The 141,940-nt window shown below is 50.6% G+C and overlaps 2 protein-coding genes and 1 long non-coding RNA gene across 6 annotated transcripts; all 3 read right to left on the minus strand.

The window, feature by feature from the left end:
* Nucleotides 1-3,648: 3,648 nt before the first annotated feature.
* Nucleotides 3,649-40,319, minus strand: PADI3 (peptidyl arginine deiminase 3). The gene is made up of 16 exons (XM_003814446.5): nt 38,446-40,319; nt 27,925-28,105; nt 25,478-25,550; nt 21,978-22,039; nt 21,101-21,218; nt 19,976-20,101; nt 17,530-17,708; nt 16,960-17,063; nt 16,764-16,875; nt 14,486-14,593; nt 13,146-13,297; nt 11,266-11,410; nt 11,053-11,155; nt 7,445-7,524; nt 7,078-7,203; nt 3,649-5,036 (listed from the first exon to the last, which is right to left on the minus strand). The coding sequence occupies exons 1-16, from the start codon at nt 38,535-38,537 to the stop codon at nt 4,803-4,805; spliced, it is 1,995 nt and encodes a 664-aa protein (XP_003814494.1). The 5' UTR covers nt 38,538-40,319; the 3' UTR covers nt 3,649-4,802.
* Nucleotides 40,320-41,688: 1,369 nt separating this feature from the next.
* Nucleotides 41,689-82,184, minus strand: PADI1 (peptidyl arginine deiminase 1). Of its 4 annotated transcripts, none has more exons than XM_003814447.6 (16): nt 82,093-82,184; nt 64,877-65,057; nt 63,634-63,706; nt 62,898-62,959; nt 61,398-61,515; nt 61,168-61,293; nt 58,530-58,702; nt 58,276-58,379; nt 57,119-57,242; nt 56,625-56,732; nt 54,336-54,487; nt 49,790-49,934; nt 48,553-48,646; nt 47,480-47,559; nt 46,503-46,628; nt 41,689-43,682 (listed from the first exon to the last, which is right to left on the minus strand). In XM_003814447.6, exons 1-16 carry the CDS (start codon nt 82,182-82,184, stop codon nt 43,449-43,451), a joined length of 1,992 nt encoding a protein of 663 aa, XP_003814495.1. In that variant the 3' UTR covers nt 41,689-43,448. The 4 variants fall into 4 exon arrangements, with proteins under 4 accessions (XP_003814495.1, XP_054953529.1, XP_054953523.1 ...); XM_055097554.2 differs by lacking the exon at nt 82,093-82,184 and adding an exon at nt 73,124-73,308; XM_055097548.2 differs by lacking the exon at nt 82,093-82,184 and having other exon boundaries at nt 64,877-66,810.
* An 8,816-nt stretch (nt 82,185-91,000) lies between these two features.
* On the minus strand, nt 91,001-97,815 carry LOC130540782 (uncharacterized). The gene is made up of 4 exons (XR_008954779.2): nt 97,644-97,815; nt 94,231-94,431; nt 91,784-91,942; nt 91,001-91,086 (listed from the first exon to the last, which is right to left on the minus strand). It is a non-coding gene; the product is annotated as an uncharacterized LOC130540782 (long non-coding RNA).
* Between the last annotated feature and the right edge of the window lie 44,125 nt (nt 97,816-141,940).

Raw genomic sequence — 141,940 nt, forward strand, 5'->3', positions numbered from 1 at the left:
ACAATAGTAATAGCTGCCTGCTGGCATGCTGTGAGGGCTGTATCAGATGGTGCTCAGGAAGCATTCAGTACCTGCTGGCACAATGCTTGCACTCGCTGTCATTATGCTGGAGGGGACTTGGGATGACAGTGACTTTGTAGGAAGTGATAGGTCCCATGGACTCTGTCCAGCCATCCAGAATTCCTTTCCAGCCATCCTCACCCAGGGCCCTCCTTCCTGGGCTGCTGGAAGCCGCAGGAGGCCACAGAGTTGGGCAATGCCTGCGGAAGCCCTGCAGCTACTTATTCCAAATTCTGAATAAAGCATGAGTCAGGGCCACCCAGAGCTGCAAACCCCCACAAAAAAGACAGGCTTTCTTGTCGGCTTCTTGTCCGGGCAGGAGCCTCCACCTGGGCCAGTCCTACACAGCTGAGACAAGCAGGGTATGATCTGAGAGTAGCCAGGACAGCTGTCCTGTCCCTACCTCCCTCATCTCACCTCTGGGTCTCAAAGGGTCTTTGTCATCTATTAAAGCGCAGAGATTAGGAGTGTTCTACACAGCAGATGCTTGAGGAAGGGCTGGGGGATGTTATGTAACAGCAGTCATCATTTACTGAGCACTTACTATGCACCATGCACTGTGCTATTGACACTAAGTATGTCTTGTGAGTTACCCTACTTCATCCCCATGCAAGCTCTATGAGGCAGGCAGTTATTTTGCCCATTTTATGGAGGGGGAAACTGAGGCTCACACAGGTTAAGCGCTCAGCTAGAGAGTACAAGTTCAGCATCTGATGGTCCAACTCTGAGGGGTTTCAGGCAGCCAGCTGGGAGTAGGTGAGTCGGTTGGGTATCTTCCCTTATCCTCAGGCCTGGTCAAGGTTGCCCACTGTGTTAGGGGAACCACAATAGGGTGAAGGGAAATTTCCCTACGAGAACCCAAGCCTCATCCTAGTCTCCCTGGGCTTTCCAGGCCTGAGAGCCAGGCCCCGGAAGGGACCAGGCAGTGTGGCATGGGCAGCTGTCTGGGAAGGCAGTGGCCAGCGGAGGAGACCCCTGACCCCAGGCCTGATGGAGGCAGCTTCCAGTGCTTTTTGGAGCCACCCAGCCTGCATCCATGGGGTCCCAGATCTCAGCCCAGCTGAGGGTCCAGAACTGAACACCAGTCCCAGAGTGAGGGTTCATTGACTGCATCTTTCTGCTGCTGCCTCTGTGGATTTCAGAGGGGACCGGGTATGGTCTCACTGTCGGAGGCCAGAAATGGCAGTCAGGGCCTGGTTGCTTGTAGTCAGCAGAAAAATGGTCCTCCAAAGATTTCCATGTTCGAGTCTGCAGAACTCGTGAGTATATGACCTTCTTAGTAAAAGGGAATGAAGGTTGCAGATTGAATGAAGTTCACTCATCAGCTGACCTAGAGAGGGTGGGTGAGCCTTGCTTATCCAGATGAGCCCAGTGTCATCGCAAGGGTCCTTACAAGTGGAAGAAGGAAGCAGAAGAATCCATCAGAGGAAGATACAAAAATGTTACTATGCTGCTGGCCTTGAAGATGGAGGAAAAGCCCAGAAGCCAAGGGGTGTAGGCAGCCTCTAGGAGCTGGCAAAGGCAAGAAAAAGGATTCTTCCCTAGAGCCCAGAAGGAACCATCCCTTCCAAGATGTTGACTTTAGCTCAGTGAGACCCATGTGTGTGGCAGATGCACCGCCAGCAATAGCTAAACTGGAGCATACCCTGAGAATGACCTTACAGTCTCTGACGAATGTGCATTTGGGATTCCCAGCTATGGAAAGTGCCCAACCCGGAGATTCATTTCTTATCTATGAGGAACATTGGGACCCACCACTTATCTCGTAGAATGCAGGCTGTACAGGGGATTGAGGCCCTTTGTTATGGGTGAAATGAAGATTGCCAGGAGGAGGTTATTAGGGTGAGAGTGCTAAGTGAAAATGCTATATAAACTGTATGCTTTTTTTTTTTTTTTTTTTGAGACGGAGTCTTGCTCTGTTGCCCAGGCTGGAGTGCAGTGGCATCATCTTGGCTCACTGCAACATCTGCCTCCCGGGTTCAAGCAATTCTCCTGCCTCAGCCTCCCGGGTAGCTGGGATTACAGGTGCCCGTCACTGCGCCTGGATAATTTTTGTATTTTTAGTAGAGACGGGGTTTCACCATCTTGGCCAGGCTGGTGTCGAATTCCTGACCTTGTGATCCACCCGCCTTGGCCTCCCAAAGTGCTGGGATTACAGGCGTGAGCCACTGCACCTGGCCAACTGCATGCTTTTTACAAGCAGAGGTGGTTCCCCTGTCCAGCCCACCACCACTGCACTGCCCCGTATATGAGTCCCCTCAATAAACCTTATGTCTCGGTCACTGGCTCCGGGTCTCTTCTTTGGTCTCTCAAACATGGTGCCATCCCTATCCTTTTTTTTGAGACAGGGTCTCACTCTGTCACCCAGGTTGGAGTGCAGTGGTGTGATCTTTGCTCACTGTAACCTCAAACTCCTAGTCTCAAGCAATTTTCCTGCCTCAGCCTCCCGAATAGCTAGGACTACAGGCCTGTACCACCATGCCCAGCTACTACTGAAGTCAGTAGAGGTCCAGCATGACACCATGTCAGACTTCTGACCTCCAGAACCATAAGATAATACATTTGTGTTGTTTTAAGCCACTTCGTTTATGGTAATTTGTTATAGTAGCCTTCGAAAAGTAATGCACTGACCCTGTCCTTTGCTGTGTGGACAGGTGGATGCCGTGTTCAACTGTGTTTTGCTTCTCGTCCGCCTTGGGGTTAGGTTTTTCACTGCTCAGTTGCCCCACCCACACCAACCTAGAGCACAGGGAGCAACTTTGAGAGGCAATCTGTTTCCAGGGCTTTATGCTGGGTCCACCCAGAGCCCTGTGGCCAGTCTTGGGGGTGAGAAAAGCCTGTTGGAAACTCATCCCTGTTCTCCGAATTTTAGGCACTTGCCTTCTAGAGAGTCACATTTCCCTCCCCAAACCCTTTCAGAAAATAGGATGTTCTCAGTGTCTTCATCTGTCTCAGCTTCCCCTGCTGGGAGAAATGAGGGAGGGAGCTTATTTTGTCAAAATATGGGTATGTGAGGGGACACTGGGAATCTGTTCAGAGAACCTAAGTAAGCCACGGCAAGGAGGCAGCACTGGAGAAACCTACACAGCTCTAGCCACCCAGTCCGGGGTGAGCTTGAGTGTGTTTCTGTGTTTTGCACCTTGAGGGAAAATAAAGGGGTTGGGAGGGTGGAGGGCAGAGGGACAGTGCCCGAGTGCTCTGAAGTAAGGCTTCCTGCAGCCTCTTGCAGGCGGAAGGAGGATGCTGCTAAGGACACGCAAAAGGCCTCCACATGCTCCCCATTGCCCATCCTTCCACAGTGCAACCTCCAGCCACAGCCCGGCCCCTAGCCTTGCCATGCTCACTTGTCCTGGTAGCCTGGCATTTTACCCCCAGGCTTGCTTTTATGTGTCCATATCATTACAGGTGTCCATGGCAGCCCTAACCCATCCTCTGGCCAAGACAAGGCAATCTCAGTCTTATCAAAATTTGGGATGTCAGCCCCAAATTCTTGGGGGTCAAGAAAGCAAATGCTTCAGCTGCAAGAAAGTCCTCTCTCTTTGCTGTCTCATTCTAGCTCAAAGAAGGGTCAACATGAGAGCCAAGCCATTTGTGTTTCTGTTGATTTATTAGCCAGTGATGGAAACACAGCTGGACCCATATAGAACACACGTGTAGCTAGCACACATCTCGAGAACCGCCCCCCCACCCCCATCCCCTGAATTCAGTGGTTCATTCCCAGAGTTTTCCCGCTGTGAGCTGCCTTGGTGGATCCAGCCCCTTAGCCCCCTCTCCTGCAGCAGAGCAGGATGTGGAAACGCTGACCAAAGGCCAACAGAGAGCCTGAGACCAATCCAGAGGAGAGGCAGGGGTCTCTCCTCCTGCAGAGAGAAGTCCCAGGGCCAATGAAGCATCCTTCTCCAGACACCTAATATTAACCATCACAAGGTGGATCACCATAGTCAACCATGTGTATTATGGGAGCTACTTTTCACCCTTGTACCCAGTCTCCCTCATACCCAACAATCCCCCAGATACTTTCATCTCCAAGAAATTCCAGGAGGATTCTGGACAAAGCTGGATTTCTGCATGTCAGATCATGGGGAGTTTATAAGGCTAAGGGACAACTCTCATTGCTTCCACATGCATCTAGAAGCTCCTACTATGTGACAGCTCACGCTGGGTGAGGGTCAACATCTGGGCAGGAGCTTGGCCGGGTGAAAGATGGTTCCGCCCTGATCTAAGTGGATCCACAGCTCCCTTTTTATGGGGGAGGCTTTAGGAAGAATCTCTCCTGCCTGTCCTGTGTGGAGTGGTCTGGTTTTAGGGTTGTTCCTCTGCAGAGAGGAAGCAATTGGACCAAAGCAGAATCATGGATCCTTCCTCTGTTAGGATGCACAGGACAAGATGGCTGATGAGATACGTGGATGTTTCTAGACCCCAATGTGGATTTGTCCCCAAATGGATGATTTCAGAGTGAGAAGGGGACATCTCCATGGGTTGTGTTGAATCACAGGAGAGGCTATAAGAAATGAGGTCCTTCTTTTTGGGGGGCCAAGAAGATTCAAGTCTGAGAACCACATGGGTTGCAGGTGAGGCATGGACACTTCCAGGGAAAAGGCTTCTGAGAGGGATGGTCACCCTCAGTGTTCCATCTGGAGCCTTGGGGTCTCTTGGTGCTTATCGTTCAGGGGCCTGTCTCTGTCTCCACCACCTGGGCCAATGCCCGCCCCAGGGGGACAGGATGGTGGGTGGGAGCTGTCTCAGGGCACCATGTTCCACCACTTGAAAGAGAAGGGCTTTCTGCGCACATTGGTGCCACAGTGCACCTCCCCATGCAGCATGTGGTATGGAGTGAAGTCATCAATGAAGGTGCAGTGGAGGCCCAGCGGCTCCAGCAGGGACCGCACCTTCTCCTCCAGGCAGCAGCAGCCATTGATGATGGGCCCAAAGGGCTTGGGGATGCCCAGGTGCTTCCCCAGCACCAGCATGTTCACCTGCAGTCCAAAGGGGAAGCAGCACTTCATCACTGGGCTCCCACCCCACACCTCTACTCTACCTGCAGGACCTAGGTTTGTGTTTTAGACAGCCTTGTCAATAGCTACTCACCCTTTCCTGTGCAATGAGAGGGTAACTGGCTAAAGGGGCTGGGAAGAACCGGTTAGCCGGTGCCTTTGGGAGCATCTGCAGAACTCACTCTGGCAACGTGCTCTGGAAACTGCCCTAATGTGAATTTGGAATTGTGGATTGTGGCAGCTGCCATGTTTGTGCTGCAGAATCCCAACCTTCTAGGCCATAACTGATTGGGCCAGGGAGAACAGCTGGTCCAAGATGGACCAATCAGAATCCCTCTCCCAGGAATTTGAAACTGACAATGGGAGCGTCTAGTTGGTCTCTGCCCGTGTCAGTGTCTCTGTGCATGGCCATACTCATCTTTGTCCCCAGGAACAGAGAAGCAAAGGAAGCCAAGCTGGAAGAAGAGGGAGAAGAAGTAGGAGGTGGAGAGGGTGAGAGAAAGAGAGAGAATGAATGATGTAGACACAGAAACAGAGAGGGTTCCAGGCTCTGCTGCAGCTATCCTGCCCGCAGGTTTCTGGTGTCCTTATATTAAGACTCCCTCTGGCTGAAGCTGGCTTCAGTAGGACTCTGTCTCTTGTGAACACAAGAACCTGAATCATTGCACAAACTTCTTGGGGCACATATATAATTACAAGATAGCCTCGAACAGGAAGGAAGGGGAGTGAAAAGAGGCTTTGCAAGCGGAGGGCAAAATGTTGCCTGAAAAGAGGAAGGAAAAAGGGGGGCATGAAGCAATGGTTGTGTGGACAGGTTCCCCACAAGGCTCTGACAATGGGCAAATTGAGTTCTCTTAGGGGATGAGGTGGGGAGGAGTGGAGAGGGGAGCTGGGTGACCTATAGCAGTGCTACTCAAACTGTGTTCCTCTAAAAGGCAGCATCAGCACCACCTGGGTGTTTGTTAGCGCGGCAGCAGTGCCTCGGGCCCTGCTTTAGACCTGCTGAATCAGGACCGCTGGGGTGGGGCCCCACCTGTCCAGGTGTTTCAAAGGCAAGCTCAAGATTTAGAAGCAGGCCGAGCACGGTGGCTTCCGCCTGTAATCCCAGCACTTTGGGAGGCCGAGGCTGGTGGATCACCGGAGGTCAGGAGCTCAAGACCAGCCTGGCCAACATGGCGAAACTCCGTCTCTACTAAAAATACAGAAATTAGCCGGGCGTGGTGGTGCACGCCTGCAATCCCAGCTACTCAGGAGGCTGAGGCAGGAGAATCGCTTGAACCCTGGAGGCGGAGGTTGCAGTGAGTGAGATTGCGCCACTGCCCTCCAGTCTGGGCAACAGAGTGAGACTCCGTCTCAAAAAAAAAAAAAAAGAAAAGAAAAAAAAAGGTTTACAAGCATCAGAGGCAAAGCCCTCAAGGCTCAGTCAAAAGCCACTTCTTCCATGAAGACTTCCTGGATCTCCAGTTCTACCTCTTAGGCTGGAAGTGCTTTGTCTCACCTCCAAACTGCCACATGGCCTTATCCTACAAAATAGATCACTGGGACATGTCCTCAGAGAAGGGAAGAGTTTCCCTCTCAACAGATTAGACTGAAAGTCCCTTGAGAGCAGGGGGCATTCTTAATCATCTCTGCATCTGCCACAGGACACCCTAAATACATGTGGGATGGATGAAGAGCCACAAGCTGGGAGGAAGAGAGCAGAATGAGCATCTGGGTTCCCAGCTGATGCCATGTGCTTTGCACACATGACCTCATGCAATCATTCATTCACTCCACAAATGTCAAGTGGACCCCTTCCCTGATGCCCCTTGGGCCAGGGCTTGGCCAGCAAGCATTCCACAGGGACCATGGTGGTCAGCCAGCTAGAAACCCTTCTGAGGAGCACCATAGGACCCCTGATTCTCCCTGCCACCCCCACTGGCCACCACAATCCTAAATATGACTGTGACCAAACATTTTTCCTCTCTTGAGCTTAGAGGTTTGCAGCCTGATTTGGCGAAGGAGCCATGGGTAGTGCCCTCACCAAGTCAGGGAAGAAAGCCGTTGCTTTTTTCCTCTCGGTCTTGAAGAGCTGTGGGATGTCAATGATGTCACACTCTGCCAGGCCCAGCTCCCGCTTCAGCACCTCACGGTTCCAGTCGATGCAGCTCTGGGGGCAGGGGAGGGCCAGAGTTGGGGACACCTTGCCAGTGTGTTTTGGGGGCACCAAGGCATCATGTCGCTCCCCTCACTTCTTCTGGGTCAAAGGAGGGTGTTGGGGCCCCTCTGTCTGGGCCTGTTCTAACCTGAGCTTTCATGAACAGTTAGCCTCAGATGTCTGTATCCCATCCTTGCCTCCAGCCCCGCCTACTCCCAAATCACAGCCCACAGGTACACCACAGCCCTTGTACCTGCACAAACTTATTGTAGTTGATGAGGTCTTTATTGGAGAGCACCTGGTTGATGGAGATGGTCTTGACCTGCTCATCATCTGTGAAGGAGAGAGATGAAAGAGAAGGACAGGGACAGCACCAACATGAGGACCACCTGCTTAGGGAAGCAGACAGGCAGGAGCCAAGTTCACAGCTAATGGTCTTGCTGAGTCAGCAGCCTCTGATTTTCCCAGGCCTTGGGTGGGTACCACCTGTCTGAGCTTGCCTTGGCCGCTGTGCACATCTTGGGGTATAAGGAGTGGGAGGGTCTGGTTGCCACAGTGGAATGAACTTAGACCTTTATTTGAGTTCACTGGAAGTGGTAACACCTTTCACTGGAAATTTACAACTGCCCGAGGGCACTGGATGAGGAATCCTCTTGCTTTGGCTTAGCGGGGAGCTGGGTCAGTTGCTGCCCACCCACCCACCATCAGTCAGGTTTTATAGGTTCACTGAGCAGCGAACTAGCCAGTCCTGGGATTCAGACACCATCCAGCCCCAATCCTGCCCTTCAGGGGGTGACTGCATGAAATGGGGACCTCCCAGGGGTCCAGATTTTCTCAGCCTGATGGTGTGCCCATGCAGATGAGACTGTACAGGGAAGGGGAGGCTAGAGTCAATGGCACACAATCCTCATGGCTGCTACTTAGTAAGCGCTTACCATGAGCAGGCCCCGAGGGGAGTGCCCAGGTTCAGCATCTCATTTAACCCTCACGGTGACCCCCACAAGGTATGCATTATGATCCCCACTTTACAGATGAGAAAACTGAGGCTCAGAGAGGTCAGAAGACTTGCCAAAGGTCACACAGGTAGGATATATGGGGGCTTGTGATTCAAACTCAAGCCCAGGGCTCGCACAGGGCCTCAAGCCTTGACCAAGGGAAAGGAGAGGGCTACCTTGACCCATCTGCAGGTCTAACACCCGCTTCACCCCAGTTTAAGGCAGGAAGCTGGGGTCCAGTCCCAGCTCCACTGCAATCTTGCTGAGGCCTCTGGGCCAGTGACATCCCCTCTCTGAGCCTCACATTCTTGGGAATAAAGGTGGGTGAGAGTCATCCCATTTGATCTCACGATCAAATGAGATAACACGTGTGATGCACACAGTGTGAGGCCTGGCGCACTGAGGTGTCTAATCAGTGCTCTGGCCTCTGTGTCTGGCCTCTGTGTCTATGTAATTAATCACCACAGTCACTGCCTGAGTGTCAGCCCTCGAGGGTGGGGTGGCTGCTTGTGGCCTGCCATCTGTGAATTCTCCCACGCTCCCTCCCAGCTGGGCAGGTTGGAATAACTCTGCTCAACCCATTCCTGGGTCTTGCTCACCATAAGTTCTCCCAGGAAAGATGAAGGTGGCATTTCTCCCTGCCTGGTACATAATTTGGATTTAAGGATTTCTAAGACTTACTCTAGGTTCACCGGAGTCTAGTTAGGGTGCGTTTGGGAGCAACAGGGTCAAGAAAGACTATTTCTCTTCCATTTTATTGCTAAGGCTCCAGTGTTGTGTTGGAAGAAGTTAATGCTAGCAAACAGAGAGCAAGGGAACTTTGGAAATTATTATACTTGGGGGCGTCTAAGTTCTACAGGAGCTTTTTTTCTCTCTGAGCTGTGTTTGGTCTAGGATGCTATCTGCCTTCCCTGAGGCCATGGGACCAAGAAAATCTATGATCCTGCGTGCCAAAGGGTCTTTGCCCTGGGACCTCTGGGGTCACCGAGAAAGGGAGGATCCTCTGGGATTCATGCAGTGTCAGTGGGGCTGGAAAGGGAGTGAATTTGAGAACCCTTCCAGCAAGCTTGCCAGATGACTCCAGTCCAGCCAGCTCTCTCTCTCAAAATTCTTCCAGTGCAAAACAAAAAACAAAACAAAAAAAAGTGGGCCCTGGCCAGACACAGTAGTTCACACCTGTAATCCCATACTTTGGGAGGCCAAGACAGACAGATCACTTGAGCTCAGGAGTTCAAGACCAGCCTGGGCAACATGGTGAGACTCCATCTCTACAAAAAATACAAAAAATTAGCCAGGCGTGGTGGTGCATGCCTGTGGTCCTAGCTACTCGCAAGGCTGCGGTGGGAGACTCGCTTAAGTCTGGGAGGTCGAGGCTGCAGTGAGCTGAGATCATGTCACTGCACTCCAGCCTGGCTGATAGACCCTGTCTCAAAAAAGAAAAAAAGAAAATGCCAGCTCCTTGTTTAAAGAGCAGAGAAAAGAGTACCATTAAAAGTGCTACAGTATAAAGTTGTTTCTTTCTCCCCCAGTCTCTCTCCTGACTTGTCAGGGTGGTTTTTATTTGCTATTTCACATTGCACTTTGCCGGGGACTTGCATGGGGCTGGACAGACCCTTGCTGGTGTCAGGGCCCAGCCCGTGGGCCTCACAGCGGAGGCCTAGCTCCCAGGGGGCTGTGCCTGGGCATGCCTCTGCTATGAGACCCACATGCTGTGCCCTGGAACGGGGCTGGCAGGTCCAGTCTGGCATCTCTCATTCCCACAGGACTGCCACCCCAAGCCAAGGCAAATGGGCGACCTCCAGAGTATTGTGGCCTCTGGGTATGTGCTGGGTACCTGAGCAAGCCTGGGTGAGACACTTACCCCTCCCAAGTTGCCCACCAAATGCCCTTGCAGGGCAGGGATGACTGATGCCATGAAGATGCTGAGTGGCACATGTGCCCAACCCCAGCCCTCCCCATGCCCAGGCTCCTGCTGGGGGCTGAATGCTGCAGCATCTCAGGACAGTGACAGAGATGGGGGAGGCCTTGCACTGAGGCTCCAGGGAGCACAGGAGTAGGCAGCAGAGAATCTGTGCCAGGGAGGCAGGGAGGCAGGGAGGCTGGGAGGCAGGGAGGCAGGGAGGCTGGGAGGCAGGGAGGCTGGGAGGCAGGGAGGCTGGGAGACAGAACTGTGTCTGAGCAGAGGCTCCAAGCCCCATAGATGCTCCATTGATCCATCAGACCTCACAAAACAGAATTAAGATTTCAGGGCAGCCAGGTGTGGTGGCTCACGCCTGTAATCCCAGCACTTTGAGAGGCGAGGTGGGCTGATCACCTGAGGTCAGGAGTTCGAGACCAGCCTGACCACCATGGAGAAACCCCCGTCTCTACTAAAAACACAAAATTAGCCAGGCGTGGTGGCGCATGCCTGTAATCCCAGCTACTCAGGAGGCTGAGGCAGGAGAATCGCTTGAACTCGGGAGGCGGAGGTTGCGGTGAGTGGAGATCACACCATTGCACTCCAGCCTGGGCAACAAGAGTGAAACTCCGTCTCAAAAAGAAAAAAAAAAAGGGAGATTTCAGGTTAGTGACTGCAGAACATTAAAGCTCCACGGCGTGACCGCACTGGTCACCTGCCTGGGAAGCCACTATGTCCCCGCTCAGTCCATGTCCACCTTCTATCACCCTGCTCCCCGCCTCAGCTCAGCCCCAGCTGTGGGCAGTGGTGTCTGGTGAAGCAAGGTGTGCAGGGGCAGGAGTGAGAAGCCCTGAATTTGGGGACACACCCCTGCTTTAAAACTTGCCCTCCCCCTCTCAAGCCATGATGTGTCTTAATTTGGGTAAGGGGCAGGCAAGCCGCAAGGAGGGACACGGCACTGTTACCCACCAACAACCCCCTGGAACAGGAGGGCCCTCCCGTGGCCACACTTCTGCTTTTCCTGGAAGAGCTTGAAGCAGGCCCCAGGGCTGGCCAGGAGCATCCGGAAGCCCTGCGTGCAGAGAACAGATTCAGCTGAGCCTCCTGCCTTGGCGTGGTGCCCTGGAGCTCAGCTCTTGCCCCAGATGCCAGGGAAAGACACGTCATGCACGAAGTTCTTACCTTCCCATCTGGGGCAGGGACAAAGCTCAGAAACTCATCCACATGGCCCACGGCCAACCAGTCCACAAAGAGCTCCACGGGGGGCTGCACCTTCTGGGCATGGAGGAAGTCCCGCACCACCTGGGTGACCCTGCGGCCACTTGACCTGGGACCCACGAGGTTAAAAAAAAAGTTGCTTAACTAAAAAGACTCCATGCAGAAATAAAATGACAAGAGTTTAGCATTCCTGCAATATCTGATTTTTAAAAAACAAAAAGCATGCATTACTTTTATAAACAAGAAAGTAATAAATATGTATATTTCATTTTATTTATTTATTTATTTATTTATTTTTGAGATGGAATCTCACTCTGTCACTCAGGCTGGAGTGCAGTGGCTTGATCTCGCCTCATTGCAACTTCCGCCTCCCAGGTTCAAGGGATTCTCCTGCCTCAGCCTCCCAAGCAACTGGGATTACAGGTGTGCACCACCAGGCCAGGCTAATTTTTCTGTATTTTTAGTAGAGATGGGGTTTCACCATGTTGGCCAGGCTGGTCTTGAACTCCTGACCTCAAGTGATCTGCCCACCTCAGCCTCACAAAGTGCTGGGATTACAGGGATGAGCCACCGCACCCAGCCAGATATGTATATTTTAAAATTCCACTTAGGGTGAGTTCTGCATGAGGCAGACTCAGGACAGGTCAGTCACACCAGGGCAATGACCTACCAGGTCCCACCATCCAGGAAAATCTTCAGAACCACCCTCACACCAGGTTCTTATTCTCCAAGAGACAGATTTCACCCCCATGTTCAATTTTTAGGAAAATGTATCTAAGGGCATGGTCCAGCTTCCTCTTTCAATGGGATTATGTATTTGAGGGCAGTAGTCCCTTCCAAAGCTTGACTCTGGATTCATTCATTATTTGATCCCAAGTCTGTTCTAACAGCTTTGTTGCATTTGGTTAGCTCAATGTCTTGGTCTAGTCCACAGCAAGTAACCAATATGATAGGATTCCTTTTCCATCAGCACCCCTGTGTCACTACTGAACAACACATCATTTGTTACTCTCTCTGTATGTTATTGTCATTTCACTTAGCATGTCTTGTACCTCACTTCTCTTGCTCTCAGGAAAAGATCTTACATTAGTCATTTACATGGTAGTATGAACAAGCTTTGACCTAAACGCATTTTCTCCCAGGACTGTTGGGAATGGAAACTTTTTCTTTGTTACTTTTTTTTTTTTTTTTTTTGAGACGGAGTCTCGCTCTGTCACCCAGGCTGGAGTGCAGTGGCATGATCTCAGCTCACTGCAAGCTCCACCTCCTGGGTTCACGCCATTCTCCTGCCTCAGCCTCCTGAGTAGCTGGGACTACAGGCACCTGCCACCACGCCTGGCTAATTTTTTTTTTTTTTTAGTGGAGACGGAGTTTCACCATGTTAGCCAGGATGGTCTCGATCTCCTGACCTCATGATCCGCCTGCCTTGGCCTCCCAAAGTGCTGGGATTACAGGCATGAACCACTATGCCCTGTCTTCTTCTGTTACTATTAATTGACTGTTACTAGTATCATCTATTTATTTTCAGAATCAGAAAACCTGAGTCTAGTTATAACTTTGCTTTCTATGTGACTCACTTACCCTCTCTGGGCCCACTTGTAAAATGAAAGTGTTGGACTGAATGATCTCTTAGGTCTCTGCTCTCTCTGGTGTCAGAGTCCCCGAGGTAAGTGTGGACTGTGTCTGGTTAACACCCACCAACCCCACCACATCCGGGAGTATAATTTCATCACTCCTTGCTTCTGGCTCTCTTCAAGGAGTGCAATGGCCCCTGCTCCACCATCATCACCACCCCCAACCCTCAGCCTCCACCCCAGGAACTCCATTCCCTGTCTCTCTCTCACCCAGGCAGGTTGCCCCCAATGAGGATCCTCCCCAGGGGGTACTCTTTCCCATTGGCCACCACTGGGGGGCTGACCTCCAGGTTCCCAAAGGAGTCCAGGCCACTCACAGACCTGTCGCGTGGTTCCCGAGTCACGTAACCAAAATCTGGACCCTGGAGAGGGAAACCAAGTCAGGCGGGGGTGGAGGGTACCAGGAAGAGCCTGAACCAACTTGCTGGGCTTTGAGCTCCTTCAAGACAGGGTGGGAAAGGCCATCCATTCTTCAGATGGAAATACAGAGTCATTGGCGGTGGGTGGGGGATCTGACCCAGTCAATATTTCATGCACGCATAGCAGGCAAAGTTGGGAAGTGCTCGGACTCTCTGGCCCTGCTGCCTTATCACGGCAAGACAGCAGGGGGCGCTCCGGTTGCTCCTGCACTCCCCATGGGACATGGAGCCTGAGGCCATGGCCACTCCATCCCCTTACCTACACAGCCTTCCTGCAAGTTCATCCCAAGGGCAAGTAGCAGCTCAGGTTGCCAGTTGTGGGAACGAAGAGGCTGCTGATGGCCCTCTGGGCCTCTGTCTTTGAACTCTAGAGAAGGGGAGACCTCCCCAGGGCTATCTCTCAGAAGCAACTTCGACAACATCAAGGGTCAGGAGAGAGAGCTCCTAGCATCTGTGTGATCAGTGAGGGGGTTGGAGGGGTCTCTTGTTCTTTACGGCACCAAGCAAGTCACTCTTGTTTTCTCAAGAGGTCCTCGTTAGCAATCATCACCTTCCCTGTTATCCTTTTTATTAAAATAATGATACCAGCTAATAGTGGTGCGCACACACACACTCCCTCCATGCAGGTACTGTGATGATGAGATGCTTCACAAACACCTATGAGGCCAGAGCCAAAATGTCATTTTTACTGATGAGGAAACTGAGGCTCAGAGAGCGGTAGTAACTCACGCAACATCACACAGCATGTAAGTAACGGAACAGGGTTGGTCTGACCCTAAAGCTTGTACTCTGAACAGGTGCACCATCCTGCCTCCCCTATTTAGGGCTGCCAGATTCAGTAAATAAAAATACAGGATGCCCAATTAACTTTGAATTTTAGATAAACAACAACTTTTTTAGTATAAGTATATCCCATGCAATATTTGGGACATACTTACACCAAAAAGTTAACCTGTTGCTTGTCTGAAATTCACATTTGACTGGGCATCCCTGCATTTTATCTGGCAACCCTACCCTCATCCCTAAAGAGCACGGTTCCCACTGCTGCCCTCTGTACCCCACACCCCGGTGTGGCCCTTGGGGTAAGCCCTCTCAGCTCTCAGGGGTGGGCTGCGGCCGGGGACCACTCACCAGGATTCTTTTGTAAGGGAAATCCTGCAGTTCCCCATTCCTTGGGGAGTCAAAGACCACCGGGAGGGTCTTGTGCGGCGCCTGAATGTAGCCCAGCTCCATCTCATCCTGCAAGTGAGGAGAGGCGAGAGACGCACAGCTGTGACAGTCAACAGCTGCCCCTGCTGGCTCGGCTCTGAGCCCTGTGGGGCAGACTGCTCACCAAGTCCCCTGTCCCAAGCATGTTTTGTGCTTGGAGGCGGAGAGGACCGAGGTCAGGGTGCCTGCTGACTGGAGGAGGGGCTGGAGGCTCAAAGAGGGGGTGCACTTGTCTAAGGTCACACAGCAAGACAGAGGCCGGAGGTGAACGAGAACATGGACATGACCTTGGGGGTGTCCCTGTGAATACTGGGCCAAGGCAGGTGGACACAGAGAAGCCCTCACAGTGGCCTGAGTTGGATCCATAAATGTGCCCAGGTCAGTCCTGACCCCTCTGGTTCTGGAGGAAAAGATGGCCCAGTGTGAATGAACTTCACATCCAGGTCCTGCCCTAAACTCTTTATAAACATTAACTCCATTCATCCTCATGACATGCCTGGGCGTGGGCACCATAATTATCCCATGTGACAGATGAGGAAAATGAGGAACTAAGAGGTCTAATTATTTATCCAGTCCGGGCGTGGTGGCTCACACCTATAATCCCAGCACTTTGGGAGGGTGAGGCGGGAGGATTGCTTGAGGCCAGGAGTTTGAGACAACCCTGGGCAACATGGCAAGACCCCATCTCTACAAAAAATTAGCTGAGCCTGGTGGCCGCACCTGTGGTCTCAGCTACTCGGGAGACTGAGGCAGAAGGATCACTTGAACCCAGGAGTTTCAGGCTGCCAGTGAGCTGTGATCATGCCATGGCACTCCAACCAGGGTGACAGAGAGACACTGTCTCCAAAAAGAAAAATAAATTCAAAATATATTAATTTAAAAAAATAAAGAAATAAAAATTAAAAAATATTTGTCCCAAAGCTCACAGCTAGTTAGTTGGTGGCACAGCCAGGCTCTAAACCCAGCCCATCTTGCCCCAGAGTCCTGCCCCAAACCCTCTCAATGGACTGACCTCCGGCCAAGAGGAAAGCTCCTTAACTTGGAATTCAAGGTCTCCCACCTCAACCCTTGCCTTTCTCAGAACCAGTGCCCTGACAGAGGAGAACACACAAGGTTCTCTCTCCTGCCTCCCACCCCCGGACCTTTGCACATGCTCGGTCTCTGCCAGGACCACCAACCTGTACAGCCTGGTGCTTGGCAGCCTGAGTCCTAGCACTGCCTTTACCAGCTCTGTGGCCCAGTCATGCTCCCCTAAGAGCTCCTGAATTATGGGAGACTTACAGGGGGTTATCAAGAAGATGAAATGATGCTATGCCTGGCCTGCAGAAAATGCGGCATAAATGGCAGAAGTCATGTGCCCTCATCTGCCAAATCTGGTCCAGCTCAGATGCTCTCCCTCCTGGAGGTCTTCACTGATTCCCTGGGCAGAGGTGATGCTGCATCCCCCAAACCCTACTGGTGCTTTGCTGGTATAGCCTCTGCACCCTAGATATTTCTTTTTCTCTCTCTCTTTTTTTTTTTTTTTTTTTTTTTGTTGTTGTTGTTGCTGAGGCTGAAGTGCAGTGGCACAATCACAGCTCTCTGCAGCCTTGACCTTCCTAAACTCAGGTGATCCTCTGACCTCAGCCTCCAGAGTAGCTGGGACTACAGACACACGCCACCATGCCCTGCTAATTTTTTAACTTTTTTGCAGAGACAGGGTTTCACCATGTTGCCCCAGCTACACACTAGATAGTAGGAGTAGGTATTTTTCTAGCAATCATTCTGCACATCAAGGTTTCTCAGCCTCAACACTACTGAGGTGTGGGACTGGATGATATGTTATTGTGGGGGCTTGTCCTGCGCACTGTCTGCAGATACTGCAAAATGTCTCCTGGGGACACATCGCCTCTTGATGAGAACCACTGGTCTCAGCTGTTGAGGGCAGGGAGTGTGTGTCTCACACCTGTGCCACCCCTGTGGGCCTAGCCTAGTGCCCAGCCCAGATCTGGTGGGTGAATGGGTGTTGAATCCAGGATCAGCGTGTGTCTGGGTCTCCAGAAGGTTCTGGAGAGAAGCCTCTAGGTCTCACATTAGAAACTGCAGCAAGTTCCCTGGGGAGCACCCAGGTCCTCCTGGATGTTTCTCGGTGGCCCCCAGATGAAGGCCCCTCCCTCCAGGATGGCGTCCTTGCTGGGCCCTGCCCAGTGGCTGTGGTTACCTGGATCCAGCGGTCGTTGCGGTTCTCGGCCTGTGGGCAGATGGTCAGCTTGCAGCCGGCCTTCCTGGCCAGCTCTGCCACCGCATCCACAAAACACGTGTTGTTCCTCACACTACGGACAAGCCCAGGGAAGAGGGGCTCAGGATGGAGCCAGGGCCTGGGGGCCAGAGGGACCACCCACTGCCCCAAGACTCACCGGCACACATACACCTCTAGGGGCGGCAGAGTGCTGGGCGTCATGATCCAGGGTGCCACTCGGAACACCACAGTGTCAGTGAAGATAGGGGATGCCGAGAAATCCTGCAGGGGCAGACCAGGGGAGAAAGAGCACTGGACTTGGAGTCCAGAGGCCTGGGGGGACTCTGATTCCACCACTGTGGTCCATAAGAAAACCCCCTGCTTCTCTGCAAGATGGAAATGAACCAGAGGGGTGGTCAAGAAGTCTGGGGTCTTTCACACCAGTGGTGCCTGGTAGACTTACCAGGAATGGAGCCCTCCCCACTGCCCTTTATTATTATTATTTTTTGGAGACAGGGTCTTACTTTGTTGCCCAGGCTGTGGAGTGCAGTGGGGTGATCATGGCTCACTGCAACCTCAACCTCCCTGGGGTTCAGGTGATCCTCCCACCTCAGCCTCCCAAGTAACTGGGACTATAGGTGTACACCACTATACCTCGCTATTTTTTTTTTTTTGTAGAGATGGGGTTTCACCATGTTGCCCAGGCTGGTCCCGAGTGGAGATCCTCTTGAACCCCCTCTGTCCCTACCTCGTTGGAGTCGTCCAGCAGAGTGACATGGAAGAAGATGAGTCCTGTGAAGCCGGCATCAGGGAAGGACAGGCCTTCCACGAAGAAGCGCTCCTCATCCCCATGCAAGCGGGGTACCTCATAGGACACCTTATCTTGGCCCAGCACATGCCTATAGGCCTCACACACATCCTCAGGACCTGGAAGGGGAGGGACGGGGTGGCTGTGACTCCCTGTGGGCCCAGGGAGCATGAGTATGAGGGACACAGGAAGAGGTCTGCAGCCTCACCAAAAATGCCAAGTCCTCCAACAACTCTCTCCTTTCACCTCCACTGGCAAAGGAGAGGACAGGTAATATACAGTGGGGGCCATGGCTGGGGGAAAGGGTCTTCCTTTCTAAGACTGGCGCTCATATCTTTTTGGAGCACAATTTGGCAGCATCCAACAAAGTAATGTTTACCCCAAGCCCAGCAATTCCACTGCTAGGTATCTTTCCTACAAAAATACATCTACAGGCTGGGCACGGTGGCTCATGTCTGTAATCACAGCACTTTGGGAGACCGAGGGCGGTGGATCACCTGAAGTTAGGAGTTCAAGACCAGCCTGGCTAACATAGTGAAACCCTGTCTCTACTAAAAATACAAAAATTAGCCGGGCGGTGGTGGTGCACACCTATAATCCCAGCTACTCAGGAGGCTTAGGCAGGAGGATTGCTTGAACCCAGGAGGCGGAGGTTGCAGTGAGCCAAGATCACACCACTGCACTCCAGCCTGGGCACGGAGCGAGAATCCATCTCAAAAAAAACCAAAACCAACAAAAAACAAAACAACAACAACAAACAAACAATAATGGGTACAAATTCACATAATATTTCTGTACAAGAGTGCTCGATATTCATTAATTCATCAAATATTTACTGTGCAACTACAGTGCACCCATGGGGCACGGTTCTGGACTTGAACAAAGCCCCTGACCTCAAGCAACCTGCATTGTTATAAAATCAAAACACTGCAAACCACTATGATGTTCAGAGAACTGTGTAAGTCACAGCACCTCTATGCTTAGGAATATTATACAGCAGTGGAAAAGAATGAAGTAGAGCTCAATAAATACCAGGAAAGGTGTGTGGGATTATTACTTAATGAAAGAAGCCGGTTGGAAAGCAGCATATGGACACACGCTGGAGAACGTGTAGAATAAAGTTGGGAAGCACACATCCCAACTCGTTAACAGTGACAATCAGATTCAGGCCCGGTGCGGCGTCTCACGCCTATAATCCTAGTACTTTGAGAGGCCAAAGCGGGTGGATTGCTTGAGCCCAGGAGTTCACGACCAGCCTGGGCAGCATGGTGAAACCCTGTCTTTACAAAAAAAAAAAAAAATTAGCAGGGTGTGGTGGTACATGCCTGTAGTCCCAGCTACTCGTGAGGCTAAGGTGGAAGGATTGCTTGAGCCTGAAAGGTGGAGGCTGCAGTGAGCTGAGATCATGCCACTGCACTCCAGCCCGGGCAACAGAGCAAGACCTTGACTTAAAAAAAAAAAAAAAAAGTCAGATTTAGAGACGGGTAGAGAACTCTCAGGTTTCATTTTCTATACTTCCATATTGTCTGATTATTTAAAAAATAAGTGGCCAGGCACGGTGGCTCACGCCTATAATCCCAGCACTTTGGGAGGCCGAGGCGGGCAGATCACAAGGTCAGGAGATTGAGACCATCCTGGCTAAGACAATGAAACCCTGTCTCTACTAAAAATACAAAAAATTAGCTGGGTGTGGTGGCACATGCCTGCAGTCACAGCTACTTGGGAGACTGAGGCAGGAGAATCACCAGAACCCGGGAGGTGGAGGTTGCAGTGAGCCGAGGTCACGCCACTGTACTCCAGCCTGAGCAACAGAGCGAGACTCTGTCTCAAAAAAAAAAAAAAAAAAAAAAGCATCTTATTACTTGTATACATTTTTAGTTTCTCAAAGGCATTTAGATTTTTACTTGTATTTCTTGTGATTTTGGCAGACTATGTAAAACAACAGCCATCTATATTTGGGGGGAATACAGACTGAATTAATTGGGTGAAATCTATGGTGTTTGGGGTTGGTTTCACAAAACTTCAGCGAGACAGACAAAACAGTGATAATTGTTTAATCTGAGTGACAGGCACATGGGGATTCATAGCACTGCTTTTTGTGTATGTTTGAAATTTTTGATAAGAATTTCTACACATGCTTAAAATGTATTTGAAAAGGTCATTCATCCAATAAAATGACCTCAGGCCAGGTGTTGTGCTGGGGGCACCAGTTCATCAGTTCCAAAGCCCCCACTTCTGACTGTTCTTACTGTGACCCGCCACCCACCAGGGCATCTCCCGGAGTGTGAGCAGGACCTGCCCATGGCCCAAGGCAGGAACAGGAGGTTCCCTGGCAGGCAACCTGGCAACAGGGCACAGATGGCAAGGGGCAGTGGCACAAACTCACCGCAGACGTGGAAGACCTGTGCCCGTTTGGCATCATAGCTGGAGGCATGGAGGACAAGTTTGTGGTCATCAAAGAGGGCTGCAGGGCCCTGCGTCCGCAGGACCATGACAGACATGTCTTCCAGGTCTGTGAAGCCAGACAGAGTGGTAGTGACTCAAGGGAGTCCTGGCCCCTGGCCCCTTCCTCTGCTGCCCGGCTCCCTCCCCAGGTCAGTGGGTATCAAGACCTGGGTCTCCCAGCCCTAGCTTTGTGAAAACCCTGGAAGCCATCAAGAACAAACCACGAAGACATCTATGCTCTCCTGGACTCATGTTTCCTCAATTGCCCAGAGAAACATGAAGTGTGGCATAACCAGCTGGTGTCTGACACACAACAGGTGCTTCAGAGAAGCAAGGAGGGTAAGGCCATGTGGGCGTCGTGCAGGTAAGGGTTCTGGCCTCCGTCCCAGCATCACTCCCTGTGACCCTGGACAAGCCCCTCCCTTCTGGAGCCCCAGCATCCCCATCTCCAATGGTGCCCACTTCAGAAGGCAACCATGGTCATCTCCCGTGGACAGCACCTAGCACACCCTGGAATATTGCAGCTCATTCTCCATGGGGCTGGAATTCAGGACAGATGGACTTAGCAAGAGGTGGGGGGTCACAGAAATGTAGGCCAGAGGTGCTGAAGGAGGAGGCCCAGATTTGGGGTTGAGAGGGGAGGCCCCGGATCAGACACAGTCTTCAGGGAGTCTCCTGGCTTCTGAGTCTCAGCATCCTCATCTCTAAATTGGGGTGATGATACTGTCCCACTTGCATGATTCAATGAGAATTTGGGGAAAAGGCCTGGCACACAGTAGGTGCTCGAATAATGCTAGCATCCTCTGCTCCCCTGGAGGAAGAGAATGGCGAGGTGGCTCATTTCCAGAGCTTCTGCCCTGGCATGTGAGTGCTCGCTGGCCCTACAGACACTAGGGAGGGGCAGCTGCCAGCCTGAGATGGGTTTTGAGGAGCATCGAGGTGTGTCTGGAGGCTGGCGCTCTCCCCTGGACTCTGGCCTCAGAGTCTCGCCTGTGGGTTGGAACTCCCATGGGGTAACTGAGCAGTGATCCTGGACACCCAGGGACTCAGGCTGCCCCGGCCTCACCTTGCAGGCAGTGCACGTGCTGGTCACAGTTGTCCTGGACACCACAGCTGGGATCATCACGGTCACAGTTCACCAGCAAGATGCCGCCATACCCACTGGGCCCCCAGACCCACTGCCGCTGCCAATGACAAAACATAGCCAGTGATGAGGGCTCAGATGAGACCTGTGCCTCCCTACCCAGGAACCCCAGCCTGGCCTGTAACCACCCCACCCTGTGAGGCTAGGTCCACGTTCTCGAAACACCTCCTTCTCAAGACATGTCAATGGCAATGGCTCTCTGTTGCCCACACCATCCAGCCCACCTCGACCTTCTCCTCTTAACTCCCAGGGCACCAAGTTCCAACATAATTCAGTCCCAAGTTCTTCAACAGTTTCATATTTGGTTTCTCTTCTCGCCTAGGTCAGGATCAGCACATTATGAACTGTGGGCCAAATCTGGCCTACTGCCTGTTTGTATAAATAAAGTTTTATTAGCACACAGTCACATCCATCCATTTCTGTATTAACTGTGGCTGCTTTCACACTATAGTGGCAGAACTGAGACCATATGTCCCACAAAGCCTAAAATACTTGCTATGTGACTTTTCACGGAAAAAGTTTGCCCACTCCTGACCTAGTTTATGAGTCCAGAAGGTCTTGATCCCACAAACCAAGGCCTAGCTCAGGGCTGGGTACCTCCATGCCTGATAATTCCTGGCGATGATTTTTCTCCTGGTGAAAGAAGATCCCAGCCATGCCTGGTTTCTGTTTTTGGCCCTTGGTCTCGGCATCAGCTGGGAGGCAGGGGGATACCTGTAATGGCCTCATCCTTCTTAACCCAACCTAGAGCAAGCTCCAACTACACTCCTGCTTCCTGGGCCCAGGCAGAGATGCTTACCTTGTCTACAAAGTTCCTGTCCTGCCTTCCCTCACAGTTCAGGTCGCAATCCAGAGAGATGTCTGTAAGAGGAGGCAGAGGGTAAGTCACTACAAGGTTCCCAGGAGCCCAGGGCAGGCCTTGATCTCAGGGCTTGTCTGGGGCTGGGCAAAGGCAAGTCATTTCTAAGGAGACACCATCCAAGAGGTGAGGGCATCTGCACTCTCTGGGCTGGGGAAAGAGGCCTGAGGCAAGAAGCAGGGTCACAGCAAAGGCCCAGGACAAATGCTGCCCCCTCTAGGAAGCCTTCCCTGACCACTTCCTATCTGCATCCCTGCAGCCCTTGCAGTCCCAGGCATGCCCTGAACTGAGCCCAGGTCTCCAGGAACATTCTTGTCTATATAAAGCTGCCTCATCTCCTTGGAATGGGGTAGCAAGCCTGAACTTTGGTGTCAAACAGATGTGAACACGAACCCAGGTTCTGCCACCTCCTGGCTGTGTGTCCTCTCTGAGCTACTCACAGTCCCCAAATCCCACCCCCATCCCACCTTCTTAACATTTATCCCTAGACACTGGGTGAGATTTCATAATGCAAATGGAGCATTCAGGAGGTCAGAATCAATCTTCCTGCTCTGAAAAAAAAGTAGTCTTCTTAGTTCTTAAAGAAGAAGCAGTGAGGAGCAGGGAGGGAGAGAAGAAAGAATAAATTAGATAGGATTTTTTTTTTTTTTTTTTTTTTTTGAGACAGGACAGGGTCTCTGTTGCCCAGGCTGGAGTGCAGTGGCATGATCATGGCTCACTGCAACCTCTGCCTCCTGGGCTGAAGTAATCCTCCCACTTCAGCCTCCTGAGGCTGGGACTACTGGTGCATGCCACCATGCCCAACTAATTTTTGTATCTTTCATAGAGGCAGGATTTCACCATGTTGCCTAGGCTGGTCTTGAACTACTGGGCTCAAGTGATCCACCCACCCCAGCCTCCCAAAGTGCTGGGATTACAAGCATGAGCCACCACGCGTGGCCTGAAATGATTTTTAAACATGTGAAAAGATACTCAACCACCATGCAACAAGTGGATAAATCTCACAAACATAGCATGGGGCAAAAGACGCCCAACGCAAAAGAATATACATGATATGACTGCATCCACAGAAAATCAGATGGTAAAACGAGACCATGTTATTTGGGTATTGCGTTCAGGAGATAAAACCATGAGGAGAAGCAAGAAAATACTTACCACAAGATAGTGGTTACCTGTAGGAGAAGGAGGGAGTTATGATCAGAGATGGACATTGAGGGGACTTTGGGGTGCTGGTAGTGTTTTATTTCTTCGGCTACTCTTGGGTTTATTTTCTGAGCTATTCTTTGATTTGCTTTGTAATTATTTGTGTGTGTGTGTGTACATATGCTTTATATACATATGTATGTAAAATAAAGCTTTATGTACTTTTCTGTCTATGTTATTTTCCAATGATCATGTGTGTATGTATTTGGGCTGCAGATGGGGAATGCCCAACCTCACTCCTAACTAAAGAAAGGCAAAGTAAAACAACAGTGTGATGCCAACTGATTGGCAAAAAGGGAAAAAGTTGCTAATGCAGTGTTGGCAAAGCATATATGCAGTTGGCAGACATGTATACTGATACAGTGTTTTTGGAGAGCAGTTTGGCAATATCTATCAAGTTAAAAAATATAGATTCTCTATAACCTAGAAGTTCTGCTTCTAAAAAATGCCTCCTACAGATAAAGCATTTTCAACTTCTTTGCTAATTGCTTCTCAAGTGTGTGAGCCAAAGCAAACTCCCACCCACTCCTTTGTAAGGAGTTTCCCAGCTCCACAACCTTGGCAATGCTCAGTTAGGCATCTTTTAATTTGGGTTTTGATCACTGGGAATTTCTCTTCTGTGAATTGCTTATTCATGTTTTTGCCCATTTCTATTATTTTTGTCCTTTTCTTATTGATTGGAGTTCTTCATATTCTATATGCACCAAGTCAGCCGTATGCATTGCAGATTTCTTCTCCTAGTTCATAGTTTGACTTTTTACTTGTTGTCTGTTGCATATAAATTTTTAATTTTAATGTAGTCTAATTTAGCAATCTTTCCCCTTATGGTCTTTGCACTTTTGTTTTGCCTTGTTAAAGAAAATCTTTACTATCTTGAGGGTACAAAGATATTCTTTTCTAAAAGCTTTACAATTTTGATTTTCACCTTAAGATTTTTAACTGACTTGAAGTTTATTTTTGAGTATGGTATGAGGTAGGGCTCCAAGTTCATTTATTGCCACATGATAACCACACAAGCATCAGTCTGTCTCTGGGTTCTCTATTTGCTCTATTGCTCTATACCAATTTCACAATGCCTCAAGTACTATAGTTTGAAAAAAAAGTCTTGATATTTGGAATTGTGAATCCCTCAACCTTATTCTTCATCAAAATTGTCTTAGCTATTCTTGACCTTTGCTTTTCCATACAAATTTTAGGATCAGCTCTGTAAAGTTATATTAAAAAGCCATGTTGGGGCTGGGCACAGTGGCTCATGCCTGTAATCCCAGCACTTTGGGAGGCCGAGGCAGGCAGATCATCTGAGGTCAGGAGTTCAAGACCAGCCTGGCCAACATAGAGAAACCCTGTCTCTACTAAAAATACAAAAGTAGCTGGGCGTGGAGGCATGCGCCTGTAATTGCAGCTACTCGGGAGGCTGAGGTAGGAGAATCATTTGAACCCAGGAGGCGGAGGTTGCGGTGAGCTGAGATTGTGCCATTGCACTCCAGCCTGGGCAACAAGAGCAAAACTCCTTAAACAAACAAACAAACAAAAAAGCCATGTTGGAATTTCTATAGGAATTTCATTGAATTTAGACTGTTTGATACTGTCACAGAGCTCTTAAATCTGTTATGTTTTTTCATTTGTTTGTTTTATTCTTTTTTCTCTTTGGGTTTCAGTTTGGGTAACTTTTATTCACTTATCTTCAAGTTCACTGATTCTTTCCTCAGCTGTGTCAAGTCTACTGGTGAAACTTTCAAAAGCATTTTTAAAATATCTTATTACTATGGTTTTTATGTCTAGCATTTCCATTTGACTCTTTCTTATTGATTTTCTTCTCTGTTGAAATTCCCCATCTGTTCATACATATTGTCTACCTTTTCCACTAGAACCCTTAACATATTAATCACAATTACTTTGCATGCCCTGTCTGATAGCTCCAACATCTGAGTCATCTTGCATGGAGTTTATGTATCCATTTGTGGAGGCTTAGCAGAAAAACTTTAAGCTGGCAAAAGCAAGGTCCAGTTCCTTGTCTATAGTATGCTTCAATTTGCTTACAAAAGAGGGGGGATATACAGGTATGTATGTGCTTTCATATATAAGCACAGCGTGTCTCTAGAAAAATGCTGGGTGTGGGGAACTAGAAGTCTTGAGTTGGAGGGAAGGAGGTTTAATTTTCAACGTATACTCTTTTGTACTGCTTGAATTTTTTAAATGTGTCCTTGGCCACACCATCAACATGGCCTCCAACTTACCAACACAGGTGAGGTAGAGCACCGCGTAGGCCAGGGGCAGAGGCTTATGGCTGGAGTGGTAGGAAATCTGAACCTGTGGAGAGTTGGGCGCAGAGTAATACCAGCAGAAGCCAAGAGCTCCCGCCCCAAAAGATAGCTCTCGGGGATCTGGTAAGGAGGGGAGGGGGCCCAAGGAACCTTGCTCTTTCTTTAACCTCCTCTGTGCCATTTATTTTTCTGTGTCTTGGTTGGCATATCTGTAAAATGGGAGCTATTTGTGAGAGTTTCTCAAGAGACTTGGGTACCAGTCCCTCCAATAACCTACTCTGTGATTTTTGACAAGCTCTTGCTCCCCTTTGGGTCTCAGTTTTGCCATTTGTAAAATAAAGGGTTTGGGCTGGGCAGGGTTTGGGGACACTCTTCAAGCCAACATTCTTGTCTGTGGGACTCAGACAGGCCCGGGCTTGAGCCCGGCACCTCTGGGTACTCTATGACCTTGGCCAAGGCCTCTCACCTACCTGAGCCACCTCAGTTTTCTCATCTGCAAAATGGGAAAAGGTCTCTACCTCTATAGGTCTCTACTTCAGAGGCTTGTAGTGCAGCTTGGAAACAATACATGTAAAAGACTGAGCCCATAGGAAGTGCCCAAGAAATACTAGCTACTGTTATCAGTGGGCAGATGGCATCTTGTGGGATGGGGGCTGGTTAAATGCAGGGCTCTGAGGTCAGATGGCCTGGGCCCAGATTCTGGATCCCCCACTTTTGAATATCCCAGGAAAAGTTACTGATCTTCTCTGGGCCTCAATTTCCTCAACTGTAAAGTGGGGATAATAATAGTTCCTACCCCTTAGGACTAATTAGAGGCTGTGAAGATGAAAGGAGTCATGTATGGGGCATGTGCAGCTCGGTGCCCGGCCCACAGCGAGCACTCAAGAACTGTTACAGGGTGAGGATGAAGATGGCGTGGATGATATTTAGTTGGAGGCAGATGAATCCAAGGCATCCAAGTTCCCTTTAAAGCATGACCCTCCCCTTGGGGTATTCCCTCCTGACATGGGTGTCTCAACTCTCTGCTTCTCATGTCCGAATCTCAGCCAGAGGGGAGGATCTTGCAGGGGTCACTCACCTCCTTAGTCCTGGGAGCCCCTAAATCCTGCAATTACTGAACCCCATGTGTCAATCACCAGCAGTGATGCTTGCCTCAAACATACAATTACTGGGATCCTGGCCAAAGGCAGGATAGGGAGCAGGGGTATATGGCGGGTGAGGGAAAGGGTGGGAGAGACTCTGAACTTCCTCCATCCCACCAGCCATCATGGCCAAGGAATTCAAGGTGGGGGGTACCCACACCATCGCCACTTCAACCGGCACCAAGGTGGGGCCCCTCACAGGCTAGCCGGTCCTCTTGCACTACCCCTGGGACTCTGTCCTGACTCTCACCAGCTCTGCCGCTCGCTAGATCATGTGACTTCAGGAAAGCCACCCCTTCTCCTTCTTAGTTTTCTTGCCTATTAAATGGGTTCATTGGGTCCTGCCCCAAGTGCCTCATGGATGCATGGCTGGGAACAGAGGTGGGGGTGATGGAGGGAGACTGCCCCCAGGGGTCAGGCAGGTCTGCACTGAATTCTAGCTCTCCTGACCACTAGTGTGCGGTCCCGGGACAGTTACTCTGAACCTCAGTTGCCCCATCTGCGAAATGGGCATCAGTCCCCTGCCTCTCTGGGCTGCTGTGAGGGCTGGATGAGGTCATGGCTGCCCAGTACCTGGCACATGGTCAGTGCTCCTTAAAGGGCCAGTTTCTGAAACATCGCTCCTGACATGGAGTGGATCCCACTACTCCCACCCTCCAAGTCCTGGTCCCTCGAAGCAAACATCACCTGTGCCAAGCTTAAAGGCCACTCATTTCTCCCGTGTGTTAAATGTCCCCTACCCTGCAAATAGGGTCAGGAAGAGAGTGGATTAGGGACAGCAAAGTGCCTTGGGAAAATGCTGTCACCTAGGAAGGGGGTCTTCCCAGGCGCCGGTGTCCCTCCCCTGTCCCTGCTTTCTCTCTTTCATTCAAAGTGGCAGAGATCCCCTAGTCAACCCTCAGCCTACATATGGGGAAACTGAGACCCAACTCAGCAGAACTGGGACAACTCCTTCTCCAGGGGGTCTTGGGAAGCAAGAGAAGGAGCAACACTGGCTCCTGTGGCACTCCACAGCAATGATAGGAGGCAGGGGTTATGATTATCCCATTTTACAGATGGCAGACAGAGGCCCCAAGGGATGATAAGGCTTTCCAAGGACACATGGTATGTGTCTGTAACTTGCAGAGCTGGGATTCAAAATCAGCAGTATGGCTCCAAGGCCAGGCACTTACCCACTGTGTTGCCCTGTGCTCTGGAGAAAGAGAATGTTGGGCCTTCCTAGAGCTAGACAGCTGCCTCCCTCGCAACCTCTCCCCACCCCACCAGGGACCAGCTCACATGGCTGTCGTTGAGGTCATTGCTGGGGGAGTTCATGACCACGATGATCTCCAAAGTCGCGTCAAAGCGCCACCGCCTGGTGTCTGCACGCTCCCGGCCCCTCTCCATGTTGGGAGAGACGTAGATGTCCACGCCAGGCGTCCCATAGACCTCAAACATTTCTGTGCCCTCAGGCACTGACCTGGGCAGGGCAGAGAGCCATGGTCGGCGCCGAAGGAGATATATTTTGCTCAGATGTTTGAGCTTTGGCTCAAGCCCTGCTTCCTCCAGGAAGCCTTCCTTGGCCACCCAGTCCCCTCAGATCCTCACAGTAAGCTTCTGGGAGTCAAGCCTGGACCCCACACAAACATATACACAGTCGGCCGGGCGTGGTGACTCACTCCTTTAATCCCAGCACTTTGGGAAGCCGAGGCGGACGGATCACTTGAGGTCAGGCACTTTGGGAAGCCGAGGCGCGCGGATCACTTGAGGTCGAGCCTGGCCAACATGGTGAAACCCTGTCTCTACTAAAAATACAAAAAAATAGCCGGGCGTGGTAGCATGTGCCTGTAATCCCAGCTACTGGGGAGGCTGAGGCAGGAGAATCGCTTGAACCCAGGAGGCAGAGGTTGCAGTGAGCCAAGATTGCACCACTGCACTCCAGCCTGGGCGACAGAGCAAGACCCTGTTTCAAAACAAAACAAAAAAACATACACACAGTCTGATGCTCTAAGCCCCTGTGTTCATTAACATTTCCCTTGTGAGTTTCTTTAGCACTCACTAGAATGGCGAGCTCTTCGGAAGTCAGAACCCAGCCGTGTGCTCGATAAATCCCCAGTGCAGGTCTGGGCACGAAGAGCTCAGTGAACACCAGCCAGTGGTGGGTGGAGCCCCTTACAGTTCTGAGAGCTTTAAAAAGAGCATTTCTCACCCCAGATCCCATCACATGTCTCCTTAGTGGGTGGGAAGATATCCTTGGATTCTTCCCTGGGAAGGGAATTCAATCTGGTTGAGTGCCCACTGCATGCCAGGCACCTGGCACACGCAGCTCCCTCCACTCTTACAAGCTGTAAGGTGAGCAATATCATCCCCATTTGACATATTAGCAACTGAGGCTCAAGAAGGCCTCGTGACAAGCCTGAGGTTGCATCACATGGCAGAGCCAGATGTGCACCAGGTCTGACTCCAAGCCCATGCTGTTCCACAGCTCTGCAGTGTCACCCGGGAAACTTGGCCAGATTTGGTCAAACAACCAGAAATTAATTGCAGGTTTAAAGTATCTGTGATGTTATCTGGCCCTGAGATTGCATTTCCCTCATTCCACCTAGTCTGGGGTTCCTCCTGGAAACCAGACTATGCATCCTTTGACTGTGGGGTGCCCACTGTGCACTCAGGTGCTGTCTGGCGGGCAGATCCACCCACTGCTCTCCCCACTGTTGATCCCGCTGGGGAGCTGAGGACCAACATTGTCCAGGGCAGCCAGATGGGGCTCAAGGCCACAGGATCACAGCTCAGTGGGAACCCATGTAGGGAGAGGCCACTGCGAGTTGGAGGGCTTCCTGGAGGCAGCGGCATGCACGCCCCTGGGGGATAACAGTGACTGACACTTACTGAGCTCATGCTGTGTGCCAGCCCATCATGCAATCCTCTCAATAACCCTAGAAGGGAGGCACTATCTATTATTGTCTCCCATTATACAGATGAGAAAGCCGAGGTTAAGTAACTTGCCCAAGGTCTGTGGCCGGGCTGGGATCCAAACCCAGCCATGTGGCTCCTCAGTCCACACTCTTGCCCACCACCTCCCCAGGAGTAATAATAACAACAATACCATAACATAAAAAGCCCCCAGCCTCTGCACTCTTATCACGGCAGGCCTGCCTAAGCCTTTTTGTACATTAGCTCATCTGATTCTCACTGCAGCCCCAGGATGAGATAATTACTCCTGTTTACACATGGGGAAACTGAGGCACAGGATACGTAGGGGACTACCCCAAATTTCCACAGCTGGCCACTCCCCCCGCTTCCCATCTTCCCTCAGAGTAAGGCAGACCTCCCCCAAACCAACCTCTTCGCTCTTCCACCAACATGATTCTCTTACATCTCAAAGCAGCTTTTTTATGAAAAGGGAAATAAACCAAGCCCAAGCTTCTCTCCATCAGGCAGGTCCCACTCTGGTGTCTGGGCCCCTGTCAGGTGTCCTTACCAGTTGGGAGGGACAGACACACCTGTTTCTCCTCCTAAGCAGGGCTGCCAGACTTAGCAAATAAAAATACAGAAAGCTCAGTTGGACTTGAATTTCAAGTGAACAGTCAATCATTGTTTGGTACTCCCGTGAAGTATTTGGGATACACTTATACTAAAAAAATTATTAATTATTTACCTGAAATTCAATTTTAACTAGGCATCTTTTATTTTATCTGGCAACCCTACTCCCAAAGCCTGTAATTTCCAGGGCTGGTGGAGCCCTCTGGCCTGTTCGGCCCTGGGCAGCCCCCGACAGGGGAAATGGCAGAACCAGGGAGAGAGGCATGAAGACACAGAGACAGAGAGATAGGGACAGAGAGACCTGGAGAGACCCAGCGAGATGGAGAGTCAGAGACAGGGAGTCGGAAAGAGACACAGGAAGACAAACCCAGGTAGGAAGAGCAGCCTCTCATACCCTCGGGAACACCCTCAGCCCCACTCCTGAGGCACTCGCCTTCCATCTCCCAAGGAAGCCTTTTTTTTTTTTTTTTTTTTTTGAGACAGAGTCTTGCTCTGTCGCCCAGGCTGGAGTGCAGTGGTGCAATCTTGGCTCACTGCAACCTCCACCTCCCAGGTTCAAGCAATTCTCATGCCTCAGCCTCCCAAGCAGCTGGGACAACACAGCCCACCACCGTGTCCGGCTAATTTTTGTATTTTCAGTAGAGACAGGGTTTCACCATGTTGGCCAGACTGGTCTTGAACTCCTGACCTCAAGTGATCCGCCTGCCTCAGCCTCCCAGCTGGGATTACAGGCGTGAGCCACCATGCCTGGCTGAAGCCTGTAAACTTTTTATGGAACTCCCTCAACCCCAGAGCTGTTCCTTGGGCCTCAAGTGTCCATGGGCAAGGGCTGAGCGCCCTTGATGGTCCTTCTGGTATGAAAACCCCACTCAGTCCCCAGGCTCCAGCCCCTGGGTGTAGGGTGTTTCAGCCCAGCGCCCCTGCCTCTCCATGTGCCAGGCTCTGTGTGAGATGCTGGGGGATCCCCAATGAAGACGGAAGCACCCCTCCCCAGGAGGGTCCCCAGGGCCACGTTCTGAACAAGGGCTTAGCACAGGTGAACAAGCTACATCTGAGGTTGGGGAAGGGAGGGGCCGCAAGCCGAGGGCTCGGGTGGTGCTGGGACCAGAGTCAAGAATTAGGTTCTAGACCAGGCTGGGTCACACATCGGCCAGCTGAGCTTGACTAAATCACTTAGTCTCTCTGGGCCCATTAACCTCACCTTAAAGTGGGATAATGACACCTACTTGGCCAACCTCATGGGCAATCATGAAACTCAAGTGTGATAATAGAGAGGAAAGGCTTGGAACACCATTGGCCCAGGACAGGGAAGGGGTTCAGGACATGAGGGTGCAGGAAACGGGTCTGGAGGCAGGATGAGCCACCCGGTGGGCTGGGTGGCTGGGGCAGGTTCCCCAGGGAAGGCACCAAGAGGAGACACAAGTGAGGCGAAGGTGTTTTCACCGTGGAACCTTAAGAGGTCTAGTTTAGACTCAGGCTATAACGAGCTTGTTTTCATTTCATCCCTATGTAATGGGGAGCCAGCGATGGTTCTTGATCAGGAGGGGCAACATGATGGAGCTGTGGCAAGGTACTTGAGCCTGTGGTCCCTGGGGCCAGACAACTGGGTTCAAATCCCAGTCCCACCACTCATTAGGTGTGTGACTTTGAGCGAGTGACTGCCTCCCTCAGCCGCAGCATCAACATCTATCTGGTGGGGATGAGGAGAAGAGGAAAGGAACCAGTGTGGGTAAAGCACTCAGGATGAGCAAAAGTCATGCCCTCATTTCACTGATGGGGAAACTGAGGCCCAGAAGATAAGTGACTAGAAGGTAGGGCTGCTGACTTCCAGTCCAGTGCTCATGCCTGTCATGAAAGCTGTGTGTTAGGAAAATGAGAGGGGCAGCTGCTGGGAGGAGGACCTGCATCAGGTACGGGAGGATCTAGCTTCCCATTTCCTAGAGAACAGGGGAAGTACCTGGAGCCTCACCTGGACAAAGTCCTTCCTCTCCAGGCCACCTTGAGCTGCCAGCATGGCTGAGCTGTCACATGCTGGCTTCTGGGCTTTCTAGGCAGTGCTTCTGTTCCAGTCCTGGGCTCAGGGCCTTGGACCCTCGCCTGCTGAGGCTTCCATGCACAGGCCTGTCCAGGGCTCTCCCAGCCCCACACCCGCCAAGCCAGCCCGAGAACTCAACTGCTCCTCTGGCACAGCCAGCCTAAGATGGTGAGTGGGGGGTAAAACGTGGTAGGGTGGCCAACAGCATCAGTTTGCTGGGACTAAGGCTGTTCCTGGATACAGAATTTGCTGTGCTAAAACCTGCAAGGTCCCAGACAAACAGGAACAGTTGGCCTCCCTAAAAGTAGCCAACCTCAGACCCACCTTATTGAAAATGCAGATTCTTAGAAGTGCTCCAGGTGGGGCCTTGGAACCGCATTTTAAGCCATTCTGATGTTCGCTGACATCTGAGAATCACGGCTTAGAGTAGGTTGTCTTAGAAATGCTGGAGCCTGGTGGGCCGGGTGCAGTGGCTCACGCCTATAATCCCAGCACTTTGGGAGGCTGAGGTGGGTGGATCACCTGAGGTCAGGAGTTCAAGACCAGCCTGACCAACATGGAGAAACCACGTCTCTACTAAAAATACAAAACTAGCCGGGCATGGTGGCACATGCCTGTAATCCCGGCTACTAGGGAGGCTGAGGCAGGGAATTGCTTGAACCTGGGAGGCGGAGGTTGCAGTGAGCCAAGATAGCCCCATTGCACTCCAGCCTGGGCAACAAGAGCAAAACTCCATCTCAAAAAAAAAAAAAAAATGCTGGAGCCTGGTCCCTCCAGCCCATGTAGAGTTGACTCAGTGTGAGCCCATCCCCCTCGTGTATCACCCCCTTCAATGGTGAGGAGGAAGACGGGGCATTGGTGAGGAAGGTATCCCCCACAGCCACATAACATGTGTGCTATTATCCCCACTTTACAGATGAGAATACTGAGCCTTGGAGACGGCAGGTGATTTGCCCAAAGTCACACAGCTAGCAAGTGACAGAGCCAGGACTCATGGCCAGCTCTGTCCCCACTCGCCTGCAAGCCCAAACCTATCCTCTCCCTTCATGGACTCAGGGCCTGGACTTCCAGGAGAACAAAACCAGACATTTTAGGAGCTGAGAAACTGATGGGAAAGGTCCCAATGGCTGAACACAGAAAGGTTGACAAGATGACCAACAAGGTCTCCACCGAGCTGGGCTGCGGGGGCAGAGGAGACCAAGACCCAGGCAGCTGGGTTTCTGGGTGGCAGTTCCAGCCACCCCTCCCCAGTCAGCGAGGATCCCCGATCCGCCGACGCTGCCAGCCTCATCAATAGAATCAGGTTCAGGAAATCACGGTCCCACCGTAATCCTGGGTGGCCCTGCCCCACCCCACCACTGGAAAGTGGCAGCCCCGTATACCCTTTTTCCAAATCCCCCGTATTTAAAAGAGCAGAAATGCACCAACCCCACCAAGGGCCCAGCTCTCTGCACAGGCAGGTCAGAGCTCTCGCATCAAACAAAATCCGATGTTGACAGAATGGAAGCTGCTTTGTCAAATCAGGGAGGGGACTCAGAGGCCTCCATGAGTGGAACTTGAAACCCACTGTTCTATGCCAACCCCTTCAGGGTCCATATGGGGAAACTGAGGCCCAGGGTTGAGTAGAAAGTTGCTCAAGATGACATAGTGAGTGACCACAGAACTAGGACCAAAACTTGGAGTCCTGGCTCCATTAGGCAGCCTCTGCAGAGAAAGGGGTGACATGAGTTGTTTGTCTTCCCAGTGAGGGCAGTGGTTCTTAGCCCCAGCTGCACATTCATCCCCAGCGGATCCTGAAAACCTAGGGTGCTGGGGCCCTTCACAGATGAGTTGAATCAGGTTTCCCAAGGTGGGGCCTGGGCATCAATTTTTTTATGGGTCCCCAGGTGATTGAAACACACTGCCAGGGTTGAGAACCTCTGAGCTGGAGAAAAGAGGAGCTTCATGGCTCATCGCCAGGTGTGGTCTCTTAGGAGACACCTGCCCGGGGTACCTTAGTGATGGGCTCCCTGCCTTCTGTCTTTTCCATGTGCTGTTACTTGAGGTCATTCTGAGGTGCGAGAGCTGTGCACCCGCTCAGGTCAAGGTTGCCCCCTCTTCGAGGTGTCTTGGAGAACAGACTCAGCTGCCCTCTAGGCTGCTGTGTGCGTTGGGCCCCTCTGCAGCCATGCAGACGGGACCTGACCCTTCCAGGACCTTCTGACTGCAGGGCTTACACAGCCGTGCATCTGAGAACACCTGGAGCTCTGGGGCCCTTAGAGCCAAGTCTGCCAGCACAGAGGCGCCACAAGCCCCACCAGGACCTCCAATCCAGGCGAGTCTCAGCACCTCTGTGACTCAGTTTCTTCTTCACCAATAGTCAGAGATCCTTCGTTTGAATTGGAAGACCTAGTTTCTAGTTTTAGCTCTGTCCCTAACTCACTATGTAACCCTGAGCAAGTCATTTCACACTCCGGGCCTCAGTTTCCCCAACTAAAAAATGAAGTGGTGTGTAAGACCCCAGAGATGTCTCACTGAACCAGCCTGGGGACTGCTCTCCAAGCCCACCTGTGATGAATCCCAAAGGTGACCAGCTTCGCGGGCCCCTCAGCCACATGAGCAGCCACAACCATGAGACTCCAGGAAGCATCTCCACATGTTATGGGAAAGCCCAGTGGGAATGGGTCCAGTCTGTTCTTACCACTGGGCCAATGACAGAGGCCCTGAGGATGGCCCTCCCCACCAGAGGTCATCCTGGGATTTTGATTTTGCCCATTAAGAATGAAACTGGGCCAGACACGGTGGCTCTCACCTGTAATCCCAACACTTTGGGAGGCTCAGGCAGGCAGATCACTTGAGCCCAGGAGTTCAAGACCAGCCTGGGCAACATGGCAAAACCCCATCTCTACAAAACATGCAAAAATTAGTCGGGGATGGTGGTGCACGCCTGTAGTCCCAGCTACTCGGAGGCTGAGGCGGGAGGATAGCTTGATCCTGGGGAGGTCCAGGCTGCAGTAAGCCAAGATTACACCACTGTATTCCAGCCTGGGCAACAGAGTGAGACCCTGTCTTCAACAAAAAAAAAAAAAAAGAAGAAGAAAAGAAAGCAGCTTTCTTCCTGCACCAAGACTTTGTGCTAAGGTTTGTGCTGATGCCTGAGCCTTGAGAAAGAGCTGTGTGGAACCAAGCAAACCACCTGGGCTGTGGAACTTGATGGGATCTGGGTTCAAGCCCTACAGCCCTGTGGGATAGCACTTGTCAGACCACCATCCCACTGAGCCTGCCTCCAGTTGCAGGGAGGAGTTAATCAGCCACCAGATGCCCAGTGCATGGCTCAGTGCACCAGGGTACCCTTCCTTCCCTTTCCCCATCCTAAGACTCACTGCTCAAGAAAGAAAAGCCCCCATACCATGCCTGGGTCATCTCCAATTCATGGAAAGGCAAGAAGATAAAGTTGAATCCACTGCCACAGATAGAGAGGCCCAACGGACTTGCTTGTCCTCATCCTTCAAGGGTCTGATTGGTGCCCCTCCTCCAGGAAGCCTGCCCTGACTCAGCCATGAGTCAGATGTAAATTTCGCTTTTCTCAACTCCTTCTCCCAATACGGTCCAGAGACTGTTCCCCAGACATCCTGCATATGGCAGGTTTGGGGATGCTTGAGGCTGTCCACAGGCCCAGGACAAAGCCTTAAACTGATGATGATGATAATGGTGACAGTTAACATAACTGAATGTTCACCACAAATCAGTATTAGTTACATGCTTTGCACACACAATCTCATTCAATGCCCCTAACTGCCCTTTGAAGTAAGGCCAAACTGAGTTACATCCTGGCTCTGCCACTCACTGGCCATGTGACCTTGGACAAGTTGTTTAACCTCTCTGTGCCTTTGTTTTCTTATCTATAAAATGACGATGATGACAGTGCCCACTTGAGAATTTTGTGAGAATTAGTTAACATATGGAAAGCGCTTACAGGCACTGCTGGGGAGTGGCATTCAGTGCCATTGCTGATATTATTATCATCCCCAGGCAACAGGTGAGGAAACAGAGACTCAGAGAAGTTAAAGGAGTTTCCCACGGTCAGAGAGCCGGGAAGTTGCAGAGCCAGGACTGAGCCACAACATCTACTGCCCTTTCTCTTGTTGGCCCGCAGGCTGAGGACCCAGGATTGTTACATCACGGCACCTCCAAGCCGGGAGGGACCTCAGAACTAACTCAGTCCTGCTCCCCTTTCCAGAAAGGAGTCCTTTCTGTGGCACCCTTGTAAGAAGATTGTCCAGCCTCTGCTGGCTTCTCAGAGAGGAGGGGCTGCTTGTGCTCCCCTGTATGTGTCCCCAGAGCCTGTGCTCATCCTTCAAGGCTCTGAATGGTACACACACTAGACCCAAAAGAAATACTTGAAGAATATGTGAATGAACGAACTAGGAGCTCTCCACTCCCACCCCTGGGGGGTTTGGCCACCAGGGCCCAAGAATCCCTCATTTGAAGGTATCAGAGCTTCCATCCCCCACCCTGTGGCTGTCCCACCCATGGCCTTCTCTGCAAACCTCCAGTGTGGCTCAGGTGACTCCAGGAAGCTATGGCCTTTATCTCTTATTGCCCCAATCCATCCTCTATCCTCTAAGGAAGCTCTGCGGGGGAGGAGCCAGGCCCAGGCTTCCTGGGGCAGGTCAAACCGGAGACACATCTGCCCAACGGGCACGAGGCAGCAGGGGCAGGTGAGTCACCCCATGGCACGCAGCCCAGTCACCCCATGGCAGGCAGGCAGTGGTGCCAAGTGGCAGATACCCCTCCTTCCTCATTACCTCCGTGGCACAGCCTCCGTGGCTGCCCCTTCCTTCAAGAACCACTGAATCCCCTTCCTCCTCCTACTGCCCACCCACCAATACCAGGATTTATTTCCTGGGCTGGCTCTGCTCCCGACTTGGTTCCCTCCCATGACCAGCTCCTCACCCCCTCTCATCCAATGCCCTGGATCAACCCCATCGCTGCTCCCAACTAAGTTCGCCCTGATTTTTCGAGTCTTAGTCTCGGAGACTCGTTCTCAATGGGTGGGCTATTTTCTTCCCACCCCAGGGCACATTTGGCAATGTCTGGGGACATTTTTGGTTGTCACAACTTGGGAGTGTGCTGCTGGTATCTAGCAAAATAGAGGCACAGAATGCTGCTCTCCATCCTACAGTGCACAGGGTGGCCCCCATGACAAAGAGGTATCGTGACAGTAGTGCTGAGGTTGAGAAACCTGGCCTGAGGAGGGGGCTGGGAGACTTGAGAGGTGGGAGCTGTCCCACAGTTCTGCACCCACCCCTCCCAGTATCCTGATTACCTCCAAGCCAGGACCCTGGAGACTCCCCAAAAGCCTAAGAAGCCAGCCCCCTGGTGGTCCCCAGAGCCCAGCTCCTAAAACCCTACCCTAACCCTCTTTTCTTCCTAAGAGAGAGAAGATAAGGCCTTACCTCCCTCTACCATGGGCCTCAAAGGCATGACCTGGCACACCGTAGGAGCATAATGCATGGGCATTGAGTGTCTGGAGGAAACCAGGTTGGAAATCTTTATTTTCCAAGTATCAGAGCAGCTAAAACCATAAGACTCCTGAGTAAGACCACAAGCAGGTTTAAACCCTGGCTTTGCCACTTAGTAACTGTGTGACTTGAGCGAATGGCTTGCCCTCTCTGCCTCGGTTTTCTCATTTGTCTGATGAGATGATGCTAATAATAAGCCTAGCTCACAGGGTTGTTGTAAGGGTTAAATTCAAGATTAAAGTTCGAAAGTTAACTCAAGAGGCTTGTGAAGCTCTTAGAATAGTGCCTGGCACATGGTAAGTGCTATGTATTAACTTATTTTTTAAAAATGATTCATGCTCTGTTTCTAGGCTCATAGGCTCAGGATGGGGCTGGGGATATCTGCCTGTTCCTATTCTTGTGTGCCCCAGACAGATCCTCAGCCCAACCTGCAGGATCCCTTGGACATAGAAAAGTGCCATCTCTTCGCGGCACCAGCCCCCTCCAAGCCCCCGGTCTGGAGCTCAGCCACTGAAGCCTCTTCTACCCGGCTCAGCCTCCCAAACTTCAAATTCCCTGGCTAAGGTCTTCAGGAAACTCAGTGGACCAAGAGGAGGACCCAAGCTTCCCTGATTGGCTGCTGTTCCGAGGCCAAGGCTGGGGAGTGTGCCCTGAAGAAGCCCTGCCCAGCCTGCAGGGAGGAAGGTCCAAGGGCATCAGCACCAAGGGCCTGCAAACCACTAGGCCTCTGACTCTTACCCATAAATGTCCACGAGGGTCTCCACGCCAGCCACACACACCGCGCTGGTGGGATGCTCCAGGGACACACGCACGATTCTCTGCAGCGACATGCTGGTGTTGGACTTAGCTGTGGCCGCCAACCCCAACACTGCCCCTGAGGCCCCTTAGGATGAGGTTTAAAAGCCCCTGGCCCCACCCCTCCAGCCCAGGGTGCCAATTCATTGGCTCCAGTCATGAAAGCCCAGCCCCTTCCCAGAGCTGAGAGCTCAGGATTGGCTGGAAGGGACCCAGTATTTGTATACGAACCTGTTGTCCCGACCCCGGCACCCAGGAAGTTAATTTCTTGGAAAGCAAGTCCCCACAGGTACCTGGCTAGGCACCAGGAACTGTTGGGGGCAGGTGCTGTTGAGGGGGTGCAGAGATATATGATATTGATCTCGGACGCTTCTTGCTTCCTCACCTCCATTTTCTGCATTTTCAGAGACTATAATGGGGAGCTTTCTTACTCTGCTGGGGAAGCTGGTGAAAATGCGGATTCCCAGGTCTGTTGTCCACTCTGATCCAGCAGTTAGGGGTGCAGCCTGGCCTCTGGATTTTTTTTTTTTTTTTTTTTTTTTTTTTTTGAGACGGAGTTTCACTCTTGTTGCCCAGGCTGGAATGCAATGGTGCGATCTCGGCTCACCGCAACCTTCGCCTCCCAGGTTCAAGCAATTCTCCTGCCTCAGCCTCCCGAGTAGCTGGGATTATAGGCGTGTGCCACCACTCCCGGCTAATTTTGTATTTTTAGTAGAGACGGGGTTTTTCCATGTTGGTCAGGCTGGTCTTGAACTCCAGACCTCAGGTGATCCACCTGCCTCGGCCTCCCAAAGTGCTGGGATTACAGGCATGAGCCACAGCACCCGGCCCTCTGGATTTTTTAATAAGCACCCCCAAAGCATTTTGGTGCCCTTTGAGAAACACCAACTTTTTTTTTTTTTTTTAATGGATTTTAGAGCGAGACCTGGGTTTCAGCCCTGCCTCAGCTGCTTCCTGGATGGGCGACCTTGGGCAAGTTTCTTTCTTTTTTTTTTTTTTTTTGAGACAGAGTTTCGCTCTGTCACCCAGGCTAGAGTGCAGTGGCGCGATCTCGGCTCACTGCAAGCTCCACTTCCCGGGTTCATGCCATTCTCCTGCCTCAGCCTCCCGAGTAGCTGGGACTACAGGCACCTGCCACGGCTCCCGGCTAATTATTTGTATTTTTAATAGAGGCGGGGTTTCACCGTGTTAGTCAGGATGGTCTCGATCTCCTGACCTCTTGATCCACCCGACTTGGCTTCCCAAAGTACTGGGATTACAGGCGTGAGCCACCATGCCCGGCCGGGCAAGTTTCTTAATTGTTCGTGCCTCACTTTTCTCGTCTGAAAAATGGTTGCTGTGAGGCCTCAGGGGCCAGCGTTGGTAGAGCTCTGGTATGGAGCTTGGCGTTATTGTATTACTATTGTTGCTGTTATTAGGTCCCAAAAACCTCTGAAAGCGGTAAATGATGGGGGTGAGAACTCTCTCCAGCCAGGGGGAGCTTGGCATGTCAGAGTAGGAAAGCTCAGTCGTCAGGTGGGAAACTGAAGTCAGAGGGGCATTCAGGCTCCTGGAAGAGCAGGAGCAAGGGCTCTGGGGAGAGAAGTCTTGGGTTCAGAGGCAGGCTCCACCGTGCACCCACAATAGGGCCTTGGGTGTCAGTGTCCCCCCTCTTGGAGACTCGGTTTCCTCATCTGTAGAAAATGCAGCTAATCACTGGCCCTGGGGGAGATAATAGTGAAGACGCACCCTGCCTGGCGGAGGCTCAGGAGGTGCTGAATAGAGGTTTCCTCCCTTCTCCCTGGCAGTGCTGACAGCCTGAGACAGGATGGGGACCAGGACCCGCTCCCCAGCATCTCCAGCTGGGACATCTGCACCAGTTCAAGGGCCTCAACAGGACCCTGAGATTGTCATTCCCATGTCTCAGTTTTTGGGAAAGATGTTCTTTTCAAGGAGAACTGCTGGACTTCTGGGTCAAGGGACAGCTTCACTTTTTTCAGCTGTGGAATGGCTTGATGGCTGAGTCAGCCTTGGGAGCCCTGGGTAAGAGTTCGAGCTCAGGAGGAAGCCTTAGTCTCCCTAGCCTTCTTGTGAGCACAGATGGGGAATAGATGCAGAAAGTAGGGGCTTTCCCTGGGGTGCTGGCCCACTACCTGCCTCTTTCTCGGAGAACTGTATATGTCTTTGGAAGGAGACTCATGCCTTCACTTCTCCTCTGTTAATACCAACTTTTAGAAACAGGTTTGTGGTTAATTCAGACTAAAGTGTCAATGACTAATAGGCAGCAGCTTTTTGCCCTCTTACTCCACAACAAAAGCTAAAATAAAGTGAGTGAGTATCAAAGGGTGTAATTTGAGGCAGCAGCAAATGTGTAGGATGAGAGGGTGATGATTTCAGGCATCCAAAATCAGACCACTGAAGCCAGGTAACTTAGAAGCTTCAGACACAAAAATGGAAGGGAATTGGGCCAGGCACAGTAGCTCACACCTGTAATCCCAGCACTTTGGGAGGCCAAGATGGGAGGATCGCTTGAGCCCAGGAGTTTGAGACCAGCCTGGGTAACATAGCAAAACCCCAGCTCCGTAAAAAATAAATCAGCAATTAGCTGGGCATGGTGGCCTGTGCCTGTATTCCTAGCTCCTCAGGAGGCTGAGGTGGGAGGATCGCTTGAGCACAAGAATTCAAGGCTATAATGAGCTGTGATAGCACCACTGCACTCCAGCTTGGGTGACAGAGCAAGACTCGGTCTCAAACAAAAGAAAAGAAAAGAAAACAAAACGAAAACCAGAAAGGGAACTGTAGTGGCCTGTGGCCCTGGGAACCAGCCCTGCTGGGGAACTCTCACCTCTGTTAATAGGGCCCAGGCTGCCTCCCTGACCTGTTGTCCCTGAGAGATGGAGGGGATGCTGAAGGAAGAGAGGAGAGATGAAGAGGCAGGACCCATCCCTCCCCGATCTGATCTCTATCTTAGCAGGGCCATCAGCCCCAGAGCAAGAGGCATGTGCCAGTCATCCTGCTGAATCAGCCTGCCTGGCACTGGCCATGGCACTGGCCGTGGCACTGTGAGGCTCTCCTAGCTGAGCAGGGGCTGCCTGTGGCAGCAGAAATTGAGCCAAGCAGCTTCATAGTGGGTGGAACTGGAAGCAGTCTTCTCCGCTTTCCTCCCCTCCTCCCCAACCCAACAAACAGGCTGGGTAGACAGCCCTGTAAGAAATGCATGTCGACATTTTTATTGATCAGAAAGTAGGTGACTGGTCACCCAGAACATTCTCAGAGCCAACACCAGGGCCCCTCGATGGCCCAGCAGCAACTCCAGAGCTTCCCACACTCAGTGTGGCCCCGACCCCCAGCCCTATCTCTGCAATGCTCACTCCCTTCCTACCCACAGCTCTTTCTCAGGGGAGTCCCAACCCAGCTCACACCCCCGGCCCCTTCAGAGCCTCCTTCTCCTTCTTGACTCAGTGCAGGCTGGGGTATGATCCTGAGCAGAGGACGCTCAGGTTAAAGCAGGAGCTTGCGAATAGAGTTCTGTAGAACCTTCCAGAAGGGGATTTTCAGGTTCCCGCTCACCCACTTTAACCATAGCAGTTCCAGGCTAGCTTTTCTTGGTTAAAAGAGTGACAGTAGTTGGCTCAGTGTGAGGTCTCAGCAGGGGCCACTGAAAACCTAGATGGACCGAAGCCCTAGGGCCAACTGCCCTACAATGGCCTCACTGGCAGTGGGGGAAGAGGGTAGGCTGGCTTCCTCCTGCCCGTGCCCTGCAGCCCAGCTGAACCAGCCTGCCTGTGCATGTCTCAGTGACCTAACTCAGGGCTATTAACCTCCCGTGGCAGCTGTCTTCCCTACTGTGGGAGGGGACATGGGCCTGCACAGCGGTTTATTCAGGGATGAAACCTAAGCTATGTGCAGGGTCCCTGGGTTGCTGAGAGAGACCGGGCAAGCCTTCCCCTCCCACTGCCTGCAGAATGAAGGGGAATAATTAAAGACTATTAAAGGAAATTAAACTCCACCTTCAGAGATAACCTAATTTCCTCCCAACACACACACCCTCTTCTAACATCTGGCCCCCTACCCCTGCTACATCTGGAAGCTCCAGCTCCCTTCAAATCCAGAGTCCAAAATCCCAGCCCAGGAACCACGGACACCTCTAGGCCCCCAAATCCGTCGTCACACACTCTGCTACCCTGACCTCATCCCCTCCTGCCCCGTCATCCTTTGTGTGTCCTCAGGCCTCACGTTGGCCTCTCAGCATTTCTGAGCTGGGAGAAGCCAGCTCTGGTAATTAAAGTCTTTCCAGAAAGGTAGCAATCACTCTTCTGAGGTCGGAGTCAGCTATTAAAATTTTGTTGTCTTTTTTCTATTTAAATTGGCCCTTGGACACTGGGTTTTTCTGTCCTTGTTTGTCCACACACAGCTGAAGTGTGCTGGATGGGGGTGGAGGTAAGTGTCACAGCCTTGGGTCCCCTTTGGGAGAAGAAACCTAGAGCGGGGAGAGGATGTTTCTGATCCCCTTTCCTAGTTTTCCAAGAGCAGAGGCAGCCTGGTGCCTGGCACACCAGACCCCAGGTCCCCCAGGCCCCGTTCCAGGTGCAGATGCAAAGTCATTATCCTTGTTCCCCAGGGAGGCATCAGAATGAAGGGGGAGCAATTCTAAGTGGGGCCCATCTCCCTAGGCTTCCCACAGCCATTCTCGAACATGCTAACATTGTTGATCTAGAGCCTCTGGGGGCTGTGGGTGGGAAAGAGGCCAGGGAAGAATGAGGTGCATTCTTCTCGGGTTGGGTAGGCCATTCCAGAGGCGAGGGTAGGTGGTATCCATCCCTGTGTCCTGGTGCCCATGGTGGCCAGGATGTTTGCAAAGTGCCAAGACTCCCCCAAGAGAATGGAGGCCAGGTGGTTGTTCCTTGCCCTCACCCTGGCAGGGTTCCCCAGCAAGAGGGCAGAGAGGATGGCGGGTGGGGACAGGCTCAGGGCACCATGTTCCACCATTTGAAGGGAAAGGGCTTCCTGCGCACGTTGGTGCCACAGTGGATCTCCCCCTGCAGCTCGTGGTAGGACAAGTAGTCATCAATGAAGATGCAGTGCAGGCCCAGAGGCTCCAGCAGGGACTGCACCTTCTCCTCCAGGCAGCAGCGGCCATTGATGATGGGCCCGTAGGGCTTGGGGATGCCCAGGTACTTGCCTAAGACCACCATGTTAACCTGCAAAAGAGAAAAGGCAAGAGGGAGGCTGTCTGGCTGTAAGTGCTGTGCTTCTGGCACCCCTTCCTTGCCAGAATGAGACAGGCCCTGGGGAATGGGTTGTCCATAGCCACAGCCTAGAAAGGGCTCTAGGACTGGAGTTTGCTCAAGAGTTAGGGCCTATGAAAGCAGAGGAGAAAAAGATTCAGGGTTGGAAATGAGGTTGAATAACAGCCAGGGCTACCAGGAATTTTGTACATTAAAAAACAAAAACAAAAAACAAAAAAAAAGTCTCCAACTCTTTCTTTCATCTATGAGAAAATTGGCATATTATAGCAACTTTGTTAGAACAAGAGATTTTCGTGTCATCTGCCAGAAACTTGTACAACAAATATACACACCTACAAGGTCTGTGGTGTGGATGTCTTCCAAAGTGTGGTGTGCTTTTGCTGTGCACAGCTTGCTTAACTGTGTTTGGCAGCCCTGATCATTGTTAGCATTTATTGAGCATCTTTTATGTGCCAGATATATCATCACTAAATCCCACAGCCTCCCTCTGAAGCTGTGGCTCAGACAGGTTAAGTCACATAATCATACAGCCAGAGAATGATGAGACTGACATTTGGACTTGGATCTGGCTGGTGCCAAAATCCATGCTCTTTTTATCTGGCCACCTGTGGGACTGAGGAGTTGGGGGAAGGGGCTGAAAGCCTTTGGGGACACTTGAGTTTAACTCTGGGGGCACCTCTCCTTCCCTTGGTTGCGGACCTGGCTTGGGGCCCTAATCTGGGAATGGGAATTCTCCCCCATGCAGTGGTATGGGGGTTTCTTAGAGGAAATCTCAGCCCAGGTTGATGGCAAGAGGTCATAAGGGGTGACCCTTGGTGTTCAAAGGGGACTCTGGACCTTCTCTCTAGAGGGCGGCTCTGGGCTGTCTTGGGTTTGGGGTGAGCCTGTCCTGGACTCTGCCCTCAAACTCTCCGTGCTCTGCCCCCCACCCTCAAGTCTGCCCCACCCTCATCCATGGCAGGGACCAACATAAAGCTGGAGGGTCCCGTGAGGTCAGTCCCCTGGCCTTGGCCCTGAACTACCTCTTTGCCCACTAATGGGCCAGAACATGCTGGGGTGGGAGTGGGGGTGGGGCATGCAGGGGGCAAAGGGCAGAAAGAGGAGAAAAGAGCCAGGACCAGGACCAGGGCCAGGGCCAGAGCCAGCCAGGCCTCTGCTTCCTCCTAAAGGAGGAGTCATGGGATTGGGGGCTAGTTCCAACTCCGCCACTCGCTCACTGTGTGACCTCAGACACATGACCCACTCTCCTTCTAAGCCTCAGTTTCCCCATATGACAAACCAAGGGGTTAACTGGGTGTTCCCTATGGGACCCTCCAGTGAAGACAAGCTGGGATCCTTCAGCAGAGCCTGGAACGAAGCTAGGGAATCCCCACAGGATGACCTACAGGCAGGGACTTCCGGCAGACGGAGGCCAGACCACAGACACACACACTCCAGCCTAGGCCCTCCCCCCACCTTCAGCCAGAACCAGAGCTTAGCAGTCCCTTAGAGCTTTGCTGTCCACCACAGTAGCCACTGGCCACATGCAGTTGTTTAAATTAAAATTAAACTTACATAAAGTTACAATTTCTGTTCTTCATTGACACTAGCCACATTTCATATGGTAGCTGAGTGGCTACTGGACTGTATTGTGCAGATATGGAACATTTTCATCAGCACAGAATGTTCTAACAGACAACACTGCCTTCAAGCCGTGGTTCTCAATCAGGGTCCATTTTGTCCACTAGGGCATTTTTGGTTGTCACATCTGGGAGAGTGCTATTGGCATCTAGTGGGTAGAGACCAGGGAGGCCACTGAGCATCCTGTGAGGCACTGTACAGCATCTACAACAAAGGCTTATCCAGCCTAAAACAGCAGTAGAGCTACAGAGTCGAGAAATCCTGCTTGGGGGTCTCTGCCAGGACCTAGAGGCTGGAATCTCCCCATGAGGAGTCAGGAAAGCACACTGGCCCTCCCCACCTCCTGCAACCTGCATCCTGATTCCGACATTCACTTCCAACCCTGATTCCATCCCGATTCCGACATTCACTTCCAACCCTGATTCCATCCCGATTCCGACATTCACTTCCAACCCTCGGCTTGTCCCAAGAGAGGGATTCAAGCTAAAGACCGCAGTCTGAAGAAAGAGGGTCTATCCCCATCCTGGGGGACCATCCCTGCCAGCTGCCAACACCCCAACATCCTTTCCCAAGAGGTTAATGGGCACTTGGGCCAGGCCCACCCCGATAGCATCGCTCAGGCCCCTCCCGGTTGAGATCACATCTGCTCATCTCCTTGTCAGCTGCCCTGTTAATGAGAGTCAGCGAGGCCACCGCCCACCCCACCTGCCCTGCCTGCCTGACACAGGACCCCCACTGGGGAGCAGCAAGTGAAGGGCTGTCATGGGGAACACAGCAGGCAGCTGAGACCCAGAGACAGAAGCCTGAAACACTTGGAACCAAACCACGCTTTCTTTTTCCATCTGGGTGAGAAAAAAAAAAAGTGCTTTGTGGCAGGGCATCCTATGCTCTGTAGGATGTTTAGTGAAATCCCTGGCTTCTACCCACCAGATGCCAGGGGCATGCACCTCACTGTGGCAACAAAAATCCCCTGGGGGCAAAATTGCCCTGGTTGAGAGCCACTGATGGTAATGTTCTCTATATTCACAAAAACAGACACTGGAGAGGTCCGCAGGGCCCTCCAGCCTCTGCACCAGCCTGCTCTGGGCCAGGGAGTGCTTCTTCTCAGAGCCCCGCAGACCCCCCAGCAGGACACTGCCCAAGGGCTCTCACCATGTCTGGGAAGAAGGCTTCCGCGTAGAAGTTTTTCAGGAAGAAGAGCTGGGGAATGTCCACGATGTCACTCTCTGCCAGGCCCAGCTCCCGCTTCAGCACATTACGGTTCCAGTCAATGCATTTCTGGGGAAGGAGGCAGCTGGGCAGCCCAGGACTAGGAAGAGCATAACACTGGCCAAGCACCTACTGTGCGCTGGGCCCGTGTGGAGCCCTCTGGGCCCGCTAGCTCCTTGAAGCCTCACAACAGCTTTGTGCAATAGAAACCATTGCTGTCCGGGGGAAACTGAGGCTCAGGCAACCTGCTCAAGTGCACAAGGCTAGGATGTGCCAAAGCTGGGGTTCGAACCCAGGCAGTTTCTGGATGCAAATGTTCTTGTCAGCACAACACACTGTCCCAGCCCCAGCCACAGCATGGCTGATGCTCCTGTCCCTTCTCAGCAGCTTAGGAGAAAGCGCTGGGCACTACCGGGAAGGGGTAAGGGCCCTCCTCCCATTAACTGAGCACCGACTCTGTGCTAGCCCCTTCACCTTGCATGGGGCAGGCATTTTTTATCCTTGGGGAGAGCCCTGCCCCTTCCTGACACCTTGCTTCACCTGTTCTCACAGGATTCCCCTGAATCTTACCCACCCCACCTCTGGGCCCCGCAAGGTCCTATTTCCCCACCATGTCTCTCGCATTTCACCAGACTTCTCAGATGAGAGGCTCAGATTTGCTTCTGTGAAAATAGGTCATTGCCCCAGAGTGGGGCCAGGTCTCCCTCATTAGGCTGGGAGCTCCCTGAGGGCATGGCTCTGTCTCTTCCATCAGACTGTGGGTTCCTGAAGGCAGAGGCTCTATCCCACCTGCAGGCCCCAGCAGCCCCCAGGACCATGAGAGCTCCAGCACTGAATCTCTGACCCAACCCAGTTCCTGGGGCTTCTTCTCCCTGGAAGGGAAAGGACCCCTTAGAGCAGCTGGTGGTCCTGCCTCTCACCTGTGCATGAAGATTGTCTCTCTGGAGGTGTCTGTCTGCCAGCATCTCATTAATGCTTCTTTTTGCCTGGTGTTTTAACCCTGCAAGAAGAGAAAGACAGTACATAGCTCAGGGAGCACTGCCTGGAGGCCGTCTTCGGCCTGGGGCTACATAATCCAGGCCAGGATTTCCCTCCTACCTCAGTGCCAGGGTCAGAAGCCAGGACAGAGAAAGCCAGAGACAGAGAACCGTGAAGGGACCAAGCCATGGCTGCAAGGAAAACCTGGTGATGGATAAGGAACCCCTCAGGAAGTGACTCTGGACTCGGAGCCTAATAATTATGGCACAGCTACCATTATTGAATGTCTGCCATGCTCTGGGCGTCCTATTTAATGTATTATTAATATTTAAAGCAACTATAGGAGGGATTAATTATCATCTACAACTCAGAGAAGAGGAAACTGAGGCACTGAGAGGTTCAGAACACACCCTTGATACCACAGCCAGCAAATGCCAAGACCAGGATTTGAACTCAGGGCTATCCTTGTGGATGTCTGCACCACATCCATTCCAATGCTCTATTCCCCAGATATTCCCCAGATAAGAACACTGAGGCTGTGATAAGGAGGGGAGATGGGCCAACCAAGCCCTTGGAGGGTCTGTTAGCTCCTGCAGGAAGCTCTGCAGAGGGGCCCTGACCAAGCCTGGCTTCTCCTCCTTCCTCTCTCAAGGCCCCAGCCCTGCTGCTCCCTGGCTGCATAGCCCTGGCCAAGCCAATTCTCCTTTCTGAGCCTCAGTTTCCACTTCTGTGAACAGGGATAAGGAAGAGGGGAGAGAGATCAAACGGGAGCGAGAACAAGAACATGCCTGGCATTGACCGGCACCTGGGGCACTCATGACTTCCTGTGCCTTTCCTCTCCTGGGGTGTGGCCCAGGAACTCCCCCACCCATCAGAGGACCTGGGGACCCAAGAAACAGAGAGTGGGTGTTGGGTTCTGAGTCCAGCTGAGAGATCTGCCGGTGCAGGGGCTGTACCCAAGGATGGTGATGAAAGGGCAGGGTCCCCCAGGGGTGACCGGGTCATTGGCACTCACCATCAAACTGGGCTGCCTCCCCATAACCCTCTTCTTTCTTCTCTTGGAAGAGTTTGAGGCAAGCGCTGGGGCTAGCCAGGAGCATCCGGAAGCCCTGGCACGGAGGGAGGGAGAATGGCTCAGTGGACAGGGTCCCCCTAGACACAGGAGACCCCAGACTCAGGACTCAGGAGGGGCCTGACAGTTCTTGGGACTCCCCTCTCCCACTCGGTCTGCACCCCAGCCACAAAGCACTGTCTGCAACTCTCCCGGTCCTCCAAGCAGGTTCCCACCTCCAGAACTTTGTCTGTGCTGTTCTCCCTCCCTGGAGGCCCTTTGCATTTTGCCCACCAGGGCATTCTGATTTCTTCCTTCAAGGCCCAATTCAGGGCTGGGTGTGGTGGCTCACGCCTGTAATCCCAGCACTTTGGGAGGCCAAGGTGGGCGGATCACCGGCAGTCAGGAGTTTGAGACCAGCCTGGCCAACATGGTGAAACCCTGTCTCTACTAAAAATACAAAAAATTAGCCGGGCATGGCGTAATCCCAGCTACTTGGGAGGCTGAGGCAGGAGAATCGCTTGAACCCAGCAGATGAAGGTTGTAGTGAGCCAAGATCGCGCTATTGCACTCCAGCCTGGGCAACAGAGCAAGATTCTGTCTCGAAAATCAAACAAACAAAATACCCAATTCAGATGTCTCCTCCTTCACTGTCAGAGCTGTCCCTAGCAGAGCTGTAACCGCTAGTCACTGGGAAGCCTCCTCTCCCAGGCTGCTGGCTCCCTGGCCATGCCTTCCCCAGCCACCTCTGCAAGGCTTACTGTAGAGGCCCAGAACCCGGATTTGAATCCTATCCTGACACCTGCAGGCTGTGTGAGCTTGGATGGGTTAATTGCCCTTCTGAGCCTCAATTTCCTCACTTGTAAAATGGGACAATAATAATCGCACCCACTTGACGGGCTTGTTGGAGGATTAAATGAATTAAAACATGTGAGTATCTGGCACATAGTAGGTGCTCAATAAATATTACCAATTATTATCAATATCATTCCTGACTATTGGATAAGGGATTTGGGTCCAAGCACAAATACCCTGGAAGTGTGAGGATGAGCGTGTCAGGGTGCCCTGACCCAGAAAATGTCCCAATCCAGAGCTTACTCAGGGCACAGGGTTGAGCTGGTTCCAGATGGCTTTGCCCTGACTCATCCCATCAGGTCAGACAAGGGCAGAGGTGGCTCAGGCAGGGAGGGAGGGGACGCACCTTTTGGTCAGAGGTAGGCACAAAGGTCAGAAACTCGTCCACATGGCCCACAGAGAGCCAGTCCGAGTAGAGCTCCACGGGTGCCTGCACCTGCTGTGCCTTCAGGAAGTTCCGCACTGCCCTGGCCATCTGCCGCCCACCGGACCTGGCCAGGAGGGAGAGGGCAGGCAGTCACCTTGTGCCTGAAAGGCATCAGGCCTTGCCTGAGTCATCATCAGATCTGCCACCAGGGGGCGGAATTGCTCAAAGAACGCTTTAAACTGGGGCGTAGAGCGTGGAGAAGCCAAGACAGCAGAGAATGGACTGTGCATTTGTGTGTGCATTTGAGCACCTGCTGTGTGCTGTCCTTAGGGTCCTCGCAGTAAGTGTCTTGTTTAATCCTCCTGATGACCCTATGATATACATACAAATACCAGCTCCAAGTTACATCTGAAGCGTGCTCGGCCAAGCTCTCTGGCCTCACTCCCCACTGCGCCCCTCCTTGCTCACTTGGCTCCAGGTCCACCAGCCTCCCTGCTGATCTGCTGTCTCCAGCCTGCTCCTGCCTCAGGGCCTTTGCATGGCTGTTTCTACACCCTGGAATATTCTCCTAAGTAGCCACATCTTTAACTGCCTCTTCTTTCTTTCTTTCCTTCTTTTCTCTTTCTTCCTCTTCCTTCCTTCCTTCCTTTTTTTCTTTCTTTCTCTCTCTCTTTTTTAATTTTTTTTTGAGACAAGGTCTCACTCACTCTGTTGCTCAGCCTAGAGGCTGGAGTGCATGGTTCACTGCAGCCTCAACCTCCCGTGCTCAAGTGATCCTCCCACCTCAGCCTCCTGAGTAGCTTGGACAACAGGTATGTGCCACCACGCATGGCTAATTTTTGTATTTTTTGTAGAGGTGGGTTTCGCCATGCCACCCAGGCTAGTCTTAAACTCCTGGATTCAAGCAACCCCCCCACCTCGGCCTCCCACGGCACTGGGACTACAAGTGAGGGCCACTGTGCTTGGCCTAACTGCCTCTTTTCCTTCAAGGCTTTGTTTAAACAGCAGACTCTCAGCAAAGCTGAGACAAACATTTATTGACATGTGCCACACACATGCTTTACCCAGGCTACCTCATTTAATCCTTATGACAGCCCTGTGGGGTTGGGACTATTACTGTCCCCATTTTACAGGTGAGGAAGTTGAGGCCCAGATAATTAAAGTTATATGTATTTGTTCATGCATTCATACCATATTCATATATATGATTGGAGATACTTATTTGTTTTGTTCACATATTGTCTGTTTCTCTCTGCTGGAATGTTTGGTTGTCTGTTTTGTCCATTGCTGAGGTCAGAAACCAAGGCAGGGTCACTGGACAGCAGCCTGAGGTGCTAAATTTGAGTTTGGGGCCCAGGTAGAAGGAGACCTGGGTTCTGACCGTACTGCTAACTTGCTATGTGGTCCTAATACGTAGCCAACCCTTTTCAAACCTCAGGTCCTATCTGTCCACCAAAGGCCTCATTCCTGGTTTTCAATCCAACAGCCAATGGAATGGGGACATGTCCACACAGGAGACCCCTCACTTTCCCACGTGGGGTCCTTGCTCTGTGCCTGGGAGTTCCCAGAGCAGACCCCTGCACCCTTGAGAGAAGGCTCCTGGCTTGGCTCACTGGCTCGTGAGGCTTGTGGGAGCAGACAGGTAAGGATGTCCATGTGTTGCAGTGTGATATAGAGACTGGGGCAGAAGCCTGGGACAGAGAAGGGAGCAAAGTCCTTGGAGAACACCAAGGAGCCCCTCCCCTTCCTGAGTCTGCATCCTCTGAGCTCTCTGCCCCTGAGCCTGCATCCTCTGAGCTCTCTGCCCCTGAGCCTGCATCCTCTGAGCTCTCTGCCCCTGAGCCTGCATCCTCTGAGCTCTCTGCCCCTGAGCCTACATCCTCCGAGCTCTCCGCCCCTGAGCCTGCATCCTCTGAGCTCTCTGCTCCTGAGCCCAGGTCCCAAGGATCCTGGAGGAGAGAACTGCCCCATGAGGCATCTGAACAGAATGGTTTCTCCCTGAACTCTGTCCCCAGCTGGACCCGCAGAGCCCCCCCCCCCCCCCGCCTGAGGTCCTACCGGTCCATCCCTGCCCATCTACATGCCACCCATACCGAGTTTTTTCGACTTTTCCTTTGAGCTGTACCTTCTCTGGCTTCCAGGCTTCTGCCTGAGCGCTTCCCTCTGCCTGCAACATGGTCCACTCCACACTACTTTGCCTCCTTCCTTCCTTCCTTCCTTCCTTCCTTCCTTCCTTCCCTTCCTCCCTCCCACCCTCCCTCCCTTCCTTCCTTCCCTTCCTCCCTCCCTCCCTTCCTTCCTTCTTTCCTTTCTTCCTTCCTTCCTTCCCTTCCTCCCTCCCTCCCTCCCTTCCTTCCTTCCTTCATTTATTTGTTTGTTTAGACAGAGTATTGCTCTGTCACCTAGGCTGGAGTGCAGTGGCATGATCTTGGCTCAGCGCAACCTCTGCCTCCTGGATTCAAGCAATTCTCCTACCTCAGCCTCCCAAGTAGCTGGGACCATGGGCGTGCACCATCAGGCCCAGCTAATTTTAGTATTTTTAGCAGAGACGAGGTTTCACCATGTTGGCCAGGCTGGTCTCAAACTCCTGGCCTCAGGTGATCCACCCACCTTGGCCTCGCAAAGAAGCGTCAATATCGTTGGCTGCCCCTAGGAAGCCTTCTAGGACAACGCACGTGGGATGATATGTGATCCCCTCTCTGATCCATTGCTTGCCTGTCTCCCTCATTAGACTCTAAATCTCAAGGGCAAGCTCCTCAGCCATTTCTGTATCCCCAGCATTAGACTTTGGGCTTGGCCTATAGGAAGTCTCCATAAATATTTACTGAACTGGTAAATGAATGTATGAAAGAATGCACGTAACATAACTTTTCCAAGCCTCAGCTTCCTTATCAGTAAAGTGGGGATAATGATGGTCTCAGTCTCACAGGGTTGTTGTAGAAATTAAATGAGGTAGCCTGGGGAAAGCACTATGGGTGTGAGACATAGTAGGTAGTAGGTGGTCAATACATTTTTCCAATTAGTTCCAACCTGCTTTGAAGCAGCCCCACTACTGGGGCCAACTGAAAAATACCTAAGCATTCAAGAGGTGGTTGACATGAATTCTTTATCCCCAGTAATGCTGATTCTGTAGCTAGGACTGGGATTTTCATCAGGCCCGTTTTAAAGATAAGGAAACTGAGGCATGGAGTACAAAATAATTTGCTCATTTAAAATGCATCTGTTTTGTTCACTGATGTATCCCCAGTACCTTTAACTGTGTCTGGCATACAATAAATATTTTTAAGTGAATTAATTGAGTACCTATTGTGTGCCAGGCACTGTGGTATACACTGGTTTGGGGGACTCATCCCAAATCATGTAGCTGGCAAGTGGCAGGGCCAGGACTCAAACCCAAGTCCATCTGATTCCAAAGCCTGTGCTCCTTCCTCACGGGTTCCTCCCTGAGTTAGAGAAAGACTGTCCTGAGGCCTCAAGGACCGTCTGCCCCCAAGGGTGTGGGTAGAACAGCCCACACAGTAGTGTCTGGGCATGAGTCACCAACAGGGTGAGCACATGCCTCTCGCCTGGCCAGTCTCAGCCCCAGGCATCCTGTCTAGGCACCCAGTTACGTGCCTGGGTAGGTGCCAGGAAGCCTCGCCTCATCCGATCCAGAGCTCTGAGGCTGCCAGATTCACCAGGTGAGGCTGTGACCTTCTCAGCACTGCCTGACTCCTCTGGGCTGGAGACCAGATGGTCAGCCAGGGATTGGGGGGTAAGTGGGGGCACCCCTGCTATGCAAAAACCCCACAAACAGGAAGGTGATCTCCAGGGCTTGCAGTGGGTGTCATCTCCAGGGAGGAAACAGGGGGACCCACCAGGACCCTGAACTGCACATCCCATTCTTTGGTTACCTGCAGGGAGGGTGTGCACCCATTCAGCAGGACCTAACAGACATCGCCACCTGTTTGAGCGTTAAAACCTAAATACCTTGTTTCCTGCTCCATCACATCTGTCCAGGGTGAGATCCACTGACTCACCTCTGTCATCAGGGTATCCTGGCCAATCACTTGCTTACCTGCAGCCACCTGCCCTGGGAACTTCATGACCTCAGGACCCTTTTAAGCCATGGTTAGGACAGAAGCTATTCTGACTTCCTAATGGGAGAAGTCAATGAGTCTATTCCTCTGTCTCTGTGCCAGACTGTATCTCACCTCCCCAGCTTCTCCAATTTTTCATGAGAAGCCAGAAACCTGCCTTCTTATGGGAGGCCCCCCTGATATCTGTTTATGTTGGTGACTCATTAAGCTCATAAAATGAGGTAGGCCAAAAGATCGCAGGCCACAAGCATGTGAGTTTTCTCCTAAGATTCTCTGATCTTTTAAATCTGAGATCCTAGGTTGCCGAGTCTTTGATTCCAGGATTCCACGCAGGAAGTTAAGATCACTTCTCAGACTGGGGAATTGTGTTTGTGATGGGGGCACAGGGAGGGTGGATGCTGCGGTCATTCCCTTGTGCCCCCCCACCTCCCGCCCCAGCCCCTCACTTGGGGAAGCTGCTCCCGATGAGGATCCGGCCCAGGGGGTATTCCATGCCGCCCACCGTGACGGGCGGGCTGACGTCCAGGTTGCCGAAGGAGTCAAGGCTGGAGGGACCAGGGAGCGGGATCTCCCGGGTCACATATCCAAAGTCAGGACCCTATGGAAGGACCAGCGAGACCCCCGCCCCAAGAAGGAGAGGTCAGTGAGGACAGGACAAGGCAGTTCTTGGAGTAGAGGAGAGATGCTGGGGGTCTCCCACTCCATGGTTTTTAGTGCCTGAAAAACGATCTCTGTCCACTTTTTACAAATCCCCCCTGGGCTCTGCGAACCATGCGGTTAAAGTCAAATCAATAACCAAAGATAACTAAAAACTCCCCCAAATGTTTGGAAATTAAGCAGTACACATCTAAAGTATCCATGGATCAAAGAAGAAATCAAAGTGGAAATTAGACAAGATTTTGAAGTGAAATTCATAAAAATCTGCTGTCTTTTGATAGCACATTAAAACTCATGGGATGTTGACGAGGCAGCACTGCTAGGGAGTTGTCAGAGCTCTAGACATGTGTATTTAAACTGAGCGTGGTGGGGCAAGCCTGTGCTCCCAGCTCCTCAGGGGCTGAAGTGGGAGGATGGCTTGAGCCCAGGAGGTGGAGACTGCAGTGAGCTAGGATTGCACCACTGCACTCTAGTCTGCGTGACAGAGCAAGACCCTGTTTCATAAAATAAAGTAGGCTAGGCGTGGTGGCTCACACCTGTAATCCCAGCACTTTGGGAGACCGAGGTGGGTGGATCACGAGGTCAGGAGTTTGAGACCAGCCTGGACAACATGGTGAAACCCCATCTCTACTAAAAATACAAAAAGTTAGCCAGGCGTGGTGGTAGGGTGGGGGACACCTGTAATCCCAGCTACTCGGGAGGCTGAGGCAGGAGAATCGCTTGAACCCGGAAGGCAGAGGTTGCAGTGAGCCGAGATCGCGCCATTGCACTCCAGCCCAGGCAACAGTGTGAGACTCCTTCTCAAAAACAAACAAACAAACACGTGTTTTTTTTAGGAAGAGAAAAGGCTGATGTGGGGTGAGGGGATGGGGGAGGGATAGCATTAGAAGATATACCTAATGTAAATGCCGAGTTAATGGGTGCAGCACACCAACATGGCACATGTACCCTAGAACTTAAAGTATAATAAAAAATATATATATACATATAAATAAAATAAAAAGAAAAGGCTGAAACATCTTAGTTTCCCTTTCAAGCCAGAAAAAGAACAGCAAACTAAACACAAAGAAAGTAGAAAATGAAAATGATAAAGATGAGAGCAGAAATCAGTGAAAAAATCCCCTGGCTCCTATAGGCCAAGCCTGGGGCAGGTCAGGTGGGTCCCCCTCCAGCACGCTGGCCCTGGCGGGTGCACTCACCTACAGGGTTCATTGTCACCTGATCCCTCCAGGCTGGGTTGAATGTCCCTGCTCTGTGTGCCCACAGACTGCATCCTATCACAGCTCCTACCTGGACCACCACCGTCCCAGCAGTGGCAGAGTGGGAGCCGGGAAACAGGCAGAGACTGTGGACTCACCTCAAGGGGTAGTGCAGCCTCGAGGCTGAGTGCAGGGCTGTGGGGACAGCCCCCCTAGTTTTGCATCTTGGTGCCACTGTTAACTTGCTGCATGGCCTTGGGCAAGTTACTTAACCTCCCTGAGCCTTGATTTCCTCATCCATAAAGAGGAAATAATGATAGCACTTATCTGTAGGAGTACCCCATGGAATACATAAGGTAAGCCATGGAAAGCTAGGAGACAGTGCCTGGAACTCAATACGTAACGGTGGGTGCTGCTGTTGCCATCTTGTGCACAGGAGGTAGCACAGTGCCTGGCACGTCGTAGGTGTTCAGAAAACATTTGGCACCTAAAGAGAGGCCCTAGCTCTTAAGAACAAGAGCCGTGCAGGCTCACTAAGGGTGCATTCTCTCCAAAAGGCAGTTTGGTCTCCCCAGCGCTGACCACACTGCCAATTCCCCCTTGGTGACCAGCCGCCTTATCCAGAAGAGCGCTGCTGATGCCCCTCCCAACACAGGAACAATCAGGCTGCTGCCTATTTGCATGTGATTTGCATATCATTTCCTCTCTTGCCCAAACTCCGCACTGGCTCCCCAGTTTGCTGATATCCCACCTCCTGTATCCTTCTGCCCCCTCTTCCTGTTCTCTGAGCCCTATAGGACTAGGTCCAGATGAGACTTTACTGGTGCCCCTCCCGGAGGACCCAACCAGGGTTTCTGCACTCTACCTGTCGCTACATACCAGGATCCTCTTATAGGGGAAATCTTTCAGGCCCCTGTTCCGGGGGGAGTCAAAGACCACGGGGAAGGATTTGTGAGGGGCCTCGATGTAGCCAAACTCCATCTCGTCCTGGGAGGTGAGAGATGAAAAAGCCACGGTGACCTTTTTCGGGTGGTTTACAGAACAGGGTGGTCCCCACCAGGCCTGGGGCAGGGCAGGGCAGCGGGTCTTCCCTAAGACCTGGTGAGGGGCAGAGGTAGAAGTGAGGCCTCTTAGGACCCCAGCCAGGAGAGGACTTTCATCTGGGACCAGAGCGTTTGGAGGGAAGCAGTGGAGGCTGGGGCTGATGCAGGCAGTGGAAAAGCCCTCGCCCCAGAGGCCTGGCCCAGGCTGCCGTGGCTTCTCTAGCGACACTGGGTCCATCAGGCACCTGTGCGGCTTCCCTTTCCCCAAGCCAGGCTGCAGGCTTCCCGAGCTGCCCCCAGCTCTCTTCTGGAGTCGGCTTCGGCTCCCACCTGGATCCAGCGGTCATTTCGATTTTCAACTTGAGGGCAGATGGTCAGCTTGCAGTTGGCTTTCAATGTCAGATAAGACATGTCCTCCAGGAATTTCTCATTGGAGCCATGAGTGTCCATCACACTGTAAAAGGTAGGAAGAGGGGAGCATGCTAATGGCCTCTGACTGTGGCTGAGGTGTGAGTGGCCTTCAGTTTGTGCTGGGCCCTGTGCAGCCTCTGGGGTACAGGGGTTCCAGTTCATGACCTTGAGAGGCTCATAGGCGCATGGGGAAGATGGATAAAGTCCCCAGATCACATCAGGTGACAGGTGCAAGGTGAGGCATAAGCGCGGGCAGTGGTGCCCAGAGGCAGGGCACCTAACCCAGCACAGGGAGTCAGGGAAGTCGCCACAGAGGTGACCTGGGGCTGAATCTTTTGGGTTAAAATAGCAGTGAGGGGCAGGTAGCCCCATCTACTCCTGTTCCACACAATTGGCCTAAGCAAAGGGGTCAGGGTGGGGTTAGCAAGCAGGAGAACAGTCTCTTTTTAACACCTACACACACCTAGACCCAGGGAAGCAGAGCAAACCTGTTTGGCCACACCCTTCCCAGCCTTTTAACTTATGACCAGCTCAACTGTGGCTTTTTCCAGTGGTCTGACCTCTGGCACAAAGGCCTGGCAGGGCTTTGCCAATCCAGGCTGATCCTTCCCTCAAGGGCATGACGAGGATTCTGAGAGACGGCAGAAGGACCAGCAAGCTGGGTGAGATCGGGCTTGCAGAGACTGGGTTCCCATGTCCATAGCAGGCAAGGGATCGTACCCATGTTACAGTGAGGGTAGGTCTCCGATGGCCACCAGCAGCCTGTGCAGGGCCTGGCTCCACTGCCCAGACTAAATCTGAGATGTTCTGGGGCTGCAGCCACAGGACAGGATGGGCAGGAAAGCCAGAGCTTGAGCCAGTGACCTGGGAGGGGCCTTAGCTGCACAGGGCAGGGTGCGTCAGGGTTGGGCAGGGTGGGGCCCCAGCCCACCTGCTGCTGTCCTGCCACCAGCTCTGCCTGAATGGGTGCCCGCAATGAATCCGTCGGTGTGAGTGAGGGGCACAGCCCTGAGGCAGCTTCTGTCCCTACCTCTGCACTCCAGACTTGGGGGAGGGCTGGAGGGAGGGAGCCTCACCTGCACACATACAGCTCCTCAGGAGGCTGAGTGTTGGGCGTCATGATCCAGGGGGCCATGCGGAAGCCCACAGTGTCTGTGAAGAGGATCACCTCGGGCAGGGTCTGAGGGGAAAATGAGGACTTGGTGGGCCCTGCAGGGACCCCTAGCCTGCCTCAAGCCCCCCCAGCCCCCAGCCTGCCCAGCCCTGGAGCCTGCAAACTGGGCCCCCAAACCCCTCAGCCTCCATGCCCACCCCCCAGTGCTGTACACACCCCCGGGTCCACTAGGCTGACACTGAGGGAAACCAGCCCTAGGAAATCGGCATCGGGGAAGGTCAGCCCCTCCACATAGAACTTGATCTCCTGCTCCCCTGGCTGTCGCTCAACTTCATAGGACAGACACTGGGGCCCCAGCACCTGTTTGTAGTCCGAGAGAGAATTCCCACCTAGGAAGAACAAGAGTCAGGGGCTAGCGAGGAGACAGGGGTGAGGGGCTGCAAGCCCAGGAATCCAGGACAGAGCCCCCTTTGTGGTTAGAGCAGCTTGGGTTCCTCTCTGGCTCTGCCACATGCAAGCTGCGTGGCCTTAGCTCAATGACTCAACCTCTCTAAGCCTCAGTTTCTTATCTGTAAAATGGCTAACATTTTCTCATGAGGCCAATATAAACTTTAAACTAAATAAAGAGATGGAAGCACCTGGCACAAAAGGTGAAAATTACCCATGGATAAATAGATATGCAAAATGTAATATATTCATAAGATGGAATATTATTAATTCATAAAAAGTAATGACCAGACAGGTATGGTGGCTCGTGTCTATAATCCCAGCACTTTGGGAGGCCAAGGCGGGAGGATCACTTGAGACCAGCCTGGGCAACATAGGGAGACCCCATCTCTACAAAAAATTTTTTTAAATAGCCAGGCGTGGTGGCACATGTCTGTAGTCCCAGCTACTCGGGAGGCTGAGGTGGGAGTATCACTTGAGCCCGGGAGTTCAAGGCTGTAGTGAGCCGTGATAGCATCACTGCACGCCAGCCTGGACAACAGAGTGAGACCCTGTCTCTAAAACATAAGAAAAGTAATGAAGCACTGATTTATGCTACACCATGGATGAACCTTGAAGACATTATGCTAACTAAAAGAAGCCTATTGTATGGTTCCATTTATATGAAATATCTAGATAGGGAATTTCAGAGATACAGAAAGCACATCGGTGGCTGCACACGGCAAGAGAGGCTATCCATTCACTTGTCGAGACTTTGCTTACGCCCTGGTGTCACACTAAGTACTTTTAAGCTGAGTCCTCTGCCTAAACATCCACCACTGGTGCATGGGAGGGAACATTCTGGCTCCTGCCAGGCTCATTTAGCTGGAACAACAAGCTCTGGGTCAGTTTGAACAGCGAAGGGTGAAGGGGAATCAGGAAGGGGTAGAAGCCTGTTGCTGTTTGTAAAAACAAGTAAGAGCAGTCCGGGGTTAAGGAGTGGTACTTTATTTATTTATTTATTTATTTATTTATTTATTTATTTATTTATTTATTTGAGACAGGGTCTCACTCTGTCTCCCAGGCTGGAGCGCAGTGGCATGAACACGGCTCCCTGCAGCCTTGACTTCCTGGGCTCAAGTGATCCTCCCACTTCAGCCTTCAGAGTAGCTGGGACTACAGGCTAATTTTTTTGTATGTTTTGTAGAGACAAGGTTTTGCCATGTTGCCCAGGCTGGTCTCAAACTCCTGGGCTCAAGTGATCCTCCTGCCTTGGCCTCCCAAAGTGCCGGAATTACAGGCATGAGCCACTGGGCCTGGCCAATTTTTTCTTTTTCTTTTTTTTTTTTGAGATGAAGTCTTGCACTGTCACCCAGGCTGGAGTGCAGTGGCATGATCTTGGTTCACTCACCTAGGCTGGAGTGCAGTGGCATGATCTTGGTTCACTGCAACCTCTGCCTCCTGGGTTTGAGTGATTCTCCTGCCTCAGCCTCCCGAGTAGCTGGGACTACAGGCATGAGTCACCACACCCAGCTAATTTTTTTTTTTTTTTTTTTAGACAGAGTCTCACTCTGTCGCCCAGGCTGGAGTGCAGTGGCGTGATCTCAGCTCACTGCAAGCTCCACCTCCTGCCTTAACCTCCGGAGCAGCTGGGACTACAGGCACCTGCCACCACACCCAGCTAATTTTTTTGTATTTTTTAGTGGAAACGAGTTTTCTCCATGTTAGCCAGGATGTTCTCGATCTCCTGACCTTGTGATCCACCCTCCTCGGCCTCTCAAAGTGCTGGGATTACAGGTGTGAGCCACCGTGCCTGGCCTAATTTTTGTATTTTTAACAGAGACAGGGTTTCACTGTGTTGGCCAGGCTGCTCTCAAACTCCTGACCTCAGGTAATCCGCCTCCCAAAGTACTGGGATTACAGATGTGAGTCATTGCGCCCAGCCTTGGCCATATTTTTTTAAGCCACAGGCTGATTAATAAAAACTCTGGTGAGAAAGTCGGGTTCTGGGGCCAGAGGCAGGGCCTGGGCCTCAGCCTCACTGGTTCTCACGCCCTCCCTGCCTGGACAGTGCTTGGCAGGCAGTTCAGTCCACGCTGATTGACCAGAGGAGGGAACGGGTGTGGGGCAAGGGTAAAAGGAGGAGCTTTGGTGCACCCAAGACACCTGGGTTGGAATGCCTGCTCCACCCCAGATGGTTGTGCCACAGTGAATTCCTGCATCTGAGCCTCGGTTTTCCTCTCCATAAAATGGAACTCGTTGTTGTTGAAACTCCTCCTTGAGGACTATATTTGGTACTGATGGAGTGGTTGTTTGTAAGCTGTAATGAGACTTACAAAAAGGTGACGGAAAAAAAGAGAGAGAGATGGGGGAGGAGAGGATAGATATGGATGGAGCTGGGAGGACAAGGCCCCATCAGGCCACTCACCCCTGGCACGGAAGACCCTCACTCTTTTGGAATCAGAAAAGGGCACGTTCAAGACAAGCTTGTGGCTGTCAAAGAGCTTGTCGGGGCCATTGCAGCTCAGCAGCATTGGGGACATGTCCTGCAGGTCTGGAGAGAGTGGCCCCCTTGAGATCGCCCTTTCTCCACCCCACCAACAGGATCTACTTCCATCCCCCTTCCCCACTCCCCAGACAACACCTTGTGTCACTCACCAGCCAGCGACATCAGCCAGCTGTGGGTGAGGTCAGGCTCTGCGGACCTGTGATTGTCCCGGTCACAGTTCACCAGCAAGATAGCCCCATAGCCCTCAGGGCCCCAGCGCCAGGTTTTCTGTGGCAAAATAAGATGCCTTGGGATCAGTGGGACCCAGGAGGCTCCAGGAAGGGGTTCTAGACATGGCCAGGGCGGGCTGCTTTATTAGATTATAGATTTTCATATTTTTAGTTTGCTTAAAGATTTTAAAAAGGATTATTTGGGGAATGGAGTTCCAGATAAGGCTCTAGACCCACCTCATCCTTGTGCAGTGAGCAACCTGCACAACCATACACAATGGCTCTACCCAGCCATCACACTGGAGAAGCAAAGGTGTCATTACCACACCAAGAAATGGCCCTCAAAAGCTGGCTAAGCTTTAGCTCTGCCTGTGGGGCGGGGGTGGGCAGAGGCTGCCTGCCATGACCTTGATGAGGGTCGGGATCTGGAGAATCTTTGGGAGACCCTTCCCATCCCAGCACTCTCCTGGAACCTGTCCCATAGATATCTCTGGCATCCGCATGCAGTCCTGCAGGCTCTGCAAGCTGAGGTCTGAGCCGAGTCGGGAAACATGGCTGGAGCTCTCCCTGCCTCTGTGGTTGCTGCTGTCCCCAACACACCTCCCCACCAGACCCACAAGGCAGGGCTTACTTTCCCCATTTCACAGAAGGGTGCGGGGAGGTTCTGAGAGGTGAGTCCCAAGCCGCATAGCTGGCCTTCAAACCCAGGTTCTTGGGATTGCACAGGGCCACTGTTAGCCTTTATGGCACTCTTGCCCACCCTCTGGGTAGATGCCACTCTGCAGCAGGGCCCCAGATATGATTTGTATCATAGTTGCCACCATGCGCAAGCACTCTTGTGCAGTGAACAACCCACGCAGCCATCCATGGCAGCCCTGCCCACCTTGTCCTCAAAGCTTTGTGATCCAGGCTGCCTCTCTGGAGTCTTTCCCTTTAAATTGTACCTTCTACCCCTCCCAGGACAGCTTCCAGATACTTCCTGTGGGGTGACGCCTTGAGCCCACTCTGTCCTCCTCCTTACTCTTCAGGTGTTACCTGGGGCTGACCACCATAGCCTCCTCTACCCCAAGGCTTGTCTTCTCCTTGCCTTCTGTCACTCAACAATCTTTTAGGAAGCACTCCCACATGTGTAGGGGTCCAAATATAGCCCTCAAAATAAAAAAGGCAGCAACAAAAGAACCAATCCCAATTTCAAAGTGGCACAAGAGAGACCCAGAGGGGGTAAGCTGTTTTCCAGCAGTCACACAGCCTGTCGGTTACAGGGTGTAGGTTAATGTCCACTCATGCCAATTTTGCTGTCCCAGATGGGTTCCCTACATGGTTGGATACTACAGACCCTGGGGATCCATCGTTCTTCTGGAGGGAGGGCACAATCCACCCGGGACCACCCCAAGTTTGCCTTTCAACCCCACAGCCTTGGGGTGCCCGGGAGGGTCTCACCTTATCCCCTTGGCTTCTCTTCACCTTGCCTGTGCGGCCTGTGTCAACCTCAAGGGAAATAGCTGCAAAGAGATGGAGAGGGGCTGCCAGGGGCTCATCCAGCCCCATCTTCACACCCCTAAAGTCCAGGTTGGGCAAACTCTGACCCCTCCCCAAGCCCGTGAGGACCGGAAGCCCTGCCTGGGGGTCAGACCCCACACTTGGGAGACCTCTGTGGCTTGCCCTGTGGTTCTGGGAGTTGGAGGGACCCAAGCCTTTGGCTCTTGAATCACTTGCTTGCCTGTGCATGTCTACCTGCTAGCTCTTGGTGGCTTTGGGGTTCTAAATCATATGCTGGTGACCCCAAACTCTGAGAACTGGGGACATGGCCTGAGGTTGCAGGGGCTGGGTTCTGCCGTTCCACTGACCCTGGCCCTGGCTGAAGGGGGCACGTTCCGTGCTGGGTCTGGGAGGTCTAATGAGGGCATACGTGGGACTCTGGATGAAGGAGGCTTATTGTGGGTCTAGCCGTTGTTCACTGGGCAGTGAAGTTTCTAGATCCTTGTGGTCCTAACGACTGCTGGGTCTCAATCCCTGTGGTTCCAGAGTAGACAGAAGGTCCCTGAGGAATCCAAGCCCCTCAGTGATGGAGGAAGCTGGCCATGGGTCTTCCACTCCAAGGAATCCACTAAGACCCTCAAACAGTCAACCTGGAGGGGCGAAGGGATAGATGGGCAGCCAGGGAGCTGCTACTTACCGACGCCAGTGAGGTAAAGCACGCTGCGGCCCAGGGCTTGGTCTTCCTGCTCCCCAAAGTAGGAGACCCTCACCTGCAGAACATAGCCCTAAGCCTGCACGGCCATCACCTTCAGAGATGGCGGGGGCAGAGGTGATGGGGGACACATCCTGACAGCCCTACTTAGAGGCACAGGAGGCCTGGAGATACCCCTAGTCTCTGAAGTCCCAAGACTCAAGGGCTCCCGGCTGGGATTCAGAGCTACCTTCTCCAGCAAGTGGCTGTGGAGCCCACCCTGGTTCCCAGAGCAGGTGTGAGGAGCAAGGAGGGTGGGGGAAAGGTGGAGGGATGGGAAAGGTGGGGCAGCTCCCAGCAGGAGCAGCTGGCAGATGAGGGAGGAGCAGCCAGCTCCATCGACTTAGGCAAGTCTCTCAGCTCCTCTAAGCCTCGGGTAGTTCCTCAATAAGATGGGAATGAGAACCCCCACTCCATCACCACAGTCAGTGGTCCTGGAGCTTTTAGTGTGGTCCAGAATCCATGCCAAGCCCTCCAGCCGGGTCATCCTAGTGAGCCCCTGGGATGGCCCCAGTCGACAGGAGACTGTCCGGGCCCTGCCTGCAGTCCAGCAGTCCCTCAGCTAGCAAGCAGAGGAGGTGGGGTCTGAGCCCACAGTGGGCTCCTGAGCCCCTCTCTCAACAGCTGCTTTATCCCTGCCTTTTCCCTGTCGGGGAGAAAGGGCCATGTCTAGGATTTGGTGGATCACTGTATGCCATGGGTGCTGGGGGCTGGGGCGAGTGAGGAGGGACTCGTCTGAGCTTCGGGCAGGCGATGAGAGAGAAGGTTGGCTTAGGTGTGGGAGATCCGTGCACACAAAGATGTGGACGTGTGTGTGTGCACCTGCACGGGTTGTTGTTGTGCGGTCCTGCCCACACGAGAGCACTGGGGCATCTTGCTGGGTCCGTGTGTGGGCTGAATACAGGGATTAATGTGAAGTTGTCTGTGAATCTGAGGGGGTGACTAGGAGAGCTTGTGTTTTGTGGGAGTACTCACGTGTACATGTGTGATACTGGAGTGGTGGTGGAGGTTTGCGTGTTTTGGGCGTCAGTGGCATTGTATCAGGATACGTTTTGTGTATGTACTGTGATAAGCTTTGTGAGGTTTGGTTAAGTGGGGAGCTTTGGAATGGGAATTGCCAAGGTGGGGCTCTTACCTTGGATGGGGCTGGAGAGATCCAACCCTTTTCTATGAGAAAGTGGCCTCTTACCTTGAAGTCCTTTAATTCCTTACTGGCTGTGCCCACAGATACGACCATGTCTGCATCAGTGTCTAGCGGCCAGCGGGCCTTGCCTATGGGCTCTGTCACACGTGTGCGGTTGTAGACCATGAAGACATCCACCTCGGAGCTTCCAGAGACCCTGAAGCTGTTGGCACCCTTGGGCACATCACTGGCAGAGAAGAGAGATGGGAAGAGACCCAGTCTTCCCATCTCTCTTCAGGGGAGTGGCCACAGTGGGGTGGGGGCTTGGGGCTGCCAGGCCGTTCAAATGGCACCCCTCAACAGTCAGGCTGGGGAGGCACAGGGCAGTGCCACTGGCCAGGAGCATCTGGAAGCCAGGGCATAGATGGCAAACCCTTGGACACCCCCAGCCCACACCCAAGTCCTTTCCAGATCTGACACTTCCAAACTCTCCAGCTCAACAGAAATCCACTGACCCACCACCTCTCACCACCTCCACTGACATCACTGCGGCCCAAGCCACCATCACCCCTCGCCTGGATCACCGAGCAGCTTTCTCATGGGTCCGTGGTCCCACCCGGGCCCCTCCAGTCTGTTTTGCACACAGCAGAGCGTGTTGTTCCTTTGCTGGAAAGCAGTGGTTTCCATCAAACTCAGTAAAAGGCAGAATCCTCTTGAGTAGCATAAGAGGCCCTTCTGATGCGCCCCTGCCACCTTGCTGACTGCCTCCTCCCTACTACGCTTCCCCTCGCTCACTTAGCTCCAGCCACGCTGGCCTTCCTGTTGTGCCATGAAGATGCCAAGGCTGTCCTGGCACTGCCCGCTCCTGCTGCATGGACTGCTCCTCCCCAAGATGTCCACAAGTCTCCTTCCCTCACCCTCTTTAGGGCTCTGCCTAAATGTCACCTTCTCAGCAAGCCCCTGCCCCCACCCAATCACTCCATTTAATGCTGCACCTTGCCCATCTTTCCCCCCAACTGATCCCCCATCTCCCTTCCCCTGCTCTGATTCTTTTTTTTTTGAGACAGAGTCTCGCTCTCTCACCCAGGTTGGAGTGCAGTGGTGCAGTCTCTGCTCACTGCAACCTCCGCCTCCCAGGTTCAAGCGATTCTCCCACCTCAATGCCAGTCAACTGTCCATCTCTCTTGCTAGAAGGTCAGCTCCACAAGGGCAGGAATTTTATCTGTTTTGTTCACAGCTGCATCCCCAGCACCTATAGCAGTGTCTGGCACATGGTAGGTGTAGGTGCCCAATAAACACGTGTGAATGAATGGATGCATTCTCACTTTCTGCCACTCTGCAGGGGGATTCAAGCCCATCTGCACTTGAGTGGAGATCTAGAACTTGACTAATGCCAGCACCCCGTGCAACTTCTTTCCATCACCCAATACACCGCATTCACCTGATACACCAGAGCTCTGGGATCAAGAAATGGGTATTGAGAAGCCTCCCATCCGCCTTGGCCCCAGCCTGGGGCACTCATCTGCCGGGCCCCCACCCTACCCCTCACACCACCAGCTGCTCCCAGCCACAGCTGGTTGGGGCCAGCCTTCCTGGCCCACAGCATCAGAGGGGGATGCACTGCAAACTCAGGCTACAGGGCACCCAGAGCAAAACCAACAGGGCCTCTGTGGGTGGCATCTCATTCTTCTTCATCCCCTGCATAAGCGTGAACTATGGCCTCTCTGTGCCAGGCACTGCACTAATCCCCAGAGTTCCAGGAGGCTCTTGAGCCTGTGGCGCTCACACTCTGGAGAGGAGGTTGAATGAGAGAACTACACATTGGTGCTTGTTCTTCCTTTGTAAGTCAGGGCTCTCCAACATCATCCCCCACGGCAGAGCCATCAGCCACCAGGACACCACCCAAGGTCAAGTCCACTTACAGACATCCACCTGACTACAAAGATGCTGCTGGAGGAATTTTGTCTGTTTTGCTCACAGCTGCATCCCCAACACCTGTAACAGTGTCTGGCCCATAGTAGGTGCTCAATAAACACTTGTTAATAAATGGTTGGATTCTCACTTTCTGCCACTCTGCAAAAGGGGTCCTTCTGCATATTCTCCCACCTTCATCCTTTCCTGGACCCCTAAAAAACCACCCAAATATTCAGCCCTCTGGAGAAACCAGACCCCCTCCACAACCTCTGCCATGATCACTTGGCCCCATCAAAAAACTATCTCCATTGACTGCGGTGACAACAGTCCTAATTCCAACAATCACGAGTCCTACTTGGCGCTCCCTAATGCTCATCACAACCCCCAAAAGCAAAGATTATAATCCCCATTTTACAGATGAGGCAGGAGTGTGCAGGAGCCCCAGAGCCCCTGCAGGCTGCTGGCAAGACCCACCTCCCCCATCTCCCACTCCTGGCCTTACAATCACCACATTCCACAGCACTTTTGGGGGTCCTCGCACCTTACCTGCTCTTCCTCATCGTTTACATCAGTTGCCATGGAAACCCCAAGTCTCCTGGACTCTCGTCCTCTCATCTGACCCCCTTCCTCATCCTCCCCAACTCCCTTTCCATCCCAGCCACCATCATCTGCACGATATCCTCAGTCCCACCCTGGACAGTTTCCTTGATCTTGTACTGTAAAAGAAGCCTGCCCCCAATAGCAGGCATGGCCTCCCCTTCAGCCATCTCCATGGTGACTGCTTCCCCCTTACTCCCTCCAGCCCCTGGGCCTGGAGGTGGGCAAGGGTCCTTCATGCTCCTCAATGTCCCTTCCAGATCATCTCCATGGTGACTGCTTCCCTCTTACTCCCTCCAGCCCCTGGGCCTGGAGGTGGGCAAGGGTCCTTCATGCTCCTCAATGTCCCTTCCAGATCATCATCTTTCTTCACTCCGTAAACCCCCAGCTTTGCATTGACATTTCCAGACTACACCACCCATCTACAGGGACACCTCTGCACACCATCGCTCTGTCCTCATCTCGAGGGTGCCAGCTCCTGCCATGTTCCTCAGCCGGCTGCCGTCACCAGTTTATACTTCAATGGCGATGTAGATGGTGTGCTGCACCCTGGTCCCTCAGCCCCTTGACCTCTCATCCAATGCTCCTGTCCTCCACCTGGCCTCATCCCCTCCTTCGCGGGGCAGGTGCTATAGAATGTCATTATCAAAAAACTGCCCCCACTACAAGCTCCCCTGTTAGCAACCCACTCGGACACCGCTTCCCAATATTCCAGCTCACTCCTAACACACCAGTGCAACCAAACCTTCAGCCCACCGGGACACTTGACCTTTGAAGGCTGAGTCCTCTCTACTCGCCCCCCACTGCTGTCCCTCATCCTTCATGTTCCCTCTTCCCTTCCCCAGGATAGTCCCACAGATCCCATAGTCCCCCGCTGCGGCCACCCCCTTGCTCCACTGCCTAATCTTTTGCTCATCCTTCCCTCCCTTGAGCTGCCTGGCAGAGCTCCAGCTATCCAATCAGATCCAACTCTCCACCCCCTGTGCACCTGCACCACGCGGCTGACCATGGTTCACTTGGATTCATGACTGCTGACCTCAATGGATGCGTGACATGCTCGTGCTCCTACAGCATTGCTCCAGGCTCTTTTCTCTTTCAGTGTCCTAGAGGACTATGTCCTATCTTCTCCTATTCCCAGAAGCCTCCCCACTCTTCCCCCTTGTCACTCAGAGCCTTCAACCTCCCTCCTCCCACCACCTCATCTCCCAGCCCTCCTGCCTTTGAGTCCACGACCATGCCTGCCCTCCTGGGAAGAGGGGTGAGCTGCCTGGGCTCTTGCCCAAGACCAGCCCTCCTGGGGCACATCCCCTACTCAAGGGCATCACCGGCCTTGCCCCTTCTCCCCTCCCTTGCACCCAGCACACAGACATGGTGAATATCACCCATCCCCAAACTCATTCTCCTTTGACCTCCTCATTTCTTCTGCTCCCTTGACACCTCCAATTATTTCTTCTCTTTGCGTCTGCAACCTGCCTCTAATCAGCCTTTCCTCCCACCACACCAAGGAAACTCCACTGTTGCCAAACCCAGTGGGTCTTTTCTCTTCTTCCCCTCATTGACCTGTCAGAGGCACTTGGCCCAGATGATCACCTGTCTTTGAAACACTTTCCCACTTGGCAGCTGGGACACGGGCTCTGCTTGCTCTCCTCTGACTCCGTGGCCTTTCCTCTAACGCCTTTGCTGTGTCGCCCCCCCTTACCCCCTAACTCCAGGCAGTGGTGTGCTGGCAAATGTTTAACAACCAGCTCTCTGGAGTGGGGGGGTTCTTATGCATATATATGTATATATAAATTTATTATAAATTTTACTGATGTAAATAGTGTGTAGCACATAATGTAAAAATAATAGTATAATACATATAATTCTTTATTGTAAAATGTGTTGTAAATTCTATATAGTACATTGATTCCTCCAGATGCCCTCTCTTGCAACTGTAGCCAACCTGTGGTTGCAATTTGACCATGATTTGACCAATGCAATTGCATCCCAATCTGCTCATTCTTTCCTCCATAAGTTTATTGTCACTAAATCTGATATGTGACGTAAACGTTGGTTGATATTTTTGTTGGCATTCATGAATAAAATGAAAGGGGAAACAATGAAGATGCATGTCACCCTTCATTCATTCATCTAGGATGTGAGCAACCTCTTTGCTGAATCAGATAATCCTGGAGGAACATTTCATCAATTGTTGGTACTAACCACAATGTCATGGCTATAGACGCAATACACTTTTAAATTGAGTTGACATTGTTAGCCTGTCTCCATCACTTTCTGAACTCTAGGCATTTGATAAAACGATGAATGAAGCCCTGATTTGTAGCCTTGACCAATGTCTGTGGTGTAAACACTCCCACTCTAGCCAGTTTCGAGTTACCAGCCCAACATCATTGGACTCAGAGTTTCAAAGAGATGCATAATAGCACCTTGTGACATCACTATTTCCACTATATCTGGACAATGGTAAAATGCAGTAAAATAATTAAGCAGTGACGAGTTTTCAGTATTACTGCCTTTGTTTTTAATATAATTTGTTTAATTTTGTGTATATTTAATTTTAAATAGTGGCTGTGTTTAACAAGGGGTTCATAACCTTCTTAAAAATTAAACAATCAGATCTCCTTGAGGAAGGACCCTGGTACATTGCCACAAACACACTGTTCAACTTTCTCCCAGCCTTCCCCGAGAGGACACACAACTTTTTACCAGGGTGACTGTCACTGGGGAAAAGGAAATAATCATACGTTTCTAGTTCTCCTGCACACTGGCCCTGAACTGGTCTAGGAGACCCTAAACAACACTGCGGCCCACCTGGCAGAGCAGGGGCTCATGGAGGCCAGGTGATCCATGGAGTTTCAGCTCAGGTTCATCTTACAGTGGGTCCAGTAGCCCCTGAGCCCATGTGTGGTTCCGCCCCACCCCAACAAGTTCTGAAATGTGTAATTGGAATAGGCACCATCGGCAACGGGCAGAATCCCTACACTGGTACTCTTCAGAGTGTGGCTGGCCCCAGCGCACCTGGCTTAGGGCTCAGCCTCCCCTCTCCTCCTCTCCTCCCCTCCCTCCCCTCTCCTCCTCTCCTCCCCTCCCTCCCCTCTCCTCTCCTCCTTTCTTCTGTCTACACCCACTCCCTTGGTTTTCTCCACCTGCCACATCAATATGGTTAGAACTCTCAGACTTCTTGCTTTCTGAGTTTCTCCCTGGGTGTCTACCAGGCATTTTATTTTATTTATTTTTTATTTTTTGAGACAAAGTCTTGCTCTGTCACCCAGGCTGGAGTGCAAAGGCATGATCTCAGCTCACTGCAACCTCTGCCTCCTGGGTTCAAGCGATTCTCCTGCCTCAGCCTCCCAAGTAGCTGGGATTACAGGAGCTCACCACCACGCCAGCTAATTTTTGTATTTTTAGTAGAGATGGGGTTTCGCCATGTTGGCCAGGCTGGTCTTGAACTCCCGACCTCAAGTGATCTGCCAGCCTCGGCCTCCCAAAGTGCTGGGATTACAGGCGTGAGCCACTGCGCCCAGCCCTACCAGGCATTTTAAATTTCACACATCCAAAGCCAAACCCCTGCTTCCCCATGCCCACTCCTTCCCCACTCCTTTCAAACCTGCTCCTGCCCAACCCACTGCAAGTCCGTCCATAGCAGCTCCACCTTCCAATTCAGCCTCACCTCCTCTTGTTCCCTCACTCGCACAGCCAGCCCCTCAGCAAATCCCATCAGCTCCACCTTCATAGCAACTGCAGACCCTGACCGCTCTCACCTCTGCCACAGCTCACACCCTGTCCAAGCCACCAGTTGCTTCCATGTGGATTTTTATCATAGGCCAGTGACCTGCTTCCCCTCTCTCCCCACAGTCCAGCTTCAACATAGCAGCCAGAGGGACCTTTTAAAATAGAAGTCCCGTTGCATCCCTCCTGCTCAGAGGCTGTCACCAGAGCCTGTGTGGCCTCCCAGGCTTTCCTGACCCATTGCTTTCCCTCCCCACGCCCTCTTGCTTGTTCCTGCCGTTCCTCAAGCATGCCAGGGCTGCAGCTCTGTCTGTCCGGAATGTTCCTGTCACCGATCCCTGCGGTCCGCCCAGCCCGTCACTTCCTTCTCTCAGGGTAGCATACGAGGCCTTTCTGATGTACCCTTCTTGCCTGTTGCAAATGGCGTGACACGAATGACACCATGAGTCTGGTTCCCCAACCCCAGCTTCATTCCAGCCCATGGCACCGGCCACCTCCCAGCCACCTGACAGAGCACATATCTGCTCATTGCAGTCTCTCCCTCTAAAATGCAGAGATTTTTTTTCTGTTTTATGCTGTCTGCATCGCTGCTGTCATCTCTGCATCCAGCTTAGTGCCTGGCATGAACCAGGGGCACAATCAACGTGCTCTGGACAAGGACACAGCAACTCAGGATGGTGGAGTGGCTTTCTCAGGACTGCCCAGCGGGGAGGTGGCTGAGTCATGATTGAATCCAGTCGGCCTGGCCCATGAGTTCCAAGAGCAAGTAGCCACAAGCCCAGGGCACCCAGCTGGCCGCAGAAGGGTTTCTAGCTCATGGGGGACTCCTGCTCCACCCCACTCAGAGACCACCAGTGCCAGACACAGCCCTTTCAAGGGAAGCAGGACTCTGTGGAGCCAATCCCTAGCTTTGGGCAAAAGTTGACATCTCCAAGTCACAGCCCCCTATTTGGAGTCTTGGTAGAAAATGATGATGATGATGATGATGATGATGATGATGAAAGAAGGGGGAAGAAATGACAGGTACAATTCCTCTGGGGCTATCAAGACCCTCCAAGCCCAGCCTAGCTTCCTGTAGTCTAGATCTGCTCCCTCCCCACCCCAAACTTGCTCAATAGCTCACACCTCTGTTCACCTCTCTCTGGGGTGCTGGGCTCCTGGTCTCAGTGTCTCCCTCCCCTGTGAGTAACAGATGAGTGGGCAGTGCCTAGAGGGGTCAGGCCTTGGGGGAAATGTGGCTTCCTGCAGGAGACACCTGCTATGCAGGTCTGAGGCCCAGGGCCACTCCCACAGGCATGGGGAGGGGCCTGTTCTAGTTCCCAGCCCCACTGCCTTCAAGACTTGGTTCCCATCACCCCCATCCAGGTCAGCTTCAGCTACAGAAGAGCGGCAGGTACCCCAGCAGGAGCTTTGAAAACCACCAGGAAGAGGCAGGAGGAGGGGTCTGCTTATTCTCTCTGGCACCCAAGCAAGGCAGGTTATGCAGGGTGAGCCCTGCGCTGCCTTTGATTCTCATTCCCTTGGCATCCTACCCCAACCCTTGCCCCGGGGCTGGGAGACGGGGCTTATACTGCCTTTCCTTATCTCTCAGGTGCCCAGATCTGTGGGCCTGGTCATGGATGAAGGGCTGCCCTTGGGAGGTGTGACAGGCAGGAGTGGGAGCTTGTGGGGAGCCCCAGGCCACCCTGCAGTGGGCTGTATTGCGCCAGCTTTCTGGAGCTGCTCCCGGCTTCCTCCAAATCTAATAATCCTCTCCAAGATGCTTCTCTTTGATGATGTCTCATGATGTAGCCCCCAGACCTAACCAACCCCCAGATATGCAGTACTGGCATGTCCCCAAATGCACAGTCAGGTGAGGTCACAGATTTGAAAGCACCCCTCCAAATCAAAAAGACCAAATCATTACCACTACAGGAGTCACCCTGTCAGGTGTCTTGGTAATCACTGTTATATCATCATGGTTTCCACTGTTATGCTGATGAGCCTGCCCCTCACCAGGCTGCTCCCCCATCTCTGCTGGGCCAAGTCATGGGGCGGGGGGCAGGGGGGTCTTTTGCATTCTTCAAGACCCACTTCAAATGCCACCTCTTCCATGGAGTGAAGTGTGGGTTCTGTGTGGAGCATGGCCTCCAACTGGGTCACTCAACTGCCTCGATTTTCCTCCGCTGTAAAATGGACATAATCCCAAGAGCTACTTCCTAGACTGTTGGAGGGATTCCCTGAGATGATGACTTCTCAGCGTTAGATGCTGTCACCATGGTTACGATTACTCTTCTCAGAATCCCCAGACAGCCCAACTCACTCCGGCCAGAAACCTTATGTGCTTCCTCTGTGCCCCCATGGCCCTGGTTCAGACCTTCCTGGGCGCCACTTCACATCTCGTCTGCGCCGCCCAGAGCAGCGTCCTCCTACTCACCCTGCAATGCCCACCAACCTCATGCCCACAGCAGGGTCAGTTGCATCAGGTTCAATAGAGAGGTTGTGGGCAGAATGGGGTGAATTCTTAGAGAATCTCATAAAAGGAGACGCAGAGGGCGGGATGAGGAGTGTAAAACCAACTACTCTCCACCTCTGCCCGCCTCCTGCGGTAAGGTGCAGGTTCACCCACTGGTTATGGCATAAGGCAGCATGTTCCATGGGTTCTAGTGGGGCAGGGAAAGAGCCTGCATTTTCAAGCACCTGCCGTGTGCCAGGCACATGCTTAGCTTTTGCTATCCATGATCTCGTCTAGACTTCACTCCAACTCCTGCTCCCCGACCAAGGTAGGTGTTACTTGTCACAGGGTAATGACGGCCGGTAATGCAGGAGTAAAAGAATTTACCAGGACAGCTGTGTGTAAAGGAAAGCAGATTGATTACAGAAAGTAGGAAAATACATCGCCAGAGACACAAAAGTCAGCCTTCAAGAAAGAAGCCTCTCTCTGGGGTGAAGCCGACTGCAAAGAAACAAAGACTTGCTGGGGATTTTATAGGACGATGTTTATCTGTCTGTTGAAGAGGGCTTTGTGCAGTACTGATTATGCCCAGGCCGCGGGGAGCTCAGTTGCAGGGGTCTGGTGAAAGCTGGGTGCAGGAAGATTGTGAGTTACTTGCATAGGAGGGCGATGCGTCCTGGACCATGAAGAAAGGCAGGCTCGGAGCTGATCAGCTTTCTTTTCTTTTTTTACTTTTCCCTGCTCCTACCAGCCTGGCTCCTTTTCCCTAATGAGGACTCCGAATTACGTCCCCACTTCACAGATGAAGAAATCTCAGAGAAGTTAAGTAACTTTACTCAGGTCACCCAGATAGCAAAGTGAGAAGCTGTCCTGGCTGGTATTAAAATGAGTGCGTGTGTGCCCTGAGCATGCCCTTGTCGGGGACTGGAAGGAGGAGACGATCAGGGATGTCGGAAGGAAACAGGAATGTGTTGAGAGAGTGTGCAATTCGAGCTCCTCTGCATGGCTCTTTGGCAGCAGGCCAGGGAGGCCTAGGGAGGGTGGCGGCACCAAGGCAGGAAAGCCACAGCCCCCTGGCCCCACCACGCAGGGTGGTGGTGCCTGTGATCTTCTTGTCCTTGTCTGCCCTAAAATGACAGAAGAGACCAGGGAGCATCTTGCATAGCATAGGCCTTGGGTCAGAGACGGGCCTTGGAGGTCATCCCGGCCAGCGCCCTGCCCACTCCCCAAGACTGACAGCTCACTACCTCACACCCCTCTCTGCTTTGACAGTTCAGGTAATTAGAAAGCTTTTCCTTTTGCGTGGCTGCAACTTGCTTCCCAGAAGCCTCGGCCCACTGGGGCTCCACCGGCCAAATCTTATGTCAACAGCTCAGAAATGTACCACCTGGTCTCTAGGGAGAAGAGAAATACAGCAGTCACAGAGGAATGCTTCCCTGCCAACTGTCCTATCCTGCAGTTTGGACATGGCCAGATCCTGGGGGCAGAAACTGAGTGGGTGGGGGTGGGGGCCAATGTGCTCTTGGGGGTCGTCTGGGGCACTGTGCTGGATGAGTGGTGGGGGCAGGAGGGGGAGAATCAGGCCGAATCGGATGAAAAGGCTGAAGAGCAGGCACTGCTGGCTGAGCCTGTGGCTCCCCTGCACGCCTGGCCAGGATCCGGCCTGCCAGGAGCCCCACAGGTGCCAGCCGCTAGGTGTCCTGGAATGAAGCCACAAGAAATGCTGTAGGGTCAGGCAGCAGGGCCCAGCAAATCTCCTGGGGTGACCAGCTCCGTGGGTGATTCTGCCTGGAGCCAGGGATCTGCCTGGAGGCTGATAGTCCCGGGGTACTGGCCGCCACCCCTTGAGCTCCAGCGCTAAAGGCCAGCAGCTTCCCTGGGGCACACAGGGCTCCCATTAGTGCTGCCAGTGGCTCTGCCTCAACGTACCTTCCTGGGTAGCTACTGTACATCAGGTCCCATGCTGGGCACCAGGAAAGCAGAGACAAATCATCCTTGGCTTTGCCCTTGTGGGGTCCACACGGGGCAGGTCCATCAGAGTCTACGGAGGGTTTTTACTCCATTCTCTGATTCCATCCCCATGGCCCCTGCCTGCTAATAGGGGAGTGATTATTCTTCTCCCCATTTTACAGAAAATAAGCTGAAATACAGAGAGGTCACACAGAGGGTGATGGGGCACAGCCGTGCTTGGCCCCTGCCTGGGTCTGACTCCAAAGCTCATCTGCTGCCCTGCCTTCACTTCACCCCTCACTTACCCAGCAACACAGAAGAGTCTCAGAGCCTGGGCAGTCACAGGGTTAGGCTCACAGAATTTAGAACCAGGTGGACCTGGGTCCAAATCCCAGCTCTGGCATTTGTGGGCTGTGTGACTTCAGAAAAGTCTCTCAACCTCTCTGTGTCTCCGCGTGTCTGCAAATGGGGATTATAGTAGTCCCCATCTCACAGGCTTGTTGTGAGGTTTAACTGAGATGGTGCAGTGAGCACTTAAAACAGGGCTGCCGGCTGGGCATGGTGGCTCATGCCTGTAATCCCAGCACTTTGGGAGGCTGAGGTCAGGAGTTCAAGACCAGCCTGGCCTACATAGTGAAATCCCATCTCTACTAAAAATACAAAAAACTAGCTGGGCATGGTGGAGGGAGAGGAATTGCTTCAACCTGGGAGGCGGAGGTTGCAGTGAGCCAAGATCGTGCCACTGCACTCCAGCCTGGGCGACAGAGCAAGACTCCGTCTCAAAAAAAACAAAAACAAAAACAAAAAACCAGGGCTGCCATCATGATTTTTACTGTCACAGAGGGCATCTGAAAGGCATGGAGGAATGGGCAGACCCGGGCAAAAGAGGACACAGAGCCCTGTCGTTAATAGGACCCTGGCACCTCCCTTCACTCTCCTCCCTGACCAAGAAAATGGGTCAGGTGTGCAATTGTTGAAACCCACATCCTGAAATTTGTTTAACTCTCCAACTAGGATGGAAGCTCCTCACATGTGGCCATGGGCCGTATCGTCACCGAGTGCCAGAATCCAGCACAGAGCAGGTGCCCAGGAGTAGACTGCCCTGGGGAAAAGACCACAGGAGGTTCCTTGAGATGGGAGGTGTGGGCACCAGACAGTAGGAGGGGACAGCTCCAACCCCCAGTCCCCTGGCTGCAACCCTGGCTTTAGCTTTCCCCTGCGTCCTCTCCCCGGGGCTGGCTGGGGCTGCTGGAGATTGAGGGAGGGCAATGGCTGATGTCCCAGACCCCTCAGCAGGTTCGGGCATTTTCTCAGGAGTCTAGAATCACACATGATGTGGCTGTGTCCTGTCTTCTCCCTCATTCACAGAAATCACACTAGTGGGTGCCTTATGCCCTGTCATTGCTTGGGGAGGGGCACGCCCAGAGAGCCCAGGCTGAGGGCGCAGGCTGAACCAGCCTTCTCCCAAGTGGAGCTCTGCCCAGCCAGGAATGGAGACTGGAGAAGAGGGACAGCTTTCACTCACTGGTCTTCCCAGAAGAGAGAAACAGGGGCTGGGGACCAGAATGTCCCTGAGAGATAGGGCCCTGAATTTAGAGTCCAAGTCGTGAGTCACCGATCCTCTCCCCAAAGCATGTCCGCATTCTGTGGATTGTGGAATTCCTCAATGTAAAGTGGAAAAAAATAGGCCGGGCGCAGTGGCTCAGGCCTGTAATCCCAGCTACTTGGGGGGCTAAGGCAGAGGATCACTTGAGCCCAAGAGTTCGAGGTTGCACTGAGCCATGGTCACACCACTGCACCCTAGCTTGGGTGACAGAACGAGACCTTGTCTCAAAAAATAAAATAAAATAAAATAAAATAAAAACTTAGGCAGGGTGAGATGGCTCACACCTGTAATCCCAACACTTTGGGAAGTCAAGGTGGGCAGATCACCTGAGGTCAGGAGTTCGAGACCAGCCTGGAAAACACGGCAAAACCTTGTCTCCATTAAAAATACGGGGTGGTGCATAACTGTAATCCCAGCTACTTGGGGGGCAGAGGAGTGCAGGAGAATCACTTGAACCTGGGAGATGGAGGTTGTAGTGAGCCGAGATCATGTCACTGCACTCCAGCCTGGGCAACAGAGCGAGACTCCATCTCAAAAATAAAAATAAAAATAAAATAAAATGGAAAAAATAAAGATGCCAGCTTCGCAGGTACAAACAATAAGGGATGTCACTCCGAAGAAAACAGGCTCAGAGATGCTAAGTGACTGGCCCAAGGTCACACAGCCTACAAAGACCAGCTGGAAGTAAAAGGGATGGGAGTTGAGAAGGGAAGAGAAGAAGGCTCAGAGTGAGGAGACATTCCAAGACTAGGATCCAGGAAATGCCAGGAAGGGGTAAGGAGGCGGAAAGCGGAGGGCCTGGGGGGCCAGAGGGAGGGGGAGAGATTCCCAGCCAGTCCCAACATGGCAAGTGGCAGCTAGGACCCAGGGGAGCAGGGAGTTCCACAGAATTAAGGGGTGGCTGACCTCTGAGGCCCTTCGTGATGTCAATATTTTATGTTTCAAGAATGCTACCCTCTTCCATTCTGAGTCCAGTTTTTACAACCCCCGGGCCTGTCAGGGCCCTGTGGAACTTGCGGAGGACCCCAGCTTCATATTCTCCAGGGACCCTGAAACTTGAACTTTTAATGTCTCTTCTGGTGAATAGTGTTCTTCCTGCTGCAGTGACACAGTGACAGGACGGAGCAGAGAATGTGTCCAGCCAGGGGCCGGCAGCCTGTCGGTCGCTGGAAATTAGTGTCAGTGTCAATCCTGTAATTTTCCCCTGAGGAGCACAATTACGCCTCATTGTTCTTCTGTGCGAGTTAAAAGCATTAATTTACTCGATGTACACATTACACATACCACAAGTTTTTGAACTCTGTTTTGGCATTTTCATTTTCTGAAATACAGAGAATTCCAGAAAGTGCATCTGAGAGGCCTGCAGAGTCCCTTCTCCCTATGCCCCTCCAATTCTACCGCTGTCTGATCCTGACTCAGTCTTGCATTGCTGCTTTTGCAGTGGTGGGGAAGGCTTGGGGGAAAGTGCAGGAGAATGTCCCTGTCGTCTAAAAGGCCAGCCTTCTGCATCCCAAAGAATAAAGGTTCTTTATGGTCTCCAGCCTCAGGCTCTGGTTCTGGCCTCTGGGCAGTCAAGGAGGGCCACACAGGACCGCAGATGGATTCCTCACACTTCCCACCCCTGTCTTTATTGGCATGAGCCACCTGAACTCCTTAGGCAAGGACAAGGATAGCCAGGGCAGTCTGGCTAGATCCAGGGAATCAGGATGGTGAGCTAGCCCACTGGGGTGTGGGGGTCAGTGTGGTGAGCTAGCCCACTGGAGTGTGGGGCATCAGGATGGTGAGCTAGCCCTCTGGTGTGGGGGGTGGACAGGGTGGTGAGCTAGCCCACTGGAGTTGGGGGTGGACAGGGTGGTGGGCTAGCCTACTGGGGTGGGGGGTGGAAAGGGTGGTTAGCTACCCCTCTGGAGTCAGAGGTGGACAGGGTGGTGGGCTAGCCCACTGGAGTCGGGGGTGGACAGGGTGGTGGGCTAGCCTACTGGGGTGTGGGGATGGGACCTGCAGCACATGCTGAGTCGAGGATTCCTAAGGGTTTCCTAGGCTGGGACACCCTGGGGCACACAATTACCCCAAACACAAATGTTTCTCCAAATAACCAGTTCACACAGCCCCTGGGGGAATGAATCACTTCCTGTGATGTCATCCCTACACACCCATCTCCTGGAGGGCTCAGACTCCCAGCAGCTCAGGTGACTGGCAACACCTCCTCTTCTGGGGGCTTCCCCCCTCCCACCAGTAAGGCCAACTAGAAACCCCTCACTTGGCCTTAGCTAGAGTCAGACACTGGGTGAAGGGGTTGGAGAGGCCCCAAGTTCATCACTTGTCATCAGGTGTAACCCCTTCCTCCTGCTGCCAGCCCAGCTGCTGGAGTGAGCTTCAGGCTCCTCTTAAAAACCTTCCCAGGTTGACAATTCCATGCCCCTCTTTCCCTGCCCATCGCAGACTTGGCCAGCAGGAAGCTCTTCCTTATGCTGCAGAATCAACTTCTGTGTCCTAGTTTGGAGGCTCTCAGTAGCTATGACCATAGTCACCACCAACACCCAGGTGAAGGTTCCTGAAGGGCTCTCGGATGGAGGTGCCCTGTGTGCTCACTCAAGATCCCAGAGCAACCTCTGCCTCCCAGAGCCAACCAGAGCACAACAGCTATGAATAGCCCAGGCAACTTCCCGTTGCCCCTCCGCTGGGCCAGGGCCTGCATTTGAGGACGCTAAGGAGCTTTACAGACACCCTATGCTCCCAGCACTTGCAGTCTGAGCTGTCCTCGTCTCCTCCCATCCTCTCAGGTGTGAGGGAAAGGACAGATGCTGGAGAAAAGGGGACTCACAGAGCTACCAGAGCTGTGCGCACTGCCAGGGCACCCACGGCGCAAGGGGTCTTATACATGCATGGGCTCATTTATCTTCCCCTGAACCCATTATAACTGGTGTTATATTGTTTCTTCATTTTCAGATGTGGAAACTGAGGCTCGGAAGTGCAGCTCCAGCCACTCCTGGAGCCAGCCTGAGAATGGAGTGTGTTCAACTCCAGGGTCTGGGTACTTCACCTCCACAGTGAACTGCAGAGTGGACTCAGCTCATCTCATGGGGGCTCAGATGAGGAAATGAAACCCAGAGAGGACAAGTGACTTGGCCCACATCCAGCAGGAAGTCAGTGGCAGAGCTAAGACCAGGTCTCCTGGCTCCCCATGAAATGTTTCTGGCCTTAGCAGCACAGTGTAGAGCCAGAGGTTCTGAAATCACCTTCTAGAAACAGCCATGCCCTCAGATGAGAGCAGAAGCCTGAAATAAGAAGAAGGGGGCCTGCAAGGGACCCTTTTCCTACTCTTGGTGTGAAAGTAGATTCCCAGATACAATGTGGGATGCCTAGTTAGATTTCAGCTTTAGCGGCCAGGCACGGTGGCTCACGCCTATAATCCCAGCACTTTGGGAGGCCGAGGTGGGTTGATCACTTGAGGTCAGGAGTTTGAGACCAGCCTGGCCAACATGGCAAAACCTTGTCTCTACTAAAAATACAAAATTAGCCGAGTGTGATGGCGGGTTCCTGTTATCCCAGCTACTCTGGAGGCTGCGGCAGAGAATTGAACCCGGGAGGTGGAGGTTGCAGTGAGCAAAGATCTCGCCACTGCACTCCAGCCTGGGTGACAGAGCGAGACTCCATCTCAAAAAAAAAAAAAAAAAAGAAAAAGAGAAAAAAGACTTCAGCTTCAGCTAAACAGCAGATTATTTTAGTAGAAATATCTCCCATGCAATATACTAAAAAAGCTTTTTGTTTTTTATCTGAAATTCAAACTTAACCAGACATCCTGTATTTTTATTTGCTAAATCTGGCAAGCCTATGTTAACAGGGCAGGAGACAATGGGGTCTCTGCTGGCCACCTAGACCCGAGAGAACCAGCCCCCACAGTGGGGCTCCTAGCAGCAACTTAGAGTCAAGGTTTGGTTTCCATGGCTCCTGGTTCTCCTCCCCAGCCCTGCCACTGGGGTCACAGACCACTGCCCAACAGAGAAGCAGGAAGGGCTTCTCGGGCAGAGGATCACCAGAGGCCAGGTGGGCAGCTGGCCCTGGGCCCCACATACATTAACCAGACCAGCAGGTACAGGGGCTGTGTCCCAAGAGGGAGATAGGACCTCAGATCTCACCCAGTAACAGACCCCCAGCACCCAGCTCCTCTTTGAGGGAGACTCCCACCACGAGCCCCCTATCTGCAAGGGGTTCAGCCCCACCTGCTCCAGCAGGGATGGAATCCATAGACAGCCTCTCAGAGTTGGAAATGCCACCAGAGATCACCAAATCCAATTCCCTTAGTGGCCAGGTAGGGAAACTAAGGCTGAGTCCCCGAGTCCCCATCTGGACACAGCCAGCACAGGAAAGATTTGGGTCAACAGGAGAAGCAAATGCTACTGCTGCCTCCTCAGATGTCATCATTGCCACCATCACTGCCATCATCGCCATCATCACTGTTCATCACCATAATCAGCGTCATCACCATCATCTCACAGCAAACATAAGTCCCAGCCGTCTTGCTCCAGGTTCTCTCCTCATATTAATTCATCGAGTATTTCCTAACCACTCCCTCCTGATTGGAATCAATCTAGTTATCTCTGGCTGACCTCCAAGGTTCAAGCTACCACACACGTCCCTTCACCTCAGAGAGATGGGGGCTTGGCAAGAAATTGAGGGAGGTGGGAACCAGTTCTCTTCCCCATCTTGAGCCATCTGATGTTCCGCACAAGTTCTACCTAGGTGTCAGAATGCAGGGCCCAGACCCCAAAGCCTGACCCCAGGGCTCAGAGTTAGAAATCTAAGGCTGGACTCTTACCCAGGGGATTAAAGCCAATGTCCTGAGCCCAGTGCCCAGGAGCTGGGGCCCCAAGGAGGACCTGACTAGACCCTAGTTCCTTCCTGCCAGACTCCACAGCCAACTCCACCTTCTCTGCTATCTCCTGCCAGCATCCTCTCCAACGTGCCTGACTTGTCTACCAGGCACCCACCCCATTGACTTACACTCTAACCCAGCTCTCTGCAGCCAGGAGAGCACCTCCCAGCTCTTACCTGTGAATGTCCACATGTGCCTCGACTCCCACCACACACACGGCATGGGTAGGCGTCTTCAGGGACAGCTGCACAACTCTCTTTGGGGCCATCCTGTCCCCTGGCTCCCAGCCTCCTAGATCAGCCCTGGCTCCCCAGCTCCCGTCCTGGGCACTTCTTTGCCAGGAAGAAGTGTGAGTTCTGACGGACTGGTGCCTCCTCCTCCCTTTAAATTTCACCCTGCGACCTGATTAGCCTGGCTGAGCCTGGTCCCCACCTCCTGGCTCCACACCCTCCTCACTCAGGGCTGTCAATCCAGGAGGTCAGGGGAGGAGGTGCCCAAGGCCTGTCTGGGAGATGGGGAAGGGGAGCTTCAACTGGGGGCCCCGGGCGAAGCAGGACTCACCTGCTGACAGGAGACCCTCCAGAGCTCCCCAGCAGCCCCTGCCCTCCCCTCCAAAGACTCCTGGTGCCTGAACCCCTATTACAATGATGTCAGTGTTTCTGTGGGCTGACTATGTGCGGGCTGTGCCTATAACCACCTGTGATCCTTATCAAACCTTTTAACCTCTCTGTGACTCAGCTGCCTCATGTGTAAGTTGGCAGCTGTAACAGTAGTACCTGTCCCATTGTGTTGATGTGGGAAAGACATGAGTTATGTGTAAGAAGATTAGCACAGCTCCTGGCACCTAGTGTTCACTAAAACGCTAACAATTATGACTTTTATCCTCATTTTGCAGGTAAGAGAATCATGGCTGCAGGTCTCACTGCTAGTAAGTGGTAGAGTTATAACTTCCACACAGGTTCACCCTTCTCGCCACACAATACCAACCCCCAACAGGCGAGGGTAGGCCCTTGTGCCCAGACACCACAGACAGCAGAAGCCTCCCCAGGCAAGCATTCTTGGGGAGCCAGAGAGGAGGGAACTTGAAAAAGAGCTCAGAGCAATGACCTGGGAGCGTGGACTCATTTCTGAAAATCCCTCTTCTTTCAGCTCAGCACAGCAAGCTTCAGCCTGTTCTGAGGCTCTTTGTAGAACTTCATTTGTTAATTTGACAAGTGTTTGTTAATCATCTTTTATGTGTCAGGCACTCATTTAGGTGATGGGGATACAACTGTGAACAAAAGAGACCATGATTCCTGCTCTGACGACATTTATATTCTGGGGGAGACAGACCGTAGGTGAAGTTAAATGAGTAAAGTGTGTATGACATCAGATGGTGCACTGAGGTTCTTCCCATCATCCAAGCGAGGGATGGCATGGCTTGGTCCCAGGGTAACAGGGAAGGTGGTGGGAAGTGGTTGGATCCTGAATGTATCTTGAAGGTAGAGCCGATGAGGTTTGCTGATGAGTTGGATGTGGATGTGAGGGAGAGTGGTCAAGGATCACTGGAGTAGTTGGGACCCGAGCAACTATAAGGATGGAGTTGTCATCAGAGAGATGGGGAAGGCTGCAGGAGGGCAAGCTGGGCGGGGAGCTTGGCCATTCTCTGTTGGACTCGTTCGACATGAGATGTCTGTTAGAGCTTGGGGTAGAGGTGGTGAATTGCAGGTGACGTGTTCCCTTCATATCGGGCATCGGGGGTGATGAGAAGAGCCGTTTGCTCTGGAATCGCAGGACACCCGTCCTCAGTAATGTGGTCCTCTTCTTCCAGGGGGCTTTTATACAGAGTGGGAAAAGGGGCACATAAACAAGAACTCTAGTGTCCACAGGGCTGGGGTGGCAGGGCAGCAAAGAGCAAGAAAGAGAGAGAGAGACAGAGAAACAGCCTTGCCTGAGGAGTTGTCAGTCTGGTGGAAGATGTGGGGGACACACAGTCCCTGCCTGCAGGAACCCCAGCCTGATTAGGGAGACAGGAAATGGTAAAATAGCATAAACATTTATTTGGTTACTTTTGATTTTGAAGATCTTTTTGAAACCATCTTTCTTATTGCAAATGTTATTGATCTGCAAAGTTCATTACACCTAAAGTCACCAAGACAAAGTCTAATTTTACCCCATGGATACAGAACCCAGGGAAACAGGTGTTCGGGGATGGTTTTCCATCACCCAAACCCCAAACCCCAATTTACCAGGACCTCAGTCATTTTGTTTAACAGCACTTATTGACATAAACGTGTCCATTTCATATGGAATGGAATGCAGAGTGGAACAAGCAGTTTCCTGCAGAGCACATGGGTGTGTTCCCATCACAGAAGATTAAATGGATGGATGGATGGATGGATGTGCGGGTGGATGGATGGATGGACGGATGGATGTGTGGGTGGATGGATGGATGGACAGACAGATGGATAGGTGAACGATAGGAAAAAGGGAGGCAGGAAGAAAGGCAGGCTGGTGCATAAAGAGCTGTCTAAAAAGATGATGATGATGATGATGGTGATGATGACAACAATAATGATGATGCAAACACATATATGGCCTTCACCATGTGCCACTGTTTTAAGACCTCTCCATGTATTCATTTACCTAATCCTCACAATAATACTGGGTGGCAGGTATCAATCAAGCCTGGAATGCCAAGTTCAAACAGACCACATGGATGTGTAGGATGTGCCCTTGGCCAGTTGTGGGCAGGGCCAGGGCCCAGGCAGGTCATGGTGTCTTAAAAGAATGTTCTTTGGGCTTGGCGCAGTGGCTCATGCCTGTAATCCCAACACTTTGGTAGGCCGAGGCAGGCGGATCTCGAGTCAAGAGTTCAAGACCAGCCTGGCCAACATGGTGAAACCCCGTCTTTACTAAGAATACAAAAATTAGCGGGATGTGGTAGCAGGCACCTGTAATTCCAACTACTTGGGAGGCTGAGGCAGAAGAATGGCTTGAACCTGGGAGGTGGAGGTTACAGTGAGCCAAGATTGCACCACTGCACTCCAGCCTGGGCAACAGAGCAAGACTCAGTCTTGAAAAAAAAAAAAAAAGAATGTTCTTTGAGATAGAGGAAAGAGGAAAGAGAAAAGGGGGCAAGGAGGGAAGAGCAGAGGGTAGGCAGAGAGGAAGAGAGGAGGATAAGCACATCTCTATTTTACAGCAAAAGAAACTGAGGCACAGAGAAGTTGGGGACCCTCCCAAGTCCATGGTTGGAAGTTGGTCCCATCAGGATTCAACCCCAGGCCATCTGACCCTGGTGGGCTGATTGCTGACTAGATCCCTGGGAGGCAGAATATCAGGTCATTTCTTCCCCATGCTTTTGTGTGTTGTTTGAATCACTTTCATGAGCAAACAACATTTTTACTGTTGGAAAAAAAAAAAAATGAAGCCACCCTCATTATTCTCTCTTCGAGGAAAAATAAGATGCATTTCCTCCTTTTGGCTTCTCTCCCCACCCTCTGCTATTCCTTCCCCGCCTCCCTTTTTCAGTCTTCCAGCTCAAAGAACATTCTTTTAAGACACCATGACCTGCCTGGGTCCCTGCCCTACCTACAACCCACAAACAACACATCCTGCACACCCATGCTGTGGTCTCTTTGAACTTGGGATTTCAGCCTTGATCGGTCAGACTGGGGAGGAGCGAGGGTGGGAGACCTCTATGACATCACTGCCTCCTTCCCCTCTGGAGGAGGACATAAAGCTGGGAGGCAGGCCCCACTTAGCCTGAAACGGGGCCCCATGCAGGGTAGAGGCCTGCCAGCTGCCCGGTGACTAGGGGACTGTAAGACGACCCCAGGAAGCCCCTGGAACAACCCAAGAAACCACTATAGGGAAGGTGGCTGGTGCTGGGGCTACAATGGCCAGGGCCTCATTTTCCCTGTTCTTCAACAATTTTTTTTGAGCACCTAAAATGTGCCAGACATTATTCTGGCCCTGGGGATACCACAGTGAACAAGATAGACCAAGCCCCTGCCCTCGTGGGACATCGTGGAGGGCAGGCAGGTAGAAAGCTGGTGGGATAAAAACTGTGATACCAGGAAGTGATTCAGACAAATAAAATAGAAGAGAGGAGGGGATGGGGTGCTGTTTTGAGTCAAGTGATCAGAGAAGGCCAATCTGAAGAAATGATATTGGAGCAGAGAGCTGGAAATGAGACCTTAGTGATAATGACATAAACATTTATTTGGTTACTTTTGATTTTGAAGATCTTTTTGAAATAATCTTTCCTATTGCAAATGTTATTGATCTGCAGAGTACATCACACCTAAAGGCACCAAGGCAAGTTCTAAGTTTACTCCATGGATACAGAGCCCAGGAAAACAGGTGTCTATGGTCTAAGATTCCATGAACCTAGTGTGGCAAGCTGGGTTTCCATTAACAGCCGGAGCAGCCACTCTCTCTCTCACACAGAGAGAGAGAGCCCTTTCCTCTCATTCTGATGAATGCATAAGTTAAACATTAGAGAACTGAAGAAAATGGTGCCCGAGTATGAGGGCTGGAATGTGGAAACAAACCTGTTAAGACCGCTCCTGGGTTTTCTCAGACCCGAAAGTCTGATGAAATAATGAAAGTATTCTTACACATACACCTCATACCAGGGCCCACTTAGGATTAAGAAACTTTCTGCTGGGCACAGGGGCTCATGCCTGTGATCCCAGCACTTTGGGAGGCTGAGGTGCATGGATCACTTGAAGCTAGGAGTTCCAGACCAGCCTGGGCAACGTGGCGAAACCCCATCTCTACTAAAAAAAAATTAACTAGCCAGATGTGGTGGTGTGCACCTGTAGTCCCAGCTACTCAGGAGGCTGAGGCATGAGAATTGCTGGAACCCAGGGGCAGAGGTAGCAGTCAGCTGAGATTGTGTCACTGCACTCTAGCCTGGGCAACAGAGTGAGGCTCTGTCTCAAAAAAAAAGATTAAGAAACTTTCCAAGGCTCTAGAAAAAGCTTCCCAGACCCTAGACCCTAAAGATTAGATAAAGATGGAATGAAACAGACCTACTCTCTGGTAACGTATACTCCCACACGTAGGCATACAGCTTAGAATGTAGACAACACTGGGGGAAAAACTTGTACTTTCGATTTGGTCTGGTGAGTTACTCCGATCTTCTCCCCGTGACCGGTTGCAGAAATAAACTCCCTTCTTTCTCAGTCTGTCTGCATCTCCTTATTGGACCACGAGAGCAAGCAGCCTGACCTCGTTCATCCGGAAACACTAGGATCACCCCCGACAACCCCCCAGTCTCCCTATTTACAAAATGGGTTGTTAAGCTGGATCAGAGTTTCCAAACTCAGGCACCTTCAGGAGGGCAGGCAGATAATAGAAATGTGTGACGCTACCAGCTGGGAGAAAATAGGGAGGGGTGGTAACTGCTGCAGAGGGGACAGAGCCTGCTGGGCTCATTCGTTAAGTCAGTGTTTCTCAGAAACAGAATACTGAGGTCAAACAAAACCCATCGGTAGACCAGACCTAGCTCTTGGGCCATGAGTTTGAGCCCCCAGCATTGGTTATTTTGTGTTGGTGGGTAAGGAGAGGGGTGGAGGGAATAACTCTGGCTGGGGAAGTCATTTGATGCCCTTGAGGGTAAGCAATGTGGGCCCCAGTGAGGCTTGCCACCATCAAGGCATGGAAATTGCCTGCCTCAGGCCTTGGGACCAATCAGGGTAGGTTGTGGGTCTACTTGTGTTGCCGACACCAGCTGTGGGCTCTTCTGGTCCAGGGGACCTCTCCCTAACACACATACACACACACATGCTGCCTGCTGTGCCTGAGCTCACCTAGAACCCCATGGAGGAAGGTAGGGAGGATCAGCAGAGCCCAGTTCTTGTAACCCCCTGTCTGAGACCGTTCTCCCCTCCCAGCACCCCCGGGTACTACAGGGACAGTTCCACTTGCTCTCCAGGATCACCCAACTTCAAGCTGGAAGGGCCCCCGAAACTATCAATCCAGCCCCTTCACTTTCCAGCTGGGTAAACCACAGCACAGAGAGAAGCAGTGACTCACCCAAGGTGACACAGTAAAGTCACAAGAAGCCAGATTTGGATCCAAAGTCTTCATTCATTCAACAAACATCTATTAGGCACTTTTTATATACAGGTGCCGTTCCAGAAGTCAGAGTCCTTGACATCTGCTGAGTCTGCTCAGCTCCCTATGTTGACCCAACCCCTTCCTGTGCTCCTGGCACCCAGGGCAGGATCCTGGACCTCCTGGTGAATGGGGGAGAAGCCTTGGGGGTTCTGACTTGGCCATTGTGAGAAAATAGGGTACCCACTGATTCCCACAGGGCCAGAGGGCAGGCCAGAGGCTCTAATGGCAGGAAGTGGTGAGGACCATGAGTCACCCAACTCAATCCACACTATCCCCTCAGCATCCAAACTCCAGACCAGGCTCTGCTGGGCTGTGCAGACCTGCAGGAATTACCAACTCCCTCCTCGGGTCTGGGGACTTCCAAGGCTCCATGTGGCAGCATCAGCAGTGTTAATGATACCGTTCATGGGGCAGGGCGGGACATGGCACAGCCCCAGCTGAGCAGGCATGTGTCCTCTGCCCTCGGGGGGCTGTGACCAGGCGAGTCATCCCCACAGGTGGCCAACTCAGCAGCCTCCAAGCACATCAGCCCCTTCCCTGCCCCAGCTGGCTTTTCCCATCTCAGCAAATGGCGCCACCTCCACCCTAGCTGCCCAAGCCAGCCCAGGCAACCTCTCCCTCCCTCTCCCGCACCCCTCCTGAGTATCACCTCTACTTTCCAAACATCTCTTGATCCTTCCCTTCCTCTTTGCCCCCACCCTCACCTCCACCATCACCATCACCCTCCTGGTTCCAGCCACCATCTCTGAGCTGAGACCTCAGCAGCTCCTGGTCTCCCTGACCCCAGGCTTACTGCGTTCCTTGCCACAAGCAGTCATGTTCCCCCTGACATGTGTATCCAATTACATCATTCCCCTGCTGAAAAGCCTTCCCTGGATCCCCCCAAGATAAAGGAGGACTAACGGGCCCTACCATCTAGGGTTCCAGTCTGAGCGCAGCTGCTTCTCCAATTTCAGGGCTCTGGACAAGTGATTTAACTTCTCTGAGGCTCAGTCTCCTAATTGGTAAAATCTGGATTGATAGATTTATTTATTTATTTATTATTTTGAGATGGAGTCTCACTTTGTAGTCCAGGCTGGAGCTCGGTGGCACAATCTCAGCTCATTGCAACCTCTGCCACTCAGGTTCAAGCAATCCTCCTGCCTCAGCCTTCCATGTAGCTAGGATTACAGGCATGCACCACCACACCCAGGCAATTTTTGTATTTTTAGTAGAGACGAGGTTTCACCGTGTTAGCCAGGCTGGTCTCGAACTCCTGACCTCAGGTTATCCATCTGCCTTGGCCTCCCAAAATGCTGAGATTACAGGTGTGAGCCACTGCACCCGGCTTAAAATCTGGAATAATTTAGAAGTAAGAAATAATATATGTAAAAGGTGCCTGGCATATAGTTGATGCTCAAGACACGCTTTGCGTGGAATTCAAGGCCCCTGAGACCAGGCCCCTGAGGGACCTCTCTTCATTCAGTGCCCGACGTCTGTCCCGATCAAAATTCCTCTGGGCATTCCTGCTGCCCCGACTGGGGGATTGCTCCCTGACCTGGGAGTCTCTGTGAATCTCTGCCCATCACCAACCTTCCTGCCCTCCCCTTCCCTCCCCTAACTCCACCTTTTCCCCTCCAGCACCCACTCCACAGGAAGGCTCAGCACTTCTATTTCTTTTATGGATTTACATCCCACATCCTAATAAAAAAAATAAGACTGCCCATAAAGTATACCCTGAATAAGGTGTTTTATTTTTTTTTTCAAGTGAGGAAATTAAGTCAAAAAATGAAGGAAGAAAGAAAAAGACAGGTATGGACATCCTCTTTGGTTGGTAGATTTCACTGTGAGTTCCCTGGCGGCCCAGGAGAAAAAGAAAATATAACCGGTTTTAGGAATCATGGTGCTCACAAAGTAAAACTCAACCAGTTGAGGGAAAAAAGCCCTGCTCTTCTAGGCCCTGAGAACTGAGGGAAATCCACCCCTTCCCACCCTGGGTGGGGTTTAATGGATGGGGAAAGTGTGGAATATTCAACCATGTGGTTCACAGCATCCTTGTATTTGGGTCTGGCTTGATCCATGGGTTTATTTTGGGATGGGATGTCTACAGAAATAGGTGTTTTGGGTCCTTCAGACTCTTCTCCATGAGAATTCTTTGTTTTAACCAAACCTTTGTTTGGATAGTGCCAGGGAATGTGGGGTTTCCCTCCCTGACATTGGCTCTTCCTTGCAGCTGCCAGAACAACGACCCAAAGTCCTCTAATGTCAGCCAACCCGGGGCTAGAGTTGAGGTCCCACTATGAGAATCAGCCCAGGTCCAGCACCTCCTACTGATTCACTCAGAGCTGGGGGACACTCATACCCGGAAAGGGGGTGGGGGACAGCACCTCTGTGGGGCATCCCCCAATGCAGGGCTCACATCTCGGCAGCCCCTTCTATGAAGGTCCCTTGGACCGGCTGCCTCCTTGAACACGTGGAGACAGAGGCACAGAGTGACTTGCCATAAACCACACAGCTAGGGAGAGGCAAACCGAGGTAAAAGACAGAAAACCGATCCCAGAGTTAGAAACTTGGATTCTTGGGCCCCCGTCATGGTTTCTTGAAAAACTTCTTTTCCTTTCACAGAAGCAGCTCTGCCCAATGGACACTCTCCATCTAGATCTGGCCCATCCGCTGTGGTTCTCACGATCCAGGTTGCTGGTGAGACACTGTCTCGCAAGACCTTCATGGGACAGAAGGGCTCAGCACCTTTCCCAAAATCACTCGTTGATGCAGCAGACATTTCTTGGGCCCCTAGCATGGGCCAGGCAATGAATAGATGAAGAGGAGCTGGTCGCAGCCTGCCTTATAGGTGAGCATGGTTCATGGGGAGCGTGGAAGTGTGAACATGTTGTTACCAGGCAGTTGGTTATTCCATCATGATAAAGGGATGTGCTGAGGGCGTGGAGGGAAGGGATACTAATAATGGGAGCCAGCATTTATTGAGCACTTACGGTATGCCGGCTCTGACTAAGCACTTTGCAGACATCATCCTTAATCCTTGCAACTGACCCGGGAAGGGAGCACTGCTATTGTCCTTGCTTTGCAGAGGGGGAGAATCTAGTGTCAGAGTTTAAGCAACGTGACCAAGGTCTCTTGCTAATTAGGATGGAAGCAGAGATGCAACTCCAGTCCATGAAACTTCAGAGCTTGTATTTTAGTTGCTACATCCCACTGGCTCCAAGAAGGATGAGGCCAGAGGGTGCCTGCGTCCCCTCATGGGTTGCTGGTGCTTATAGGCTGCAGGGAATGCCAGTCCCAGCCCCTCCCATTGTGTCACACACCCCCGACTTCAGCCCTGCCAAAGGTGTGACTGTCTGGTGTCTGGCCCATTGGCCCCCAGCAGCCCTCCTGGACAGAGGCCTGGTGGCAAGAGGGTTCAAGAGACAACCAGTTTTCAGCTGTCCCCACACCATTAAGGTCCTCTGAGCACCAGCTGCCCAACTCCATCACTCCAGCACCCCTTAGAGCCTGGAGCCTCCCAGGGCATGAGTACAGACCTTCCAGTTCCTGCTGGCCTTGGAAAGGGCCAGGGTTGGGGCCTAGCCCAGAGCTAGGAAGGATGCCCAACTCAGAAAGGGCCCTGATGGCTGGGGTGAGGGAATGGGGGTACACACACTCCCAGAAAGTCAGGAAAAGAGAAGGCTTAGAGATAACTCGCAAGTCCCAGGGGCTTCGCATTTAAAGCAGATGACATAGTAGACAGTCAGGACAAAGCAGGCAGGTGTCAAAGCCTACCTGCTCATCTCTTCCCCTCCAGAAGACCCTGTAACCCAGGTGCAGGAGCCTGAGGTTGCATAGATCCTCTCAGAAAGTCACCAGTCTGTCTGTCACCAATAAGAAGGCCCAGAGAGGGCAAGCAATTGGCCCAAGGCCACACAGCCCATGTTCTTTCCCCTACAACGAGGGAGAGAGGAAGTGGCACTGGGGGTGGAGGGGAAGAAACGATGGTCACAAGTGGGGCAAGCCACACCAGTAGTGGACAGAGCATGGGGACAGCGACAGGCCCCACCCGAGGCTACCACTTACCAGCTGGTGGATGCTTCACCACTCTGGGCCTTTACAATGCATGCCCCTTGACACCTCCCAGGTGTCTCTACAGGGTGGCTATGCTTATCTCCCAATCTGCTGATATTTATAAAGCACCACCAGGCACTCAGCACATATTAGTCCCCATCCTGATCCCTCATGATCTGCCTCCTCCAGAAAGCCCTCCCAGATGGCTCTGGCTCCCAGGGAATGTGCTGTTCTCTAAGCAGCCCCCACAGGCTCCTGTGCTGGGAAACCACCTGTTTCAACTCTGTTCCCCTTGTCACTCTGGTAAGTAAGACTGCACATTCCAAAAGGACAGGGACAGGGACCTTCTAGGCCTTTGGCTCAGGGGGATCAGGAAGCTGATATAAGTGAAAAACATCTAGAATTTACAGTGGTATGAGAGTTCTCAGCCACCCATCCCACAGCTGGCCAGTAGCCCCCACATTCCCCTCCCTGGGAAGAGGATTTTGCCACCCCTCGCAGAGCTCTTTGTCTGGCCCCCATTGCCCTGACTGGGGCACCTAGCGTCATCTGACAGGGGAGCTCCTGCTTCTTCACACCCCAGCCTGGGCCTGTGGCTCAGTGAAGCCAGAGGAGCCCCCAGAGAGGACAGCATGGGAGGAGAATGGGAGTGCAGGGGACAAAGACATACAGAGAAATGAACGGAGACAGAAAGAAGCAGACTGAAAAACAGAGAGACAGAGACAGAGAAAGCCCAAAACAGGGATGAAAGAGAGAGAGAGAGAGCCCAGGAAAGGAAGAGAGATGCAGAGAAAGGCAGAGACAGTGAGGTGCAAACAGAGACTGAGACAACCAGAGACTGAGATGGAGAGGGACAAACTGAAGGACAGAGGGAGGAACAGAACGAAGAGAGACAGAGACACTGCAAGGGAGAGCAGGAGACAGCTCCCAGACAGGCAGAACAGAGCCCAGGAGCCCCGAGGCCCCAGAGCCCATGTGCTCCCTCTCCACTTTCCACATCCCTGGGGGCTCCCCCTTCCCAAGCCTGCTGATCCCGGCACTCAGGCAGGGCTGGGGGAGACAGGTAATGATCACTGAACTTGTGCATGGGCTGGGTGCTGCGGCCACACCCCCTTGACACCTCCCAGGTGGATGGCTGTACTTATCCCTAATGTGCAGATGAAGAAACTGAGGCTGGGAGCCATTGGGTAACTCAGCCAATGACACTGAATGTTAGGGTGCAGGCAGGAAGCTCATGGATAAGGAGTGTAAGGCCCAGAGAGGTGTGGTGCCTGGCTCTGGGTCACACAGCAGCCAGCTGCAGAGCCTGGGGCTGGAAGCCGCTTCCCCTGGCACCTTGCCTGGCTCATAAGAAAACAAAGCGAATCTCATTAAGTCTTTGGTAATGAGGCTCCAGGTCTTATCAGATGGGCGGTGGAGAACACTCTAGAAACTGTCAATGCCCCCCTCCACATTCTCCATGCCCACCTCCTGCCTCCTGCTCTCTTTTCTGGGAAGAACACCACTGGGACCACCCAAACTCGCCCTCTCTTCTAGGAACCAGTCCCCTGCCGGTGGCATCTCCATCTCCCCACCCCCTGCTCTCCAGCCTGGATGCCCATATAGAACCAACGAGCAGCAGGGTGGCCATTTGTACACTCCCCACAGTGACATCAGCGAAGCATGTCCTCAGGCTCCCCCCAAAAGTCCTAGGCCCCCTGGAGAAAAGGAGGGAGGGCCAGCACGCTGACTCACATTGAGTGGCAGCTCTTGGCACATGCCTTCGCTCGCCGTGGCCTCTGGCATCCCACAAGGAAGGGACAGTTGAGCAAAGCGTGGCTCGGAGAGGAAGAGAGTCCCACAGGTCATCCAGGACAGCCACCCGACCCTGAGCTCATGCTCCTGCCATTACCCAGGACCCCCAGACTATTTTCCCATATGTCCCGGTCCCATCCCTGTCCTGAGCCAAAGTGTGGGCTGCCTCACCCTGCAGCCCTTCCTCCTCCACACTTACGCCCTGTGTCCTGGGATACAGCAGGCCGGGAAGAGGGGGACACTTCCTGGCTGTGGGACAAGACAAGACAAAGATCCTTTTTGGCCGTGGTGGTCCAGTCTAGGCCACAGTTTTCCTGTCTGCATCATTTGGGTGGAGGGCATAGTGTGATAGCTCTGAGGGTCCTTAAGCTTACCTCTCCTGAACTTCACCTCGCCTGCATGCCCTCTGGGGCCTGAGGTCCTCATTTCCACCCTCCAAGGTGGCCCTGGTGCCTCGTAGGCTGATTCCGGGTTTCCAGAGCCTTCAGGAGACAGCACTTCTGGCTCCTGGGGGTCAGGGAGCATCTAGGCATGGACGCTGTGATCTGCCTGGCCTCCTGCCCCAGCCTTCTGACCTAGGGAGGGAGGAGGTTGGGAACAAGAATACAGGGAGTCTGCCTGAGGCTGTTCAGGGCTGCACCACACACCCTCACATGTGTCCCCAACCTTGCATGCTGCTGCTGGGGTGGGACGCAGCCTATGTCATCTCAGAGCTCCCAATCTAGGGCTGGCAGAGTCTGATGCAGACACAGAGATTACAAGACAGCTCTTCCCAGATAAGCATGTTGCCCAAAAGACCACCAGGATAGCTAAATAGCAGAAAGGAGCTTTACTAGTGGTATGAGTTTGCAAACCAGGAAGAGACAGTCTCTGGCGTGTTCTGGACGTGCTCTCTCTTGGGAGAGGAAAAGGGCAGGTTGGGTTTTGTGCCTCATGGAGCCCATATGACGCAATAGAGTCATACATATTCAGCAGGTTTGCGGGAAAGGCTATCCATATTTATGAAGGGAGGGGAGCGTATGCACACAGGCACACGTAGTGTAATGCACACCCCACTTTCACACACGTAGTGTAAAGCAGACCCCACTTTCACTTTGGGCTAGGGTTCTAGTACTAAAATGAGGTGGAATTTGGTTCTTTATAGCAAAAGGTGCAGGACACAAAGACAGCTTGTTTGCAGACTCTATAAGCTGCTGAAATGGCTTAAGGTCTGCAGTTGCGTATCAGAAGAGAATGTTTGAGGCCAGGCGCAGTGGCTCATGCCTGTAATCCCAGCACTTTGGAGGCCAAGGCACGTGGATTGCTTGAGCCCAGGAGTTCGAGACCAGACTGAATAACATGGTGAAACCCTGTCTCTACAAGAGATAAAAAAAAATTAGCCAGGCATGGTGGTGCATGCCTAATCCCAGCTACTCGGGAGGCTGAGGTGGAGGTATCACATGAGCCTGGAAGGTCGAGGATGCAGTGAGCCATGTTCACGCCACTGCACAGCAGCCCTGGGAAGCAGAGTGAGACTCTGTCTCAAGAAGAAGAAGAAGAAGAAGAAGAAGGAGAAGGAAGAGGGACAAGAAGAAGAAGAAGAGGAAGAGGAAGAGGAGGAAGAGGAAGAAGAAGAAGAAGAAGAAGAAGAAGAAGAAGAAGAAGAAGAAGAAGAAGAAGAAGAAGGAGAAGGAGAAGAAGAAGGAGAAGAAGGAGAAGAAGAAGGAGAAGAAGAAGGAGAAGAAGGAGAAGAAGGAGAAGAAGAAGGAGAAGAAGAAGGAGAAGAAGAAGGAGAAGAAGGAGAAGAAGAAGGAGAAGAAGGAGAAGAAGAAGGAGAAGAAGAAGGAGAAGAAGGAGAAGAAGAAGGAGAAGGAAGAGGGACAAGAAGAAGAAGAGGAAGAGGAAGAAGAAGAAGAAGAAGAAGAGGAAGAGGAAGAAGAAGAAGAAGAAATGTTTGTCAGGCAGTTCCTCCATCCAGTCAGAGCTGTAGTGGTCTTGGTTGTAAATCCAAGTCATGAAGGATGTGACGATTTGCCTGACAGTTCCTATTATTAAGAGTTTAACAAGGGTGTGGTAATTTTTTTTTTTTTTTTTCCCGAGACGGAGTCTCACACTGTCGCCCAGGCTCCAGTGCAGTGGCCCGATCTCGGCTCACTGCAAGCTCCACCTCCTGGGTTCATGCCATTCTCCTGCCTCAGCCTCCTGAGTAGCTGGGACTACAGGCGCCCACCACAACACCCGGCTAATTTTTTTTGTATTTTTAGTAGAGACGGGGTTTCACCATGTTAGCCAGGATGGTCCCGATCTCCTGACCTCGTGATCAGCCCGCCTCGGCCTCCCAAAGTGCTGGGATTACAGGCATGAGCCACCACGCCCAGCTGGGTGTGGTTATTTTTGAGATGGAGTCTCACTCACTCTGTTGCCCAGGCTGGAGTGCAGTGGCACAATCTTGGCTCACTGCAAACTCCAGCTCCCAGTTTCAAGTGATTCTCCTGCCTCAGCCTCCCGAGTAGCTGGGATGACAGGCACGCACCACCACCACCCAGCTAATTTTTATATTTTTAGTAAAGACGGGCTGGGCTGGTCTCAAACTCCTGACCTCAAGTGATCTACCCACCTTGATCTCCCAAAGTGCTGGGATTACAGGCATGAGCCACCGCGCCCAGCCAGGTGTGGTTATTCTTGCAGTGGTGGAAATTTAGAGAGTTGCCATGCCAACCAGGCCTTGAACCTTCTGCCTGTAGGTAACTTTTGTTTCCTTAACCTTGGAGTCCATCTTAGTTGATAAAGGGGCATCTATTTTGGTGTCTCAGATGATGAACATAGAGAGGCCCCCCCAGGACCATGGGATCTGGGTCCATCCGGGGTCGGGAGCCTTCCTGGGAGGTGACAGTGTAGCAGCAGCCTGAGGAAGGGACTGGGTGTCAGGCCCCTCTGTCCAGCACACCCCTTGCTTCCCTGTGGTCACTCGGCTCCCCAAGGCCAGGCCCCACCGCCTACCTGCTCCCAGGTGTTCACAGTGCCTTCTTCCTAGATAAGCTACAGAGAATGTCAGAGCTGTTGGGCCCTTAATGACACATGGGCCACAAGAGCAGAGAACTGAGAAAGAAGCTGGGTGGTACTGGGTGAGCTAGGAACAGGCCCCAGGCTAGAATGCAGGGCTCATGCCCTGCCCGGCGCCCTGTGCACTGCCCTTTTGTGCCTGTTTTCAGACTCCAGGACACGATGCCCCCCGAGCCTGCCAAGGTGCCCCCCATCATTCAGGCACTGATTGGCCATGGGCTTCTTCCATGTCCTGGGCCCGGCTTTCATGCCTGCCCACCGCCTGTGGCCTCAGCATGGCCACTTCACTCCAATGTGTTGGCCTCTGTCCCCATGCCACTCACAGCCCCCTGAGTCCCCATCAGGGCTGGCAGCCTGAGGGGTGGGAGGGGAAGTCTGGCTGTGCCTGACATGACAAGTTTTCCCAGGAGAGGTGAAGATTTCTAAACTGGACCCAGCTTTCCAGAGCATTCGCCAGCCTGGCCCCACCCCCACTCCCGACCAAAGCCTCCGCCCTCCTGGCTGGGTCTGACTTACCCACACTGAGCACCAGGAACTGGATTCCAGGGCCAAGAATTTGACCACATCCTGGTGGGTCCAGCCTAACATTCCCCAAAACAGGGTGGAAGCCAAGGGAGGGATCAGCAGATGAGCACACATTCAGCTGATGGAGTCAAGGAATCTTCTAAAAGCAGTACTCACTGCAAAGGATTTAAAAACCCAGCCCAGAAAATAAGCATAGGGAAACCCTTGCTTTTCACCTTACCTGGGTTCTGAAGAAATCTTAAGAAAACTTTTGTAAGTAAATCAAAAGTGACTTTGGTGAGGGGAGCTGACCCCTTAACAGCCATCTTTATTTCGTGCTCATTCTAAATGTCTGTCTCCTCCATCACGGTCAAGCTGTCTTCAAGAATGAGGGCCACATCATACTCATTCTGATAACCCAGCACCCAGCACAGGGCCTGGCCCATTCATTATTGGTGCTCTTGGAATGAGTTGATGACTAAGCGACTTAAATTTGCTAATAGAGGAGGTAACTCACAATCCTTACATCTGACAAAGAGCTCGCATCCAGAATTTATAAGAACACCTACAAATAAATATGAAAAAGGCAGACCTCCTGATTTTTTTAACGAGCAAAAAAAATTCGCCGGGCGTGGTGGCTCACGTCTGTAATCTCAGCACTTTGGGAGGCCAAGGTGGGTGGATAACCTGAAGTCAGGAGCTCAAGACTAGCCTGGCCAACATGGCAAAACCCTATCTCTACTAAAAATAAAACAATTAGCCGGGTGTGGTGGTGCACGCCTATAGTCCCAGCTACTCAGCAGGCTGAGGCAGAAGAATCGCTTGAACCCGGGAGGCAGAGGTTGCAGTGAGTCAAGATCGCGCCACTGCATCCCAGCCTAGGTGAGAAAGTGAGACTCTATTCCCCCAAAAAAGAAAAAAAAAATTGAACAGGCACTTCACTTAAAAACATAAAAGATACCAAGAGGCCAATAAACAGAGGAAAAGATGCTCAACTTCTTTAGTCACCAGGGAAATGCAAATGAAAACAAAAAGAAGACTCCACCACCAGGATAGCCAAAGTTAAAAAGCCTCACAATACCAAGTGTTGGTGATGTGGATGTGGAACAAATAGAACTCTCAGACACTCTCTGTGAGAATGGAAATTGGTAGGATCACATTGGAAAACTGTTGGCAGTATCTATTAGACTTGGAGCACAACACATACTTTCCCTGTGATATGTGTCCCCACCCAAATCTCATATCAAATTGTAATCCCCACGTGTCAAGGGAAGAACCTGGAGGGAGGTGACTGGATCATGGGGGTGGTTTCCCCCATGCTGTTCTCGTGATAGTGAGGGAGTTCTCATGAGATCTGATGGTTTAAAAGTGGCAGTTTCCCCTGTGCTCTCTCTCTCCTGCTGACTTGTGAAGAAGGTGCTGACTTCTTCTTCCACCATGATTGCAAGTTTCTTGAGACCTCCACAGCCATGCAGAACTGTGAGTCAATTAAATCTCTTTCCTTCATAAATTACTCAGTCTCAAGTAGTTCTTTATAGCAATGCAAAAGCAGACTAATACACCTATGACCCAGCAATTCCACTACTAGACACTGTAGAAGAATGAGACCATTTCCCACCAAAAGATATGTACAAGGACATTCATAGCAACTTTACTTTCAATAACCACAAATTGGAAATAACCCACATGTCCATCAATAGAGAGAGGGATACATACATTGTAGTATCTTCATTAAATGAAATACTATACAACAATGAAAAAGAACATATCACAGTTCCGTGTGACAACAAGAATAAACCTCACAGACATATTGATGTGCAAGAGAATCCAGACACAAAAGACTAAATACTGCGTGATTCCATTTATATGAAGTTCAAGAACAGGCAAAGCTAACCTATGGTGATAGAGATCAGAAAAGTAATTACATTTAGAGGAGGCAGCATTGACTAGCAGCAGGCATGAAGAAGCCTTCTAGGGTGTTGGAAATGTTCTGTATCTTGATCTGAGTGGTGATTACACTGCTGTAATTATATGTAAACATACATTGGGCTATACACTTAAAATTTATGTACTTTATGTATAGGAACTTCAATAAGCAATTAAACATTTTTTTCCGTACAGTGAAAACACGCCCAAACCAGGATAGAAACCAGAAAAGCCATTGTCAGGTAACCACATGTACAACTGGTGGGGTTTAGAGTCAAAAACCTTCCAGAAACAGCATTCACTACAAGATTTTTATTTTATTTTATGTTTTATTTTATTTATGAGATAAGGTGTGGCTCTATTGCCTAGGTTGGAGCTCAGTGGTACGATCTCGGCTCACTGCAACCTCTACCTCCTAGGCTCAAGCCATCCTTCCAACCTCAGCCTCCCGAGTAGCTGGGACTACAGATGTGCACTACCACACCTGGCTAATTTTTGTATTTTTAGTAGAGACAGGATTTCTGTATGTTGCCCGGGCTGGTCTTGAACTCATGAGCTCAAGTTATCTACCTACCTCAGCCTCCCAAAGTGCTGTGATTACAGGCGTGAGCCACCAGGCGAGGCCTGCTACAAGATATGTAAAAGCCCAAATTTTAATTTACAGATAAAGCCAACCCATCGTCTTAATTTACCAGGCAGGAGGTTGTGATCTGGGGTCAATTTGAGCTTCTCAGGCTGTGATCTAGATCCACAAAGCCCCTGAGAAAACCTGGCCCAGCTCCCTGCAGCAGCATCAATTTACCCAACAATTTGAGAGAAAAAAGAAGTATTTGAAAATGTTAAGACAAATCTGGCCGGGTCATGGCAGGGCCCCTGCTGGTCCATAAGGCACCTTTGTGCAAAGTGAGAAAAAGCATGCCCCTTCTTTTTGATAGATGCAGCCCCACTCAGGCACAAAGCTTGGCAAGAGGCGCTCGGATGGGAAGTCAGCCCCAACTCCTCCTCTGTATGCAGTGAACAACCTGCCCAAGCATTCGCAGCAGCCCTGTGTTGCGGAGTGGAACTCAATTCACACGTGCACAGATATTAAGCAGGAAGCTTCAAGGAGATTCTCTGCTTGCAGCCAGCCTGTGCAGCTGCAACCTCTGGTTGCATGAATCTCCTTGTGCCTTTACTGAGGTGTCAGTTTTGAAAAGTCTCATGTAAAGCGACCCTTTACATGAGGCTTTCAGAGGAATGGGCTTGCAAAGCCAGAGGAGAATAATAAAAGGCAAGGAGGAGGAATGATGCCGGAAGAAAGGATGGGGGTGGTTAGGAAGGCTCCCAGACAGGCCCCTGCCCTGCCCCCTGGGTTATCTGGACTCAGTGCTAACAATTAGGTGGAAGTGAGGGTTCTCTCTTCCCCACTCATGTGGGAGGGGCCTGTCTAATAACACAAGCTGGGTCACCAGCTTGGAAGGAGTACTGGGCCAGGATTCAGGATCCCTAGGTCCCCGTCCTAAGACCCTGGAGACCGGCTGTGCAACCTTCTGCCCTCTCTGCAAGGAGGGGCTTGGGTAGCTGATGCTCAGGGGCCTGTCTAGCTCTGACTCAGTGAGACCAGGTGAGGCTTACATCTCCTGAGGCCTCTCCCCTGCCTTCTCCCAAACAGCATCCCAGTGCCCCCAGCCTCCATGTCCCCCTACAGATCCCCCCAAGTAACCCATAGTGAGGCCAGCCAGGGTTGGGCGGAGTCTGAGAAGCAACCAGCTCCAACCTAGGCGTGAATCACCCAGCCTGCCCTGGCCCTCTGCCCTGGGAGCACGGGGTGCCAGCACAGCCTGGCAGGGTGGGCATCTGGTTCTGAGCCACCTCTTTGCCTTAATACACGCTTCCTGCCCCACTTCCCCTCAGCCCACGTGCATCCTCCTTTCTCCCAGACACCCAGCACAGGCCTCCCAGGTGCTGGCTCTGAAGGAAGACAGTGGGGCCCACAGTCTGAAGAGGAGGCTCAGGTCATGCTCAGTGAGACCCCAGACTGAGCATGGAGACAAAATGCCTGACCTTCAGGGGCCTCCTCGCTGATCGGGGAGGAACAGCCCCTGCGCTTGGAAGCTTCCAATCTGATGGGGAGGCATAGCCCTTGAACACACAGATCATCTAGTCTGATGGGGGAAACACAGCTCCCATGGTATAAGAATTAAGGAGTAGGCAATGCTCCCTCTCTCTTTTGAGAACCTTCTAATCTAATGGGGGAGACACAGCCCTGCCCTGGAGTCTTTTGATGGAGGAGCTCTCAGGACACTCTTCCTGCAGGTGGAAGGGACTCACTGCTACCTTCAAGACCCACCTCTTTCTGAGGGTGGAGACGAAGCTGCTGCTGTCCTCAGGGGTCCTGGTCTGATGGATGAGATGCAGCTCTGGTCCTCAGGAAGCCTCTGGTCTGATTCCTTGTCTGATGGGGGAGGCAGCACACCCAGCAGATGCAGCCAGCAGCCAAGTCACAAGGCCTCTTCTGCCCATGTGCGCAGAGCTCCCTCTGGGCATGTGGTTCTGGGCCAGGGTGGGAGGCCAGAGCTGAGATGAGAGGTCTGGCCTGGGGGATATGGGGAGGGTCACCCAGGGGCTGAGAGCCACTCTTCACCAGCTCGCTGCTCACTCCTGGCAAGGCACTGTCACACACTGCCTCCCTTAGGGCTCTTCACAGTCCAGGAGTGAGGCCAGCCAGGGATGGGCCTCCCTGTTTGACAGATAGGGAAACTGAGGCCCAGAAGGAGACGTGACAGGACCAAGGCCACATAGGAGGCAGGACTGGTGCCCCAGTTTATCTCCAGAGGGTAAGGGGGAGGGAGGTAGGCACCAAGACGAGGCAGATGACAGGGGGAGCTGGCCGGGAAGGCTCAGGCAATCGGGCACTCTCTGCTCCAGTGCCCCCGAGATGGCCTGTCCAGAGCTGGCCTTTCTCAATCCTGTTTGGAAAATGACTTTTATGTGAAGGAGACCGGCTGCCCCGCCAGGCGTTTATGAGCCTGGCTTATTGGTCTGGACTAGCGAGCCTGGGGCACAGCTTCTGCGTGAGCCAAAGGAAACACTTGCCAAGGGGCAACCCTGGCCAGTCCATAGCTTCTCTGAAAGTCAAGGCTGGGAGCGGGCTGGGAATCCCCAAAGGTCAGAGCCAGAAGGGACCCAGGGGATGAATTGGTCCAACCCCTGCCTTTTACAGATAGGAATGGTGAGGAACAGAGAATGGTTGTGACCTGCCCAAGGTCACCAACACTGGCTCCCAATCCCTGGCCAGGGCTCTCTGCAGCACTGGAGCCATGTGGAGCAGCACTTCCCCTCCAGCTGTCCTTGTGGGGACAGGTCAGAATGTCGGATAGGTCTTCTGTATTCGGGTTTCTGGGGGGCTGCCCTTTGTTTTTGTTTTGTTTTGTTTTGTTTTGTTTTTTGAGATGGAGTCTCTGGCTCCAGTCACCAACCAAGTCCCAAGGCCTCCCAGGCTGGAGTGCAGTGGCATGATCTCAGCTCACTGCAAACTCCACCTCCCGGGTTCAAGCGATTTTTGTGCCTCAGCCTTCCAAGTAGCTGGAATTACAGGCACCCACCACCATGCCTGGCTAATTTTTGTATTGTTAGTAGAGATGGGGTTTCACCATGTTGTCTAGGCTGGTCTCGAACTCCTGACCTCAGGTGATCTGTCCGCTTCGGCCTCCCAAAGTGCTGGGATTACAGATGTGAGCCACGGTGCCTGGCCTAGGGGGCTGCCCTTTGTGGGGCTGTCCTCCTGGCTCTGTATCTGCCCCTATGGCATCCTTTGAGGAGGCTAACCCAGGACCTGGCCATGGCATCTGGCCCAGAGCTCTACACTTAAAATGTATGCACTCTGTAGAGGTTTGTACCACCCCTCCTCCCTGTCCCCACCCCCACCAGCCACCAGGATCCCCAAGCAGGGGAAAGGGCTCTGCTGAGACAGCTGAGCTGCTCCCACTAGGGAAGGAGTGGAACTTACTGTTTATGGGCCACCAACCCTGTGCCAGCCCAGAGCAGAGCACTTGAACATAACATTACCTCATTCAAGACTCAACGGTTGTGAGACCAGCCATCTTTATGAGGAAAAAAAGGAGATTCCAGATGTTGAGACACTTTGCCCGAGGTCACGCAGCACCACGTGGGAACCTGGGATGCCAGCCTGGCTCGGTCTGCTTCCAAAGCGCACGCTTGATTTCCCCACTGTGTTAGCAGCCTCCAGAAGGGCCTCAGGCGATGCCCGCCTTCTCCAGGGAGCGCCCAGAGCATCCTGTCACCTCAACCCCTGACTTGCAGGGGCTAGGCTCTGTCCATGGTTCAGAGCTGGCTGTGCCCTCAGTTGTAGCCCCGGCTGTGGGGCTCCCTGAACTCCCTGGGGAGAAGTGATGGGATAGGCATAGGCAGACCTGGCTTTGAGGATACATTCAAGCCCATTGAGATCCCCAGGCCCACTCAGGCCTGCACGGGGGGCCCAAGGGCTCAGCTAAAGAGGATTCATGGGCCAGACTCTAGTTTCACAGTTCAAGGCTGGGATGGGAGTTCTGAGGCTTGGGCTCCAGCTGAACTCTGCCATGGCCTGCTGTGTGACCTTGGGCATCTTGCTGGACCTTTCTGAGCCTTCATTGCTAGGAGCTGGTCACTGACATCCTGTGATACGTGGGTCTACATGTGCCTGGTTAGATCCAAAGGTTCAGGCAGAACCTTTGCTCAGCAGGAGGGGCAGAGGAGGGGAAGAGAGCTGGACCGGGACTGGGTATGACCTACTGGGCTGGGCCTCTCCAGTGGGACTTTGCTGATGGCATTCTTCACTGGTTGCCACATCAGCAACTCTACCAGAGTGGAGGGTGGCTTGGTGGTCCCTCTTGCAGAAAGTCATGGCAAACCTTGAAGATTATGGGTGCAGGACTGAGGGCTGGGCCACTGATTCCGCTTGTTTTATGGTTATAGAATGATTTGGGTTCTCCATTTCTTGTGTTACAGCTCAGTGGCACACTGGAGGCTGGCTCTGGAGAGCAGATAATGCACATCTCTTCCCAACACCACACTCAGGGATGTCACACTGGCCATGGTGGGAGTATTTACACCATGGAAACTGGTTAGCGCTACATGAAATGGGCTTTTATGTGTGTGGCATTAGGTTGTTGGTTTGGAAAGCCAATTGTTAAATATTTATCAGAACACCACACGGGTTGTGTGGATAAGTTAGATTTTCCAAGAAACTTGTCATTTTTATCTAAATTTCCACATTTCTTGGCATATACATTCTTTTAATTTAAATTTAAGTTGCTTCCTCAGTGCAGTAGGCAGCATGTCAGTCTCATAAATTTAATTTTAGCAACTAAAGGAAAAATGCATAAATTGGACTTCATCAAAATTTAAAAGTTTGGGCCAGGCACGGTGGCTCACGCCTGTAATCCCAGCACTTTGGGGGGCCGAGGCGGGAGGATCATGAGGTCAGGAGATCGAGACCATCCCGGCTAACACTGTGAAACCCTGTCTCTACTAAAAATACAAATAATTAGCCGGGCGTGGTGGCAGGTGCCTGTAGTCCCAGCTACTCAGGAGGCTGAGGCAGGGGAATGGCATGATCCTGGGAGGCAGAGCTTGCAGTGAGCTGAGATCGTGCCACTGCACTCCAGCCTGGGCAACAGAGCGAGACCCTGTCTCAAAAATAAATAAATAAATAAATAAAATTTAAAAATTTGATGCTTCAAAGGACAATATCAAGAAAGCGAAAAGACCATCCCCAGTGGGGAGAAGATATTTGCAAATTGTGAATGCAATAAGGCTCTAGTGTCCAGAATATGTAAAGAATGCTTATCACTCAACAATGAAAAGATTACAAAGTGGACAAAGAATTTGGATAGATAGTTCTCCGAAGAAGATATACAAATGGCCAATAAGCCCATGAAAGATACTCCATACCATTAGTCAGTAGGGAAATGAAAATCAAAACTGCAATGAGATACTACCTCACACTCACTAGAATGACTATAATCAAAAAGGCAGAACACAGCAAGTGTTGACAAGGAGTTGAAGAAGCTGGAAGCTTCATACACTGCTGGTTGGAATGTAAATGGTGCAGCCACTTTGGGAAACGCCGGTGCAGCTGCAGCGCTGTGATAGATTGACAGCCCTTCTACCTCTGGGGAGGAGGGGAATGTGACAGGAAGGGGCTGCTGGCCTGGGGCTCCTTCAGGGAGGATGCAGACACTTTTCTGGAGGCCTGGGCTCTGTGTGTTTGCAGGTACAAGCTTGGCTCCCCAAAAGATTGCAGGAGATGGGTGTCCCCTCTCTTGGGGTCCCCCAAGGGCTAGTAGGTCTGAGATGGTACCAGTCTCCTCCAGAAACAGAGGTGGCTTCTCTCCGTTTCCTGTGGTATATCTTTACACTCTTGTGTGCCTGTCTTGTTAAGTTCCTTTATTTAAGACTTCTCTTTTTCCCATTGAACCTTGCCAAAAGTTCATCCATTTAATTAATCTTTTCCAAGAACCAACTTTTGGATTTTTGTTTTAGTCCTATTTTTTTCACCAATTCCCACTTTTACATTTATCTTTCCTTTTGGGGGGTTAATTTCATGATTTTTCTAAATTCTCCAGTTTGGTGCTTAGTTCATTCACTTTCTGCCATTCTTCGTCCCTACTGTAAACATTCAAGACTATACATTTCTTTCTAAGAACCATTTTAGTTGAGTCCGTGAGTTTTCATATGTGACCTTTCTACTGCTCAGTTCGGAATTGCCATTGCAATGTCTCCTTTGATCAATGAGTTATTTAAATGACTGGTTTTTAAAATTTCCAAATGAATAGGGTTTTCTTATTATCCTTGCTGAGTTCTAAGTTAATTGCTTTAGAGTTAGAGGATGTGGTCTGGATGATACACTTTATTTCAATTTTGTTGAGACTTGCTTTTGCCAATACCCACCTAAGTCAATTTTCATGTATGTTTTATGTGCTTGAGAAAAATGTGTCATGGCCCATGCAGGGTCACCTATACATTGATTGGATGGAGCTTTATTTGTGTTCATGAAATCTCCTATTGACTACTAATTTTTTGTCTGCTTTATTTATCAATTATTCAGACATGTTAAAATCTCCCACGATATTAGTAAATTTGTCCAGTTCTTGCAGTTCAATAAATTTTAGCTTCATATCTTTTGATGTCAGGGTAATACTAGTTTGATAAAATAAATTGAGAAATGACCTCTCCTCTTCTGTTTTCTGGAAAGATTGTGCAGAATTGGTGTACATTCTTTAAACATTTGGTAGGACTCTCTAGTGAAACAATCTGGGCCAGGAGATTTCTTTTCAGGAGTTTTTAAATTACTAATTCATCTGAGTAGATACCCAGTATCGGAATTGCTGGATCAAATGGTAATTCTACTTTCAGTCCTTTAAGGAATCTCCACACTGTTTTCCATAGTGGTTGTACTAGTTTACATTCCCACCAGAAGTGTAAAAGTGTTCCCTTTTCACCACATCTCTACTAACATCTTTTTTTTTTTTTTTTATGGCCATTCTTTCAGGAGTAAGGTGATATCACATTGTGGTTTTGATTTGCATTTCCCTGATCATTAGTGATGTTGAGATTTTTTTCACATATTTGTTGGCCATTTGTAAATCTTCTTTTGAGAATTATCTATTCATGTCCTCAGCCCATTTTTCGATGAGATTGTTTGTTTTTTTCTTGCTAATTTGTTTGAGTTCATTGTAGATTCTGGATATTAGTCCTTTGTTGGATGTATAGATTGTGAAGATTTTCTCCCATTCTGTGGATTGTCTGTTTACTCTGCTGATTCTTTCTTTTGCTATGCAGAAACTTTTTAGTTTAATTAAATCTCACATGTATATCATTGTTTTTGTTGCATTTGCTTTTGGATTGTTGGTCATGAAGTCTTTGCCTAAGTCAGTGTCTGGAAAGGTTTTTCTGATGTTATCTTCTGGAATTTTTATAGTTTCAGGTCTTAGATTTAATTCCCTGAGAAAAAGATACTTATACACTCATGTTTATAGCAGCACAATTCACAATTGCAAAAATATGGACCCAGCCTGAATGCCCATCAATCAATGAGTGGATAAAGAAATTGTGATATATGTAAATATATATACACCATGGAATGCTATTCAGCCATAAAGATGAATGAAATAATGGCATTCACAGCAACCTGGATGGAATTGGAGACCATTATTCTAAGCGAAGTAACTCAGGAATGGAAAACCAAACATATATGTTCTCACTCATAAGTGAGAGCCAAGCTATAAAGATGCAAAGGCATAAGAATGATACAATGGACTTTGGGGACTTAAGGGAAAGGGTGGGAGTGGGGTGAGGGATAAAAGACTACAAATTGGGTACAGTGCATACTGCTAAGGTGATGGGTGCACCGAAATCTCACTAACCACCACTAAAGAACTTATTTATGTAACCAAACTCCACCTGTTCCCCCAAAAACCTATGGAAATAAAAAAAAATAGAGGAAAACATGAAAAAAGTAAAATTACTAGTTCAATTTCTTTAATAGCTATATGGCTATTCAAATTACTTATTTCGTATTGGGTGAGTTTTGGCTGTTTGTACTTTTTGAGAAAGTAGTCCGTTTTATCTAAGTTGTCAAATTTATGCTTGTTAAGTTGTTTTAAGTATTCCATTATTATTGTTTTGATGTCTGCACGGTCTGTCTTGATATTCCCATTTTATTCCTGAGATTGGTAATTTGTGTCTTCTCTCTTTTTTTCTTTGTTGATCTTGCTAGGCATTTGTCAATTGTATTTATCTTTTCAAAGAACCAGATTTTGTTTCACTGATTTTTCCCTATTGCTTTTCTATTTTTATTTTCTTGGGTTTCTGCTCTTATCTTCATTATTTTCTTCCTTCTGGCTGCTTTTGGTTTCTTTTACTCTTCTTTTTCTAATTACTTAAGGTGGGAGCTTAGAGTATCAATTTGAAGCTTTTTCTTTTTTCTAATGTAACTGTTTAGTGATTTAGATTTCCTTCTCAGAACTTGCTGTGTTCCATAAATTTGGATATGTTGTATTTTTATTTTCCTTGAGACTTCTTTTTCGACCTATGTATTATTTAGAAGTGTGCTGTTTACTTTTTAAGTATTTGGAAATTTTCCTGTCACTGATTTTTATTTTAATTCCATTGTGGTCAGAGATCACACTCTACACTGTCAATTCTTTTAAATTTTTTGAGATTTGTTATATGACCAAGGATGTGGTCAATTTTGGTTTATGTCCCACAGGTTCTTGAAAAAGAATGTGTGTTCTACTTGGGTTGGATGAGCTGATACAGAATGTTGAGTAGATACTGTTGGTTGACAGTGTTTGTTGAGTTCTGTAACTTTGCTGGTTTCTGTCTAATTGTTCTATCAATTGTTGAAAGAGTATTAAAGCCTTCAACTATAATTGTAAATGTGTTTATTTCTCTTCTCAGTTTTATCGGTTTTTACTTCATATATTTTGTAGCCCCATTGTTTGGTGCATACACATTTAAGATTTCTGTATTTTCTTGGTGAATTGACTCTTATCATATGTAATGGCTCTCTCTATCCCTGGTAATTTCTTTGCTCTAAAGTCTATGTTATCTGATATTAATACAGCCACTCCTGCTGTTTTTCAATTAATGTTGACATGGTATATCTTTTTCCATCCTTTTGTGTTAAACTTACTTATATCATTATGTTTGAAGTGAGTTTCTTGTAGACAGCATATAGTTAGTGTGGTAATATTTATCCACTTTACCAATTTCCATCTTCTAATTAGTTTATATAGACCATTTACATTTAAGGTAATCATTTGTATGTTAGAGCTTAGATCTGCCATTTTACTTTGTTTCTCTGTTTTCTTTTTCCTACCTTCTTGTGGGTTACTGGAACTATTTTTTATAATTTTTTAATCATCTATAGTGTTTTTTAGTGTATCTCTTTGTATAAATATTTTTAGTGGTTTCTCTAGGTATTACATTATATATACATAACTGAACATAATCTATTGGTATTATCATCTTAACAGTTTGAGTGAAGTATGGAAAACTTGTCTCTCTTTACATTGTTTTTTCCCCATTTATAATTGTCTTAAATATTTTATCTACATACATTCAAAATCACATCAGACGGTGTTACGATTTTTGCTTCAACCATCAAACATAATTTAGACAGCTTAGGAGAAGAAAGTTTATTGTGTTTATCATAATTTTGCTCTTTCTATTGTCTTTCTTCCATTCCTAATGTTTCAAATTTTCTTCTTTTATCATTTCCTCTCTGCTTAAAGGAAATGATAGGGTAGGTTTATGGTGACAAAATCTAATTTTCTCTCATCTGAGTGTATCTGCATTCCTGAAATATAATTTTGCTGAGGGTAGAATTCTAGGTTAATAATTCTTTTCTTTCATTATTTGAAAAATGTTATGCCACATTCTTCTGTCTTCCACGGTTTCTGATGACAAATCTTCGGTCTATCAAATTGTTTTCTCCATAAGTAAGATGTTATTTCTCCCTTACTACTTTCAAGATTTTATTTGGCTTTATTTTTCAGAAGTTTGACTATAATTTGTCTTGGAATAAATTTATTTGGGCTTACCTTGTTTGGAGTGACTCAGCTCTTAAATCTGTATGTCCATGTCTTTCGCCAAATTTGGGAAATTTTTCCATTATTTCTTTGAGTGCTTTTTCAGCCCCATCCTCTTTCTCCTCTACTTCTGTGACTCCAGTGGCTGAATGTTAGATTGTTTTATTATTACTTTTTTCCTTGACATGAGTTTATCTATATAACAAACCTGAGGTCATTTTATTATTAACCACAGGTCCCTGAAGTTCTGTTCAGTTTGTTTCCAGTCTATTTTTTGTCTATTGTTCAGATTGGGTAATTATATTGTTCTATTTTCAAGTTTGCTGATTAATTCCTGTGTTGTCTTCATTCTGTTGTTGAGCCTATCCATTAAGTTTTAATTTTAGTTATTGTATTTTAAGTTCTAAAATTTCCATTTGGTTCTTTGTGTCTTCTATTCTTTGCCGAGCTTTTCTACCTTTTCATTTATTTCAAGCGTGTTTACAATTGCTCTTTGAAGCATTTTTATGATAGCTGCTTTAAAACCTTTGTCAGATAATTCTAACATCCTAACATCTGTGTCATCTCAGTGTTGATGTCTATTGATTGTCTTTTCTCATTCAACTTGAGATTTTCCTAGTTCTTGGTATGACAAATGATTTTCTATTGAAATCTGAACATTTGGGTGTTATGTTATAAAACTCTGGATCTTATTGAAACCCCCTGTTATAGCAGGCCTTCTCTGACACTGCTCTAGTGGGAAAAGAGAGGCGCCATCTCATTCCTGCCAGGAGGAAGTGGAAGTTCAGGTTCCCCATTCAGCTACTGTTGACATCTGGTGGGGAGGGCTTTCTGATTACTGTTGAGTGAAAGTGAGAGCTCAGTCTCCTCACTAGGCTTAGAGGGACAGGGGTGCCCTGTTGCTGCTCCCCATATGGCCTCTACTGTTGACATGGAAGTGGAGGTTACCCTCATTACTATTGGACAGTAGTGAAAGCCCTGATGCTATTCTAGGGCTCCTCTGCTACCACCTCAATCAGCCTCTCATTGCTGCAGTGTAGAGGTGGACAATCAGGCCCCACCACATGGTCTACTGATATTACAGAGTATGAAGGTATTCATTATCACCCAGTGAGAATCAAAGTCCAGCTCCTCGGCCTTCTCTGACGTCACCACAGCTGAAAAGTTGAGGCATCTCTTTGTAGTCTGGAAAAGGTGGAAGTCAAAGTTCCCCACTCAGCCTTCCCTGGAAAGGTAAGGCTAAGGTCACAGTTTTTTCTGTAGTTTGGCTGGAGTAGAGCAGTTATCATCTGAAAGTTTGTCTTTCTCAGCTGCTTCTTCCTGGTCCTTTGGCTAGAAAGAGCCAGCTTTTCTTGGGGCTTATTTGTCTGCATCCCTTCATGTTTTGGGGTTGCTGCCTCTCCAATTTGGGATATGTGAGGCAAAAAGAAAACCCAGGAAACCCAGCTTTATATATTCTGAACTTATGTTATTAGATCATACAAGTTCATAATTGTTTCAGTATTCCAATGTATTGAACCTTTTAAGATTATATGGTAACTCCCTTGTTTCCTCACAACGTTTTTACTTTAAAGCCCATCTTATCCACATTTATTAAAGCTGAACCTAGTTCCTTTGGGTTGGCTTTTTTTTTTTTTTTTGGTATGTCTTTTCCTATTCTTTTGCTTCTCTACTTCCTATGATTGCATATTTGCATATATATATATATATATATATATATATATATATATATATATATATACAGTTTTTTTGAGACAGTTTCACTCTGTCACCCAGGCTGGAGTGCAGTGGTGCAATCTTGGCTCACTGCAACCTCTACCTCCCAGGTTCAAGCGATTCTCCTGTTTCAGCCTCCTGAGTAGCTGGGATTACAGGCATGTGCCACCATGCCCAGCTAATTTTTGTATTTTTTAAGTAGAGACGGGGTTTCACTATGTTGGCCAGGCTGGCCTCAAACTCCTGACCTCAAGTGATCCACCTGCCTCGGCCTCCCAAAGTGCTGGGATTACAGGCATGAGCCACCACACTCGGCCTGATTTTATATTTTACTCTAGTACAAAGTTTTGCTTTTTCATCCACTCTCACAATATATGTTTTTCAGCTAGATAATTTATTCCAGTCCATTTCCAATTATTGTCATTGCTGGCTCATTAATTTTGTTCATCCAAATATTTAAGTGGCTACTGTGTGCCAGGCTCTGTTTTAGGTGCTAAAATATGGCAGTGAATCAAAGAGTCAAAAATACATATGCTTGGCATTAGAGTCTGGTTGGGGGAGATAGACAATAAACAAATGGCTAAGAAAACAAACATATGACTAAAACATATTGTCCATGGAGAAGAATAATTTATGTAGATTTACCGAGGAGAATATGGACAGGTGGGGTGGGGGAGTAACTTTACAGTCCTAGGGCTGTCATAACTGGGTATCACAACTGAGTCGCTTAAACAACAGAAATTTGTTCCCAAATTTCTCACCGTTTTGAAGGCTGAAAGTTCAAAATCAAGGTGTTGGTAGGGTTGGTTCCTTCTGAGGGCTGTGAGAGAAGGAGCTTGTATTAGTCCATTTTCATACGGCAATAAAGAACTGCCCAAGACTGGGTAATTTGTAAAGGAAAGAGGTTTAATTGACTCACAGTTCAGCGTGCTGGGGAGGCCTCAGGAAACCTACAATCATGGCGGAAGGCTAAGGGGAAGAAAGGCCCCTTCTTCACAAGGCGACAGGAAGGAGAAGTGAAGGGGGAAGAGCCCCTAATAAAATCATCAGATCTCATGAGAACTCACTCACTATCACGAGAACAGCATGGGAGAAACTGCCCCCATGATTCAATTCCCTCCACCTCGTCTCTCCCTTGACATGAAGAGATTATGGGGATTATGGGGATTACAATTCAAGATGAGATTTGAGTGGGGACACAAAGCTTAATCATACCAAAGCTATTCCAGGCTTCTCTCCTTGGCTTATAGATGACCGTCTTCATGTTCACATGGTGTCTCCCTGTGTGCATGTCTTTCCAAATTTACTCTTTTTTATTAGGACACCAGTCACATTGGATTAGTGCCCACCTTAACAACTTCATTTTAACGTGATTACCTCTGTAAAGACCCTGTCTCCAGATAAGGTCACATTCTGAGGTATTAGGGGTTAGGATTTCAGCATGTGAATTTTAGGTGAGTAGCAGGGACACAATTCAACCCATAACAAGTGAAAACTGATGAACACTACCTCAGCCAGGTGATCGATGTTCGCCTCAGTGATGATTAGCACACAGAGTGGGGCAAGGGCACTGATTTCTACAGGGGTCAGGAAGCCTCTCTAGCAAAGCAAACTAAGAGTGACCTGAAGGATGAAAGGACACAGCCATGGGGACACCTGGAGAGTCTGAGACCCAGAAGAGGGAGCAGCAAGTGCAGGACCATGGTTGACTCATTCAAAGAACCACTGGGAGGCTAGTGTGGCCCAGGGGTAGGGGAGGGGAAGGGACAGGTTATGTATTAGTCTGTTTTCACACTGCTGAAAAAGACATATCTGAGACTGGGTAATTTATACAGAAAAAGAGATTTAATGGACTCACTGTTCTACATGGCTGGGGAGGCCTCACAATCATGGCGGAAGGCAAACGGCACATCTTACATGGTGGCAGGCAAGAGACAGAATGAGAACCAAGCCAAAGGTGAAACCCTTCATAAAATCATCAGATCTCATGAGACTTATTCACTCCCACAAGAACAGTATGGGGGAAACTGCCCCCACAATTCAATTATCTCCCACTGGGATCCTCCCACAACATGTGGGAATTATGGGAGCTACAATTCAAGATGAGATTTGGGTGAGGACACAGCCAAACCATACCAGAGTACTAGGGGATGAAATCAGAGAAATGAAAGGCAGAATCATGTTGACCTTATAGGCCAAAGGAAGGGTCTGCTTCCTCCGAGTGAGATGAGGAGTTGCCGGAAGGGTTTGAGCAGAGGAGAGGCATAACTTGGCAGAATCCCTCTGGCTGCTTTGCTGACCACAGATTAGAGGGAGGCAAGAGTAGAAAGCAGAGAGACCAGTCAGAGAAGCAATCATAATCCTGGCGAGAAGCAATGGTGGCTTGGACCAGGGAGGAAGTAGTGGAGCAGGTAATAAACAGTCAGAGATGATTTTTGGGAGGCAGATCCGACAGGGTTCACTGATGGATAAACTGTGGGGTGTGAGAGGAAGACAGGAGTGGATGACTTCACGGTTTTGGCACAGGCACCCAGAAGCATGGGGAAGTCTCACGGAGGGGCAAGTTTGCAGGGCTGGACATCAGGAGGATGGTTTTGCAGGTGTGAGGTTGAGGAGCCTATTAGACCTCCAAGGGGTGACACAGGGGAGGGGACTGGTTAATCTCACTGGAGTCCAAAGCCAGAGGTCTGGGCTGGACATAGGATTGTGGGAGTGGGCAGACAATTTCAAAGCCAGAGATCTCCTAGGGAGTGAGTGTGGGTAGGAGAGAGATGGGGCCCAAGGACAGAGCCCTGAGGCCCTCCAATGTTTAGAGTTTGGGGAGAACAAAGGAGCCAGGGAGGTAGGAGAAAACCCAAGAGAAAGTGGGATGTCCCAGAAGAGAGAGGGTCTCAAGAGGGAGCATGATCACCAGGTGTGGTGGCTGGAGGATTATTTGAAGTCAGGAGTTCAAGACCAGCCTGAGCAACATAGTGGGACCCCGTGCCACAAACCCTCCCTAAAAAATTTTTTTTCTTTATAAACTGGGTGTGTTGGCACATACTTGTGGTCCCAGTTACTTGAGAGGTTGAGGTGGGAAGATCACTTGAGACCACAGCTCTAGGCTACAGTGAGCCAAGATCATGCCTCTGCACTCCAGCCTGGGTGACAGAGCAAGACCCTGTTTCTAAAAGAAATAAAAATAATAAATAAACAGATAAGGAGCATGATCAGCATGTGAAAGAAAAAGGTCTGAAAAGTGACCCCAGCTAGGCCTCCCATCCTGATAAATGCCTTTTTAATTTTAAAATTAACTTTAGGGCCAGGCGCATTGGCTCACACCTATATAATCCCAGCACTTTGGGGGGCTGAGGTGGGTGGATCACTTGAGGTCAGGAGTTCAAGACCGTCCTGGCCAACATAGTGAAACCCTGTCTCTACTAAAAATACAAAAATTGGCTGGCGGGCGCCTGTAATCCCAGCTACTTGGGAGGCTGAGGCAGGAGAATGGCATGAACCTGGGAGGCGGAGCTTGCAGTGAGCCGAGATCGCACCACTGCACTCCAGCCTGGGCAACAGAGTGAGACTCCATCTCAAAAAAAAAAAAAAAGAAAAAGAAAAAGAAGAGAAAGTATCCGCAGTTCATTGCTTGTTATTGCTAAGTCATATTCCATGATAAATTACAATTCGTTTATCTGCTCGCTGTCGATGAACATTCATGTTGTTTTCAGTGTTGGGATATTATAAACTTTTATGAACTTTCATATACAAATCTTCTCATGGTCATGTTTTCATTTCTGTTTGGCAAATACTTAGGTATTGCTGGCTCATATGTTAAATGTACATTGAATTTTTATAAGAAACCAAGTCTGGTCCTTTTTAATAGTCTCTTGTTCTGTGCTTATGGTTTTATGTTTCTTTTTTTGTTTTTGTTTTGTTCGTTTGTTTGTTTTACAGACAGGGTCTCGTTCTGTTACCCAGGCTGGAGTGCAGTGGCGTGATCACAGCTCACTGCAGCTTCAAACTCCTGGACTCCAGCGATCCTCACCTCAGCCTCCCAAGTAGCTGGGACTATAGGCACACACCACCGCACCCAGCTAATTTTTGAAAAATATTTTGTGGAGACGGGGGTCTCACTACGTTGCCCAGGGTGGTCTTGAACTCCTGGCCTAAAGTGACTTTCTCAAAGTGCTGGGCTTACAGGCGTCAGCTACTGTGCCCAGCAGGACACTTTTATTTAAATTATGTAGCACTCTTATTACCCAAAATGAATACTCTAATTCCAATCCTTGAAGTGTTTACAGGTCTGATTCCTCTGTTTGTGGTTTCTTTGCATGTTTTTAAATGTTCTTATTGTGAGCTCATGATCATCAGGACTCTAACTGTAGGAACTTTATAAGGTCTGGTTTGATATGTGTTTCTCTAGAAAGGATTTTAGTTTGTTTTTGCTGGAGACCTGGGAGTATTATTCACCAGGGACTCCTTGAAACTAGGTTCTCAGCCTGGTGTTTCTGGACCAAACAAGCAATGCCAGCACTTTAGGGGGTGAGGCAGGAGGATTTCTTGAGGCCAGGAGTTCAAGACCAGCCTGGGCAACAGAGCAAGACCCCATCTCTTTAAAACAAAAATAATTAATTAATTTAAAAATAAATTTCTTCACATGGACACAGGGAGGGGACCATCACACACTGGGGGCCTGTTGGGGGTTGGGGGGCAAGGGGAGGGAAAGCATTAGGACAAAAGCCTAATGCATGCGGGGTTTAAAACCTAGATGATGAGTTGATGGGTGCAGCAAACCACCATGGCACATGTATACCTATGTAACAAACCTGCATGTTCTGCACATGTATCCCAGGATTTAAAGTATAACAAAAAATAAAAATAAAAATAAAATAAAATAGAGTGGGAATTTGGGCCCTGATCTCACCTAAGGGCTGGCTCAGGGGAGAGTTTCTTTCCCTCTTTATTCTGAGTGAAAGCCAAGACCAACCCTTTTCTTGCCATATCCTTTTAGAAGGTAGATCTTTTTCAAGTTTGCCCTTTCACTAAGGATGTTGCCTGCAGAACCTCTGACTTCGTATGGGAACTCAGACCCCAATTCTACTCTGTCAGGCCTTGGGCTACGTCTTCTATCTCCCCTGCATCTGTTAAAAGCAAAGCTCTACATTGTAGTGGGAGAGGGAGTATCAGATGGCACAGCCCCTTTGAAAAACAGTTTGGCAGTTTCTTATAAAGTCAAACAAACCCTTACCATACAATCCTGCAATCTCACTCCCAGCTATTTGCCCAAGTGAAGTGAAAAAACTACATTTACACCATAACCTATGCGTGAATGTTTGTATCAGCTTTACTCATAATAACCAAAAGCAGGCCAGGTGCAGTGGCTCACACCTGTAATCCCAGCACTTTGGGAGGCCGAGGTGGGAGGACTTCTTGAGTTCAGGAGTTTGAGACCAGCCTTGGCAACATTGTGAGACCCTGTCTCTACAAAAAATAAAGGAATAATTAGCAGGGCCTGGTGGCACATGCCTGTAGTCCCCACTACTCGGGAGGCTGAGGTAGGAGGATTGCTTGAGCTCAGGAGTTTGAAGCTGCAGTGCCATGATTGTACCACTGCACTCCAGCCTGGGCAGCAGAGCAAGACCCTGTCTTAAAAATCAATAAATGAGGCCGGGCCCGGTGACTCACACTGTAATCCCAGCACTTTGGGAGGCTGAGGCAGGCGGATCATTTGAGGATAGGAATTTGAGACCAGTTTGGCCAACAATGGTGAAACCCTGTCTCTACTAAAAATACAAAAATTAGCTGGGTTTGGTGGCACACACCTGTAATCCCAGCTACTCGGGAGGCTGAGGCACCAGAATCCCTGGAACCTAGGAGGTGGAGGTTGCAGTGAGCCAAGATCACGCCATTGCACCCCAGCCTAGAAGACAGAGAGAGACTGTCTAAATAAATAAATTTTAAAAATACATAATAACCAAAAGCTGAAGACAGCTCAGATATTCTTCAGCAAGTGAGTGGATCAACAGACTGGCACATCTGCACAATACTAACACACTTAGAAACGCAACATAGATGAATCTCAATTGCCTTATGCTAAGTGAAAGTCAGACTCGAAAGACGTGTTGCTGGATGATTCCATTTTTATGACATCCTGGAAAAGGCAAAAATATAGGAAGAGAAGACAGATTAGTGTTTGCCAGGAGGCAGAGGTGAGAACAGGGATTGACTTCCAAAGGATTCAGGGACATTGACGAGAGATTAAACTTCTATACCTTGATTTGTGATGGCGGGTACACAACTCTATGCATTTGTCAACACTCAAAGAACTTTATACTAAAAAAGGTGAATTCTACTCTACGTAAAGTTGATCACAACTTAAAAAACAACAAAGCTCTAGTTTACAGGAATCTTTTAGGCCAGCCTCCAGTCGAGGGTTCACCCCCTCTTGATTTGTGTAGACATTCTTTTTTTTTGGCTTTTGAGCGCTTCCTCTACATTCTTGCCAGCTCCATCATGCCTTTTAAAAGATTCTTTTAGAATTTTTGTCCAGGACACCAGCCTAATGTGGGACACCATCTTTAACCTCAAAGGGTCCTAGTCCAGTGGAAGACAGAACAGGCAGGCACGGGAGAGCGTCCTCTCAAACATCCATGGATGGCAGATCCCCCAGGCGCCTCGGGGCCTCCTGGACCTGCCTGAGATCACATAACTTTTTCGTAATGGCAGTAATGGCTGTAATTAACTGGCATAAAAATGTGAGGCACAAAAGCAGCTGGCCGGGCTCACAGCCAGGGAGGTGGAACCAGGTGACTCACAGCCTTGCTGGGGGTAACATCAGGGCAGGCTCTGAGGGGCGTGAAGCCTGACCGGGCTCAGAGAGAGACCTACATATCTGCAGACGTCACTCCGTGCAGGCAGCCTCAAGGTTGGGACTCTAATGAGGATGGGTCTGACTCAGTCCTAGTCAGCGTCCAGGGACACTGGGGCTGTCCCTCTTGGAGGGAAACAAATGCCTACAGCATGAGTTTCACTGGTAACCCCTGTGCCGAGAGTTCACCAGGCATTGAACCAAGCTCTTCACCAGTATGACCAACCACATGGAGCTCTCTCCGGGCCTCTGATTCAATAGTACCTGTCTCATTGGCAGCAGTGAGGATTCAGTTAGCTGATATGTGTAAAGCACTTAGCACCGTGTGGGCCCCTCCATAAATGCTGACCATTATCATCACCAACCCATTTAACAGATGATGTCACTGAGGCCCGGTGCTGTTAAGGGACTTGTACAGTCATGCAGCTACCACGTTGCAGAATTGGGTATACCTGGCTCTGGAATTTTACAAGACAGCTTGCCTGGAGCAAGGTCACACCTAGACAGAAGTTCTCGGGGCTCAGGTAGGACTAAAAATATTCCAGGGAGGGCAAAGGGGCTCCCCTGGGCCCATTCCACCTAGCTCTGAGCACCTCAACCCTGTCCTCACTGTTGAGCACCCATCTTCTTCTCTGCATTTTCTTCCCATCTCTAAACACCTCCTCCAGGGGGCCTTCCTTGATTTCCCTTCCTCATGTCAAAGCACAGAATTCCATTTTACTTAAAGGCCTATTTAGATGCCAGGCACTGCCTGGAGCTCTGGGGATGTAGCAATAAGGAGCCAGACAGAGCTTTGTCCTCATGAAGCTGACATATTGGTGAAGAGAAGAGATAATAAGTTTTAAAACAATACACTTAATTATAAATCGTGGTTAGGTCTGTAAAGGAAGCAAATAAAGAGGTCTGAGAAAGCCTCCTGGGCAAGGCAACATTTAAGCTGAAACCTCGGATGAGAAAGCCCCAGACACTGTCAGGAGCAGAGCGTTCCAGGTTGGGGGAGTAGGGGGGAGTTTATGCAAAGACCCTGGGCTGGAAAATTGCCTCCAGGGTTTAGGGAGCTGCAAGAAGACCTCTGTGGCCAGGAAGGGAGGGAGGGAAGAGGTTGGGATTAAAGACAGAAGCAGCAGGCAGGGGCTGGGGTGAGAGCCTTGTTTGCCAGTTGTGCCCTTTGGCTTTGACTCCAAGCGAGGTGGGAGTCACTGCAAGGTTCTGAGCCCAGGATGCTCTGCAGGGAGTGGATGCCAGGGAGGCAGGGCAGGAAAGAGGGAGATGCAGTGGGCTAGATGGGGCTGATGAGAGTTGGGACTAGAGAAGGGGCATCAGGTGGCAAGAGGTGGACAGGTTGAGTTCCTGAGGACCCAGAGCTCATTCTTCTCCAACTCTATGCTGTCCACTGGTGCCACCTATCCCTTCTCTAGATTTATACCCTAGCTCCTAACACCTCTTCCAGGAAGCCCTCCCTAATTCTCCCATCCTCTGAGCTGGTAACCCAGGCTCTCCCTTCCCCCATCCACATCTCAGGCTGTTGAGAAGATCCTCCTGGAGCTGTGCACAACCTTGTCACCCAGAGACCCCCTCACAGTAGAATCAACAGCTACGACTAAGGGTGGAGTCCATGGCTGTGGACAGTCCCTGAGACCAGAGGCTTAGGGAGAGCTGACTTCAGAGGGGATCTGTTTTTTCCCGAATCCTTTTTAATGCCCACCTGTTCCAATAGAGGCGGGATCCAAAGGGTTTTGAAGTTGCTTTGCAGAGGATGGAGTCCCCTAGTATGGGCAGTTTCCAGGTTAGCGCCAGCGTGGAGTCTTCTCCCCACCACCCCCACCCCCACCATGGGGTTCCAGTCCTGACAGCTCTCCCTCCTAAACCTCACTCACACCTTTCCCTTCCTTACCAGCCCCCAAGCCAGGGCCCTGCTTCCTTCATTTGCCCAAGAAAATTGTACTGAGCACCTACTACATGCCTGATTCTGAGCATCCCACTGAGATCAGAGATGGCCAAAGCACAGCCATGCCGTAGGGGTTCACAGTCTGGAGGAGGCAAGTAGGCAAACTGATGGTGGGGATGGTGGTGGGCTTGGTGGTGGAGATAAAGGGAATGGTGGTGGGAGTGGTAAGGATGGTGATGGGGATGGTGGGGATGATGGTGGGCATGGGGGTGGAGATGAAGGGAATGGTGGTGGGAATGGTGAGGATGGTGGTGGGGATGGTGGGGATGATGGTGGGCATGGGGGTGGGGATGGTGGGGATGTTGGTGGAGATGGTGAGAATGGTGGTGAGGATGATGGTGGAGATGGTGGTGGGGATGGTGAGAATGGTGGTGGAGATGGTGGTGGGGATGGTGAGAATGATGGTGGAGATGGTGGTGGGGATGGTGAGAATGATGGTGGAGAAGGTGGTGGGGATGGTGGGGATGATGGTGGGGGAGGTGTTGGAGATGGTGGGAATGGTGGAAAATGTGGTGGGGATGGTAACGAGGATGGTGGTGGGGATGATGGTGGGAATGGTGGAAATCGTGGTGGGGATGGTAATGGGGATGGTGGTATGGATGGTAATGGAGATGGTGGTGGGATGGTAATGGAGATGGTGGTGGGGATGGTGGGGATGGTGTGGATGATGATGGGGATGGTGGGGGTGATGGTGACTGTGGTGGGAATGGTGGAAATGGTGGGGATGGTAGTGAGGATGGTGGTGGGGATGATGGTGGGGATGGTGATGGTGATGGTAGGGATGGTGGGAATGGTGTTGGGGATGGTGGGGATGGTGATGTTGATGGTAAGTATGGTGGGAATGGTGCGGATGATGATGGAGATGGTGGGGTGATGGTGACTGTGGTGGGAATGGTGGAAATAGTGGTGGGGATGGTAATGGGGATGATGGTGGGGATGTTGGGGATGGTGGTAGGGATGATGGAGATGGAAGGGAGGATGGTGGGGATGGTGTTGGGGATGGTGAGGATCATGGTGGGGATGAGGGGGACAATGAAGACAGTGGGGATGATAGCTCTCATTCGTTAGGGCTCACTATGTTACAAGCATGATACAAGCCCTTGACTTCTAATCCTCATAACAGCCCTATGAGGTAAGAATAATTATTTTAATAATGGGTAACATTTACTATTTATTAAGCACCAGGCACTCTTCTAAAGTCTTTACAAGTGTTAACCCAACCAAGGCAGCTACAATTATTGCCCCTATTTTGCAGATTAGGAAACTGAGGCACAGAGAATTTTATTTACTTGACCAACGTGACACAGCCAGCTATCATGAGAGCAAAATGAATTGGCTATGAAGGATGTGGATAGCAGGCGCTATGGGATACAGAGGAGAGTGTCCTGCACCATCATCCTGGGCAGATCAAGGCAAATGTCATGGAGGAGGTCATGTTAACCCAAGTCTTAAGGGGTTTGTAGGGGTTTGCCAGGTGGGTATGAGGGAAGGCATTCCAGGCAGAAGGATCTATGGAGCAGTGGCGCAGAGGCATGCTCAGGGAACAGGGTGGGCCTCAGCATGGCTAGAGGATTGGGGTGGGGACGCTCAGGCTGGAGAGGTGAGAAGAAGCCCAATCCCAGAGGTTCCTGCAGGCAGGGCGGAGGGCTTGGACTTTATCCTGAAGGCGATATGAGGCTGTAGCCCCCCACCCCCATCTCTCCCCTGAACTGCCAAGACCTATTTTCAACTCTGCTGGGAGCTGAAGAAATAAACCTCCCTTAAACCGGGCCAACTCAGCGACCTTCACCTGCACCTCCACCAGAAGACTGTCGACTGTGGGCCCTGCCTCTCACCCCATTCTTGTTACACCCCAAATTGTCCTTGAGAGTCTTCAGGTCACCCCACTGCCTCCCATTAACACTGTACCCAGGTTCAGTGTATGAGTCCTATCCCACAACCACAGCTCTCACACCTTGTCCTCCTGCCCACACACCCTCTGTTCTCCCATCCACCTGTCCACAGCCTGTTCCTCCCTTGGGCTCGGCTCAGGAGCCACCTCCTCCAGAAAGCCCTCCCTAATCACTCTAACCTAGAAGAGCTTCTGTCTCAGCTCTTCCCAGTTGCGTGTCACATGGGATCCATGCCATGGTGGGATTTATGAACTACCGGTTTTCTTCTCTCCAATTCCATCTCCCCAGTTGGAATGTGAGAGAGATGCTTAGGGTCAAGACCGTATCCTAGAATTAAGTGTTTTTCTTAAAGCTCCAGCATACAAGGCTGCGCTCCATGCTCCAGCAGCCATCACTTAGTCCTCCTGGTCATCTGGCCACTTGAGGAAACTGAGGCTGAGAGGGGTGAAGGAATTTCTCCATGGTCATCAGTTTGGGTTTGACTTCAAGTCTGCCTGACACCAAACTCCATGTCAGCAGCTGCTTCTCACAGCTTTCCTGGAGCCCATCCCTCCCCAGGCAAGGCACACAGCAGGTGTTCAGCAGAAACTCAGGGACTGATCCAAAGCCTGGCACAGCCCAGGAGTCACCCTCATGTGAAGTCCTGCCTCGGCCTTGTTTTTTCAGATGGAGTCCTCTAAAGGCTGCTGGCTGCCCTTCCAATTACTGCTGAAGGCACGGCCGACAACATCAGGGTCTGGACGGCCGCACAAGTCCTCGGGAGCTGGAGGCTGAGATTTCAGAAGTTCTGAGCTCCTCTGACAGATGCTGGCCTGGACCCATCCGAAAGGCCATGGGCAGGAATCTGAATCAAGGCCCGAAGGAACCCGGGGCAACAGGTGCAAGCTCACATCACTCAGCCCTGTCAAACTGCAGCCAGGTGTCTCAACCACTGTCGGCCCACACCAAGCCCTGACTGCGTCCGGCACCATGCTGGGACCTCACAGGCCTTTCTCCTCTCTCTTCCCGACAGTACCATGCAACCTCTTTGTGCAGATGACATGTGATGCATTTCTTCCACCAGCCAATCACCCACTGAGTCTACAAATATGTGCTGAACACCTACTATGTGCCAGACCTGGAAGACAGAACTGGGCTACAAAAATGTGCAAGATATACACAGTCCCAACTCTTTAGAGCATAGCATCTGAGGGATGCCTGGCTTTGGGTCCCAGACCAAATCCCCCCTGGGTGGGGTAATACAAAGGCCTCACTAATGACGATGAGGAAGGGGAAAATCACTCCGCACATCCACAGTAGGGCATGGGGAACTGCGGCCAGCATCTTCCTAATTTATCCTGCCAGGTTGTACTGGGGACACCCCCATGTGAAAGCCCCACTGGGCATGAGCCCTGGGAGTCATTCTTATAGAGGGGCCCTCTTGCTAAGTGTCCCCCACCCCATGCACCCTGCCAACATGGGGTGGGGGTGCGGGGGTGACAGACAGCAGGAGGGTGCGGAGGCAACAGAGCAGCAGGAGGAGAACCGGGACTGTGGCATGCCATCCAGCCCAGGGACGCACAGGTCATGAAGTCAAAGACACTGTGCAGGCAAGGACTGTCCTTAAGCTGTGGTGGCAAAGACATCCTTCAAAGAGACTCTCTGCGGGGCATGGGGTTGAGAAGGTGTGAGGAACAGAGCCAGCCAGGACAGCAACCAGAGGCAGGAGGTCTTCAGGACCAGGTTTCCCAAATAGAGGGTTCCTGGTGGGTCTGTGGCCTGAGGTGACTGAGCCACACAGGGAGAGGAGCTGTCCAGGTCCATTCCCCCATGCGCAGATGGAGAAACAGGCCTGCGAAGGAGGAGTGGCCTGGGGCTACACAGCAAGGGGCAGGTGCAGCCCAGGCAGACAGTGGAGCTGGCCCAGGGCACAAGCCGGCTGGAGAGCCCTTGAGTCACCAGGTCCTCCTCACCGGGACCTGCATGGCTACCTCATGGAGTCCCATCACGTCCTCATGACTGGCTGTGCCGCCGCTGGGCAGTTACTCACAGGCTTGGTACAGAGGCCCCGGGCAGACGGGGGAGGGCGAGGCAGGAGAGATGGGCCTCTGGCCAGAGCCCTGCCCAGTTTCCTCCTTCTTCAGCCCCTTCTCATCCCTGCTTCTTCTTTCCTGGGGCATCTGCTGGCATCCAGAGTCCCCGTCAGCAGGGAGCAGGGACAGAGGCTAAGCCTCCCTCGTTAGACAGGGGTCTCCTCGGAGGCAGAGCCTGTGCCTTTCCCGCCACACCAGGAGCTCTCCCAGGGGTATCCCTTGGACCAGTAGCTCTGCCTGGGTGGAAGCTGCGCCTCTCCCTCAAACCAGTGGCCTTCCCAGGGTGGATCTCTGCCTCCTCTGTCCCCTAGGAACTCCCTGGACCCCTTCCTCTGGGAGACTGGCCAGTCCTGGAAAACGAGTCCCCGTCCCCTTAGAGTCAGTGCAGTGGAACCTGAGAAGTGGCTGTTCGAGGGCAGCTGTGTAGTAGGAACAACATCCTTCCACAGGCCCCGAGGTGAGGGACGCCCTCGGCCTCACTCCAACCTGGGCTCATGTCTTACGTTGCCACCCCCCAGCCCTGGGACCTGAGGCAATTGACCCGACCTCCCGGAGCCTCTATGTCCTCACTGGTGAAGCACGGTGCCAGCTGCCTGCCTCGTGGGGTTGGTGAGAAGTAAATGACATAATGTTTGTCAGGTGTTTAATGTAGGGCCCAGCACATGGTGAGTGCCCCACAAATGGGCCCAATTATCATTGTTATTAAAAGAATCACGAGAGATGACCACACCTCAGTGATGCCCAGTACTCTACAGTTTACAAGGCACTACCATCTGTGGTCGCATGGGAGCCTCGAAGAGCCCATGAGGTGACAGGGCTGGAGGTTCCCAGCAGCGGCAACCGAGGCCCAGGCTCCTTTCCCGCATCACCGTCCTCCGGGCTCTGGCCTTGTAATCCTGACACACTGGTTGACAGGTGTCTGTGCTGCATCAGAGTAATTACAAACTGGGCAGCTGGAGTGCAGTACTTAACCTCTCTGAGCCTCGGCTTCCTCATCTGTAAAATGGGAATGACAGTACACTCTCATAGGCTGGCTGCAAAGAGTGAATGTTACGCATGAAAAGGTCTTACAACACCTTCTGAAAGAGGCAGTGCTATCTGTAAACTGGTGTTTGCCAGTTTCATTATTTATTCAGCACCTACTCAATGGAAGTGTTTCATTTTAAAATATCACATCTAATCCTTACAACCATATTGCTTCCATTTCACAGTGCATTTTAGGCAGTGTGCTCTGGGAAACTGGCTCTGGGAAGGAGACTTGCACACTGAATTGGCAGATGCTTTCAGGATCAACACCTAGGGTGGGTGCGGGCAGGCCAATGGAAATGGATTGGGTGGAGAGAGCAGCTGGGCTGTGGTGGACTCCAACAGAGATCTCAGCCAAGCCCACAGGAGGCTCCAGAGCTGGAATATTCAGGGATGTGCTTCACTGAGGCACAAAACTACCCAGCTAAAGACTTCATTTCCCAGTATCCCTTGCAGCTGGTGTGACCACGTGACCAGGATATGTCCAAGACAAGTGAGAGGAAGTGATACGTGCAACTTTCAGTTGTGTCCTTAAGAAAAAACAATAAAGAAACCTGCCTTCCCTTTCCCTTGTCTCCCTTCTCATTAGATGGAATGCAGATGTGATGGAGGGGCCTGGGCAGCCAGACTAGATCATGAGGTAGAATACAAGTGTTAGAGACAGTGGAGCAATGAGGCAGAAAGAGCCTGGTCCCCACATGTCAGTCAGCTCCTTCAGTAGTCCTGGACCACATCCATTTCACCCTTTCCTCTCCTCCCTTATTAAAGCCACTGCTTTTCTGATATTTGTGACACTAGCCAAATCTGTGGGATAACTGATACAAACCAAGGTAGCCCCATCAAGAGAGAATCTGTTAGCATTTGATATCTCTCCTTTGATTCTTTTTTCTAGACATATTGTATATCAATACATACATGAATGTTCATCTATTTATGGGGGCATGTGTATTTGAATGTACAGGAGGTGTGGATTTCCCAGTACACAAACTCAGGTATGCAAATGTAAACCAGAAAGAAAATTGTAAGCCCCCAACCAACTGAATGGACTCCTCCTCTTGGCCAAGGGCATTCTAAAGTAAACCTGAAACACTAGTTCAGGCCATGATGGGAACGGGTAATTGAACGTGTCTCATCATACCTTTCTCCCTTTGGAATACAGGCACAGCTAACCAGCATTAACATTAAAGCAGAGACCTTAAGACAGAACAGACTCTTTAAGTCTGATAAGAAACATTTACAATCTATTCTCTCTGAAGCCTGCTAGCTGAAGGCTTCATCTGCATAATAAAAACCTTGGTCTCCACAACCCCTTATCTTAACCCAGACACTCCCTTCTATTGAGTCCAGGTATTTAAATAAACCCTTTCAGCCAATTACTAATCAGAAAATCTTTGAATCCACCTGTGACCTGGAACCACTCCCTCCCCACTTCAAGTTGTCCCTCCTTTCCAGACTGAACCAATGCACATCTTACATGTATTGATTGATGCCTTATGTCTCCCTTAAATGTATAAAACCAAGCTGTAGCCCAACCTCCTTGGGCACATATCATCAGGACCTCCTTAGGCTGTGCCATTGGCATGTCCTTAACCTTGGCAAAATAAACTTCCAAATTGATTGAGACTTGTCTCAGATACTTTTTGGTTTACACGAGAAACACAATTTATTTTTTCTGCAACCAAATGTAGTCTGCGTCTCAAGCTCCCCATTCCCTGGTGGTGGAAACCTAAACCAGCCAATGAGCAGCCCTGGTCATTTCAGATTAATTTCAGTCAATTAGGATTTGTGTGCCTCTGAGAAAATTAGGGTGAATTCCATCAACGTAGGGCTTTTTCTTCCTGACCCTCACCCCTTCTTCCTTTTCCAGTAGATTTAAGTTTTAGTTCATGACTTAAATATAGTTCATAGTCTCACTGACTGGAGCTGGGGCCATCTGGCATGCAGGTAGAATCAGAGGTAGACTGGCATGTGGTTTGTGACCCATCCTTTGAGGAATCTCTATCCCTCCCTAGTTCCCAGGTGTGGGGCCTCAGCTGTCTTGGCCCAGTGTCGCTTGTCATTATCCCACCGTGCCACATACACCTTCCTTGGAAGTTTGAGCTGCTCTGCATCCACATCTCAGGTCAGAAAAATCAGGGCACGGCCAATTAGTGGCCTTTTTTTCTTTATTTATGGTACATAAAATACCAGTATCTGATAATTGATGGAATCTTAGATTTGATCAATTTTGGTAGCTTCTCATATTCTCCCTACTTTGCAAATGAGGAACTGAGGCCCAGAGAGGTGAAGTCGAGGTAATGCAGCTAGTAGTAAATAGGGGAGCTGGGACTTGAATAGAGGCTGTCTAGACTCTAACCATGAGGCCATTCTGCCTCTGTAGGTGTTCTGCCCTTTTCAGTTTCTTCCTCCTGGTCTTCTTTGATGTTCGCAGACTTCTCATAATGAAGACAAGGAATGAGGCAAGGATTACCCCTATTTTACAGTGAAGAAGACCCACAGGGGAGGGATGATTTGGCCTTAGTGACCCAGCTAGAGAATGGTGGAACAAGGTCTAGATCCAGGGCTCCTTTGGGGAGAGACCCGACCTTGTCCAGCAATAGTCTCAACACTTACAAACACACACACACACACACACACACACACACACACAGCCTGCATGCCCAAATGTGCATATGCACTTAGGCATATGTACCCACAGAGCAGAGCAGCCCTGACGTCCTCCCAGTGGCCTCATCCCAAAACACAAAAATCATTACCTGGTGCTCTCATTCCAACTCCCTCTCTGGGCAGCAGTGCAGGGCTACTGGCAGGGAAAGTGCAACCACAAAGCCATGATTAATTCTCCACTCCAATTATCAGTGGGAAGGACCTGTCTGCTCCTGAAGCCAGGAAGAGCACATCAAACACAATTCGTAAGTGCACCAGAGCGAAGTCTGACCCATTAACCAGGGGGTAGCTACTGTGTGGGGGAAGGGAGAGGCCATGGAAAGCAGCAGAGAGAGCCAGGAGATTCTGGGTTCAAGTCCCAGCTCCACCACCGTGTGGCCCAAGGCACATCTGTCTTATCCATTTTGTGTTGCTAGGAAGGAATACCTGAGGCTGAGTAATTTACAAAGAAAAGAGGTTTATTTGGCTCATGGTTCTGCAGGCTGGAATGTCCAGGAGGTATCTGGTGAGGGCCTCAGGCTGCTTCCACTCATGGAGGAAGGTGAAAGGGAGTTGGCATATGCAGAGATCACATGGCAAGAGAGGAAGCAAGAGAGCAAGCAGGAGGTACCAGGCTCTTTTAACAACCAGCTCTCACAGGAGCTAGTAGATAAGGAACTCACTCACCTCCAAGGGAGGGCATTCATCTATTCATGAGGAATCCACTCCCATGACCCAAACGCTTCCCATTAGGCTCCACCTCTAACAGTGGAATCAAATTTCAACATGAGGTTTTGGGGGACAAACATCCAAACTATAGCACCATCTGTGACTTGTTGGAGATCCCCCTCTGGCATTAGCATCTTTTAATAATAACAAAAATAATTTCTTGTACTTGGAAAGTTCTGTTCCCTTTGGGCCAGGGATCATGTCTGTGTTACCCATCATTAGATCCCCAGCACAGAGCCTGGCACATAGTAGGCACTTTTCATGAGTGATTGTTGAATGGTAGAGTGGCCACTCCTTTCTATTTACACAAACTTTTTTTTAGGCTAGTCAAGTAAAGCAGTGGGAATGGAGGAGAACAAAAAAATCTATAACTGCTTGTATTTACACAAACTTTTACAGACTTCCTCTCATTTAATTTCATGATGTTGGAATTAGTAGTCTCATTTTATAGATGAGGAAACTAAGGCTCAGAGAGCCTGGGACAAAGAACAAGTTTGTGACATTAATTTCTATGTGCTAATTCTTCCTGGCTTTATCTTCCTTGACCTTCATTTTCTCTCCTCCCTAATTTATTTATCATTTGAATCCACCCCACCCCACTCCACACCCCGCCCCACACACGTATACACACATATAAGAGTCATGAGATCCATAGGTACAAACATACCCATTGCTCAGAAAGAGCAAAGTTGTGTGTTCTCACAATGGGAACATGATGATAAATGGAAGAACAATGGCTAGGGACTCTGGTCTCCCTTTTTAACAAGGACTCCCAATTTGCCAACTTGGAGCTTTGGGAGAAATTGACCTACTCTCAGCTTCAGAGGGAGGCACCAATTGATTTAAGCCAATCAGCATATCCCATGCTTCTGGCCACAGCTATTGATTGGAAAATGGACAGATGACCCAAGGCAGGCCAATTGGAGCCAACAAGATCCCATGTATGAACTTTTTTAAGTCACCAGAGAGGTACATTTTTCTGTTCTACCACATTTGAAACTAAAAACATAGAGTTCCAGAAACTTCTTGCAGCCACCTTTGGAACACAAAAGGAGAGTATGACTGAGAATAGACCTAATACTGAGGCTATGGAAATGAGCATATATGAGCTGCTGGATCATGCTGTACCTGAAGGCCAACCTACCCATGACTTCAGTTCCATGGGCCAATAAATTCCCATTTTTAGTTGAACTGGGTTTTCTACAACTTGTAGCTGCTGAAAAGTATCTGATACAGCCCAAATCTTGTATTGAATTGTAATCCCCAGTATCAGAGATGGGACCTGGTGGGAGGTGGTTGGATCATGGGGGAGGTTTTCTCATGAATAGTTTAACATCATCTCCCTGTACTGTCCTCACAATAGTGACTTCTCGCAAGAGCTGGCTGGTTTTTTTGTTTTTGTTTGTTTTTGTTTTTTTGAGATGGAATCTTGCTCTGTCACCTGGCTGGAGTGCAGTGGTGCAATCTCAGCTCACTGCAACCTCTGCCTCCTGGGTTCAAGTGATTCTCCTGCCTCAGCTTCCCGAGTAGCTGGAACTACAGACATGTGCCAGCACACCCAGCTAATTTTTGTATTTTTGGTAGAGACGGGGTTTCACTATGTTAGCCAGGATGACCTCGATCTCTTGACCTCGTGATCCACCCACCTCACCCTCCCAAAGTGCTGGGATTACAGGCGTGAGCCACCATGCCCAGCCAAGAGCTGGTTGTTTAAATGTGTGGGACACCTAACTCTCTCTCCCTCTTGCTCCCACTCTTGCCACATGATGCACCTGCTCCCCCTTTGCCTTCTGCCATGATTGAAAGCTTCCTGGGGCCTCCCCAGAAGCAGACGCCACTATGCTTCCTATAAAGACTGCAGAACTCTAAGTCAATTGAACCTCTTTTCTTTATAAATTACCCAGTCTTAGGTATTTCTTTATAGCAATGCAAGAATGGCCTAATTCAGTATCCTGACAAATATAAACAGTTTCAACAATGTACCCATAAGAAATTCAGTTGACTGTTTTTATAAAGGTCTCATAACCCTACTGTTACCAGTGGAGGGTGTCTAGGATCTTGGTGTTTTGAACGAAGAATTGGACAAAATGCACAAACAAAGCAAGGAAAGAATAAAGCAACGAAAGTGCAGATTTATTGAAAATGAAAGTACACTCCAGTGTGGAAGCAGCCTGAGCAGGGGAAAGCAACCAATCAGAGGTTAAAGTGAAGTTACAAAGTTGCACTTCTATGCACACGAAGACTTGGCCAGCAATCAGTCTGATTGGTTGCGGACAACAACCAATCAGAGGTTGAAGTGAAGTTACAAAAATTACACTCCTATGCAAACATATGATTGGTTGAAGAAAGCAACCAATCAGAGATACTTTCAATTTGCCATTTGCCAGGCAGAAAAGGTGTGGGTTTGCAAAGGGAGTAGCCTCTGGTCTTTTTGTTACTTAGGCATGGAAAGTTGGGGTTTTCCTTTTGATTTAGTTCTAGGAAGTTAGTGTGAATTGGCCTTAGGTTCCCTGACTCCAGACCCTATTCTCCTGCCTCACTACTTGTGAGGCGGGAAATTAAAGAAAGAAAGAAAAATAAAATTTAAAAAGGAGAAATAAGCTTTCCTGTATTAGGCTGACTTGTCCCAGAGGCAGCAACAGGCACAGTCCAGACCTAGGAAAAGTCTTGATACTATCTAAGAAGCCAGGACACAAAGGAATGTGCCCTGGAGATTTTCCCAGCACTCCCTCAACATAGAGAGGAGAAAAACAGATTTTCCTTTATCTTATGGTATGAGTTTATAGATTCCTGTTCTCTGTAACTAGTAACTTGAAGTATTCTCTTTTATCTAAGCAGTGGAGTGAAGGTCATAAACCATCTGAGCAGGCCTGAGATACAGCCACCTGGCTGCCATAGTGAAGGTTATGGGATAAGTCTGTGCTAGGCACTAGAGGAAATCTAGATAGCAGACATCTGGACTGCATAGCAATGGTCATGTGTAATCCTGAGTTATGAACCTGTCACAACTTGATTAACTGTCTTTGTTCTGCCTCTGTGTCCTTGCCTTTGCGCCACTGTAAGCCTGCTTCTAGCTAGCCCACCCCCTTTTTGAAGTGTGTATAGAAGTCAAGTGCTGTCTTTGTTCTGGGCCCAGTTTTTGGATGTTAAGTCTGCTGGGTCTGAGTGCACTCAATAAAGATCCTCCTGTATACACCCCAAGGTCTCTCTGGTCCTCCTGATTCCCACAACACTTGTTATTATAGTGGATTGTGGAAGAGCAGGAAGTGGGGGTTACTCATCCTCCAGCTCCATCCATACTTCCACCTCTCTCCATAGTTTCTGCTAGTTGATCACCTCAAGGTTATCTGCCCAAATGCAAATCTGCGGTGAAGCCCCAGAGTCTCGTGGCTAAGCATACAGGTAGGGCTAAAGAACCCACAGTGGAGGACACTGGCCAAGACCAGCCAGTTTTCTTCCAACTGAAAGGAGCCACAGCTAAACAAAAGATAGGGAAACAAATCCCTATCTTTTGGCCAGCCCTGGCAGAAAGACAGACTTTCCATGGGCAGCCGTGACAGTTTCCTAGCTTTGGCATTTCTGCATGTCCTTAGGTATGTCCTCCCTAATCATATCTATCAACCACCTACTGAGACATCTTCATTTGTAAAGTGATTTATTAATTCAGAGAGTTCCTGTGAGCTTCGAGTGAACCCTCACCTGATCAATAGAAGTTAGACCCAGAATGGCAGAAAAGCACGGTGGGAGAGGTCACTGGGATTTGGGGCTTCGCTTCAAGTTCTGGCTCTGCTACTTCTGGGCTGTGTGATTTGGGGCAGAATGCTTACTCTTTCTGTGCAAGGCAGAATGATGGCCTACTAAGGATATCCACGTCCTAATCCCTGGAACCTGTGAACGTGGCAAGAGGACCTTTGCAGATGTGGTTAAGGGTAAGGATTTTGAGATGAGGTGATGATTCTGGATTATCCAAGTGGGTCCAATCTAATCATATGAATCCTTAAAAGCAGAGAAACTTTCCCAGCTGTGGTTGCAGGGAGACACAACTATGGAAGAAAGTTCAGAGAGACACAACATTGCTGACTTGGAGGCTGGAGGAAGGAAGCTAGAACCGGAGGGTGGGTGGTCTCTGGAAGTTGAAAAAGGCAAGGAGATGGATTTTTCCCCCAGAGCCTCCTGAAAGGAATGCAGCCCTGCCGACCTTGGATTTTAGCCCAGTGAGACACAAGATGTGATTCTGACCTCCAGAATGTAAGATAACAAATTTAGTAGACCTAAAGAAAGAAGCTGAGGCAAAATTAATATAGAGAGTTTATTTGGGCCAGTGTTGAAGACAGCAGCCCAGGACACACTTCCAAGTTGTCTGGGGGAGTGCTCCATCCAGCCTTTGTTACAAGCAGGTTTTTAAAGTGGATACGCAGTTGTTTGACAGGCATTCTCACTGGATTACAGAGATGGCATTGATCCATGATTGGCAATACCTTGTTGAATGATAGAGTAGGAGTTATGGTGTCCAGCATATGGCATTTTATAGCTACTTGGCATCAGTCAGTCTAGACCCCACACAGCAAGTGGTTTCAAGAAGTCATTATCTGGCTCAAAGTGGGAGTGAGACATGGCTGCCATCACATGCTGTCACATGTTAATGCTCTCTGGGGCTTAGAAATAAGTGAGCTCACATTCCTCAAATAAAAAGTTTCTTTTCAGCCAGGCATGGTGGCTAACACCTGTAATCTCAGTACTTTGGGAGGCCAAGGCAGAAGGATCACTTGAGGCCAGGAGTTAGGGAACAGCCTGGGCAACAAAGTGAGGCCCTGTTTCTATTTTTTTTAAAAATTGTTTTAATTAGATGGGTGTGGTGGTGCACACCTGTGATCCCAGCTACTTGGGAGGCTGAAGTGGGAGAATTGCTTGAGCTCAGGAGGTCAAGGCTGCAGTGAACTATGATTGAACCACTGCACTCCATCCTGGGCAACAGAGCAAGACCCTGTGTATTAATTCATTCTCACATTGCTATAAAGAAATACTTGAGACTAGGTAATTTATAAAGAAAAGAGATTTAATTGGCTCATGTTTCCACAGGCTGTATGGGAAGAATGATGCTGGCATCTGCTTGGTTTCTGGGGAAGCCTCAGGAAACTTACAATCATGATGGAAGGTGAAGGAGAAACAGGTACATCTTACATGGCCAAAGCAGGAGCAAGAAGAGTGTGAGTGGTGGGTGCTATGCATTAAACAACCAGATCTTGTGAAAACTCACTATCATGAGAACAGTACCAAAGGAATGGTGCTAAACCATTCATGAGAAACTGCCCCCATAATCCAATCACCTCCCACCAGCCTGCACCTCCAACACTGGCAGGGACACAGATCCAAACCATATCATTCCACCTCAGCCCTTCCCAAATCTCATATCCTTCTTACATTGCAAAATACAATTATGCTTTCCCAACAGTCTTAGCTTATTTTAGCATTAACTTGAAAGTCCAAAATCCAAGTCTCTTCTGAGAGAAGGCTAGTCCCTTCTGCCTATGAGCCTGTAAAATCAAAAACAAGTTAGTTACTTCCAAGATATAAGGGGGGTATAGGTGTTGGGTAAATATCCCATTCCAAAAAGGAAAATTGGCCAAAATAAAGTGGTTAGAAGCCCCTTGAAACTCCAAAGCCCAGCAGGGCAGTCACTAAATCTTAAAGCTCAAAAATAATCTTTTTTTAATTCCATGTCCCACATCCAGGGCATCCTGATGCAGGGGGTGGGCTCCTAAGGCCTTGGGTAGCTCCACTCCTGTGGCTTTGCAGGGTTCAGCCCCTGCATCTGCTCTCAAGGGCTGGCATTGAGTGCCTGCGGCTTTTCTAGGTACAAAGTGCAAGCTGCCCATGGCTCCACCATTCCAGGGTCTAGAGGATGGTGGCCCTCTTCTCACAGCTCCACTAGGCTGTGCCCCAGTTGGGGACTCTTCGTGGGGGCTCCAACCCACATTTCTCCTCTGCATTGCCCTGTTAGAGGTTCTCCGTAAGAGCTCCATCCCTGAAGCAGGCTTCTGCTTGGACATCCAGGCTTTTCCATACATTATCTGAAATCTCCCAGGCCTCAACTCTTGCATTCTGTGCACCTACAGGCTTAACACCACGTGGAAGCCACCAAGAATTATGGCTTGCACCCTCTGAAGCAGTGGCCCAAGCTGTACCTGGGCCCCTTTTAGCCACAGCTGGAGCTGGAGCAGCAGGGATGCAGGGAACAGTGTTCCAAGCTATCAGCACTTACTTTCCTTTTAGTTATGCAAATTTCTGCAGCCAGCTTGAATTGCTCCCCTGAAAATAGGCTTTTCTTTCCTACCACATGGCCAGGTTGCAAATTTTCCAAACTTTTACACTCTGCTTCCCTTTAAAATATAAGTTCCAGTTTCAGGTCATTTATTTGCTCACACATATGTGCATAGGAAGTTAGAAGCAGCCAGGTAACATCCTGAACACTGATGCTTAGGAGTTTCTTCCACCAGATACCCTAAATCATCACTCTCAAGTTCGAAGTTCCACAGATCCCTAAAGCAGGGGCACAATGCAGCCAGGCTATTTGCTAAAGCATAGCGAGAGTGACCTTTACTCCAGTTCCCAATAAGTTCCTCATTTCCACCTGAGACCTTCTCAGAGTGGTCTTCATTGTCCATAACACCATCAGCACTTTGGTCACAACAATTCAACAAGTCTCTAGGAAGTTCCAAATTTTCTCTCATCTTCCTGTCTTCTTCTGAGCCCTCTACACTCTTCCAACCTCTGCCTGTTATCCAGTTCCGAAGCTGCTTCCACATTTTCAAGTATCTTTACAGCAATGCCCCACTCTTTAATACCAATTGTCAGGCCTCTGAGTCCAAGCTAAGCTATCATATGCCCTGTGACCTGCATGTGTACATCCAGATGGCCTGAAGCAACTGAAGACACACAAAAGAAGTGAAAATAGCCTTAACTGATGACATTCCACCATTGTGATTTGTTTCTGCCCCACCCTAACTGATCAATGTACTTTGTAATCTCCCCCACCCTTAAGAAGGTTCTTTGTAATTCTCCCCACCCTTGAGAATGTACTTTGTGAGATCCAACCCCTGCCCGCAAAACATTGCTCCTAACTCCACTGCCTATCCCACAACTTATAAAAACTAATGATAATCCTATCACTCTTTGCTGACTCTTTTCGGACTCAGCCCGCCTGCACCCAGGTGAAATAAACAGCCTTGTTGCTCACACAAAGCCTATTTGGTGGTCTCTTCACATGGACAGGTGAGACACCAATTTTCTGTATTAGTCCATTCTCACATTGCTATAAAGAAATACATGAGACTAGGTAACTTATAAAGAAAAGAAGTTTAATTGGCTCATGGCTCTGCAGGCTGTACAGGAAGCATGATGCTGGCATCTGCTTGGCTTCTGGGGAAGTCTCAGAAAACTTACAATCTTGATGGAAGGCAAAGGGGAAGCAGGCATGTCTTCGAAGGGGATGCAGGCACATCTTGCATGGCCAGGGCAGGAGCAAGAAGACTGTGAGGGGGGAGGTGATACACACTTTTAAACAAACAGATCTCGCAATAACTAACTCTATCACGAGCACAGCATCAAGGGAATGGTGCTAAACCATTCATGAGAAACAGCCCCCATGATCCAGTCACCTCCCACCAGGCCCCACCTCCAACATTGGCAGTTACAATTCCACATGAGATTTGGGCTGTGACACAAATCCAAACCATATCACCCTGTCTCACAAATTTCTTTTTCTTTTTAATTAAAAATAAAGAGTTTTGGCCAGGCAAGGTGGCTCACACCTGTAATTCCAGCACTTTGGGAGGCCGAGGCGGGCAGATCGTGAGGTCAGGAGATCAAGACCATCCTGGCTAACATGGTGAAACCCCAACTCTACTTAAAAAAAAAAAATACAAAAAATTAGCCGGGCGTGGTGGTGGGTGCCTATAGCCCCAGCTACTCAGGAGGCTGAGGCAGGAGAATGGCGTGAACCTGGAAGGCAGAGCTTGCAGTGAGCTGAGATCGTGCCACTCTACTCCAGCCTGGGGGACAGAGCGAGACTCCGTCTCAAATAAATAAATAAAGAAAATAAGAAGTTTCTGTTATTTATCGATTTATATTGTTTAGCCACCAGATTTGCTCTAATTTGTTACAGCATCCAAGAAAACTAATACAAACACTGAGCCTTGTCTCCCTCCTCTGTAAATAGGAGGTGTAGCCCTGACCTCCATGGAATCATCTGAAAACTAGAGGCTGTGAGCTTGGTCCTGAAATCACGAAGTCCTAGGTTCAAATATAGGATTACAGAGGGGCCCCACTCTTCTCCTGCCAGGCCGGGCAAAGGGCTCAGCCCTCTGCCTGCCACAGGAAGCCTGCCCCGTGCCTCAGCGAGGAAGCCTGAGTTTTAGGTTGGTGCAAAAATAATTGCGGTTTTGCCATTACTTCTAATAGCAAAAACTGCAATTACTTTTGCACCAACCTCATACTTGGCCTTGCACGTCCCCATTCCTTCTTTCAGACCTTTGACCTTGAGCTGCCTCACCCTGGCCAGGGCCAAAGCAGTAGGATTAAGGGAGAGTCTTGGGAGAGAGCGGAAGAAACAAGGGCAGGGCCCCAGGTCCTGACCCTGAGGCAGGTGCAGCCTGAGCGTTGGGGGAGGGATGAGCCCTACAGGGCGCAGCTGCATGGGCGCCTTCTGCTTCTGGCTGTGGGATTCGCAGAAAGGCAGCTAACCTCGCTGAGCCTGTTACTCCACCTGGAAAACGGGGAAGAGAAGTTCTAGAAATAGCTCCCATTCCTAGGCATCCTCCTCTTCTCTCTTTCTTACTCCTTCCCTTTCTTCGCTATTGTTATTATTAATAATGAGTTTTACCACGACCCCGTAAGGAAACTGGGAGCTTGGAGAGCTTAACTTGTCAAAGTCACGGAGCAGGCAAACGGCTCAGGTGGGATTTGAACCCAAAGCCCATGGTCGCACTTCTAGGCCAAGCTGCCGCAAATGTGCAGGATGCCTGTGACCACCGACAAACACGGGCTCGCTTTGGGGAGCTAGACCTCCGCGAGGAGGGAGGTGGGGCCTTTGGGTTATGGGGAGGGGCCACCGCACGTCCCCAGTCCCTCCTGCAGGTCACGGAGCCAATGGGCTCCGGAGTTTCTCCCGCGCCCGGGCAGCGCGTGGAGACCTGGCTTGTGATTGGAGCTCGGGGGCCCGGGGAGGTGGCTCGGGATGCGAACGCGCGGTTTAGTGACTAACGCGCTCGCAGCCTGCGCTAATCCCGGCTATTACCGCGCTAATCCCTCGCTGCAGGCTCACTCCCGGGCCGGGCCGGGCTGTCACGGGTCAGGGCCCGGCGGGGCGCGCCTTTCTCACCCTGCTCACGCTACGAACTTCACCCCTCCCCAACCCCCGGGCCCGAGCGGGAAGGGCCTCCGGAGTTCTCTTGGTCCAGGCGCACGTTCCCATGTCACAGATGGGAAAACCGAGGCCCAGCGGGAAGGAACTTCCCCAGGGCCAGCAGAGCTGGACTTCCCCATGGCCGCCCTGAACAGCCGGCTGCCTGACTGTCATCACCTTGTCCCCTCTGGAATAAAGGAGGTTTTTGAGGACAAAACTCGTGCCCTAGCGCTGTGGCCGGGGCCTGGAACATAGTAGGTGTTGAGTTGTAAAGGAATGAATCTGGCCCTTTGGAGTCAGCCCAGAACGCCGTATTGAAATGGTGAAAAGGACAAGACTATGGCCTGAAGACAAGTGGAGAAGGGAGGGGTGAAATATTCTGCAAGGTATAGAATAGACAGTAAAATATGCCTCTGTTATAGAATATTTGCTGGAAATACAGCTCCTAGTGTTCTTTGGAGTCCTTTTTTCTTTCTTTCTTTTTAACATTTTTTGCTATCACTTTGCAAAATGGAAACTCCTATCACATGAAGCACTGGGCTGGCAGTTCGCTTACGTATTTCATTTAATCCTGTGAGCTAGAGATCACATTGTCCTTGTTTTACAAATGAGGAAACTAAATGGAATCAGAAGGGTTAAGTCACTTGCCCAAGGCCCTGCAGCTAGAAATAGATGGAGCTGAGATTTGAACCTCAGTCCACAGGGTTTTGTTTTGTTTTGTTTTGTTTCAGCCGAATTGACCTAAATGTCTGCTTAGAGCTTTCAGACTCAAGGTTCTGTGGCTCTGCTGCAATATTTAATATTTTTGAATTGATCTTTTTGAAAAAGGCCAAATCTGCTATGCTATGGTTCTTCAGTCTGTTCCCAGCCTCTGTGCCCAGGTATCACAAAGCTACCAGGAGAAGGCACCACTCTGATTTCCTAGCCTCCTTTGGAGTCTGTTCTTTTGCAGAAAAATCTCCCCTGAAATGTGCAAGAGTTTTCGCACCAAACAGCCACTTGGCCCATTTTAATAGAGTCCCAGAATTGACACTTGGGAGAACTGGGTAATGCAACTCAGTTCCACAGACCTTTCCTGATATTGTGTGACAGATACTGTTCTGGGACTGGAGACAGAGTAATAAATAAGACCTTGCATGCTCTGCCCCTCAGATTCCCCACGCGTACAAGGTTGGAGATGGCAGAGATGGCATGTAGACCCATTCTCTCCCTTTCATTAATGTGCATGCAAGCATGCTCCCTTCCAGCACTCATGGAAGATATTGCTCATTGATCGCGGCACACTTTCCTGCTGAAACACATTTCAGCCTCAAGTACCTAACTCCCAGGATTGGTTGAAGCCAGGAGTTCAAGACCAGCCTGGGCAACATAGTGAGACCTCGTCTCTACAAAAGTAAAAAAATTAGCCTGGCATACTGGTGCGTATCTGTAGTTATAGCTACTTAGGAAGCTGAGGTGGGAGGATCACTTGAGCCCAGGAGTTTGAGGTTGCAGTGAGCCATGATCAAGCCACTGTACTCCAGCCTGGATGACAGAGTGAGGCCCTGTTTCTTAAAACAAAACTAGCAGTCCCCAAGCACCAAGGGTAGAGGTGCTAGGGAAGATGAAATATTTTGTCCTCTCCAAACTAAGGTAGCTCAGGTTCTCCCTAGCTTTGCCATTCAGCCCAATATTCTCCAATTCTCCCAGGGTTCCAGCCCTGTGGTTTCTCTGCTCCTGGAAAAGATCCTCCCCCATGATGAGTGACACTACTGAGACAAGCCAGAGAGACATGGGGCAGAGCCTCCTTCTGCCTCTTCCCTTGTGGTACAAAGGAAGGATGCTTAACAAGCCCCCTGAAGACCTGTTCCTCCCAGGCAGTGCCTTCTAGCAGCACTATCTCCTATCCCTTCCTAAGGAGGCTCAGCCCTCCTGCAATCAAACAGCAGCCACCTCCCCAGGACCACATTGGCTCAAGACAAAGTGGGGAAAGGAAAGAAGTAATGGAAGTGTTGGGTCAGCCAGACAAGAATCCCATAGGACTGTGGTTTCCCCATATCCATTATGCTGTTATCTCCAAGCCTTTGCATATGCAGTTCCCTCTGCTATGACAGTACCCGCCGCACACACACGCCCCCCACCCCCCACCTTCTCCGGCCTTGTCTAACGAACTCCTATTCAGTTCTTCAAACCCTAGTCAGATGACATCTCCTCTGGGAAGTCTTCCTTGCCCTCCCTCTAGACGGTCACCCACTTCTTCTTGGGTACATCTGTGCCTGTGCACACATTTGTTTCTTGTAGCCACTATAGTGATTTGTGTATTTGTCTCTCTCCTTCTCTGGACTGTAAACTCTTTGAAGGCAGAACCATGTCTTATTCTATCAGGATCCTCACCATCCTGGCACAGACAGGGAACTCACTAAATATGTGTGGACCTGTTGATTAAAGCCCAAACCTTACCACCTGAAAAGCTGAAAACACACCAAGCTGATGAGCCAAAGACAAACCTCATTATCCCCAATTTGCAAGTGACTCAGCTCAGCCAAAGAGACATGCCGAAAAGTCATCTGCTCATACCACTGGCCAAGTCAGGGCAAGAACCTAAGAGTCCAAGCTCCTCAGCATTCCAAGGAGGGGAAATGGTCCCTCCCTTTGATCCTGCATATGAGATGGCCAACTCTAAGTGTCCATTAATGATTTTTCACTGTTTATATTCCAAAGCTGGAACACTTCACCCAGGTGGCTACAGCTAGGAACTTACACGATCACAGTTAAAAGTTTGCACCGTTTATTTCAGCAAACACCTTTTACGAATCAAAAGACAAGGGCAGGGACGGTGCCTCACGCCTGTAATCCCAGCACTTTGGGAGGCCGAGGCAGGTGGATCACGAGGTCAGGAGACCAAGACCATCCTGGACAACATAGTGAAACCCCATCTCTACTAAACATACAAAAATTAGCTGGGCATGTTGGTGCCCCAGCTACTCGGGAGGTTGAGGCAGGAGAATCGCTTGAACCCGGGAGGCAGAGGTTGCAGTGAACCGAGATCGCGACACTGCGCTGCAGCCTGGTGATAGAGTGAGACTCCGTCTCAAAAAAAAAAAAAAGAAAGAAAGAAAGAAAAAGAAAAGAAAGAAAGAAAGAAAGAATCAAAAGACAAAGTGTTAATATTCTTAATAAACAAGGAAACCTTATAGATAAATGAGAGTAGTAACTCAGTAGGAAAATAGGTAAAAGTCACAAAGAGGCAAGCCACATAATGTAAAATCAATTCAACAATGATTCATTGAGCCACTACTGCATACAAGGCATGGCTCTAGACACTGGAGGTACATGATGAACAAGACAAGGTCCCTGTTCTCATGGAATGGCCTAGTGAGGCGAAACAGGCAAGCAAATAAACATATATCTCTCCTATGGCAGGTATATGGAGCAAAGTAAAATAGGGTGATCTGATAGAGGTGACACAGCTACTCTAGAAGGGGTGGTCAGGAAAGGTCTTGCAAGGAGGTGCTGATAACTGAATGCCAAGAAAGGGCAGCCATGCAATGGCCAGGGGGGAAAGCCTTCCAGAGGAGGGACCGGCAAAGACAGTGCAAGATCTCCAAGAAGGAGTGAGCCAGGAATATTTAAGAAGCCAAGAGGAGGCCAGCGTGGCTGGAGAGAAGTGGGCAAGGAGGAAAGTGTAGAGTACGGGACCGGCTGGAGCGTGCAGGACTGTAAGCGGGGGAGAGAGTTGAGATTTGAGTGAGGCAGGAAGACCTGGGAGATTTTAAG

This window comes from Pan paniscus, chromosome 1 (assembly GCF_029289425.2).
Source record: "Pan paniscus chromosome 1, NHGRI_mPanPan1-v2.0_pri, whole genome shotgun sequence".
NCBI classification, from domain to species: domain Eukaryota; kingdom Metazoa; phylum Chordata; class Mammalia; order Primates; family Hominidae; genus Pan; species Pan paniscus.

What these genes read in the sequence shown, in the direction of transcription:
- PADI3 (XM_003814446.5), bottom strand. Translation starts at nt 38,537, where the DNA reads ATGTCGCTGCAGAGAATCGTGCGTGTGTCCCTGGAGCATCCCACCAGC. An exon ending in GCTCTACCTCACCTGTGTTG is followed by an intron (nt 22,040 to 25,477) that starts GTAAGTTGGAGG and finishes CTCCTCTTACAG; the next exon opens with ACATCTCTCTGGATTGCGAC. An exon ending in ATTGGGGGCAACCTGCCTGG is followed by an intron (nt 11,411 to 13,145) that starts GTGAGAGAGAGA and finishes CGTGGGTCCCAG; the next exon opens with GTCAAGTGGCCGCAGGGTCA.
- PADI1 (XM_003814447.6), bottom strand. Translation starts at nt 82,184, where the DNA reads ATGGCCCCAAAGAGAGTTGTGCAGCTGTCCCTGAAGACGCCTACCCAT. An exon ending in GAGGAGCTGTATGTGTGCAG is followed by an intron (nt 57,243 to 58,275) that starts GTGAGGCTCCCT and finishes TACCTTTTACAG; the next exon opens with TGTGATGGACACTCATGGCT. An exon ending in GGAGGCAGCCCAGTTTGATG is followed by an intron (nt 47,560 to 48,552) that starts GTGAGTGCCAAT and finishes CTCTTCTTGCAG; the next exon opens with GGTTAAAACACCAGGCAAAA.